This window comes from Larimichthys crocea, chromosome VI, assembly GCF_000972845.2.
Source record: "Larimichthys crocea isolate SSNF chromosome VI, L_crocea_2.0, whole genome shotgun sequence".
NCBI lineage: Eukaryota > Metazoa > Chordata > Actinopteri > Sciaenidae > Larimichthys > Larimichthys crocea.
In genome coordinates, this window is record NC_040016.1 from 19886934 (window position 1) to 20031112 (window position 144179).

At 42.3% G+C, this 144179-nt stretch overlaps 2 protein-coding genes and 1 long non-coding RNA gene across 13 annotated transcripts; all 3 read left to right on the top strand.

The window, feature by feature from the left end:
- Positions 1-41512: 41512 nt before the first annotated feature.
- On the top strand, positions 41513-120648 carry LOC104927822 (plasma membrane calcium-transporting ATPase 1). Of its 10 annotated transcripts, XM_027279389.1 has the most exons (24): positions 41523-41560; positions 43000-43074; positions 43957-44132; positions 46315-46376; positions 75829-76226; positions 86186-86383; positions 87263-87520; positions 87945-88070; positions 88975-89100; positions 92462-92497; positions 98401-98574; positions 99471-99685; positions 99823-100065; positions 101299-101540; positions 101655-101892; positions 103494-103673; positions 104332-104419; positions 104751-104857; positions 106154-106345; positions 107600-107813; positions 107945-108156; positions 108521-108628; positions 109370-109552; positions 115824-120648. In XM_027279389.1, exons 5-24 carry the CDS (start codon positions 76031-76033, stop codon positions 116067-116069), a joined length of 3582 nt encoding a protein of 1193 aa, XP_027135190.1. In that variant the 5' UTR covers positions 41523-41560; positions 43000-43074; positions 43957-44132; positions 46315-46376; positions 75829-76030; the 3' UTR covers positions 116070-120648. The 10 variants fall into 10 exon arrangements, with proteins under 10 accessions (XP_027135195.1, XP_027135191.1, XP_019122439.1 ...); XM_027279394.1 differs by lacking the exons at positions 43957-44132; positions 46315-46376 and adding an exon at positions 113091-113180 and having other exon boundaries at positions 41513-41560; XM_027279390.1 differs by lacking the exons at positions 43957-44132; positions 46315-46376 and adding an exon at positions 113091-113301 and having other exon boundaries at positions 41513-41560; positions 115824-115936.
- A 7033-nt stretch (positions 120649-127681) lies between these two features.
- Positions 127682-131904, top strand: LOC109140332 (uncharacterized). Its single transcript, XR_002042453.2, has 3 exons — positions 127682-127745; positions 129166-129254; positions 130084-131904. It is a non-coding gene; the product is annotated as an uncharacterized LOC109140332 (long non-coding RNA).
- Positions 131905-132983: 1079 nt separating this feature from the next.
- Positions 132984-141475, top strand: cept1b (choline/ethanolamine phosphotransferase 1b). Of its 2 annotated transcripts, none has more exons than XM_010741998.3 (10): positions 132984-133229; positions 134361-134658; positions 135307-135481; positions 136236-136383; positions 136479-136620; positions 137823-137907; positions 138176-138307; positions 138614-138772; positions 139061-139186; positions 139653-141475. In XM_010741998.3, the coding sequence occupies exons 2-10, from the start codon at positions 134453-134455 to the stop codon at positions 139773-139775; spliced, it is 1296 nt and encodes a 431-aa protein (XP_010740300.3). In that variant the 5' UTR covers positions 132984-133229; positions 134361-134452; the 3' UTR covers positions 139776-141475. The 2 variants fall into 2 exon arrangements, with proteins under 2 accessions (XP_010740300.3, XP_027135341.1); XM_027279540.1 differs by lacking the exon at positions 132984-133229 and adding an exon at positions 133495-133516.
- Positions 141476-144179: the final 2704 nt, after the last annotated feature.

Below are 144179 nucleotides of genomic sequence, written 5' to 3' on the forward strand. Positions count from 1 at the left end.
TTTAGTGATTCATCAGTGTTACTCTTGTTTTTCAGCATGTTGTTGCCTTGCAGTATCTTTCCTTTATACGTCGCTTTGTTCAGTCAGCGTTCTCCAGTGAATCCTCTGATCTGTTTACCTTACTCCACCTGCGACACCAGCCAGCCTTCAGCCACCATCACCTCCTTTTTGTCTTTATTCTCATGATAAACTCCTGAAAACTGTGTTGGCCTTTGGCCCAAACACAAAACCAAAATGTACCAAAAAACGATGTAACTAGCTGTTTGGAACGTTCCACAGGTAAACAGGTTAATTGGTGACGTGTGACAGTATCTTAACTGGGTTGAAAAGTTCAGTTGCCGAGCAAAAGCAACAGTTAAATAACATTTCTCAACACACAGTTGCTATAAATTTATGGAAACATTTATATTTATAGATTTTCACCATCTATAATCCAGAATATCATTAAAACTCTGCACGTAACAGGCTGAAAACAAACACTGATCCTCGGGCAGCACTGCATTAAAAACCAACATTCTGTAAAAGATATTTATATTTATTACTACACAAGCTTCAGAAAACCATGGTTGGTAAAGACAGTTCATCAGTGCATCTACAAATACAAGTTAAGACTCAACCATGCAAAGAGAAAGAGACTGATGAGTCCACATATCAAATTGTTTTTCTAATCGCGTCCTCAGGGCTAAATTGAAGCGTCCCAACATGAGGTTTTACTTCTGTACAGTTTTAAATGCAGGACTTATATGTAATGGAGTATTTTTACTCCACCGTCTACAAGTTGTATAAGATAACTTGACACACTTTGTAACATGACATGGATCACATCTGCACAGTGGATTTGTTGGTCAGCGTTGGCAACATTCTGGCAGTAATTGGGCAGTGGTGGCCTGAAGGTTAGAAGTTAAATCCCCCCCGGATATAACCTCTAAATCTGGGTTAGAGATTGCAAAGCAGTCCCCTCCTTCATTACCACCTCCGCCTACATCAACCCAGCTGTTCCAGCGATCAGCTGATCACACTGAATGTGTCATCGTGTGGCATTCCTGACAAAAACAATCTCAGCACATGGTCGATTTAGTTTAAGTGGTATCACATGAACTTCCTCAGCGTATTTTGAGGAATTCTCATCCTGGGCAACAACTGGGCAAACTCCATCTGCTGAGGAAGATCATGCGACATGATGAACTGGCTGCTGAATCGACCGCGTGAGGACAAACGCTGCACAGATGAACTTCCATCCATTCATTTTACATAAACGCTTCTCCTCATTGGGGTCAACGGGAGGCTGGAGCCAATCCCAGCTGACATGTGGCGAGAGGCGGGGTACGCCCTGGACAAGTTGCCAGTTCATTACATGGCTGACAAAGATACTCAAACACACACACACAGGAAGAGCCGCAAGAAACACAATAAGACGAGGATGCTCCCACTAAGCTCCTCCTCCCCCTCTTTTCCATCAGTTTGACCTCTTTTTCCATCTTTCATCTCCATCTCTTCGTCCTCCCTCTCTCCATGATGACCTGTTTCCCTCTCCCCTCCCCTCTCTCTCTGACCTGCTGACTGATATTGCAGCTCGGAGTGTTTTACTGCTCCATGGACAGACCATAAACTCTAGATTTACAGCCTCCTCCCTCCTCCTCCTCCCTCCTCCTCCTCCTCCACCCGTCTTGCTGTTTGTCTCTGTGTGAATGGGCGTCAGGAGCTGGCTGAATATTTATTAGAGTCTCTGCTCAGAGAAAAACAAAGCTTGATTGTGAACATGTTAGAGTGTTTGTGTCAGAATATCGGTTTGAATCTGTTTCTTTACACTGTTGGCTCGACAGAGCTGCTGTCAAACACATCCACCCTTTTATATAACCGCCTACACCGCTGGTGACAACACTGTACTCCGATAATTAGTTGATAATGTTCAAGTAAAATCAAATGATTGATTAGAGAGAGAGAGAACTCCTCCCGGCACGAATCCTGAAGCTTTTCTTTTAAAGGCGCACTCCCTGATTTGTCTCCCAGAACTCCCAAATCCATGAACCTCCACCCAGCTCTGTGCTGACGTCTTCAAACTACACTTTTAGAAACAAAGAAGCTGTCAGAGAGACACTCTGAGACGCAAACATCAGCTGATGGACACAACGGCCCTGAGTGTTTCCCTCCTGGGAGCCGTTTCCTCTCTCCACCATGAATCAATGTGGATTATAGGAGCTGAGCCCTGACACATGCAGCAGCATGCAGCACCGATCGCATGACCGTGTGCTCTAACAAGGCACCGTGTGTGTGTGTGTGTGTGTGTGTGTGTGTGTGTGTGTGTGTTTTGGGGAGGGTGACTGCAGCACTTTGCCGAAGCTAGATGCCGCAATGAACACATAAATAAGTACTGCACCATTCCCTTTGTAGCACACACACACACACACACACACACACACACACACACACACACATCGGGCAGGAATCCCCTCCTGTGCAACACGTCCACACTCTGTAGCTCAGTTCAGTGAAGCCATGAAAGGTTGTGGGCTTGTTTCAGTGCTACGCCGTGCTGTGTGAGCAGTAATGTAAAGGCTGAATGTTCCTCAGCAAGAAGTTTTCCATCTATGGCGTTAGATCAAGATAGTTTCCTGCTGTTACAATAACAAAATTAGAACACTAACACTCGGTAAGGGTGTAATTTCCACCGGGGGTGATGCCGACCTCACTGTTCACCTCATTTTTATTGTTACAGGTCGGTTTTCTTACTAAAGTCTCCCTGAACGTCGTCAGATTTTTGTCCTGTCGCCGTCATCCAGATGAGATGTCTGTATTTTTGTCAGTCTGCAGTTATTACTGTATGCTCAAAGGAATACGCTTATTGAGCAGGAGCGAGTGCTGTGGCAAATACTTTGCTGACTCTAAAGCTGAAAAGAGCACCTGCAGACACGACTCAGGGCTGAAAAAGGTAGCACTGATGTCATTATTCTGGGTAATATTAGTATTTATATTCCTTAAAAAGACATTTAAATTGAACATTAGTCAAAGAACATCTTCCATATTCAAACAGTGGTTAAACATGCGACAGGCTCAAAGCATCACTAAGCATAAATTGGTGTTTTTGTGATTTAGCGCCCCCAGTTTCAGCAGACACAGCAGCCAGCTAATATTACTATTACTATTTTTCTCTCCTTAGCTTCCTCCGTCATCCTCTTCGGCCTCTTTGCCTCTGTCATTATGTCCATAGAGGCTGCTGAACTCCTGTTCTGGCATGACACCAGCTCAGCTCCCTGTCAGCACACCTCAGGTCTGAAAACCTCCTCCTCTTCTTCCAGGTGGTTGAAAACTCCTGTGGTACAACCACTAACACTTCCCCCGGTGCTCTGACCTCACAGTCCAGCTAACAAACTCAGCTAACAGCAGCTACGGTTTACTTCACTGTCCATCAGGAAACTCTGTAAATCACAGAGAGTTAAGGCGGAGCAGCCGGAGGACGTCAGAGGGAAAACCAGAAAACATCTTCTCCATAAAATATGATCCAGTTTCACCAGAATCAGTGAAACACAAATTTACATTGTGCAACAACAGGCGTACAGACAGAGACAACAGTCACCTGATTACCTGAAGTCAGTGTAGCATCAACATGATTTAAATCTGTTACTTTATGGTAGAAAAGTCACACAGTGTTGTCTTAAATGTTTTTTAGAACAGCTCAGTGAATAAATGTGTCCAGTGAAGAATTACGACCAGGAAAGGACTGATCTGTTTCCCTGAGACACGCGATAAATTTCAGTTGTTGGTTGTTTACACCAAGTTGTGTTGAACGCCGCACACTGTTGGCTTACTGTAGCACTCCCTGCCCATGGACTTCAAATGGGGCAATGTGATGGTTCTGGTGGTTCTGTAGAGGGTAAGCGAAGTGAATAACGCTGCTTATCTCGTTATCATGGCACCTGTCAGTGGGTTGGGATATATTAGGCAGCAAGTGAACATTTTGTCCTCGAAGTTGATGTTAGAAGCAGGAGGAAAATGTGCAAGCGTCAGGATTTGAGTGACTTTAACTAGAGCCAAACTTTGACGGCGAGGCGACCCGGTCAGAGCATTTCCAGGACTGCAGCTCTAGGTGTGATGTGGTCTCTTTATTGGACCTTGTTCTTTTGAATTAGTTAAAAACAGAACATGGTAGCCTGAGAGACGTCTCAGCAGGGTGAGTTCACACACACACACTTCACTCCTCCCTTTTGTCCAGTCGTCTCTTCAGTTTGTGAGAACAATCGACTCAGCTTTCACTTTAGACAGACAAAAACAAATAAGGGAACGAAAACTGCTGATCAGGTCAGGTCTTTCCCAGGGTTTCCTGTTTGTGTGTGTGTGTGTTTATCTGTGTGTTCAGTAAGTGCATACATTTGCATGTTTACACACAACTGTGCAAAGGTCATGTGTGAGATCAGCTCTCTCTGTAATCCATCGCACCTGGAGTAGCAACAGGAGCTTAACCTGAAGGTCCCTGAGAAAACATGTTCAGGGAAAGAGGATGAAGCGGGTAAATGTTCTGCATCCCTCAGTGATAAGAAAAGTCCCACCTACGACACATGGAGGCAACAACAAAAGGAATGTGTTTGATTTCTTCATTAATATACTGAAGCAACACATTAGCACTGCTTATTTTTCCTCCCGCCTGATTTCAGGTGCAGGTATGCACATTATAATGGTGGAGGAGCCCAAACAAGATATATGTTAACTAGTGACCTTTAGAGATGTTGGCAGGTGTATGTTCAAACTATGAAGACAGCCCGGTCAGCTCAGCAGGGTGCACATGCAGTAGAAAACCTATTGCTGCAACACAACTTATACACAAGTATTTACAATAAAACAACTTTCTGTTCACTAACAAGGACCACGCCCGTACACATGTAGTTTAAACATGTTTATTACAAGTGACATTCGGGAAGCATGGGTGATATGCTGCAGGGAGGGTTTAGGGAAGGGGGGGGGTTAGAGGGGTTGAGGGATGGAGGGATGATGGGATGAGGGTCGGAGGATGAGGGATGAAGGGAGGGAGGGAGTAAGGGATGAGGGGAGGAACGGTGAGAGGGATGAGGCGGGAGCATCGGTAAAATGGTCCTGAGGTTGACGGGAGGGATCCTGGAAGGAACCTGGGGGGATGGAGACTCTGAGTGGGGGAACCATCTCTCTGCGACTCTACGGGTTAGAGTCCCTGGTTCCTGTGTGAGAATGGAGACGTGAAAAGGAAAGATAAAGCGAGAAATAGGGTTTGAGGGGGTGGGATGTGACAGCGGCATCAAAGAAGGAGTGGATGGAAAAGGAGTGCTTAAGTATGTGGAGAACAGAAATTGAATGAGTACGAGGCATGGCCCTTATTCCCGAACCCAGTTTATAAAAAAACTCCATTAAACTAATGGAAACACTTCTGGTATTTATTTTACCTTTTTAAACCACGTGCCACCTTTGGTCGACGTCTGCTAACAGCTAGTTAACATGATGCATATTCCAGTGAGAAGTGGCAGCCGGTAGCCGTGATAACGCACAACATGGGCCACACAAAGCAGCTCAGCGGGGAGCGAGAAACAAGCCGAGCGTCTCAAACTATCAACAGGCAGCACGGGCTAAAAACACCTCTCCTACAACACACTGATCGTGTTTTCATCAAAATGTTGCTTTCTCCTAAAAATACTTGATGCACGTGATGTGTTATGCTAGTGCAACAACTCATATTAGAGATGGCTGCAGAGTCTTTAAGAAATAATCATTTTTTATTATCATGAACACTCTGCACACTTGGCTGAATTTCTCTTTTGCACTGAAAAATGATTAAGTGTAACAACACGATGCATTTTCCATCCAAAGCAGCTGTCAGTCAATCTAGTTTGTTTTCCAGCGTGTGCGGCTCACTGATGACATTTCTCTAAAACCTGTCAATAAAAAGCTGTCACAAAAAAAAAGCAAAGAATAATTATTTATTAATAATAATCATTTCCCAAACTGAGTCCGAGGTGAAATCTTCAAAAACTTAACACAGTCCACTGAATAAACCCAACAGTTAAGGAGCTGAAATCAGGGGATTTTTTCGCATTTTTTCTTCATAGTTTTGGGATCTGTGTCTGTCTTCACCCCAATTTTATAGAGGAACTATTTCTTCAATAGAAAATAGTCACTATAAGACAGTTCTGGGTTTTTAATCAAGTGCCAAACTCTCTGGTTGTGAAGTGAAGCCAAAGCAGAAGTGCCAAAAAACTGCAGTTCCTCTAACGTCCACTTGAGGCTGGCTCCAGAAGTGAGTCGGTCTCCATAAGTCCCCATGTTCAAATGTCCAACTTCACAGCAGAGATAAACATGTTTACAGCCTGGTACAAAAAACAGTTTTGGTAGTGGTGGAACATACTTGATGTTGAATGATATTATGAAATATAATAATTGCTGTTGTGTGTTCCCAGCAGTGGGAAGACAACAGTCAACAGAGATGAGGACAGAACAGATACTGTTGGGTCACCAAGATAGATGGGTGTGGGTTGTACCTGCTGGGGTAAACCTCCACCTGTGATGTAGTTTATAAATATTAGGACCATGGCAATGAAACTTCAGATGTTTTGCTACCTCAAACTTTTATTTACGCTGAATCAAATCAAAGTCTTTATGACAACTGTACTGAGGGTGAATTTTTATAAAAATCACCTCTTCAAATGATATTAAGGCTTAAAGTTATGCAGAATTAAGAGCGTGGACGCTTTGACTGACAGGTAGATGCCGTTACAGACGGCTTGTTTGAGCAACCAGGTTTCATTCGAACCCACCTCAGCTCCACCCACACTCCACATCTTGGTGGATATTTAGATTAATGACTGGGAGATGGAGACAGGACTGCCGAGATGGCGGTAGCCAGAGCCACCACACTCCTTCAGAAAGCTGTAGGTGACGTCACGGATACTACGTCCATGTTTTATACAGTCTATGATTTTTATGCATCCATGCTTTAATTTAAAAATCTAAAACAGGGTGTTAAGTTGCTCTATAATAAATCAAATGATCACAAATTAACTGAAGTGACGGTGGCTGAAGCTCATTTTTACCCTGTGTGGTACTGCCTCCACAATTTACCAACAGCTTATATGTGCATCTGTGTGAGAGGACAACATTCTTGACACATCTAACTCGTGCGGGTGTTTCCGCCCATGTAGATGTGAATTTGTAATGAGGGTTAGGGAGAGAGGTTGATGGAGAGGGAGAGAGGGGAATGAAACCAGAGAGAAATGACATGAAAGGAGGGGGAGGGACAAATGAAATGTGTCCTGCCGCTGGAGGAGTTATGGCTGCCAGTCAGCATTTCATTGCAGGCTGCAGTGAGTGAGCACAGAGGGGGGAAACACAACACACACACACACTTCCAAGAAATTAATAGTAAAGGCTTCTCTCGTCGCTGAATTCCTCCCTCGGATGGTGTTTCAGCCTCCTCGGCTTTTACACGTCGAAATGTTTCTGCAGAATTATGCTATGTTTGTATCATTGCTCCCTTGCGGTTTCTGACAGCACCAATATCATCACGGCTACCGAAGCGTTACCAATTTAGCCGGTGACCTTGCATCTGTTCCATAATAGACCTCCCCTGGTGGTTGTAAAGGAGATCCTCATCTCATTCGTCTCCCTGTGGTCAAATTAGACGTGAAGATAATGACTTCTTCTTCTTCAGTCCTCAGATACGAAGCTTCTATGTTTCTTCCCTCGCTCATGTTAATTATCTGATTCTGCAGATTCAGGTGAATCGCATGTAAATGAAGACTGCAATTAGACCTGAAGGTGTTCTGGTTACATTTAAACGTGTAAATGAACATGGTTTGTGATGAGACTGCAGTGACTCTGGGCACGATGGTGACTGGGTGTTCTGTTGCCGCTTTTGGTGTTTACAGGATGGTCACTAGTGTGTTTTTGGTGGTTGCCATGATGTTACAAGGTTTGACTGATCAACTTAATTAAATTAACTTGTAGTGTGGTGATAGGAAGGCACCAGATTATGATAGAAGGTTGTTTAACTAGTTAATTCTGGAAAAAAATGTGCATGAAGATGTTAAGTTGGATGTTTAGTGGGCCCAAAGAACAGTGTATCGATCACAGAGGTGAATGTGCGGTGGCAGGTGGAGAAAAGGGAATCTATAGGTGGGTGCAAAAGAGAGTTGACCTCTGTGTTTGTGACCACAAACAGACTGGCAGCATCTGGGAGCTTGAACCGCTCTTAAATACTGCAGCGGTTGATTGGTTGATGAGGAACAGGTGGTAAGGTGACCTGGCATGTGAGAGGGAAAACAATTAGCAACACACAACAGACAAGATGGACAGAAACCAAGCGTCAAACTCTGTTTGTGTGAAACCTTTGTGGAAGTGTCACCACGGCCACTTGAGGCTGGCTGCAGAAATGAGTCAGTCTCCAAAAGTCGCCATGTTAAAATGTCCAACTTCAGCTCAATTGGTAGAACATCTTTCAACCATAAGGTCCAGAGTTCCAGTCCTGATCTGAACCGTGGTTGAACTCCAAACTTTCACAGGGGCACTAGGGCAGTAGCTCAGTCCATAGGGACTTGGCTTGGGAACCGGAGTCCACCTTACATATCAAAAATATGAAAGGTGGACTGGTAGCTGGAGAGGTGCCAGTTCACCTCCTCCTTGAGCAAGCCACCAGCCCCCCTCGCTGGGCGCTCCTCAGTGGGGCTGCCCATCACTCTACCATCTCTCTCCACATTTGCATGTCTGGGTTAAAATGCATGTCAAAAAATAAATCAATTTCCCCATCGAGGGATTAATAAAGTACATCTTTGTTTAGCTCAGTTGGTCGAGCACAGTCGCCCCATGTGTGAAGGCTCATGTCCAACCTCACAGCTGAAATAAACATGTTTACAGCCTGGTACAAAAAACAGTTTCGGTCCGGTAATCCATGTCCTTGTGGCGGAGGCTGGACTGCCAACATGGCTGCAACCAGAGCCACCACACTGTGAGCTTCATGGCGGCTCTTCAGAGACCGGTGGGTGACGTCACGGAGGCTAATTCCTGTCTTTGTACTGTCATTCACTGAAACACAAGTAAAGGGAGTGAGACAGCCTCGTCATAAAAGAAGAAAGTGACTTAAAGATGATGAAACTTCACATGTGGAGCGATGCAACGTTCTGTAAATCAACACCACCTGTTTTATTCATGGATCATTTAAGGTTCGACTGATACATCTATCATCTGGTTGCACCCTCTTCTTAACGATGATAATGTAATTACTTTAGATAAAATTTTAGCTACATCTGGATGGAAACCTTCTCATAGAGAAGGACGACATGACTGAGCCCCTCTTTGTATTTTCTGACGTCTGAGACATGTAGCTGTGATGTTTAAGGTTAGGGGGCAGCAAGGTGAGACTGTCAACGGGTTTTTCTAAATGAACACATTTATTACCTCCAGATGAAGAGACGAACCTGTGATCCCGAGGTTATAAGATGTAACAGCCGCTAACTCGACAAAAATGTTATTTTTCATGTGTGATTAGCTTGTGTATCCTGTCCCTTACAGCTCCTGAGCTCTGCTCCTTCCTCCTTTTCTTTTTTTGTTTTTTATCTCACAGGAAAACATTCATTGCTGGTCATGTATTATTGAACAGCCTCAGCATTTAATTATAAATGACTGCGTCCCCTTTGAGAGTGCTAATGAATCTCCCTCTCACGCAGCATATTCCCATCGGTTAACGTTGTTTCCCTGTCAGTCAAACTGCGCGCCCGCCCACCGCAGAGGGACAACGAGTTAAAAAAAGATTAATGAGAACTTAATCTCGGCCAATCACGGAGGGAGAAAACCACATAAGGGCGGGCAGAGCGCACCTGTCTCCCTCTTGCTTGGTTGTGGCATGTTCTGGCGTCTGTCATTTCCCCTTCCATGTGGTGGTAGGTAGGCTGTTGACAGCGGCTGTAGTTCCCTCACGTTGCCTGTCCAGTACAGATTGTTTCATTAGAGGTCCGCTTGGGTGCTGCATGCCGCTCACCATTCTGGTTGCTGCTCGTTGTCCATGCGTCCTCCGCTCCACGCTGTGTTGTCCGATATGTGGCGCAATGGTCTCAGCTTCCTCCTCCAGCCACTTGTAAGTTGCTTATCCTGTATTTTTATTGTAGGGCTAAAGACGGCTGTAGTGCAGCGCAGCGCTGCAATCTGGCGTTGTCGTCTGTTGCAGTGGCAATGGCCTCCTCACTCGGCCTGTTCTCTTTTTTTCTTCTTCTTTGTTGCTGTGTTGCCAGTCCTATCCTCCAGGCAAGCCTTCAGAGCCACCTTCATATTGGACTTCTCGTCTGGACTCCATGGTCCCTGACCTGCAGCGATGTTGTTGGAGCATTTCTGTAAGGCGTATCCCAGGGGGCATGATGAAGGTTGTCACGGCCACATGCTCGGAGCAGTACTCTGGCACTACTGTGCTCTGTAAGTCCTTAGACTCTGGCCTGCCTGCCGGACTGCTTGTTTCTACTGCCTTGGTGTCAGTGGTACGGGGCACAGCCTACATTCCCATCGTGAATGTGTTACTTGGGGCATGTCCTCTCTGACCAAGGTGTCTCCACCGACCCCAGCAAGGTTGAGGCGGTCTCAAGCTGGCCATCTCCTGCCACAGTCTCTGGTCGTTGTCGCCATAGCTTTGAGGCACTGAAAGTCCATCTCACCTCTGCACCTGTGCTGGCCTATGCTGACTTTAACCTTCCAATCATTCTGGAGGTGGACGCCAGCTATGGTGGTCTTGGAGCTGTGTTATCACAGGAACAGAATTAGGCCCACAGCCTCTCAAGCTACTCAAGTGGGCAATGACTGAGAAATTTAGGGAGTACCTGATGGGCCATAAATGTGTCGTTTACACCGACAACAACCCCTTAAGTCACCCGTCATCCGCCAAGCTGGGGGCCACCGAACAGCGTTGGGCAGCCCAGCTTGTGTCATTTGATTTTGAACTCAAGTGGCTTTCTGGACATGTAGACAGCGTCCCAATAAGGAGGAGCGGAAACACACCAAATGTGAAAGTGTGACAGCTGTCGACACGACCTGCACAGCAACAGATAGCAGACAGACACAGTTAGTGACGAACTGACGAACACGGTGAAGCATTTAGCAGCTAAAAAGAGACAGATAGTCCCTCAGGAGTTGGCAGAGAGCAATGTTAAAAGAGCATGAAACATTCATCAGGTGGGCAGAGACTACAAATAAATGACAATGGTACACACACATTCACCAAGTCAACTTAGTTGTTTTGTTTTAGGAACTGAAATGTTAAGGTTGACGAGATCTGGACACAAAAACGAGACTAAACTTTGAGATTTAGTCTATTCAATGTTTATTGAACTGAATGTGGGGATGGATGGAGAAGTAAAGTGTGTAGATCAAACTAGAAATACTGATTTGGTTGTAGCATTTGAACCATACAAGGGACAGAACAATCTGTTGAAGAGTGGAGTAACGAGCAGAGTCTTGGTTGGTGGATGAGATGCAGATGTGCAGGTTGGAGAATAAGGATAATTAGATGGTCACACCCAGACAGACAGATGTGGAGGGAAAGCGGCCTCATGACCAACTTCATGTTGGTTTGGTTTGCTGGGATCTGTGGAACGATTGCTGTTCCCTGGGTTGGCGTGACTGCTCACCATAGACAGTATAAAACATGGACGTAGTCTCTGAGATGTTTTTGGCTTGCTGCTCACCTAAATGTTTGAGTGCCTGAGCGGTCAGTCTTAGCTTAACTTCCTTAGATAAATATATTTTACGTTATAGGTCATGTGTGGTCGCCACATTTTCTCCTTCCTTTAAGCAGCCGGGTCGGGACATGACATCAGCATTAGTGTTAATAAGAGAAATTCATTTATCAGAGTGGTGCACACAATAAAAGAAGAGCTGATCAGATCTTATTATGATATGAACAGACATTGTTGGCGTCGCTTCAGACTTGGACGGAACTGAACACGGGTTACTTCTCTGCTGCTCGACAAGATATTTAATTTAAGTGGAAGGACTGTGCCCCTCCTTCCCACTCAAACTGGATTAGAGACATCATGTCCTGCATGAAACCAGAGAAAATTTGTTATTCTACCCCGAGAACAGAGTAAATTTCACAAAGTGTGATACAGCTTGACATTTTCTTTAGAAACACAGCACATAAATCTCTATCCAGCTTCCTCTTCTGTTCGTTTCCTGTCTTATATTGTTTCTTATCTGTGATTTTAAGTTATTTATTCCTAATTTATATCCTCAGTATGTTTGTTTTTGGTTTTTGGGTGGACGGTTGGGTCGTGTCATGGGGGAGTGTTGTTTTAAAAAAACCTACTTATTAGTCCAACAGCAGTCAGCCCAGCTCGACGTCTGTCTTTCAGCCTTTTATTTCACTGTAATAGTAAATTTAACGCCTTTGTTTCAATCACTGGAGACGCACAACCTCCCCTCTTCTTCACATAGGACACCAGCTCCTTTTGTTTTTGTAAATTGTGATGCCTAGACTCAACTTTGCACTTAAATACAAGATCTTGTAGGATACTTTAGGTGTAAAACATAGCAACGAGGGGCCGGTGCCAATACTTGCAACAGACAGAAGGGGCCTTCCTGAAGGGGCGTCTCTTTGAGCAGACAAAGGGATGTGAAAGGAGTCGCCCCTTGGGTATAAATATCCAGGTGTCCCCATATTCGAGGTCTTTTCTCCATCTTTCACCGCTTGCATGTTGAACTGACCTTTTCTTTGCAAAGAAAATAAAAACCTTGTCGGCCGGCAGAAGTCTCTATTTAATTCATGCATTCATTTTCATTCACCGAGCTCTCACCTACAAATAAAAGTCAATCCCAGATTTACTCTGATGGCTTCTTGCTCGTTCACTCTCTCCTTTTCTCTTCTGAGCTTCCTCCATCGACATCCTCTCTTGTCTCTTGATGTCTCAGATGTTTTGTTGACCCATTTATCCACTTGATTCTCCCAGGGCGGACCTTAACGCTCATGGACGTGGCATGAAAGCTGCTCAGTGAAAATGTGCAACTTTAAAGCAACATTGTGTAACTTTTCCATCACTGCCAACTTTATCACTGATTTTGGTTAAACTGGATCATATTTTACATCTGCCATTAACGTCCATAGAGGCTGCTGAGCCTGGTTACATTGCCCGCTTGCCCAGCTCCTGTTCTGGCATGACACCGGCTCTGCTCCCCATTGGCATTCGCCTGAAAAAAACCCTCTTCTTCTTCTTCTTCTTCTTTTTCCCGGTGGTCCAAAACTCCTGTGGTACAACCACTAACACTTCCCCCGGTGCTCTGAGCTCACAGTCCAGCTAACAAACTCAGCTAACAGCAGCTACGGTTTACTTCACTGTCCATCAGGAAACTCTGTAAATCACAGAGAGTTAAGGCGGAGCAGCCGGAGGACATCAGAGGGAAAACCAGAAAACATCTTCTCCATAAAATATGATCCAGTTTCACCAAAATCAGTTAGTCTATGGTAGAAAAGTCACACAGTGTTGTCTTAAATGTTTTTTTTAGAACAGCTCAGTGAATAAATGTGTCCCGAGAAGAATTACGACCAGGAAAGGACTGATCTGTTTCCTTGAGACACGCGATACATTTCAGTTGTTGGTTGTTTACACCAAGTTGTGTTGAACGCCGCGCACTGTTGCAACAAACTGATCTAACTTTAGCTAACAGCAGCTACAGTTTTCCCCACAGCAGCAGCAGAAATGTATTTTCTTCTGTTACGGTTTATAATAGATGTTTTCTCTGCATTGTTATTTAGGATTTTAAGTTATTCATCCATAATTTATATCGTCTATGTGTTTGTCTTTGTCTGGGCAGTTGGAGGAAGAGAACAAAAAATTCCCAGTACAATTACAGATTTATTCAGTATTGGCTATCAATAAAAAATCTAAATAAAAACTTTGAAAGAAATATCGATGTAGAAATGTGAAATAAAGGCTCGGTTCGTAAATAAATGAAGAATCTTCTGTATTTTTAAGGAACTTAAAGAGTTTAAGGGTTTGAAAATGTGATTTAGAGTTTAATTTCACCTCATATATTTATTCATAAACCACGATTTCATTAATGACCGCAAGATACTGCTCCCTGATGCACAGAATAAGTATGTCTTGAAGGGCACTTCTGTCTTTTCTTATGCTGTTTTACTGCTTTTTCTTTCTCTCCATCCTCCTCACCCCTCCTCACCCCCTCAGCTCCCTTGATCTCTCTTTAGTCTCTCTTTCCTTCATCCAGAGAGAATCATTAAAGCTCAGATATGATAGTTGGGATACATCAGAGGGAAACCGTACCCCTACGTTCTGCTGCTTCACCTCTTCTTTTCAACTCTTCCTCTGCCTTTTCTAATCTCATTAACATTTGACATTTACATTCCCTCTTCATCCTCCATCGCTGAGCAGCTCTCTTTCTCTCTCTGCACCATCCCATCTCAGTGTGTGTGCAGGGCGATGAATCAAACAAAAAAAAACTAGACAAGCTTTTCAATTCAGCATGAATAACTGCATAAATATTCACTCAGATTTGACATTGATGTTCTTTCCTTTTTACTGGTGATGTGATAAAAGTTATTGAGACCACAGTTTGGGTTCAAATGACGAGTCTACTTTGTTAGGAGTTCGGGGATCTTGGTCATCACGGTCAGAAAAATAACACATTGACAACATTGACTGTGAAACACTGTGTAACTGTTCTAACATAAAATAACAGATTATAAATCATTTCATCCATCGTGCATCACAAGTCAGTTTTGCACTTCACGGCACTAAGTCGCACTCCACCAACTATTTCACTGATTCTGGTGAAACTGGATCATATTTTATGGAGAAAATATTTTCTGGTTTTCCCTCTGATGTCCTCCGGCTCAACTCTCTGTGATTTACAGAGTTTATGATGGACAGTGAAGCAAACTGCTGACAGCTGTAGCTGCTGTTAGCTCATGTTAGCTCAGTTTGTTAGCCGGGCTGCCCGGACTGTGAGCTCAGAGCACCAGGTGTGTACCAGTGTAGGTACCACAGGCATTTTGGACCAGTGGGAAGAAGAGGAGGAGGTTTTTAAGCAGGGGATGCCGATGAGGAGCAGGGCCGATGTTGTGCCAGAACAGGAGCTGGGCTCAGCATCCTCTGCGGAAGAGAAGAGACTGACGAGAAAAGTAGCAAGTGACCAAACAAGAAGCCGTCAGACAAGAGCAAATCTCTTTGGTGAGAGCTTGGTGAAATAAAAAGCTGAAAGACAGACGCCGAGCTGCTGTTGGACTACTAAGTAATATTAGCTGGCTGCTATTTATGTGTTGTTGACCTGGCTTGATATTTAGGTATCATAAGTAATATAATCATAACAAATACACATGTACAGCTGTCTATATTTACCACAGTGGCATTAGACTCTGAAGCTGAGGGTGCTTAATCGCAAAAATACCAATTTCTACACAGTTGTAATGGCGTTCCTTCTGGACGTCAAAAAAGCCACTTCCCGAGCTGTAGGCACAGTAACTTCAGTCTGACGCGAATGACAGGAGATGTAATCCAGTTCAAACGTTTAATAAAAAAATAGAAAAACAAATTACAGTCCGTCACACGGTAGAAAAACTTTATGCTCCCGTGCCTGCCGCAGCTCTAAACATCAGTCACTGCGCACATGACTACCAAAATAAAGGTCCAACATTCAGTTTTATCAGGGAGGGAGCATGAACGATAATAACTAACATGAGTTTGCTTTTAAATGTTTTAACATTGTTTCCCTGGTATGCACATGAAATAACATGAAATTATGAATTATGCATCATATTTAAATTGACTTAAATTCACATCTTATGGCTCTTACAACAGTGTTGCTTTAATTTCCAACATGTCTGATGAATAAATGTGGAGAAGTCACAGGTTCCTCCTGCTGGGTTCACCCTCTCTTCACTTCCTCTTGCAATTCACATCGCCTCTCAATTTCACTCTACCAAACTCTTCTTCCTCATTCTCATTCTGCCTCGTCCTGTCAGCTTCCCCCACTCTCCCCCTTCTCTCTCCCTCTCTCTCTCTGCCGGTGTTTCCCTCTGTCTCTCACCCAGGCCTGCCCTCTCGCCCTCCTCTCCCTCTGACAGGTAATCAATGAGCAGGCAGCCGTGGGGGAAGAGGCTTCGGCTGCATGGATTTCCAATGGGACTGTCGACTCAGTAGGGGTGGGGGGAGAGTACCGCTGGAGCGTGCCGTGGAGTACAAAATGTACCACTCTGTGTGTGCACATACACACTCTTGGTGTGTTGTTTAATGCGCAATTACTATTAATGTATTACTGCAGATACTTGGAGTTCACCTCTGTTGTAATCTGATGTTTTAAAGGTCGTCTAAACTAGAAACCTCTTGTTGTTGTTCAGCGTAGGATTAGAGAAACGTTCTTAACTAAAAGTGGAGATTAAAGGCCATTTTCTGATGAGTGATTCTTACAGTATTTATTGTCCAGCAGCTGCTTCCTACTGCATGAAAAGCTTCTTCTTCCGTTCATCAAATCCCTGCAGCTGTCTGAAGGCAGAAGGACAGATGTTGAGAAATCTGCAGCCACTGATTTCTCAGAGCGCAGTGCCATTACGCACAACTGTACTGTGTGTTATAACCTGGATTAAATTACATGGAAATTACACCAGTCTGCTACAAGATAACCAAACACTGCTGCACACGTCAGATCGGTTGGTTACATCTCTACGTCTTTATGTAAGAGTCGACACATTAATCATTAATCCTGTGCGTCACGGCAAACTTTACTAATAATTAAAAAAAAAACTACCACCATTGAACTAATTAACTGTTTTAAAAACTGACACCATCTGCCTCTGGCTGCAGATTCATGGCGCTGTGTGTTCACAGCATGACACTCCACACTGCAACATCCAGACAACACCACGACTTCCTGAGTGGATCCTTCATTTGTTAAGCTGTCGTCGTCGTGCTTCGCCGCGATTGGCTCGGCTGTTTCTTTCAGAGCGATGACACCGGTGTTGTGACTGTCTGTAAGCAGATTTGTTATTTACCACACCCTCCGATCTATATTCACCTTCACAGAGAACTTTCCCACTTTGCATTGAACATACGTCAACCACAATATCAGATAAGAAGAGAGCCTCAAAGTCTAAAACCTACAAAACACAAAGCAGTAGGCCTTTTATAAATGTAACCAGTGCTGTGTCTTATATTCTATGTAGCACACTGTGTAAACTATGTACTTCTTGGTGTAGTGCACCAATTTCAGCAGGATAGCGTTGTCTCAATTCGAGTGCACCCCTTGTACACTTACTGGAAATGACGATCACAGCATTTTACCGCTTCTTCTTCGCCGAGTTGCAACCAAGCGGAGCATGAGCAACAATACTTGACCACCAAAATATAAATATAAAACAAATGTTTTAAACTTACATTTGTATTTTGTTGTATTCACTGCAACCACTTCAGCTCCAGCAGACATTTTCATAATGCCAGTGGTCCCTCAACTTCTGCTACGTAGCTAAAACGGTGATCATTGAGGGCGAGAAGTGTCCAACGTGTCATGAATACACCATCCGGGTGAACTTGCAAGTATAAGTTGATACACAGCATTAGTCTTTGTCTCAAATCCAAACTACTGTCTGATCTTAAACAGTTGACACACTATGAGAAAATAAAGGAAATAAATAGATTCAGATAAACGTCTGTCAGTCATTTTTAAAGTCTCTCAAGCTCGTCAATAAACACAGCAGCATCACATAAAGTGAAAATAGAATAAAACATTGTCCATGTTAAAGCACATCAACATGAGAGACAACTACTATGTGGACCACATGCAGAATTAAGGTTATTTATGGGACGTATGGGTTTCCCCATGTTGGTTCTCCTACCCATAATGCCACATGTGTGTGAGTATTGACTGTGAGACGGCGCAGGTTTCTAATCCTCTGCTCACATGTGAACGCGTGCACGACAAAGACCTCAAGTCATCACGGTTTCTATTTGTAGTCGGTCTTAGTCACCAAGAATGGAAAAGCCAGCAACATTTAACAGTGAGTAATACAGCGAGCAGATCATGCTCATAAGCTTCTTTTTCAGTGCATGTTTCTTTTATTGTTTAAAAAGGCCCCCAATGATTCACTTAGTTTGTTTCAGTTTCAACTGCTGGACTCAAGCTGCAGTCAATTTAGACTAATTAGCAATCAGAGTGAAGTGTGTGTATGTGTGTGTGTGTGTGTGTGTGTGTGTGTGTGTGCAGGTTCTGAAGGTTCAGTGTGTATTTGCCTGCAGCCAGCAGCGAAGAACTGATATTTAGTGACCGAGTTTTATTTGTTAGTTTAGTTTTTAATTAGCCCGTGTCACTGATTACATCGCACTTAAAGCGTGTGCTGTTTGCTTGTCGCGGATATTGATTGGCCAGCACATCCGAGAGAACGTGTGTGTCACACCTCCAGTACATTCAAAACGCTGCTGCTCACCTGCTCACCCACACCCACGCTCGTGACCACATCACCCCTGTCCTCCAGAACCTCCACTAGTCCCCACTACACTCTGTCCTGCAGCCTTCGTTCCTCCGATATGAACCTCCGGACTCCACCACCCAGGACTAAGCACCAAACCTGGGTTGGTAGAGCGTCTGTAGCTGCCCTCCTCCCTCTGAAAGTCTGTCCCAAAACACATCTGTGACTGTACTGACTTACCCATCTTCAAATCACTGACAAAATCACACCTTTGTGGAATTGCTTTTAATGTTTAGTCTAATTTAGTGTTCTGTTTGATGTTTCTTTATCTGCTTCGATATTTTATAGATATGTAACGTCTTTGAGTATCTAGAAAAGTGCTTGTAAATAAAATGTATTACTTTGAGTATCTAGAAAAGTGCTTGTAAATAAAATGTATTATTATTTTTATTAATGATTACACAGTCAGTCGGTCTTTGGATTACATCTTCTGTCAGAGTTTAGGCTAACATTCGCGGCTCTGTCCTGAGGGTCGTTTCATAAAACCAGGCTTACTTTGATGGATTCATGCTTCATAATGGAGCTGAAACAGGCGACGCCGAGCAGGAACACAGAGTACTGAGTTGAAGACAGTGATGGCGTGATTGTGATTTGTTGTGGCACTGAGATTTAACAGGCGTGCTACCAGGCAGATGTGGCAGGATGTGGATCAGCTGCCCCTGTGAGACCTGAGCTAGAGGAGGTGGACACGAGGTCATCCTTCACTGCCTGTAAGTTGTCTCCGTGACGTGTTGCTGTTTTAAGTTGCTGAGTGCAAGAAGATGCCGAGTCAGCTCCTGTTAGCGTTTCAGTGTGCCGCTCGGGCCTGCAGAGCATGATAGAGGTCGAAGGCTGTCTGATGCACAACATGTCAACACCTTCGTCATATTTCTGTAAGTGTGATGAAGCGGCTCACAGCTTTGTCACATAGCTGACGGTGTTCTTTCAAATATCCAGCAAAGAGGGAAAGTCAAAGACGAAGCAGCAGAAAGAGTCTTCTTGACTTCATTTCACAACCAGGGTTACAACTATACCAAATATTCAAAATGCATCCACCGCTCTATAAGTTAGGCTTGAATGCTTGGCTAACTTACAGTGCCTAAACTGCTGTGCATGTGAGATGGGGTCACTTTTTGTGAAATAATGCATGCATGTAGTTTGTTTTTCCCATGACCCCTGAACTGCACACAGACTTACTGATTGGCAGTTATCAAGGAAGGAGCGTCAGGTGTGCAAGGAGCACCAGGAGGATTTAAAACAGTGATCAAACAAAGAGCACAGAGGGAAACACAAAGCGCCAGAGGAACTGACACGGGAAAAAAAGAGAGCGCAGCAGCCGGTGTCTGTTGGCGTTTCACTGCAGCCTGGGGGGATAGAAGGACTCTGACCCCCAGGAAATAGTGAGTACCAGTCTGAGACTGGAGCAGGGGACACCGGGGGACAGCTGCGAGGCCAGGCGGGAATGAGGGAAAGGGCTATTGTGTGTTGGTGGAAGTCTGGTTGTTGCAGAGCTCTCTGGACATCTTGGTATAAGGCTCCTAGTCTGCAGGAAGAGGTGGCGAAGAGGGACAGCTGGACTACCAAGCAAGACTTTGGGCAAGGTTTTTGGTTTTAGATGATCATTTTGAGCGGCTGTGGTTCATAAGGTAGAGCAGGTAGGGTGGGTCGTCCACCAATCAGATGATCTGCGGATCAAATCCTGGCTCCACCAGCAAAGACTAGAAAGGTGTTAGTTAGTAAGTAGTACAGTACAACTACTAGTTCTTTGTTATTCTTTGTGCTAACTCATGCATGCTTTCAGAAAGTATTCGCCATGCAGCCATCTCAAATAATAATAATACAATAATAAGCACTTCCTGCTTCGTCTGGGGCGTCTTTTAGTTACAGTGCCATCCATGGCTTCAGTGTGAACGTCGTCTTTTCCACAAGGCTTCATGGGATTCCTCTTTTGTAAGACTTATGTCTGCTCAACTCATCGATTTATAGTGGTTTAAAAATGAACGAAACGTAGACTTTAGAGCTCACGGTAAACTCCGTAAACTTCCCACTTTTTGACCTAATTTCATAGTAAACTTTTTCAGTATTTGTCACTTTGATTCTTTAAGTCCTCTTCTTGATCTTTTGATCCACATTTCCTCCGAAGACATCTTAGTGAATCATCTTTCTTATCTTAGTTGTGCTCCTCTCGCTCAGACATCTCTCCTCCAGAAATATGATGTGTGTGTGTGGTTTGTTGAATGTCAAGTCATGACTGCTGGGAGTTGATGTTGTTTGCTTGGTCATGCTGGTGCTGGCAGACTCTGGTCTAGACCCCATTTTTAGAAATATGGAATAAAAGCTTCGTCCACAGTGTGTACTGCAGTGCTGGAGATCAACGTGTAGTCACAGAGACTAAAACTGGTTGTCAGTTGCATTGAAAGCTTAAAACAGTTTTGGTCTCTATAGCTAATTACCCCGTTCGTGACAACTGTAGGTATTTTGATAGAACTCACCTGCTCAAATTATATTAAGGCTTCAAGTTATGCAGAATTAAGAGCGTGCATGCTTTGATTGACAGGTGATGCCGTTACAGATGTCTTGTTTGAGCACCCAGGCGTCACCTCCACCGATGATCCACGTCTTTGCCTGTTTTTTTTAATTAGCCGGGCTCCGGAAAAGACAGGACTGCCAAGATGGCTTCAGAAACCTGTGGGCGACTTTACAAATACAACATCCATGTTTTGTACAATCTATGACATAGAGGCTTTCTTTGTCTTTGGCTTCTTTTGCAGCTATAGCTTGCTCATAGTTCAATAACACAGTCCACAAAACATTAATTCAGTCCTTGCATTGATTTCTAAATGAATGTCAGGTAATCTCTGTCAAACATTGAATTGTTGTTCAGCTCCTGTCCCCTCTGTATCTGTTCATTTCCAATATTCTGACTGTCATATTTGTCCACTCGCTTTCTTGTTGCAATTAGTTTTGCCTCCAAGTCCTCCAGAAAAAATGATGTGTGGGTTTTTTTTTTTTTTGACTGTCAAGTCGTGACTGCTGGGAGTTTGCTTGGTCATGCTGATGCTGGCAGACTCTGGACTAGATCCCATCGCTTGGAGATTCATTACACTGGGATGTGCAGCAAAAAGCGTGAGAGTATTCAAACAAATGAGAATAAAAGCTTCGTCCACACTGTGCACTGCAGTGCTGGAGGCACTATGAGACTGACGTGTAGCCACAAAGACTAAAACTGTGTCTTAAATTTGCTGCTGATTAAACATAACTTATTCCTTTTTGATTTTTCACCACAGTTTGTTTATTTTTTCCCCGAGCTGTGAGTAGCTCTGCCATTACCTTTGTGTGCATCAACAGCAAAATCGACAGTTTTTATTTTGCATGATAGTAGTTTGGATTTGCATACTTCCATACATACACTTAATATTTTGAGTCCATAAATGTGTTCACACTGTCAGTTATGGCAAAATGTAGTGTACTGTGAGTATCTGGATGGTGCTAATGCTCCGCCCGGTTGCAATTTGGTGGAGAAGAAGAAGCGGTGAATTCTCAAGATCGAGTCCAGTAAGTGCACAACTGCCGTACTTCAATTGAGACAACACTACCCTGTACTACACTGAAGAATACGAACTGAGACACAGTCCTGCTCTGTGATGCTGTACTCGGGCAGAGCTGTGCTTAACTGAGCTAATGAACAGCTCAAATATGAACCATGCTCACCATGGTTTTATTTCATCATTTTAGCACCATGATGTCTCCTCTGACCTGGTGCTTGTCTTTACAGGCATCTACTCCATCTGTGCTCTCTAATTAGACTGATGATGTCACTGGCAGTTTGTGTTCAACCAGCAGCCGGCTGTTGCAAAATCACCACAGAAATGTCTGAGCTTTGCGTTCACATCAAACTTTGCGGTTCTAATTAATTAAATGACAGTTTGCACAGTGCCGGTTAATAATCAATTAGAACATTTCTCTCCACGAATAACTCAAACAAAAAAAAAAGAATTAATGTTGCAGCACAGATAGATGTGGAGGTTTATCTGCATCTAAAGTCTGTGATTAAGAAGTGAAAACTGGAAAGCACCAAAAGTAGTGAAGTGAAGATGAGTAAGAGCTGATTACCCCACACTGTGGGACTGAAAACCTCCTCTTCTTCTTCCTGGTGGTCCAAAACGTCTCTGGTACAAACACTCTTGTCTGACGGCTTCTTGTTTGGTCACTTGCTACTTTTCTTGTCAGTCTCTTCTCCTCCACAGAGGATGCTGAGCCCAGCTCCTGTTCTGGCACAACATCGGCCCTGCTCCCCATCTGCATCCCCAGCTTAAAAACCTCCTCCTCTTCTTCCCACTGGTCCAAAATGCCTGTGGTACCTACACTGGTACACACCTGGTGCTCTGAGCTCACAGTACGTGCAGCCCGGCTAACAAACTGAGCTAACAGCAGCTACAGCTGTCAGCAGTTTACTTCACTGTCCATCAGGAAACTGTAAATCACAGAGAGTTGAGGCGGAGCAGCCGGAGGACATCAGAGGGAAAAGCAGAAAACATTTTCTCCATAAAATATGATCCAGTTTCACCAGAATCAGTAAAATAGTTGATGGTTTGTGACTCAGTGCCGTAAAGCGTTACGTACTTCCCGTGAGTGACAAAGTTTCGTAGTGTGAGAACAGACGTACATCATTCACCTGATTACAAGTCAATGTAACATCAACATGATTTGAAATCTGTTATTTTATAGTAGAAAGGTTGCACAATGTTACTTTAACGAGTCAGTCACAGCAGTCCGAATTCTCGTCAGATCATAAAAATGTTTATTCTGTTCAACATAATGTGGCTGTAATGAGCTCTGCCTCCTCTAGGGGACACTAGCAGGACTGATGGTGTTGTTGCTTCATCTGACTCACAGCCCGGAGGAGATGTTTGTGTGAATGAGACCATGTAACTGAATGATATTCACACACACACACACACACACACACACACACACACACACAGTCAGACTCTTGACAAAGTTCCTCGTTGCTGCTCAGTGCAGATACGACGTCTCTCAGCCTCACTCCGCTGTCAGCTCCTCGGGCTGTTGATGGGACTGGTGGGCGTTATTGATCGGAGGAGCATCATCACCCACACTCGGCAACATGTTCACCAAAGGTCAACAAAGGTCACAGAGTCAGCTGTGAACCCTGAATACTTCCTCTCTTTATCGACGTGCACTCTTTTCTCTCACTGTTTCCTCGGGTCACTTCATATTCAGATTATAAAATGTTCAGCAGTCACGTCACGGAGCAAATGCTTCTGGTAATCTTGGACGTGTTGAGTATTTTGACTTTTACCTCTTGTCTTTGTGCAATCACATTCTCTCATTCAAAGCTCATGACCATGGGTGAGGGTTGCAATCATCTGCAGTACTGCAGTTTGTTTTAAAGGTAAATGTTGGCTGTAGCATGTTTACACCGCACTTTCTCCAAAAAGTGACTCATCACGCATGTAAATATCCATGTAGCATGCAGCTTTTAACACACTGTATAGATGTGATAAATAAAAATAAGACATAGTCTGATGTCAGTCAGCTGGGTTTGGCTCCAGCAAGCTGATAAGGATAAACAGTTGTAGAAAATGGATCGATGAACTCACAGAGTTTATTCCAAATGCCAGATTTTGCTGTGTAATATCTCAAATATCAGTTTATGCCAACCTCCAATTGTAGGTGGTGTATTATCAACCAGCAGCAAATGTAAGAACGCTGAGCAGCCTTCTTTGATGAGACCTGTTAATATAAGGACCGAGAGGCAAGACCTGAGGTTCAGCATCAAGCGTTTACCCCAGTACTCATTGTCAAAATGGATACACGTCCAAATAGACTGCCTATAACCTCCACACAAACAATATTTTAACTCTTTCTTGTCTTGGTCTTGACTCTGACTTGTTCCAGTCTTGTGTGTCTTGGTCTCAGACGTGTTTTAACTCTGACACGTTTATATTTCATAAAGGTTTGATTGTACAATAATCAGCCCCAGCGTGAGATGGACCGGCAGGTTGATGTCTGCAGCGTCCGCAGTAGAGTGGACAGGAAAAATCAGAATAAATGGTAACATAATTTTGACACACATGGATTTATTAAATGATGTATGAAACAACTGTCCACTTGTGTGATTTCAGTGCTGTGTTATAAAAACATCCTGAACAACACACTGAAGACTGTCTGACACTTTCCTCCTCTCTCCTGTTACCATATCAACGTTAAAGAGGATTAAAAAAAACACAGAACATGTGTCAGGATTGGACGATTTATTCATATGTATATGCTATTATACAGCTGGAACTAAATCCCAGAGGCAAAACAATGAATATATTTTTTCAATTTATTTTCATTTTTTAAGCAGAGCTTTGATAAATCCTCCTTGGTCAACAGTGAACTCTGTTGGAGAACAGGAGATGTCTGTTTTAGCTCCGGGGGATGAAGAAGCAGCATCATCCGGACGGCTGTGGGACCCCCTGAGACGGTGAAAAGCGAGCGGCTGCAGAGACTGCTGGGCAAAATGCTGTTCGTAAACAAGCAAACAGCATAATCAGGCCAGCTCCCAGGGTCTGTACACAGCAAAAATGTTTGAGAGTTTGCAAAGTGTAAAATAATTATTTATAAGTTCTTCCCTGGAAGCAGGTGAGCGAGTTCGGATACATGCCCGGAAAAACAGGATTCACATACAAATGTTCCAGCTGAAGCACAGAAGTCGCATATTATTATAATTGTCTTTATTATTCTATATACAGAGAGGCAGATATAGTGGTACGAACAAAAGATGACCTTCATGTTTCTCAACAGAGCAACTTGTTAAAAAAAGTAAAGTAGTGTCCAGACAGCCACACAATGCGCTGAAAGTCACTGCAAAGCTCCATAAAGAGCTGCAGATTAATTTCTCTGTAGGTTTGTCACAAGCATACTCATTGTTTTCATATCATTTCATACATTGTTGTTATAAAAATATTTTAATTATAGCTGCTTTAAGACGATACTTGTCCTTGACTTCTTGTATTTAGTCAGACAACACTAATCTGATGTTGTTATTAACTCATCAGTCATACGACAGATATCTACAGTGAAAATCTCCGTCGTTTGGGGACTCATGTTGTTTTTGTTTGGGTCACAGCCCAGAAACTGTACAACACATTACTGGGTCAATTTTTTTGGGCTGTTTCCTAACATTTAATTAAATTTTCAGCAGTGATTTAGTCCCATCACTGTTTATGTCTACGGCTCATTACACTGAAAGGGGTACATTTAATTTGCGAATGAGAGGCTGACAAACAGCCCTGTTCTAAAGATAGACTGGAATTTGGGTGATTGAGTTGGATTGGGTGAACCCAAAACCAGTGGGTCGGAGCGGTCATCAGTCACCATGCTTCAAACAGAAACACACAGTTGTGATTTAATTTCCAATTTGTCGCAGGTGTTTTCCAGTTTTCATGAACCGTGTCTCTATAATTTCATCATCTCATTCTGGTCATTTAAAAAATGTGGCAGCATCCATCCATCTGGAGGACGGACGGCCTCACTGTCCCGCACCGTCTGTGACTCATATCCCATCTTGTTTTTCTTTTATATTAAGCACATATTATTCAATATATTCAAAGTGAAAACATCAGAGCTTGAAATTAAACTTCAAAGCTGAAGAACATTTAACCACAAATATGACTTTTGTAAAAAATGTTTCTCACTTGATTTATGACCTCAGTAAACAGTTTCCTCATGAGTTTATGGTTTCAATCTCTAGTTTCAGGTCTTCTTCCATAAAGCATGTTGTTCATTTAATCAATTATGGTCCCATTTAGAGTAAAATATAAGACAGGGTATTGTTTCAGGCTTTAAAACAGAGCAGTGCTCATCAAATATGAGTCATATCAGCTCCATGCTATGGTCTAAATATGGACACGTGTGTCTCCATAAAAGCAAGATGGCAACGCCCATAATGTCAAACTTGAGGTTTCAAAATGGTTGCACACAAACCATCACGGTGGAGTTACACCTAGTCCTGATAGAGTTTCAAGAGGGTATTCAAACAGGTGAAAATGAACACGTTACCGTTCGTCTGAGAAGCTTTGTGCTGCTTCACAACAGATCCACAAAGATCTGCAGATGAGGTGACGGTGACTCTTTCTGGGGGGTCTAAAAAATGGAGTTCAAGTTCAGATCAGAAGAGGCAGCTGCTGCTCAGGTGAGTCTACGTACATTTTTTTTTTTTTTAGCAGATTGTCTTTTCACTCTGAAACTCTGATCGTCTTTATGTAACCGCACAGCTTTGTGTTGTTGCCATGGCGTCGATATCTGACACTCTGCTACAGCGCCTACATGATTTAGGTGGCACAGTCACATCTGAATCAAACACACACACACACACACACACACACGCACACACACACACTGTATAACTGAAGTGTGTGTGTCACAGTGAGGGAGGAAAGACAGAAAACAGTATTTAGTATCAGCTGCCTTTGTGCGCTGGCTGCGTGTTAAATGGTTCCACTTACTGTTCGTATATAGAAAATAAACACGCAAAGATTTTATATTATTTGTCTTTGTTTCAGACACAAAGTAAATCATGGGTTTGACTTTTAAATAAATAATAATTAATGCAGACTAGGAACTGATGTTGCATTTGTTGTTGTTGTTGTTGTTGTTGTAGGTGGGTCAGATGTGCAGAAAACAGTTTAAAAAGACAATTATTGGTCCTGTAGTTTGTCTCATAAAATCAGACGCTCATCAGCTGGCTAACTATTTGCTGCTTTATTGGATTGGTGTTGCCATAGAAACAGCTTGGGTCCAAGTTCACTTGCTGCCAGCTGTTGACAACAAACACACAAACAATCCACGGCGATGGTCCCCCCCCCCAAAGGACCCCTCAGATGAGCTCATTGGCACCACCCGTCATCGTTGATGTGTAAGGAGTAGCAGGAGCTCAGCTGTTCATATGCACTTTTCTACTTTGAATAGAGATTTGAAGTGAGAGGAGTTATTTCACCCCTGGTTTGGGAAATAGGAGTCCCATAGACGATGTTAAGTGAGCTTGGATTGGTTTCAGATTCTCCTTAATTAAATCATCAGTTCATAAGAATAAATGTTGTGTTAGAAAATAGCTTTGAAATAAAAGTCAAAGGTACAAGACTGCGAAGACGAAAACTGAGACTACGACTCCCAAGATGCATTTTGATGAGAAACAAAAACAAGCTTAAACAAGCTGCCTCATGTATCGATATATAATGTTCAAACATTTACAGTACTGGTATGGAAAACCTTAAAAAACCTTGAATTCAATATCAGTTCTTGAATGCTTCTTTTTTAATACTAATCTTATAAAACATAAAAACATATAAAAAGTAAATTACATCACACATTAGAGTATAATTACTCAGGATCACTGCAAAAAATATCTTTCATTAAAACACTTAAATATTCTGCATGTTGTGAACTGGTCAATACATATTTATCTTCTTGTACTTGATTTTTTATCTTTCTTTACTTAATGTTTGTTCTGCATCGAACGTGCTCGCATGTCATGTGACTGTGTGGGCTCTCTCCAGCTTCCCCCCACAGTGTAAAGGCATTGCACCTAACAGGTTAATTGGTGACTCTAAATTCCTCCTAGGTGAGAGGCGAATGTGAATGGTGGTTTGTCTCTGTGTGCCCTGTGATGAACTGACAACTTGTCCAGGGTGTACCACGCCTCTCGCCCAAAGTCAGCTGGGATAGGCTCCAGCTCCACCATCACCCTGATGAGGATAAGTGGTTACAGATGATGGATGGATGGATGTTACTCATTAGTATCGAAGCAATTTGGTACCCAGCCCTTGGCACGTGCAACACTAACAGGCAGAAACAAGTGAGAAAACTCCTAAATGTGATCTGCATCTAAAATATAAAATTCACTTTTAATTTCTGGATGAGTTTTGGATAAATTCAACAAATTGACACTGTTATTGCAGCATTAAAATAATGAAAAGTGACCCCTCAGGGTCAGGGGTTAGCTCACCTGCTAGAAAATGGCCCAAGGACACTTCGACATGCAGACTGGAAGGGCCGATCATCTGATTAGTGGACGACCCGCTCTCTGCACCGCCTGTCAGAGCCAAACCAGTCAGACCACCTCATCATCGTCATCTAATTTCAGCTTCAGCAGGGAACACACAAATCTGCCCATGTTGTCTCCAGGAAACAGCAGTGAAGAACAGATTGTTGTTACTGTGTGACGTGAGAAGAAACAATTACGACAACGTGTCCGTTACACAATATATGAACATACACTCACTCACAAACACATGACTCAACTACAACAACGCTCTGATCTACAGCTCTGGATCTTCCTTCATTAAAAGAGCAGCTTCCATCGGAACGTGTCTGCTAATTAATGTACTCTGTGCTCTTTTTCCCACCAACCCCCCAAATGTTGAGAATGTGTAATTAGAAACTACCATCTGTGATGAAGCACAGATCAGTCCTGAGGTCAGTCATACATGAATCCAGACTACTTTGTGTTGTACTGGTTCCCATCCCATTAGTACCAGTCTTAAGCTTTGGAGATTTTTGATTGATTACTCCAGGAACTTAGCGACACGTAACTTTCTGTTACGTTTCTACAGTCTGTTTTAGAGACGAGCGTTCCTGGAACTAAATTCAGCGCTGTGCAGGAAGTGTTACTGAATCCAACTTCCAGGTACTCGGGATAACCATGGCAAACACAGGGTGCGTCTTGATAAGAAATGCAAGGAGAGTGTTTCAGTACTTTGATCCAGTGTGTGTTCTGCTACATTTCCTGGGTAGATCATGTAGTGAGCTATTTTTTTTCCATTGAGTATCGAGGCAGAGCAACAAAACACTAAGGTGAAGGTAAGAATGATTTACAACCTGTTTCTTCATCGTCACATCCACGTCTCCTGATTCGGGCTGTCATGAATGATGCAGCTGGTCAGCGGGGTGGGAGCTGACCTGGTACCGGTCTTGTGCCTCATTGTGTCGACCTCCTACTGTGAGAGGGTGAGGTACAAGTTCAGTATGTTTGTGAATGTTTATCACTTGGAAACAAACATTTTTGTTTATTGCATTTCCAAGTGATAAGGATGGGTTTCATTCCTTAACTTTGGTTTTGAACTACAGCTCAGTCTTAATGATGCATGAAGTATCTTCAAATTCAGCAGCCTAGCAAGGTAACATCTAAACATACAGAGGAAATAATCATCGGCCACTTCTCAGCTGCCATTACCAGACAGCATAGGACATTCAATAGGTCATCTACGAACCTTATTTTGTTTTAATTTGAACAATACATAGTGAACTACAGTAGATTTGACCTGTCACAGATACAAATAGAGATACAAGATAGATGGAGAGACAGAAGGACTAGCCAATGAAAGTCAGTCCCAGATTTACTCTTGTCTGGTGGCTTCTTGCTCTGTCACTCTCTCCTTTTCTCTTCTTACCTTCTTACTGTTTTACCAGCTCCAGTTCTGGCACAACACTGGCTTCTTTCCCCGTCAGCAATCACCCACTCCCTGGGCCTGAAAACCTCCTCCTCCTACCTGGTGGTCCAAAACTCCTGTGGTATAAACACTAACACTCCCCCGGTGCTCTGAGCTTTGATGCACATCATTGTGTACAGTCTTCTGGGTGTTTTTTTTTGCTACGATGCCAAAGGTATTAGTTGTCCAGATATGATGAGTGGATGGAACAAAGAATAAGGAATACTCAAAATGCAGAATTATGTCGTTGTTTCTACATAATCTGCACCTCTTCTGTGGCTCGTGATGATTTCATACTTATCCTTACTCCCTGAAGTCAAGCAGCAGAATTCATGGGACAATATCCAAATACTACTGACCCATTTTTGGTGAACTAAATATACAAAAGTAGTCCTTCATGTCACTGTTTATAACACATGGTGCTGTAAAAAAAAAATGGGGGTATAAATTAAGAGTACACTCACTTCCCCAGGCACCTCTACAACACTGAGTATAACATTCTGGTTTGTGAAACACACAGTGGAAATTAAAGGGAGAGCCGAGGACTGAAGCCTTGCGGGTTCCTAAAAAGTTCAGGTTACGGGAACCTCCGGGCTACGGGACGTTAAATTCATGTGGCGGAAAAGACTTTCTGTATAAACGACTACATGATGAATGAATAGAACCCATTGGAAACATCTGCAATGTGCACATATGACTGTGATTTTTCATATGATATGTATTGATTTCCCCCTGTTCACTGTGTAAAGTACGCTGGCACCCTGGGCTTCTTACCTGCACTGCCCGGCAGCAGCACTGTGCCCTGGTTTGATGACATGTCGGGTCAGGCCATACATGAATGGGTCCAGAATTGATTTAGAGATAATTGAAGGGTAACAGATTGTTTCGTGTTGGTCTGTGTGCTCTAAAAAACATCCTCAAACGTTTGTGTTTTCAGACTTACAAGGCTGAAGAAGAAGAAGCAGTATATCAATACAGACCCAGATTATACCAAAGACTTGTTCATTCATTTTTCACTCGTATCCCAGTGTGTGTAGTTTTATTTTTGAGGAGGTGCGGGTCAACTCTGGTGGAGGTTTGTGGCGTAGCTGCAGAGGCTCCTGGGCTCTGTTGCTATGCTGTAACCTCCTAATGCAGAAGTTTGAATCCAGCTTGACGCTCAGACTGAAGCTGCTTAAATTTGTTCTTTAGGAAAAGAGTGAAGAAACAACCTGAACAGCTGAAAGGTTTCTGCAGGTTAGCAGTGTGTGTGCTCAGGTGTATATGTGTGTGTGTGTGTGTGTGTACGTGCAATGCTTATACTGTGTGGGCTGTTAACTCAGTGTGTGTGTGTGTGTGTGTGTGTGTGTGTCACTTGCTGCGTGGGTTGAATGCCAAATGAATACATCTCATTGACATGTACAAAGTGCTTTTTCTTCTACTGTTGTGATATATGAACTGTACTACATGGTCATAGTGTGATGCTGTATTTGTGTGTGTGTGTGTGTGTGTGTGTGTGTGTGTGTGTGTGTGGGAGCTGAGGTTGTGCTGCTGTTTGAAGTGAGCAATGGGGTGCAGCGCTGCAGCTGCTGTTTGCATGCTAATGCTGCGGCAGAGAGCTGGAGGACGTGGGAGAGGAGGGGAAAAGGCCAGAGCCCGCCCACACACACACACACACACACACACACACACACACACACACAATCCCAACCTGCCATTTCACACTTCTCCTGGTGGAGAATCAGAGAACAGGCTGGATGTGTTGATGTGTTGATCTGCCTCACTGCAGAGCATCAGGAGGATCAAACCCACAAACACATGAACATTAAACCCAGACGAATTAAAACCTCCGTCAGCCATCACTGGACTAATGTTGAGTCTCTGCAGGCGGAATAAAAAATGCAGGAATGAGGGATTACTCCCCAAACAACTCAAGACTCTGTGTAGGTTTTATTGTGCGTCGGGATCATTTGCGCTTGATGGCCTCGATCAGCGAGAAGGGTTTAACTGTAGACCTTATTCCTGGAGACTTCAGCTCTGTGAGCTGATGGGTAGAGCGTATAAATAAGTCACAGTTATAAAGCTATTTACAAAAGACAAAAGGATTCACATGATGACCAAATTTAGATTTTTGCAATTTTGCTTAAGGGATCCAAAGAGTGAAACAGACAGTGAAACATCTGTAGTCGTGGTCAGTCTCAGTACGGCACAATGAGCTGGTCACATCAGCTCGAGGGTGAGTTTTAAAGTACAGAGTTGATGTAAAAAGATAAATTCATGCTGTAGGCTCATCTGATTTTAAAAAGATTTCATTGGTCCCAGGTTTGCTGACCTGTAAGTGGTGTGAATGCATCGCTGCAGGAAGGTGAGTTAAACCTCAAAGTCAACAAAAACTAGATTTTAAGTAGGTAGATTCAGGTTTATGAAGACATACTTTATGTGGTGCATAGACTGTATGAAATATGGACGTAGTGTCCATGATGTCACCCACAGGTTTCTAAAGAGCTCAGAGTGCGGTGGCTCTGGTTGTCCTGCCTCCACTGGCAAATCTAATCTAAAAGATGTGCAGCGTGGGTGGAGCTGAGGGCGGGCTGAATGAAGCCTGATTGCTCAAACCCACCTGTCAATCATCACGTTAAGCCTTAATATAATTTGAACAGGTGAGTTCTATAAATAAGGGCGCTGCGGTGCTGCAGTGGTTAGCACTGTCGTCTCACAGCAAGTACTCCGGCTTCCTCCCACAGTCCAAAGACATGCGGTTAACTGGTGACTCTACATTGCCACTTCTGGAGCCAGCCTCAAGTGGACGTTTGAGGAACTGCAGTTTTTGACACTTCCACACTGACTTCACTTCGCAGCCGCAGAGGTTGACACTTGATGTTGTGCTTGTGCGACAGAGCATATCCAGAAGTGAAGGTTCAAAGTTCTGTCAGTAACTTAATTTATCTATACAAAACTAAACTGACCGTCTCTTTTAGCAGCTGTTCATAAGTCTGGTGGTTTCTGGAATAAAAGCTTCCTTCTATTTCACTAAGATGAGCTGAGAAAGCATGGGATGCTGAGGCCGGATGAATGGACGTGCTGGAGGGGATGAACGTGGGGGAGGAAGTCGTCCAGGACAGATATATTGAAGGCCGAGGAGGAGACTCAGCGTGGGGGAGTTGAGTCATCCGAGCCAATTACAGGTTTCAGACAGTAACCTGGAAAAGGAGAGATGGGAGAGATATGCACAGGAGTGGATAAGAGGCAAAGAAACTCCTCCACTCCAACAAAACACAATGCATCGAGTCAGTGGGTTGCTAAACTAGGCGGTTTACAGCGTGAAAAGACTTGATGGTGTTCGTAAATTATGTTTCAAGATCTGGGTGGTAGAGAACACTGCACAGTAAATTTGATTTGTAAGCTGGGGCTGCTGATGAAAAGTTAATGGTATCAGCGAGCAGCCCCTCCCCCCCGGGCAGCAGTAATGACAGGATTGGACTCCATGTCAGGGACCACCAGCAGAGCTCCAGGCCAGGAGGGAGGTCTCATCCTGCTGCTGCCCAGGGTGGGGAGTCCTCTGCCTGGGTATCCATCAGCTGACAGCAGGCTGTAGGAGACACTGCACTGAGGATGATGGGAAAGTCCCTGAGCAGGTGACAGGGATTAATGTTCGATCTGGGACAACGTCACCTCGTATGGATTCTCTCCTGACCTTTAACCTCCGCTCCTGGAGGCTGTATTTCTTCTTCGTCAAGCGGGGAAACTGCTGACACCATGATTAAACTGAATATATTTGAATATATTTGTATGCTTACATTATAATAATTGAAAATGTCTGCCAGTACAGAGTGAGCCCGGCCAAACAGAGCTTTTTATTTCACTGATAATCAGAACAGGATCCCAGTTGGAACAATCTGGATCAATGCAAAATAAGTCTGGAGATTTGGGTCATAATTCCAGTTTATTATGTTGTCCAGTCAGCCAGGCAGGAATATGGTCTGAAAACTAAACTGATGGATAAACTATTAACTTGTTTGTATTACTGATAGAAATCAATTAGAATTTTCCTTTAATATATTTATCTTACAGCAAACAGCAGCTACTTTCTCATTTATAATTTATTTAAAAGGCAGTATTTCAGTAGGTCTGTTTGGCAGCAAAGTTGGTGTCTGTGGGACAGACCAGAATGGATGAAGTACTGCTGATATTGTTACATTTTCTTTCCAAGTCTCTGCTGGAGATGTGTAAAGGCTCAGTAAAAAACAGGTCTGGATCCAAAAACACGACTCTTGAGACCAAGCTGGTAAAATAAGACGTTTACTCAAGGTTGAAAACAGGCAGAAGTCAAAAACCAGACAGGCAGACAGGCAGGCAGGGGAGATGATGTAAATTTATCCAGTATGGGGATCAAAGCTAGAGAGTGGACGCCCAGAAAGGCAGGCAGGAGGGAAAACTTTGGCAGGCTTGGGCTGATACAGCAGGAGGATCATAGACCTTAGATCTGGAGGGGAAGGACTGGAGGTGACCCTGAATATATAAGTGTGCATGTGGGTGGAGGAGGTCAGGTGATAAGGAATGACAGGCACAAAGGGGTTACTACAAGGTAGAGGACACTGTTCTCCACACAACTTGAGTGTTTCAGAAGCGTTTTGACCATCAGACTTTAACTTGCTCAGTCATCTTTCCTTGGTTTATGTGCTTCTATCCTGAGTAATTATGCTATGTAGTTAAATTGTTTCCCATGCTTGTTGGGATCGAGGGGTAAATGTTAAGGAAAGGTGCCTCAGTGCTGCCTTTCTTATCTCCTTTAGCACAGGACACACTGGACCATCCTTTACGAAAGAAAAGGAGATAATGTACCCCACAACAACAACAAAATCCAATTTCCCATAACGCTACACGCTGGATCTAACACAAAGATCCTGTGCGTAGGATTGAGTAGCATACAACGGGGAGGTTGCAGATTGTAACCAACTGAATAAAGCTTGCTGTACAAAGAATGTGTTTCACGGATCTGTTCTGGGCTATCGTAGAAAAACACGGCGGTGCAACATGACAGAAAAAAATGCGATAAAGAATATGGACATATGTGTTGATGTGATATAAAACTGTCTTTGATCAAACCTGGTGTTACTCCACAGTTCTGTAGTTCATCAGTGCAGACTGGAGTCTGTTAACGGTGACAAACGGACAGATCAGTCAATAACATCCATCCTGGTGTGTGAGTAATATGAATCCATCCTTAACATTGTTCCTTGACCTCAAGGTCAAGGAAAAGTGTTTAGGAAGTTTTTTTTTTTTGTTTTTTTTTTGACTATTCGAGTTGGTAGAAGCTGGTTGTGGCCAACAACAGCATCCAGAACTCGAATCACTTTGCAGTTTTTCAGTTTGCTCTGCAGCAAACACTCCTCAGTGACAGTCCTGGACATAGAACAGAATAGAGACTATCTTTATTTTTATCTTTATTGTCCAAGGGGGTGGAAATGTGTCTTCAGCTCTCCACAACACAGGACACATCATTATAAAAATAGACAAGCAGTTAGTAAAAGCAATCCCAAGGACAAGGTCATGTTACACATTTAGAAACAGCTCATCTCAGTCACCTGGCATCAGTCATTTTGTAGAGTTAATAATATTAATGGCACTGGGGATGAAGGGCAAAGCTCAAAGAATCAAACTGGCTGAAGGCAGGATGGGAGCTGTCTCCTGGGATACTCTTCGCTTTTGTCCTCGTCCTGTCTGTAAAAAGTTCAGTCAAACGCTTTGGGGGTTTGCCGCTGACACTTGAAAGTTTCCTCTTCGATCGACAGTGACCAGGCAGAAAGGTGAAAAGCCAAAACATTCCAACAGCAAAACCATGAAATCTTGTACACTGGACCTTTAAATGATGACATGACAAGCCTCAGCTTTATTTTGTGCCAGTAAACTTGTACTGCTAAATAGACTGAAGGTCCTAAAAACGATGGTGACTGACTAAAAATCACAATGATTGGTCGACAGCACCGCAGCCAACCCCCAAAAGCACCTGGAACTTGCATTTAGCATCACCTCCTGAGCAGAGCCCGATATAAGTTCCAGGAGCTGGTCCCCAATGCAGGCAAAGAACAGCTTAAACAGAAGTTATGTGTCACTTGGAAAAACTGTATCTTTATCACTTGTGTTCAAATCTGCTGCTAAACAGAGAACAAATGGAAATCACTGACTTGTGCACCAGATGAACTTCACGTTGTTCATGATGTTGATTTAAAAATAAAAAATAAACTCTTTTATTAAGCCAGTTTAGTTTTGGTTCCTTCACATATAGAACTGAATCTGTGCATATCATGTTAGCAGGAGGCTGGGGAGAAAAAACAGAAAAGCCTTTGTGATAAAAATAATACAGATTACGTGAGAAGGTAGCCATGGATACAACATCCAGTCACCCTTGTCAGTGCATATATGGAGAGATTTATGTGTTTCCACCTCAAGTAGTTGTCTAAATGCTGTGTGTTGTCAGATAGCTACAGTGTAGGTGGATCCTGACCCCAGGAAGTCACAGCGTTACATAAGCCTGATGGATTTGAATCACAGCCTCCATTTCATAATTAACATTAATACTGAAAAGTTTCTCTGGAAAACTGCACCGCATCCAAGCGGGACTGCTGACCAGTGATTTCACGATTACTGATTTCGATTGGCTCCTGCTCAGAAAACTCCCACATATTGTAAGAGCCTCCAGTTTAAATGTGAACACATTACAACAAAACAATAAGAGACAAATCTGTTTTTTTTTTCAGAGTTTGGGGCATGATTATTATCCTGAATCCTGAAAGTATTTTACTCACAAAGGACATGTTTGAAATCACCCCCTTGTTTACTCATTCATTACCCCTACATGGTGAACACTCAGTAGAAATTTGGGACAATGAATCATCATCATAAGATTATCATGAGAGAGCGTTCATGCCAAGGGCACTACTTGTTTTGTTTCATTGAGGGAATTTTTGAAGGCACTATTCAGAGCATAAATGTCTCTTATTATTCAAATAAAATAAAAGGACCATATTTTAGTGTAGAGACAGATTTTGGACTTGCCTTATGTTAATTGTTGATGATGGGGTGATGTCACTACCAAAATATATTGTTATCATTCAAACAATAATTCCCCAAAATATTACGATCAAACACCTTCAATAAAGTGACAATAATAATAGTTCTACAGAGAAATACTGTTATTTTCCAGATTTCCAGATTTTTATTTATTCAGAAACAATCTACAGTTTTAAGCTCAGTTCAGTACTATTTCTGATTTTTATTTTTTTATTGTGTCTGTGGAAATCTTCCAGTTAACTTTCAACTAAGCAGTAGCAATGTTCTGTACAGTATATTGCCTGACAATGGCAGTTTCATAAATTCAGTTTGAAGATTTGGTGTTAAAGATTCATTCATACATCTTCTAAACCTCCAGACATCACTACAGCAGCGCATATTCACATCCCAGTTTTATCATCTAACTTCTTTTCTTAGAGGCGCAACTGAAAGCGAGCGCACCCAAAATGTTAAAATGCTTTCATCCCTCATTACACAAACATCACAAACCGTCTGAGAGATTAGTCGACTGAAACTCTCTCCCACACTCTGGACATATTCAATGAATGTGAACAAGGATACTTTTAAATGAAATGTTGTCTACAATCTCAAAAGTTGGCAACACTGCACATGGCACACCCTTTGTTTTTGCACCTTGACTTCTCTAACATTTGAATTTTCCAGTGGTCCACCCATTTGAATCTGCCTGTGCAGCATGTTAGATTAAAGGTAAACCAAGAAGCCAAGTCTGGAAAATCTAATGGACATAGAAGGATTCATTACAGACTCTTGGTGGTGCTACATGGAAAGCCAGATTAGATGTATCCTCTGAGGACCCCGAATGTCCTAATTTCATGACAATATTTCACTAGTGTTCAGAGCCAGACGGTTAAAAATAAAACAGAAAATAAAAAGTCGTCTTTCCGTGAAATTCAGCCACAGCTGCTCAGTGCTGCAGTAACTCTGGGCTGCAGGTGGAATCAGTCTTTTGTATCTGTGAAACTGCAGGGCAGAAGCACCAATAACACATCACACAGTGATGTATGATGCTATTACACTGCCGACAACAAGATCAGTCAGCAGCCTTTCTTCGGTCTGTACTGCACCAAGCCTTTCTTTTAAATAAATACAATGATTTCCACTATTAAAACTTCTCTAAAGAAATCATTCATACATGTTTAATTATATCCTGTTGATATTGTCGATGTTGAAGGATAATTCAAGTTTCGTTTCCACGGAAGGAAAAAACTGAGAGGAACTGATTTAAAGGCAGACAAACTTAAACGATAGATTTGATCGAGCAACCTGCGTCATACGGGACTTTTATGAGACTGTTGGGATCGGTCACATGTACGAGTTAAACTGGGAATCCGCTGAAGGACAAGTGGTCCAGGAAAACTGGTCTTCATTCCCTGCTGCTTTTTCACTGCAGTTGGTCGTAGTGCCTCCGTCTCATAAAATTAATATGAGACTCAGGCATGTTGTAGCTACTGTGGCTGTCAAAAGACATTTTGGGAAAATTTCAAATAACCAGTCTCCTTTGCTTCTTTGTGTGTGTGTGTGTGAGTGTGTGAGAGAGCTCCTGCTGCCTTTGAAGCCATGAACAGATGGAGAGGTGACTTTTCTGCCCTGAACTGAGTCTCTCAGGACACTCTTCATCCAGACTCTGGAACACCTCCAGCAGCTAAATAAATGCTTTAGATGGTTTAGGTTATGGATCAAGGGCCCCATTCACAAAACATCTTACCCTGACAGTGGCTCAGAACTGATCAAGCAGAAACCCCAACCTGGGTCCTCTTGTTATATCTGTGATTGTTCTGACTATTAGTTTCTTTTGAGAAAACAACATTTATGGGTGAGCTAACTTCCGGGGCAACTGACTAACCAAATAGCTACCTGTTTATGTGGCCTGAAATATAACCACACACAAACATGGGTTTGGTACCTTGCTTAAGCAAGTTACCAGTCCATGCTTGAGGTCTGTGGTCTGGTATGTGCTGGGCTTGGACGGGCCACCCTCAGGTGAGTCTGATGATGCTTCAGCTTTTTATTTTCTTGTCTGTTTACATAGATTAGCCAAAATGTCTTTCTCATCATTCTAGTCATTCAAGTTGCTGATCAAATAGCAGAGTAAGTCTTGGCACAGATATCTATTGAATACACTGGAAGCCATGAAACATTGACTCTTAGACCCAGAGGCTAAACTGTCATCAGACAACAGCCAATGGCTTTTAATGCAGTGCTTACATTGTTACACAGGTAAATAACAAACTGGTGCCAGATTATATCACCTGTTATTAATTTATGATAAAATAAAGCTCTCTGCACTCGCTCAAAGATTGTTTGTGGTGGAAAAGAAACATCACAACTGTACAACTGTGAGTGGACTGTGTATTTATGTAGTTCAAGGCTAACAGAGTAGCTACTCTTCTTTAAGTGCATCAGATAAATATTTAATCAACATTTCGTATTTGATGCTGTTTATATCCTGCTCAGATGACGATAACATAAACCTTTATTGATCCCCAGATCCATCATTGATTCCTTCTGAAGAACTTTCTGTGTACTATATATTTGTCTTAGTAGTAGTAACAATGAATCTGTTTTACAGAGTGACCTGATGAAGCTCAGGTGTATCTGGATCCATTAGAGGAGGACGTTATTGCTTGTCATGCCTCAATCGTGATGGATGTCCATTCATCCATTTTCCATAACCACTTATCCCGATCAGCGTCGCGGGTGGCTGGAGCCGACCCCAGCTGACATTGGGTGAGAGGCAGGGGAGAAGTCGCCAGTTTATCACAGGGCTGGCACATAGAGACAAACAACCATTAACATCACCAATTAACCTATTAACCTGCATGTCTTAGGGCTGTGGGAAGAATACATACGGAAAGAACCCATGCAGATAAAGAAAGAACATGCAAACTGCACACAGAAAGGCCCCAGTTGAACCAGGAACCTTCTTGCTGTGAGGCGGCAGTGCTAACCACTGCACCATCGTGTCGCCCAACAACCTGAACAGCATCAGGAAAGACAAATGTACAGGAAGACGTGTCAGTGTCCAGAAACTATTTACCTCGAGGGATGACATGATCTGGACAGGCTTTGTTATTATTTCCATTTCTTGGGATATAAATATATATTAAATGTAATAATAAATATATAATTTTCTTTCAGTTTTTATGAAAAACTTCTCCTCTCGCAGTAATCCTTAACCACAGCAAGTAAGTAATAACTGTAAGCAACACATTTCTGTTTCAAAGTCAAACTGTATTATGGAGTTAAGATCACAATATAAATGATATGATATTCAGTATATGTATGGTACAATAAGATGATAAGATAGAGTTTATTGATCCCACACCGGGGAAATTAATTCAGCAGCTCACAATATACAGACAATATCCAGTATTCAGAGTCGGGTTTACTGTATGCTACTGCCGCCTTCATATCCAGTCCCTGGATGTTGTGGATGTAGCTACCTCGAGTCACTTTAGAAGATCTTATAGTTATGTCGACATGGTACCGGCTTCATGGTAACTGGCCTGAAATGTTGCACAGAAGATAACAGATGGGCGACTACTAGTAATCTGATTACTTTTGTACATTAATTAGGTGTCTTCTTACTAGAAATGCTTGCTTGACTAACGTTTCACATCATCTGTTTCACATCGTACTTTCCACCCGCACATCCTGGTAATTACTGTAAGTGTTTACATTACATAACGGGCTGCACGTTACCTCTGTAGCTCCTCATAATAAATACTTTCTACTTCACTGGGCTCTGTAGGTCACTTCTTACACATGTGCCTGTAAAGACAAATGTAGAACAGAGTTGGTTTGAAGCAGTGTTTCTCAAACTTTTTACACTGAATACCACCTCAGAAAATAAATCCTCATACCACCTTATTTTTATTTATTTATTTTATTAGAAAATATTAAACTCTCCAAGTACCACCAGTATAACATAAGTTAAAATACAGACAGGTTTATTCCTAATTTATTGTTGACTGTATGTAGTGATTTAACATTGGAGTATTATTGAACCATTTACATCCACTTTTATCTCCCCGTCACATTTTATTGAACCATTTACATCCACTTTTATCTCCCCGTCACATTTTATGTCATAACTGGTCATGGTTTGTGTATGTTATGCTATGCGTTATGCTATGTGCTACATGCATGATACATGCAAGTGACTACGGAGCAGAATGATACTGAAGCGAAACACAAACATTATTTTAATAATAACAAAAGGCGAATTCAATTTGCATTCAAAATGTTGTATTATTTTGTTAAATGTTTCTAAATTAATTAATTAATATAAGATTAATAATAAGAAGTTAATAATAATAATAAATGAAGAAGCTCTATATATTATATATATATATATATATATATAATATATATATAATATTATATTAATATATATATATAGTATATAGCGCGTATGGCGATCCCGCTAATTCCTCGTCATTTGATTGGCTGGGAAGACCAGAGTTGGGTGACGTCACAGACACGACGTCTATATATTTTACGCTGCCCGCTGCCGGACCGTTGACTTTTAAACCAACCGCCGATGGAGGTGAGTAGACGAGTGTAAGCCTAACTGCTAACGCTTTAGCTACAACACACACACGTCATTTGGTTTAAATTGACATTAATGTGGCGTGATAACTGAGGTGGAGTTCACACATTACAGGAAACATGGGAAAATATAAACGTTAAAGCATTAATATATCTGTTTTATTCGCTAACGTTAAGTACAGTTAGCTACGTTAACTGACAGTTGCTGGAATTCCAGCCCTGCTACGTAATTATTTAATTTGAATGTTTGTCACATTTATCCATCAAACAAGAGCTACCAATGCTCAACTGGACATTAAGTTAACATTAAAAACAAAACAACAACATTCAAATCATTTAACTGTTACATTAATATGTCTGTGTTGTCTAATAATGCTAACTGAAAGTATAGTTGCTAACGGTAACATGACAGACAGTTACTCAGATTCCATCCTAGTTAAATGGATACATACTTTATTAAATAAATAAACAAACAGTAATGATAAATATTATCTGTCAGATTTGTTCATCAAACCAGAGCTACCATTGCTCAACGTGTTAATAAGTTTCTGTTAAATAATCATAAAAACATGGAAATCATTTACTTTTATTTCACCATATTAACCTATTTATATACTGGGTTATTAGCCCGTATGTGTTTAGGATTCATAAAAAAGTTCATGCATAATGATTATTGATTATAAATGCCAAGAGTTGTCCACTAATTCGTCCAATTGGAGTTTCTCAATTATCTGCACCCTCACGGTCACCATTATTTTGGGGGAAATTGTTATGACAAAAATTGGCGGACCCCCTGCAGTACCTTTTGCGGGCCCTCTAGGGGGTTGTGGACCCCTGTTTGAAGACCCCTGAGTTACAGCATTAATATTCCTGTATTGTTAGCAACAGTGTTAACTAAAGTATAGTTGCTAACGGTAACAGTGTTAACTGACAGACAGTGAAGTTCCAACCCTCGTTGCATATAATTTTCTCATCCTCATTGTTCACATGATAATTTTACGACGTCTCGTAGGAGACAGCGTGTCACGTGCCTCGAGGAAAATTTGTGTTTTGTGATATTGGGCTGAATATGCAGGTCTGGGATCAGGACGCTGCACTGAAGCTGTGGTCGGCGGTGACTGATGGCGACTTTGGAAAACAGAATCAGGATCAGTAGCTCTCCCTCATCTGCAGTCATTTTTTTTTTTTACTGAAAGCGAAGCAGTGTACTGTGCTGTTAAATGGCAGCTTTAACCACCTCTCTGCCTCTCTGTCATTAGCATAGCGTAGGAGGCAGAGCTGATTGAGTGGCCGGTTGGCAGTCAGGGAGAGAGATTTCTTTTCAGATTCTTTGTTCATGTTCTGCGTTTGGACCAGAAATATTTTCCATACATGAGCACGGTCTCATCAGTAAAACATCTCCATCACTTATTGATAATGTTGCGTTCTCTTTTGCAGCTACATATCAGACATATATCAGATGTGCACTGGGAGTCAGAGGCGAATGTGAGCAGTTTTTCACCAAAACAGCAGGTAAGAAACAGTGATGTTAAACTTAACCCCAATAATACCTGTGAAAACACAAGTATATGTTCCTCTGCAAAGGTTAAATACACATCAATGAAGCTGCTATTCAAGGCAGAATTATTGTTATTGAACTCAGCTGAGATTATGGTGGATATTTTTACAATGTTGGGTTGTAACTGGCAGTAACTAAATAAAGATTAATCAAGATAATAATAATAAAGTAGTAATAGTTCACAACCGTTATAGTTCCCAGAATCTGTCTTGAGTATCTCTGCAAGGTTCCCGTCACACCCGCATTTACGACAGTGAAATTATTGATATAAATAAGTTTATATGTAAATGCTTCACAATCCTCACTCTTAATATTGTACTGTAAAAAGAGAAGCTAGAGTATACTGTGTAATGATAAATAGGTTAGCGTCTCGTCATTTGATTTTCTGCCATGGGCAGAAATGAGCCTCCATACATGACTCCAGAGTATATCCAGATGTGGATCTCGCCTTCTTCTTCTCAAGTTTCCAGGGCTTCAGCCTGGATCTTCACCCCGGGGCTGATGTTCTCGATAGCAGGGCTCTGTTTCTGCCTGATTACCTAATTATTTCATAGATCCACCTTAAATACAGGGTAATCCCGGACTGGTCCCTCCCTCTCTCGCGGTCTCCAGTACCAGTTCACCTCCCTCGCTCAGTCCCCCAGCTAGCCAGGAAAGGACGTTGATCCGGACGTTGGGTCTTTTTCTCTGGTCCAGTTTGAATGTGTCGGACCTCACCGCCCCCCCCCCCCACAGTCCCACCCACCGCTCTCCAACACAAACACAAGACTAGTCCTCATTGAACCGGGTCTGGCTCTTTGTTATCAGAGCCTTTCCCTCTTCTGGTTTGATTTCAGCAGACAGAGAAAAGGGGACTTTATTCCTTCCTTTAAACGGATTGATCTCGATCAGAATAAGCTGGTTTAAACGCCCTGCTGGGAAATGGACAAACCCCTATAAAGTGAAGACGCTGCCCTGCTTCACCAACACAACCACAGGACGTGATTTGATCGAGGATCCCCCCCGAGTGAAGGTAAGGTCTATTCCTGTGTTTTTCAAACTTTATTCGCCACAAGTCCGGTTTCTTTTACTTCGCTTGTGGCTGAAAGACGAGAGACATGCCGTCGTTTGTCTGTCGGTGCCAGTTAAAGTGATTTTTAACGTGTTTTAAGGAGTCTGTCGTGTCCCCAGTTGTCCGCACTGTTTAGCATCCGGGTAACGTTCACAACTGCCGTCTCTTTACCTTGACACCCACTTATCAGCAACTACAGGCGAATTTGGGATTTTCCACAGGTGTGAACGTTCAACTGTCCTGTCCACGGACATTATAACCTCGTTTTTTGTGTGTGTGCGTGTGTTTTTTTTGCGACATTTGTCTCAACCGTGCCTCACAAACTCCCGTGGCTCGTTTCCCACCCGTTTGTTCTCGCCAAACGTCCCGACCGTTAGCTACGTTACAGCCCCGGCAGCCGCTGCCTCTCGCCTGCAGTCACCGCCGCCAAGTCTCCGTTCAGAATGCGGACGTTAAACGGCGCCAGTTCAAATAAAACACACACCGAGGCGCCGAGCGGCCGTTTGCCAATGAACACGCCTATAGTGTATCGAGTAACACTTTTATTTCAGTTGATGAGCTGAAAAAAAATCAACTTTTATACTCGGTACGCAGTGCTCGCTGGTCTCTGTCGCCCACCGCTGCAAATTTTCCACCCAGGAGACCGTGAGTGCGTATCAGTTGGAAAAGTTACCGTTTTTATCAAGTGAGACGTTTGTGTGTGTGTGTGTGTGTGTGTGTGTGTGTGTGTGTGTGTGTGTGTGCAGGAGACATGCCGACATGAAGAGTGGTTCGTCTTTAAAAAGGATGTTCGTAACCACTGAAAACCAAACCGTCATGTCAACCGTCAAACGGAGGAATGTGATTTAAACGGTCAGATTTTGAATGGCGCTGCTGTGACGGGTCTCCACGGGCGACACCGCGGCACGTACCGACTGTTGCGGTGGCTGCGAGGCAGGGATAGGACCGCCTGCCCTCGGATGTCTCCGAGTGTCTGGAAACAGTTTGTTCATAGTCTCTGCATGCAGTGTTTTTGTTTTCCGACTGATATTTCCCCCCGGTAACCGAAACAACCCTTTGTCATCAGGAAATTACACGATCTCTGGTAACTTCTCTTTTTTTCAGCGAACACTGGTTGCTGCGGCTGTCGCTCGTGTTTCGATATTAAACTGTGTGTGTGTTTGTGTTTGTGCATCACTGTGGTGTCCCCACACTGTTGTCATGAATGCGGCGCCTTCAGGAGCAGCTTGTTGAGCTTGTTGGAGTGGTTTGCCCACATTCAGCACTCACATTGTAAATAGTACTTCTCCCTTTCATGCCTGTCATAATGACGGACGGGCAGTGTACGAGGGTGGAGGAAAAAATCATTACCGAGCACCAGGAGCTCGTTTTATTTTAATTAACGGGTGTTGAGCTCGCGAAGAGCCTTCCTTACGTCATCTGCAAAGATGGGCGGATGAGCACCAGTAGCAGCTCTGCTCCTTTTTCCTCCTCTCCTCTCGTTTCATCCATCTCCTCCTCCTCCCTCCTCCTCCTCTCTATCTGGGTGTGTCCTGCCTTATTGCGTTAGGAAGGAGGGGGGATCCCGCATCTTGGCTCATGGTGACTCCTCCTCAGCTTGTGACCTCCAAACGAGGGCATTGCTCCTTATGTTTTCCTCTGCTGCTAAATTCACCAAAAAAGAGAAGCCGTTTGCAAAGAAAATCAGCAGCGAGGCAAACTTAACAGTCCGTGTAGAGAAACTGGTTGAATGTTAGGAGATTCTGATGGGCACAGTGACTGACGTTTACCAGATCCCAAAGAAAAAATGTCTAGTTTTGTTTTAACTAATGGATTTCACCAGCTGTGAGTCCACATCTGCCATTTGCAAACAAAACCTGTTTCTTTTCATTTGAATTTAAGGGAGAAATCAGATAATCAGTTATTCACTGATTTAATGTAGCAGATCAATATGAGTGCTGAGACCAGATGGATCCACATAACACGATTTCAGGAACCTTGCAGAGCGATATAATTACAACAAAATTGTAGTCTCATCAGCAGGTGCATTGGATCAGAAATTCTCACTCTGAGTCCTCAGATCCTCGTCAGGTAAAATTTAGAGATGTATTTTAAGGCAACATGAGTAACAACGATGTGCAGCATTCTGTGTGTTTCTTCACAGGAAGATATGTTTGTACAATCTGATAGCGACTGTTCAGGGTCTCCCTCCATGAAATGCTTCAGGTGAGATGGTCTGCCACTCAGATCCTGATTTCATCATGATATTACTAATTAACATACAACAACCCTAACATTAGCCTCACTACATGTAATGGCATTTGCTGTGAGAAATAGCACCTCTGCTCTTTTCCCTGAAGGTTAACAAAAATGTATTTTTTTCATTTTGTTAGCAGAGGTATTCTTCGCTTTAGGCAAGGTGGCCTACATGCACTATAACTACAGGATAATTAATTGATAAAATGATTGACAGAAAAATAATTGGCAACCGTTGTGACAACCAGTTGTTGAAGTCATTTTTCAAGCCGAAGTTCTCCAGTGTGAGGACCTGCTGCTTTTCTGTTTTCTAACACTGTTAATGTCTGAGTTTTTGGTCAGACAAATAACCTCGAGCTGTGGATAAACTGTGATGTGTTCTGACATCTTATAGACAAGCATTTAATTAATTGAAAAAACATTAACCAGATAATTGTTAATTAAAATAATCTAATCTAAAAGCTGGAATTATGCTTCTGCTAAAATGCATGTGACATCTTTACTAACCTGTGCTGCTGCAGAGCAGACAGGCACACCAATCGAATCAATGCACCGTACATATCTACATGTCAGGCATGCTGACTGATGGGATTCTGCCTGTTACATTTCAGCATACTGACAAGTGATCTTCTAGCAGAGCACAAGAAACTAAATCCCTCTTCAAGACACTTAACGTTGTTTCCCATTCTGTCGTTTACCTGCATCCTGGAGAAGATTTAACAGTGCAGCTGCTGACTGCAACCCCTCACCTTGTGTAACCCAATATAGATTCTGTGTTTAGTTTGTCTGTTCTGGGCTACTGTAGAAACATGGTGGTTCAATATGGTAGACTCTGTAAGAGGACCCGTGTTGTCTGTAGATATAAGACTCATTCAGGTGATGACTCAGACCAAATTCAGGCATTGTGATGAAGATGCAGGTCTTTCCACTTGTGTGAATGTGGTTAGTCTGTTTAGGCTGCAAGGTATGGTGAAAAAAGGTGGTGACCTGTGTCAAAGAAGCTGAACCAGAATCCGCTTTTGGAGAAACGCAACCCAATGGCAATCTAGCAATCAGACCGATCTAACTGCTCCCCAAAATGTCTGTGGGAAAACTCTGCTGTTGAGCATATAAACATCTCCAATTACACTTAATAAATGATAAGTGGGTGTGCTTCAAATCCAAATCCAAAACCAGACTGGCACAGTGCTGGTTTGTACTCTATGGGTGTGGTTTCCACTTCAGCTTTTCAGCTCTCTTTCTTAATTCGTTGGCTTTTAATGTGAAAAATGTGCAGGAAGCATTAAGTTTCATAGCCCAAATAATTGAGAGAAACAACAACAACATGAAAGAACTGGAAATTATTTGAGAATGAAAACAGTGTTAACGTGAAAAGGAAATGGAGAGCAGTCAGTATGTCGTGATGTAATAATGTTTTTTCATTAGGCCTTTATTTGTTTGTGCTGTTATTTGAGATACTGGCTTTTATATGAGAATGTATAGTTTGTCAGCCCTGTAATAGATTGGCGCCCTGTCTGCCTGTAGCCCATTGTATGCTGGGATTGGGTGCAGCCCTCAAACACCCTGCACAGGATAATGGATAAGTATAGATAATTGAGGGATGGATGGAGCCAACTGTGCTCCAAAGCAAACACAGAGTAGTTACCTTTCATGACTGCTGCTGAAATTATCCTTATGAATATAACGAAAATAATGTAGCTTTCATTTTGATGGTTATCCCTCCATTCTCAACATGGACCCTACTCTCTGCAGAGGGCATGCAGTCCAGATTACCTGCAGACAGCTCAGTGCTCTGTTTGTGTCCTGATGACCACAGAAAGTGACGAGTGCTGACTCTGTGTCTGTCCTCTTAACATCCCGCAGGTTCAGACTCCTTAAGAATTAATTAATGTATCACTTTGATTGATTTAGTCAGATTCTTTACTGAATGTGTCACCTCTGTTACCGGTGCTCCAGAGGGTTTTACTGAAGAGACTGTGAAGTGTTTTGATGTGATGTGTTAATGTAGTGAATTGTGGGTGACTGAGGTTGTTGTCTTTAAAGAGGAAATATATCAACCAGTTTTTTCAGTGATGGATTTCTCCCTGTGTGCCAAATTAGCTTCAAAATGGTGTCTATAAGTCTATTCTAACAGGAGTTTTGTTTTTGTCCCAGTTTAAATCCAGAGATTCTGTCCTTTTAAGAACAATATCTCTGAAGTGACTGTGTATTCAGGTTGTATTAATGAGCTGTTAGTTAGCTAGTTTGGACCAGTGTGTAGAATTTAGTGCTATCTAGCAGTGTAGTTGCGACCCCTTTTGTTTGGTCCTCTCCTTCTTAAAGTAACTCAAAAACTCTGGTGGCCACTCTTAGTTTGTCTATTCTGGGTTACTGTAGTAACTTGGTGGACTCTGTAATAGATGACCCTCAACACCTGCAGATCAGAGGCTTATTTAAATGCAACAAATACAAACAATTGTTATTTTCATATCTTCTGTTCCAATTCTGTCATATTAGAGTTCCCACACAGCAGACAGTGGACCTTTTTTTTAAAAAAAAAAAAAGAAGAAAAAACGAATATGATTTCTGGATGACCCTTACATGGTATATGCTTTAACACAGCTGCCTTTATACCTCAGACCAACCTGCAGCGAGTGTAAACCGTCTGTGACATGATTTATACATCACAGTGATCTGTATCTCATTCCTCTCTCACTACTGAACTGTTGGGAGTCCTCTGTTAGTTTATGTTTGTTGAATGATGATGTGATACTGTTCATATTTGTGAATCTCACAGTTGGACACACACGCAGCTGTCTGTAAAATCGAAAATATTTTTTGAGTACATATAGTAATTAGCGACTGTGTACAAAAAAGATTCTCTGAAGCACAGTAATTAGCGACTGTGTACAAAAAAGATTCTCTGAAGCACACTGAGCATATTTTAGTATATATCTTGTTCCATCTTTTTACTCTGCTGTATCCACGTGAACAAACTCAGATCTTTTTATTCCACTCAGGCTTAATGTTTTTGACTTCATGATTTTATTACAGATGTTAAGAGATTTAAGAAATGGATGTAATTCCATGCTTTGTAATTTATTAATCTAAATTAATTGCATATACCAATACTTGCAGTGAGAAGCCTAAGTATACCTCTTTTTTCTTTCAGCCAGTTGCTAAGATTAACTAGCTTGGCTATTTTCTGCCCTCTTCTTATGAACTGTGTTGCCTGAGACGAGTCTCCCATGAGGGCAGGGGTGACCGGATTCTTGTGAGCCAGGGCAGACCGTTGTAGACATGCCCTTGCATGAGTTGACCACCACTGCAGTGGGAGCTGTTCCATGTTGAAGCTGGGCTCTGCTTTACAGAGGTTCAGAGAACTCATAGACCCCATTTCATCATCTGAACCTGAGTCTGAAGCACACAGCAGGTGGCTCCTATTCTTCTCTGGCTCCTCTGAGGGTTCTGATATTTTAAGTCCTTGAAACGTGGGTCGAGTGCTGAAGTCTTCTTGTGCCATACATTATTGATGTTAGCTTGCCATTCAGATAGGTCTTTCTCAAAGGCAGTTTTGAACCTCTCCATTTAGGCTCCTCATCTGAGACCTCCATGGTGTGGTACAGGTACAGGCATAGATGTGAGACAAAAGTCTTAACCCTAAAGAGCTCAGTCACATAAAGTCACATATAGCCAATGATAAGAGTGATGCAAAAAGATTATATTAGAGTTGGATTTTGGATCCAGTTGTATTTGTCAGTGGTGTCAGAAGACGCAGAAGCCTTGTTAACCTCCTGTCGTCTACAACTGAAAGTGGCCTGCAGTTTATTGCAATCCACTCTGCAATGAGTTGGTTAATCTGTCACAGGTAGACTTCCGTGACTCTTTCGTCTGATCCGAATGGAGGTGATGTTGTAAATGATCACTGTGTCTCCAACATATCGTCCTACACATATGGAGGCTCCTATTGCAGCTGGAGAATGGTGTCCTCCACAGTTGAGGCCAAACAAACCTGCTGGCTGTTGTGCTGGTTTGGATGGTGGTTTTCAAAATTCAATGAAATGTGGAAACTCCTCTGCAAAAGGAATCCCTGCCTGTAAACTAGATCCAGCAGCACACACTTTGTATCTTAAGTAAGTCAACATCTATTATTAATGGTCCAGTCCTATATTTAAGCTATGAACACTCTCTGCTCAGCAGAGGTTCTGTGTTTATGGTTATAATAGAGCTGTTGGCCTTTTCCATTATTTTATAACCCTGCTGGTAGGACAGAGTTCAGCTGAAATATGACAGGGTGTAAGGTTTCATTTATCTATCTGTAAATTTAACCTTGTGGCAGGTGTCGCTTAAGTTCTGCATGCAGACAATATTCTGACCAGTGTTTTCAATGTGTTTTGTTGACAGGCTAACCTGAGCCTGAACTGTTTAGAGACAGACAACAGAGTCATACAGCTGCTTTAGACTCTTTCAGTATTCTGTTGGTGTGCTAACATTTGAGTGCACGTGTCGGCGTTATCCGGGTTTGACATGCACTCTAGGCTCTGACTTTTTATCCAGTTTTAAGTAAGTTTTCAGCCTTTGTTTTAATCCTGTAGTTTTGCCCTCTCTGTTTCTACTGACACTTCTTAATGGGCTAAAGAACAACCCTTACACCTTTGATGGACACTAGTTGGTGATCGATCAGTTCGATACCAACATGGACTCACACGCCACTACTCGGCCAAACAAAACCTGCTTTTAACGCTTTTACAGATCGCTGGATTATTTGAACTAAACTGTGTTTTTAAAGTTTTTTATTTTGAGTTTTACTTGGACAGTACTAGCTGTCATGGCTGTGTGCATGGACTGCACCATGTCTTACTCACAGTTGAAGAATGAGATCCATCGGAGTCTGAGCTTGAGGGCTTTGTCTCAGTTGCCACTGCCCAGTCAAAACATATCTCACATTTACAGTCCTCAACTTTCGCTGCTTCACAAGCACCATCACCTCCTTTACCTATGTCTCCGGTGGTCTCGGATTCCACAGCCACCCTCCCATGGCAGACAACAATGCACACTGGTACTTTACCTTTACCTGCCTGCCCGGAGGACCGTCCATGTGAAAAGAGTGGCCTCTCCTCGGACCGGGAGCTGGACGTGGAGACTGCGGCCACCACCAGGGCTACTGCATCAGGCCTGTATGCCTCAACACTGCTGATAGCCATCCAGACACCAACAGTCGATCCAGGGGTCTACAGCGGATACGGCCAAATGCTCCGGTTCACAGCTCCATGTCGAACCGAGCCCACACCTGGACCCAGCCTTCCTGGATGTGACTGACTCTCTACATCAGTTTGCTCTAGCAGTCCTAAACGCCCAACCACTAGATATATTCCAGTCAGAATCTCTACATCACGCCAAAAAATAGAGTGCCTGCCTAGACTGGCACTGAATCTCCGCTTGCTCAGTTGCTTCTCTAGCCAGACTGACCGATGCTCAGTTCACACGGCACTGATAAATACCAGATCTCTTACAAATCAGACATTTATTTTAAATGACTTTTTTACAACACATGATTTGGATTTCCTCCTTGAATCCAGGTAAGAACAGCACCTTTTCGGAGCTCCTCCCTCCCGGCTATTCCTTTTTCAGCACCCTGCAAGCTGCCGGTCGTGGGGGTGGTCTGGCTGCTATATTTAAGAAGAGCTTCAGATGCCGGACGATAACCGTTAATAATTACTCCAGCTTCGAACTGCAGCTGTTTGTGATCGACCTCACCTGCCCTGTGCTGTGTGCCACAGTTTATCGCCCACCCAGATTTAATAAGGACTTTCTTCAAGAGTTTTTGTCTGAGTTTATCCCAATGTTTGAGAAACTGTTTATGTGGAGACTATTCATGTTTGTTATGCAGCAAATCAACTGGCCAACGAATTTAAATTTAGATTCTTTTGATCTCACTCAATCTATTAATGCACCAACACATGAGAATGGGCACACTCTTGACCTTGTCATTTCTCATAGGCTTTCAGTTTCCCTCAGAGAAATAGTCGACACTGCTATCTCGGATCACCTTCCTGTTGTTTTCGACTTTGCTGCCCCCCACCTGCCAATAAGCCAGTTTCCCCAGCTCGCAGACGCCGAATATTTACTCCATCAACGGCTGGGGAGTTTGCTGCTGCCTTCAGGAACTCTCAGCTGCTTGATGACTGTTGGCTGGTTCCTCCTCTTTGTCCAGACAGCCTACTCTCCACTTTCCATTTAACATGTTCTGCAATTCTTGACTCTTTTGTCCCTTTTTGGCAAAAAACTACCAAAACCAAGTCAGATCCCTTGTTGAATGACTACACCCGTCTGCTCAGACAACAATGCAGACAGGCTGAACGACGGTGGAAAAAGGATAAACTGCATGTATCTCTGGGCTGGGTAAGGGACAGTTTGGCTGCCTACCAGAGAAGCTCTAAAGGAAGCCAAGTCCAAATATTTGTCTTCCATCATAGCTAACAGCTCTCATCATCCAAGACTGCGATTTAATACTATTGATTCTGTCGTTAATCCACGCCCCACTGTCCTGTCTGATGCCTCCACTGCAACCTGCGAAGAGTTTGTCTTTTTTCACTGATAAAGTGGCATCTGTCAGGCAGAATATCTGTAATATGAATACGCCCCTTGATGATGTCTGTGCTCCTCCGGCACAGACTGCTCATTTTGAGCAGTTTGAGACCATATATCTGTTGTCTTTTACTAAGGTGGTTAGTGGCATGAAACCCATGAACTGTCCCTTAGATACCATTCCAGCCAGGTTTTTGAAGGAGATTCTTAGTTCTGTTGGGTCAAGTCTCCTTATTTTTATAAACACTTGTCTTAGCTCAGGGTCTGTTCCAGCTTCCTTCAAACACGCTATGGTTAGGACCCTCCAAATAAATAAAAAAAAACGCATCTTGACCCCTCTGTGCTCTCCAATTTTCTCCCACTTGCCTTTTCTTCCTAAGATCTTAGAAAAAGTTTTTATCCAATTACAGACATTTTTGGAGATCAATTCTATTCTTGATAAATTTCAGTCTGGTTTTAGATCCCGACATAGACATAGCAATGATATTGCCTTGTCTGTGGATGCTGGGAATCCTGCTGTGCTGGTGCTGCTGGACCTCACAGCGGCCTTTGACACAGTCGAGCATGCAGTCCTTGTATCTCGCCTAGAGCAGCACGTTGGCATCCGTGGCACCACTCTCCAGTGGTTTAGGTCATACCTGGCAAACAGGAGTTTCTCTGTCGTGATTGGGGACCACTGCTCCTCAAGTGCATCCCTGACCTGTGGGGTGCCACAGGGATCTATTCCAGGCCCTATCCTCTTTTCGTTGTACATGCTACTACCTCTGGGATTAATTATAAAAAAACACAACCTGTCTTTTCACTTTTATGCCGACGATTTGCAGATATATTTGCCCATGAGACCAAAAGAAAGAGAGTTTAACTTTTCGTAATTGTGGCAGAGCCCTGCGCTCTTCAGGTCAGCTTCTGTTAGAGGTCGCTAGGTTGAGATTTAAACAGTGGGGCGATCGTTCTTTTGCCGTCGCTGCTCCCAGACTGTGGAACAAACTGCCCCCTGACATTTGCACCACTACTGATCCCACTACTGAGCCTTTTTAAATCGAAGCTTAAGACCCACTGTTTTAGATTGACGTTCAATTCTGACTAGGACAGTACTGTTTCTTAGGTGTACTCATTCTGTCTGCTCCTTTCTATGTATTTCTGGAAGGCTTTTAATACCCTGCAGCACTAGAGCACTTTTAATTGTATTTGTTTGTCATGTATCTGTTATGTATGTCCCTCACTGGACATGACTGTAGTACATGGAGACCCCTTTTGTAACCGGACCACCTGAGAGTGTCCTCCTGACACACACTTACATAACGCCTCTGTGTGTTTTTGAGTGTATGATGGTTGGCAGGTGTACAGTGGGTGGGTGTGTGGGAGTTTGTGTGTGTGCGTTTGTGACAGACATTAGGTTTTGAGCAGCAGGATGAACGTTCAACTGCAGCATTTTCCTAAACACTGTTTAAAAGGGACGAACTGAATCAAAGAGTGCTTCTCTACTTGGAGTATTTATTGGAGTTAATGAAGGTTTGAGTTCAATATCATTTGTTTAAATCTGCTTATCAAATTAGGTTCAGCTTTCATCATTTGCAAGTAACTAATGTCATAAATAACTAAAACGCAAAGATTCAATTTAGATCTGTAATTACCTTTGTTGGCTGAGAAGCCAGACACATTTATTTTTTATTGGTGGCCTAATTAACGTTGACAACCTGTACCTCCAACCCGAAAATGAAAAAGAAGACATGAAATGTTGATTAAATGTCTGTCAGATCCATACTGGAGGCCCTGATTCACAAATATTAAACTGAATAGAAATGAATACGTATTTAAAAATTTAACTGTGAGATGTAATGTAATAGTGTGTTCACCATTCAACAGCCTAAAGTTTAATAAGAATTATCTATTAGTTTGACCATTACGGCATTAAAGTTAATCATATAAAACAGTGAGTACAGTGTGGTAAAGGATCAATGAGAGATTAGCATTGTATCTTAGCTTAGTTAGCTTAACGAGTCCAGATATTTTGGGAACAGTGCATCGACCCGTTACTGTTTCATTTTATTTCAAAGTTTAAGGACCAGTGTGTATGGTTTAGTGGCATTTGGAGGTGTAGTTGCTTATTTCAACCACCTCGCATGATCATCTCTTTGTAGTGTGAAGGAAAAACAACCATGGCAGCAAAAGTTGGTTACAAAAACATAAAGTATGTATATTGTATTCCATTTCTGCCATCCTCTAAAGTCCACTAAATCTGACACACTGGACCTAAATAAGAAGTAAAACAAACCAATACATTCAGGGGCTGAAGGTCAGCTGGTTTTCCATCCACGGAAACAATGAGCACATCAGCAGACCTCATTAAATCATGGAACAAATATCTGAGATGTGGACAATGATTCAGAGGTTGCCGTTTACCATCCTTTAGGCGCACATATGTGTTTTTTTTTTTACATCAATGTAGGTCAACCACATTCAAATGTAGTCGAAACCACGCCCATCTAACACGTCAGTCTGAGGGATGAACATGCTCAAACAGAGAAGCTCTTAATTTAAAGAGCAAGTTACTATTGGTAAGAAGACTATTTAATCATGAGGTTATAAAGAAAATCTAATTATAATCCAATATATTATTATTATGATTCATCATGATATACCAATGATCTGAAACCTTTCTGGAAGTTGTGTCAGTTTATCTTATTTTTCTCCCTCTGTGCTCTAACTTTAACTCTTCTCACCCTCTAAAGGTGAAGGTGCTGCTGTGACATGTTCGTGTGTGTGTGTGTGTGTGTGTGTGTGTGTGTGTGTGTGTGTGTGTGTGTGTGTGTGTCTTACTCCTGATGAAGCTGTCGGTGCAGAGAGGTGTTGAAGCTTGTTGTGAATGTGATGAGCTGCAGTCAGCTGAGCTGTGTGTGTGTGGGAATGTTACATGCAAGTGTATTTGCTGCTCTGTGGGTTGATGTGCGTCAACAGTTGCTGTGTGGATCAATAATTATCAGTTTGCTGAGCTCTATCAGCTGATCTCCACAGATGGATCTTCTGATGAGCTGCAGTAATCCTTCAGGTTGGTTTTATGTGTGAGCTGTGTGGAAATTTTCCAAGGGAAATCAGCAGTGGGTTGCACCAATTCTCCAATCACAGAAGAAGAATGGCAGCTAGTTGCTGCTCGGTGACGTTTATTGATACACCAACTTTTCCACGTTGGGCAAGAGTAAAAAACATTTATCAAATTTTCTTGTGTTTTGACAGGTAAATTTAAAATGTGCAGATGTAAGTCTTTTGTTGTGGTTCAGTGAAAGTTCAGTCTACAGTTAAAAGAGTTCACTTATTTATTCAGATTCAGTATCGTGATGTTGACATTGAGATGCAGCAGTTGTACGAAGAGAGAGGACGTCTACCGCTTGCTGCCTGACAGTATGTTTGACTTCACCTATTATACAGTGTGTAAAACAGACTGCAGAAAACTGACTCAGGTCCAGGACTGAAATGATGTGTAATTCAGACCAGTGTTTGTAGAGATTCTCTACTCCACTGTGTGTGTGTGTGTGTGTGTGTGTGTGTGTGTGTGTGTGTGTGTGTGTGTGTGTGTGTGTGTGTAATTCTGCCAGCTTACTTGGCATCCCTCTGCAGCATGTTAACAACTGATAAAGATGAGAGAATAAAGACAGGGATGCTGCAGGGAAGAGTGTGTATCCGAGAGTGGAGAGGTTTTTACCAATCGGCTGCCAGAACAGAGATGCACAGCGCACAGCTGCAAGTGAACAGTTAGTGCTTCATTATTTCATCAATGTCGAGGCCTAAATTTGTATTTAATGTTTTACTTTAATGAATGTTTGTGTCATCACTCCAGAGCACGTCGTCCTCAGAGTCAGTGACGTCTGTCTGCGGTCAGCAAATGATAGAGGTGCCAGTCTCATGTTTATTGGGCGTGTTACAGGTGGATTAAGGCTTCTTTAGGACCAGGTTCAGCTCAAAGATTATAGCGCGAGTGCGTGTCTGTCTTTGTCAGTGAGTGTATCCTCTGAAAGATACAGCACAGGGAAAGGCGTAGGTCAGAGGAGGAAGTGAGCATATGGAGGGTGGAGGGAAAGCCAACAGGAAGTGAAGGCTTGATGGTTTCCTCATGTTGTGTTGGCAACAGTCAAGATTTCACTTCCCTACACACACAGCCAACAGGTGCTGTGTGTGTGTGTGTGTGTGTGTGTGTGTGTGTGTGTGAGAGAGAGAGAAAGGGAGACAGAGAGAGACGTTTTAGTCTAGCATATATGCTTTTTTTTAAGCTCTTCTGATTGTATAAACTGAATATCTCAGTTTTCCACAAACTTTATGAAAAACAATATTCAAACTTCAGGAACATGACTGACAGAGCTACATCACACAGCAACAGCCATGAATTTAATGAGCAATGTCTTCTGATAACTCCATTGATTGAACAAGATGTCTGACTCAATGTTTAATCATGTTGTACGTCCACTTCCTAGAAATTAATCAGAGCAGCATGTGGCAATATCAAGAGAAAAGATGTAAAGATGAACTGATTATTTGATATCAAACATCTGACCCACATCTGACTCAGAGGAATCAAAAAGAGGGATAGATACACTTCTGACACTGACCCATTTTAACACATTTTTGCAATAAAATGTATCATTACTCGCCTCGCAGCAAGACTGATTGAACCCAGTCAGTCCCCCAGTGTCTGCGTGGATACACTCCGGGTACACTGGCTTATCTGTCAGCCCTGTGATGAACTGGTGGCTTGTCTGGGTTGTACCCCGCCTGATCGGGTTAAGTGGTCATGGAAAATGGATGGATGTGTTACTCATCTATCTATTTATATGTATATTTATATTGTCACGAGACGAGGTGAGTCAGGATCTTGATGGCTGAGCAGTTTTGTGGGGAAACCCTGCTGACAGTCAATCTTGGTTCCTGTTCAGACTGCAGACGCTGCAGAGAGTCCCCGTTGTGGTTTGTTGTCTTTCCTCTTGTCAGTGTGATGCCAAGCTGACCAGGAGCTGTGCTGACAGGGAACTCTGTAACACACACACACACACACACACACACACACACACCATCAGTCATCTCAGTCCTAGTCGTAGTTTCTGGTTTGTATACACGGAGTGGGTTGCATGGAATGCAGTGTTTGTGTTGGAGTGCTGGGCGTGGTTCTGTTTGGCAATGGATACTGAACAAAATCGGTACGCAGCCATTCATCATGGCCTTTATACACACACACACACAGCTCTCAGATCTGAACACACACTCTGCTGTCACGGCCAAGACACTTTACCAGGACAAAGACTAGGACAAGATGAAATCTGTCAAAACATAAAAAACATCAAACAGGAACAGAGACCTGCTGGCTCCTCTGATGTTCGGAAGGCTGAATTTATTCTCAGCTGTTCCTCTTGAGTTTCTTGAACTCTGGATGTCATCATAACTCGCTGACATCTAAGTCTGAGGATCAGAATCCGATTCAAAGGTTTGTTCATCTGATCTGCAATCGTGTGTGTGTGTGTGTGTGTGTGTTTTTTTTTTTTTTTTTTTTTTTGCCTCTCAGTACACTTAGCGTGCCTTTGGCTTCAGCTCTGAGATCATGTGCTCCACGCAACTGAAGTGGCTTTTCATTTCAAAGTTCACCAGAAAAAAACGAGCAGGAGAGGGTGGAGGACAGGCCCACGAGACCTGAGTGTGTTTTTGTGGTCCACACGACACAGTTTCATGGTCTTCATGTGACTTTTAATGTGTCATACTGTTATGTTCTGCTTTCAGAAGCATGAGGCGAGCCTGATGCTACATGTCTAAACAGAAAATCTTTCCATGAAGTCGCTGGCAGCTTCTGATTGCTTCCTCATATTTATGTGTTTGCTGTAAAAACAGGCAGTTGGGGAGGGGCGTTACACAACGAGCAGCGCGCACCAAAGGTGGTCCCATTGACTCTGACTCTGCACGGCTAACTGAGCTAACGCCGTAGATACCAGATAAGCCATCAGTCCATCAGGAAACTTTGTGGATCATATTCCTTGTCTGTCTCAGTCCAGCCGTGGACTGCGAGGCTGCTGAGCGTGCCTCCATCGCCCACTAACGTCAGATACCACTTTAGTGATTAGCCACTTTAGCAAGTCATGCTAAAGAAAGCATCTCATTGGACACAAAATTAGTATATGTCCCTGAGTGTGAGATGAGTCATGACAAGTGGTACTGATCTCCTGTGATAATTGGTGATCAGTGCCAATGCTGTACTTACTGTCCACACAGAAAAGGCTCGTCTAAGCATAATTACATGTTTCTGCATCTCTTCAAACAACTTTGTCTGTGCAGAAATGTTTTTTCTCAGTACTATTTTTAACTCCAGTTTCTAAAAGTTGTTAATAAGATGTAAAGTCAGTCGTTATCTAATGAAATGTCCATGCTCCTGCTAAAAATCTGCTCTTACAGCTACCACTGCCGTACCCATGGCTGTATACTGAACACAGAGAGACAAACATGCATCACATTCCTCCACTGTAAATGAGCCTGTCACACTCAGCTGGTCTCTGATTGGACTGTGAGATAAACCCCTCCCACCCGTCGCCATGAATAGCAGTTTGTGTTTCAGACTCCATTCTCCATCAGCCAGGAGACCCAGGAATGTTTGGTGTCACATTGTCCGACTGGTTTTCAGTCCAACAAACAGAAGACTGTGAAGCTTTTTTTCCCCCCACTCTGCTCCCGGTCACAAGATGCTCCAACAGCAGTCATCTGAGGCTGAATTATGTGCTGTGTCACTGGTGAGGACTAGAAGAGGCTGATGGGTGTCTCACTGCACAATGGAAAAGAAAATGTCCAGACAAATTTTTCTTAGTCTTTGACAGAATATTCTTCCTTCTGTCTCTCTGCTATATTTTACAAACTGGGACATTTCAAATGTAGCCAGCTGTCAGTGTGACTGACGATACCAGTGGTTGCCAAACAACAGGGGCGGCACGGTGAAGGCTGATTAAAGGGTCTGGTCACAGTCCTGTTAAATGAACCACAACATCCCCGGTTTGACTTCAGCCTTGGATCAAAATAAAAGCATAAAATGTCTACTTTTCCAACATTATGACTGAGCTGATTAACATTGAACATACGATGTGATTAATCAATCAATAACCTCCTGGCCTGAATCAGACAGATGGTGATCGATCTCATCACGTGATTAATTTACTCATAGGACGACATTGTTTACTAGATGTGAATCCTCACTGACCCCAACCCACGATTTGAGCGCACGACGATTCTCGATGCATCTCAATGAAAAAAGCTGCCGTGTGCAGTAACATAGAAAAATTAAGCCGTAAAATCAACAATCAACGTAAGTCGTCTATAATCCTCACTGCTTTGACGCAGAATCTTCGAGGTCCATATCGTGACACATCTAAGCTTAGAAAAAATGTCCACAGCTGTTTTACTGAGACTTTGCCGTGTCACGCATCTCTTCAGTTCGTTAGCCGGCTGTCTGCAGATACCAGACTGAATCAGATGAATTTGTCTGCTCTACCTGTACTAAAATTGATTTCTAAACCTGCTGCTTTATTTAAATGAAGCATCTGATACTGACAGTCTAGAGCTGTATGTGATAACCTGTGTTGCATGACAATGACAACCTTTTGAGGTGGTGCACAGCCTCAACTCTTTTACACATAAAGTCTTATAAAATATAATTTCAGCATGTTTTAAGTCTTTCTGTAGCTTTTAGTAAAGAAATCATCAGAATGTGGACAAATGTCAGTGCAGGAAAACAGTGGTTTTACTTGAAGTTTCAGACAATATTGCAAATTCATTGTATGTAGGTCACAGCAAAGTGTGTGTGTGTGTGTGTGTGTGTGTGTGTGTGTTTTCTGAATGGGTCTTACAGAAAACGGTGGATGCTCTTGTTGCGTTCACTGTAGTCGTCTGTGTTCCCCTTGACTAATGATCATCAAGTAGGGCCGATGGAGACAAGGAGTCGATGAAGAGGTTATAGAGTGTTTGCTGTCTGAATCTAACAGTCTGCACTGTAAGGATATTAAACTAAAAGATGTTTCAGTCTGCCGCGTGGGGCTGTAGCAAAATCAATCAATGAGACCGGTGGGTTCTCCATCCTCCTCCAGGACTCTCCTGAGACGGAGCTGGTTGGACCAGTGTACCGATGAATAATGGTCATCATAATGACTCCATTACTCGGATACAGACCTGACCTCTTTTACTGGCCGGTGCATTTATTTCTGTGATTGACAGGAAAATGTTGCTTTGAATATTTTTCTTAGACTGTATATGTGTTTGTGTCATCTCCCAACTGTCGGTACATCGTTATTCAGTCAAGTCTGACAGAAAACAACCAGCTGATGCTTCACTGCTTGTTAACAACAAAACTGTCACCTAAATATCATTAAGAGACAATTGTTTAGGAGAAGTGCAGGGATGGTTTTCAAAAAATGGACTCAAATTCACAATCCACTGAAGTGTCAATCCATTCAGTCCTCATTGACTCCAACCTCCAAGTAACACCAGACAAAAATACTCCTACAGTAGGCTCCGTGAGGAGTTGTGGGAAGAGAACGAAATTGTTTTTATTGATTGATTCATTGATTTTATTTCCCTGTCCACTGTAGATCTATGTGCCCCCAGTGAAGCAGAAAGCTCACAGTGAAACTGGAGGCCTTGATCCATCATTGCAGCTAATAAGACAGCAGGAGATTTGTGAGATTTACACAGCTGCCTGTGGAGATTACACCGTGTCAGACATTACACCTAGATTTAACAGTCAGACTTCAGACCAAGTTTGTCAGTTGTACACAGCAGAACTTGTTTGAGATGACCACCTCTGTTTCTGAGCTGGAGTGTTGGTCATAAGTTAAAAATTCAACCTTGCTCTTCTATGAAGGGCGTGGTCCTATAAACATGAAGTTAATGCTGCCGTTTTTCAGCAATATATATATATATATATATATATATATATACACACACACACACACACACACACACTGGTCCCTCGTTTATCGCGGGGGATACGTTATAAAAATAACCCGCAATAAACGAAATCCGCAAAGTAAGTTTTACAATTATTATACATGTTTTAAGGCCGTAAGACCTTTTTACAGGCATTTTGTACAGTACTCCCTTAGTTAATCAGGACGCAGAACACATGTGCGGTTCTCCCTTAGCCAATTTAGGACGCAGAACACAATGCATGTTCATACTGTACAGTACGCTGTAAAAAAAAGCATGCAAAATTACACAAAAAAAATCCGCAAAACAGCGAGTCAGCGAAAAGTGAACCGCGTTATAGCAACGGACGACTGTATACACACACACACACACACACACACACACACACACACACACAGATCTGCATATAAAATAAAATGTGACTTTGTCTTGCCAACTGGGCAGGTTGTCGTGATATGGTGGTATCTTGTATCTAGTATCTTTTTTTACGGATGCTGCAAACTCTGATTGACTCGCTCATTAAATATGCAGCCTTTCTGGTGTGACGTATCGCCCCTGCTCATTTTCCCTGAAAGAAAGTGTAACTACTCCTTTTAATGTTCTTAAAGACGACAGGAGGGTGCAACAAAATTAGAATGACACTGCTCACACAGGAAACCACAAACAGCAGTCAGGACATGGTGTGGTCTGAAGCTGTGTAATAGCAGCAGTTTGTATTAATACATCTTAGTGAGACTTCATCCTGTCAGTTTTTTACTTTTCTGCAGTAACACGTCTAACCTGCAGACTGTTAGCTGAAACTGGTGGGCTTTGTGTCTGTGTGTACGAGCAGTATGCCGTGAAAGGGAGGGACTGAAAAAGAGTGGTGATGGCTGGTTGTGGAACATAAAACAAAGTGGAGAGGAAGGAAAGAATCTAATTGCCGACACAACAGCTCGACATTTCCTTCTTGATAGGCAGCAAAAAAGTGGCTTTAAATCTGAGCTGCTGTGGCGGCCGCCTGCTGATTTAGAGCAGGAAGCTGCTCCCAGTGATCCCACTACAGTGGGCCTGGGTGCCTCTGATGCTTAGAGGATGTGGTCAGGCTAATACAGAGTTAACAATTCGAACGACTGAGATAAGCTGCTTCCTACAGCTGTTAAAGAATCACTACAGTTTGACCTGGGCCTGCATGTTCACATGTAAAGCAGCTCAGTAAGTCAGACAGGAGGTAACTTACATATTCATTTATTTCTTCAGGTGCTCTGTGTCCTTGTTTAAGTTCAAGCTGCTTTTATGTCGTGCAGACGCACACTGCACACAGGGATGGGCGCTGTCAAACAGTATTTAGAGACCAATAAAACTATTACCGACAACCACTGACTCCCACGAGTTCAACAATGTTAACTCAAAGTCCACGTGCTAACTTTTTCCACACAGTAGTCGAGATATTGTTCAGAGGTTACATGCAGAAGTGAAGCTACTGTGTTGGAACTGAGTCTGAATCAGTTCCAAGATAAGCACACTGAGGCAAATGAAGCTTCTGGTGGCACCTGACGCCTGTAATGTCAACATTGTTACAGATCACCTGACATGATGACTCGTGGAAACACAGATATCTTGAGCCTTGAGGCCAGTGAAGGGTGAATGAACACATGCTGTATTTACACTTTGCCATGACGCGTCTGATATCTAACATGTTGAGTGTCACCAGGAAGGGGCGTGGCCTGATGTTAACTCTGTGTTATCTTGTCAGGATGCGTGATGGCCTGTACTGTCATTTTTAGCTTCGTCTTCTTCTTCATTTACCTGTGAGGGAAAACGCCGCCATGTCCCACTCTGTGTGCTCTGCTTATCAACGAGCTGCAGACAGTCGCTGTTATCTAATGTGTTAGAGACACTCTCCATGTCACACACACACACACACACACACACACAGCACTCTGTAAATCTACTTTGTAATGTCCTTAACGGAGACACTGTTTCAGCGATTGTGATGTAAAGTAATTTCAGGCACATTTTTCACACTGAGAGTAGAACGCTCCGAATGCTGCACCACTTTTATTTCCCGTTTATTTGATCCAGGTTGAACAATGTTGACCTTGTAGAACTCTCTACAGTACAGTTGGCTTAGTGGACCAATGAAAGCTCTACAGATGAAGAGAACACGGTGAAACTCTTTCTACTGACACAACAGCACGAGTTGTAAACGTAAATGGAGAGCTAGCATGTCTCGTCATTGCATTCACTGCAGCCGAGCTTCCCTCTGTATCTGCTGCTTCTATTATTTCACCACAGCTCGATAAGAAAGCATAAAAACAATCAATATTTCCTGAACGACAGGTTTGTCCTACAACCTGTCCTACAACCGTCTACGCCTCTCCATGTTCTCTGTGGGAATGAATCCACAGGATAGGTTGCGACTTTATTCTTGTGGCAGCCCGTGTACAGATGGATTTCAGACGAGATCACTCTTCGAGAGACGGTGAATTCCTGAAATCAGTTCAGTCAGCTTCAGTTGATGTGAATATTTAAAGTGTGATGGGACAGTACCTCTCTCCTTACTGATGGTGCTTGGCTAATGTGGTTAGCTGATTCAGCTAACAACAATCACAGCTCAGTTCTCATTTTTCCTCTTTGATCTCTTCGCCAGCAGTAAATGGAGAAAAAAAAAAAAGATGAGTCATCGGAAAATCAGACTCAGACCAGGATGTTCAGTAAGAATTGATTATTACTGTGTCTGTCAGAACAGCAGCTGTGTTTGATTGAAGCCTCAAGAGGGTTTCTGTCGGTTCAGGGCTCCACCTGTCAGCGTGAAAACCAGTAGCAGCTCAGCTAGCTCCAGCCCCAGCTGCAAGGTGCTTTCACCTGGACTGTGTGAAAGCCGGGACGTCCCGCCCTCACAGCCCTGCGGAGCTCGTTAGCCGTCTGAGCTAATTGGGAGGGGCTCCACTGCACAGATGTTGACGCACTTCAAAGGAGTTTCCCTTCAAAGAGCGCACAGGTCAGAGTGGGAATAGGAGGAGGAACATGAATATATGTATGAACTCATGTTAAATAGTTGGACTATTTCATTATAGAACAGATACACCTGTAGAGAAGCAGCATTTCTTCTGTTAAAATCAATCTACATGACCAAAACTATGTGGATGCATCACAGTCTGCGTCCCACAAACTATAGATTAACTTTAATACAGTGAAGTGGCGTCTTTATTTCTGCAGTGTGTGGGTGTGTTTAGTGACGAGATTGGAACATTCATAACTGACCATCACTTATCAAATACGTCAGGCCAAGAGTCAAGAGTTGTATCTATAGAGGACTGCTGGTCTCCGCCCACACCTCCACCCTGTTTCAAAAACAAAGTTTTTTGCCAACTGTGATCCAAAACATGGCGTCTTCCTCCAACTGTGAGATCACTCTGTCAGCTACTCCGACCCATGAGCGTCTGTGCTGCCCGTCTTCAGTGAGTCATTCCAGTGTGTGTACAGTGTATATACAGTGTGTTTACTGTTGAACGTGAACACACACACTCTCTCTTAGTTAACTTGCAGATTTATTACACGCCGTCTGTCATAGTACATGTGGAGGAATTCATCTCAAGTCCAGCAGACTCATCATTTTATCAGCTTACACAGAAAAATGTCCTCACATGTAGAAAAGGATTAGATGGGTTACAGTGTGTACAGGTGTTTTGGCCTAATGTTCCCAGGTCTTTTAAAAGTTGTGGTGTTGCAAACTTCAGCAGCATTTACAGTAAACAGGGTCCTCTTGTGGTGAGGCGAGACCGGCAAACACCTGAGACCTGCTGACTCTGCTGCTCGTCAATAAAACACTGAGCATGACACAGCATTTTAATAATTGTGACAATCAGTTGTTCATGTGAGCTGTTTTCTGGTTGGGAGGGGTTTATTTTGTCATTGATTATTTTGCCGAGACAAAATAATCAATGTTAAGTTCCAGCTTCATGTTAATAGCTTTCCACCTGCGAACATGTAGGGTGCTTTTATTCTGACAAAGTACAAAGGCACACAGGAAGCACAGTTCAGTGAGATTTCGGCACAGCGGGACAGGAAGTTAAGACGGCACATGCTAATGGGGTACAGCTGAAAGTTTTTGGGCGGATCTCTGCTCATCTGCGTGCACCAGACCGTGACCATGATGTGAAGATTCTACAGGAAATTCAGTGTGTTAAGTTAGCAGAGCTTCATTAGTGACGCTTTTCTTCAGTAATAACAGGTACAATCATCTTTGATTCAGTGCTTTAAGCTGCTCACAGCGTGGCTCAGAGGACTACCTGATGGACAATATTGTTTCATGAAAATCTCAAACATTAAAGGGACAGTGCTCTAAATTTTTCAGCCCTGCTGTGGGTTTTGATTTTTGCAGCATGTTTTTCTTTATCTGCTCCAACAATGGAGGCTTTTATCTAACTGCTCCTCATACACATTCACACCTGGGGACTGACCAGTGCCACCAGTGTCTGATGTGTCCCCACACAGGCACACACAAGCTGCTCCAAGTCTGTTTCAGTGTATTTGTTATGATCGGTTTGGATCAGGACTCTGTGGTGATGAATAGGCTGAGCTTCAGGCTGTAAACAGGATTATTGAATCTCTGGACGCCCTCCAGATGTTGCTGCTTTGTTTGGTTCAGATCTCTCCTCCCTGGTGCCTTCTTCTATGAAGGACACGTCCTCTGTGCCGCCGTCTCCTGTGTGCCTCTGAGTTTAGACTTCTGCCTCTGTGCCCTCACCCTGTCAGCTTGCTTCACGGCAGGGAATCATTGTCGACAGGCCCTCACATGCCGACACTATTCTACATCCATTGTCTGTGTAGGCTGATGCGCTCTCAAATTTGTTGGTGTGTTCAGTCTGTGTGGTCTTGAAGTTTGGGCTACATGTGGACGGTCCATGCAGACCTTCGCCGACATTGGCAGATGACTACATTCACTTCACACGAGCGTAGCTCGCTGTAGTTTGATGGAAAAACTGAAGAGAGAGGGCAGCTCAGCCTAATCTCAGAGCACACACACAGTAGTACAATAGACCGGGGGGCCTCAGGTTGTCTAAACTGTCCTCTTATCCAACTGGGCCGCCAGGAATCCCAGGAATGAGATTTCTACATGAAACCAAAGACTCTGTGTGTTTTCACACACAGTCCACTGGACAGATCTGTCTCTACACACCGTCTACACATCAATATGTGACCGCCGATCACATGGCTCTATACAGAGAATGATAATGTGTCCGTGTCAGTACAATCTTTATCTGTCCCTCCCAATATGATGTGTGTTGTTGTGAGATTAAACTGATCATTGTAGTTTATAATCCAGTTAAAGGCCCAAGATCAAACCTTGTGTTTGTACATGTAAATCTATGTGTACACATCTCGTGCTGGAGTGGAGGCACATGTACAAGTCTTTGTATGTGTTTGCAGATCTCAGGTGGAGAGTGATGTTATTTTCATACAGCTGCATGCGATCGACCTTCATCACAGTAACACAAAGCGTGAGAGTGTTTGAAACACTGATCGTTAAGACACCAGTTTAACCTTGAACAATGACAGCAGCTCGGCAGTTTTCAGTCAGCCTGGCTCTGGTACTGTTCAGGCTCTCAAACGGGCAGGAAGCAGATAGGAGCTGCTGTCATTGATGGATTTATCATCAAGACGAGCTGGAGCCTCCTCTGCGAGCGTGTGGGAGATTGATATTCAAGTAAAGCTAAAGAGCCTAAACATTGAAAATGCATTCAAACCCACCCGCACCCATTTTTCATTGTTAGGTAGCCAAGATCACTCCTACTGTATCCAGCACAGATGTGCATGCTATCATAACAGATATTGATTACTGCTGTAATGCACTGCTCTCTCTCTGACTGACCGTGACAGCAAGAGGTGATGAAAACCAGTTCATACTGGTATTTAATATAATCAACCATTTATCGATTCAGGTCCATATTTTCACAGCTTAGTGAAAAATGATTCAAATTCTATGTATTGTAGTATAACTATGCACAGCGACCTCCCTCTACTGGTTCAAACATGACTAATGCAATTGAATTCTGCTATTGGCCGTCCCCATGCTCTGCCGTAGGTGAGCTGCTACCTTAGCTAACGTTATAACACTTGTGCTGTGAGTGACTCTGTTACTTCTCGCGTCTGTTAGCTCTGCCGCTATGAGCCGCTAACCCTCAACTAATGTCCGCAAACTTTTTTTGAGCGACGCTTTGACAGACGCTGGTCAATCGACTTCCTGCAGTGACTGTCCTCATTCTTAAAACTTGCTGGCAGAGAGCGAGCAGGCAGAATGTGTGGGTTCACTCATACTTTAATAAATAATGTTTAAATTTTGTTCACAAAACTGCCACTGCAAATTTGGGAGGTCGATATTTTGCAATCCAAGATGAATCCTCTTTGCTGTGATCCCTCTTCGTGTCATAGCCTGTGTAAACATTAAACTGGTTTCTGCTTGTGCATGTTTGAAAACTTCTCCATCATTTTCAATAAAGTTCAGTTTGGTGTGAACATTAAATTACTACAGAGACAAACAGGAAACTGGCAGCAGATCTCCACCTGTACGATTTCCTGTGATGAGTCATGTACCCAGTTTGTGTGTGTGTTTGTGCAGAGGTTGTGTGCGTGTTTGTGCAGAGGTCATTTGTGTGTGCAGAGTGGTAAGATGATCTCCTGTAATGGTTAATACTGTGTCACCATCTGGGTACACCGTCACAAACTGAGCTGAAACAAACAGCAGTGTGTTCGTGTCAGGGTAAATATCCTGGAGATGATTCCTGGATTCGCTTGGATTTATGTTCCGTGTGTGTGTGTGTGTGTGTGTGTAACGCTCCACAGTGAGTCCAGACCTCTGCCTCGTCTCTCTGCAGTGTGGGGATTTCCTTTTCCCCCTCTGGTCACATGACTGCAGATATGGGTGTGGTCTCCTGCATTCTTGGCCTCTCTTTTCTCTCTCGCTCTCTTGTTACTCTGTCTGGCATGCTGCGACACTCTCTCTTACACACACACACACACACACACACACACACACACACGTCGTTGTCTAGACCAAACACACACCGGCTCAGCGTCGGCTGTTTGACGTGCTCAGCCTGTAGAAATGTCTCTGTAAAGCCGCTGTGACATGATACAGTGGGATTTTATATGTGCCTGTGATCTGTTGCTGGGTGCAAGAAGAAGAAAGAGAAAAAAAGTTCCTCTCTGTGTGGAAGGTGTGGCCAGCAGCGAGTTTGTGTGTGTGTGTGTGTGTGTGTGTGTGTGTGGAGGAGGGTGGTGCAGGCTGCTGGTTTAGTATGCAGAGCAGGTGTGTCTGCAGAGGCAGAGAGAAGGAAGAGGAAGGAGGATAAGAGCAGCTGAACAGAGGGATGGTCTGATTGAATGAAATGAACAGATAGAGGAACTGAAACTAATCCTTGTGTGTGTGTGTGTGTGTGTGTGTGTGTGTGTGTGTGTGTGTGTGTGTGTGTGTGTGACAGTTTGTCAGCTCAAATATGATATAATATAAACTGTGTTTAGAAAAGTGATAAAGTTGCTGCCTGACTGTTAACCGATCTGAGGCCGACACTTAAAACTGTGACGTTCTCCAGTGTCCGAAGAGAGAGGGTGGGACTGACCTCATTCAGGGAATGTTGTTGGTTCATACCTGCATGGAGCAGAGCAGGAGGGTCGTTGATTAGCTGCAGTGAGTGTGAAGACGGTGACAAAGATGAATGAGTGTGAAGGGTTTGATAAGAAGCTTTATGATTTACAATGCTGTTGTTATCACACGAGCCATGCTAGCTAATGCAGGATACGTTTCCTGTCTCGAGCTGCTAATGGCCACACCACAAGAGAAGATTCCCACGGACAAACTGAGATCCAACAGTTTGTTTAGTTTAACTATTGAAATATTAATAACAACTGATTGATACAGTTGCAAGAACCTCAGAGGATGCCAAAGCATGTAACAAAAACAAATAACACCAAATAATGAAGGTGGCCTCGCCCTGAGGCACCAAATAATGTAGTGTTAACACACAAGTAAAATGATGGCACTCAGATTTGGTCTGATCAGAAATGATCATCAAATTCACCTCAAGGAAAGAAGAAAAATTAATGAAATAAATGCAGCCATTAACAAATGCGGTGAATACCGTGATGACAATAAATGACTGAATGACTCCAGTGTGTAGCAGATAAAGCAGTGAGTAATGGTAAGATGTATTAAGAAACACAGGAGACCGCTAAGTGGAGGCATTAACCAGTGAAATCATCTTAATGCACAGTGCAGCAGCTGAGAGGTTGATGGGAAGCATGAGTGAAATACTTTAAGCAATTACATATTATTACAAGATTGATGGCAGATCCTACGTATGACCCAGCATTTCTTAATTCTGCTGAGCGTCCTAAAGCGTTAATATTATTATCACAGGAGAAGTGTCACCTGTTTTGAAGTCACCATATTTACTACACAAGGACAGAGCAAGTCATGAATGACATTTCATGTACATGTGTAGCATGTCAGCCTTCTGTTTTAATGTAAATCTGATCTCCTAAAGGTAATAACACGGTGGATGTGATGTCAGCATGAGTCATTCTGCTTCCTGGGTTTGTTTAGTTTTACCAATCTAATCCTAAAGTGCCACAACACAAACGTCCTCACCAAGATTGATTATCACATAAATTTGAGGTGTTCCTATCTACTGTGAATCAACAAAACAATAGAAACCAAATCTCTCGCTCTCTTCCTCGACGTTTCCACCAGCCTCTGCTCCATGGCGGGGTTTTGTGCTATAAATACATTCATATGAGAATATGGAAGGAAAATCCAATGACAATGAACATTTCTGACACGAGTCATAAACACGGAAATCTTTCCATCTCTGCGTGATAGGAACACAGCATGAGGCAGGATGCTTGTGGGGTTTGTTTTATAACAAACTGAAATGTTTAAATGGCACAAATAATATCAAAGAATTTCCGCATGAATTTGAAATCCTGCGTAAAAAGAAAAGCAATAAAATATGTCTGCAGAGCGTCCCCAGATCATCACCAGGTCCAGTTTTCCCCACACACACACACACACACACACACACACACACACGCACAGGCTTATTGTATCTCACATACACACACATATAAGCTGAGTGGCTGGCAACATGCTGGCTGCAGCTTAATTTCATCTGGAGTCAATAACAAACAGATAAGATGGACAAAGAACAGACACACTGGCTCTCTCACACACACAGAAACACACTCTGAAACTCTCTGTCTATAAATAGGGACAGCTGAAGTCCTGACATCACTTCCTGTCAAGCTTCTGTAACTCAATAGAGTCTGATCGAGGCGTTCTTTCTTTGGTCTTTGTTGAAAAATTTAACTTCACACTTCAGTTCATGGATTAAACAGAGCTACTACTAAATCAGCCTGCTAGACCTTAGTCAAGTGTAAATTGGTTGCTAGGAAACACCAATCAAAAGCAATCATGTAAACAGGAAGTCACCGCCTCATGAGCTGTAATTGTTGTAGGATACAACCAGACATTTTTAAGAGCAGGCATGAGCTTGTTTGTTAATGTGCAATCGTGCAAATAGAGTATTCAGAGTAATTCTGTCGATAGTGGTTTATAGTCAGAAGTTAGTGGGACATGTGTTTTGTACTTTAAGGTTTGTTGTGTTGTTTTTGTCAGTAGGGATAATAATCAATAATCTTTACTGAAAAGTGGTTTGCAACTTTTAGAGATGTGTGAATGTCCGCTTTGTAAACTCCGCGATGGTCCAGTCAGACCTGCAGTTTGACTAAAAATGAGTTTAGACAGTTTAAAATCTGATTCTTTCAAATTCTCTGACAATCAAACGATTTTGATTTCTTTTCTGTGTTAATAGAAACAGAAAATAGCACACACTGTCTTATTGTCAATGCTTCAGTCCTCAGATTCTTGTCAGATTCATGATTTAATGGGATATGGATGTGTACAGTGCATTATGGGAAGTCCTCTGGCAGTCCAAGCAGGAAGCATTGTCATAACACCACCATCAACTTCAGCTATGTGGTTTCTCCAGCAGACCTGTGAATCACTCGACTTGAGTTCAGGTGTTTGGACGCAGGTTGCCTCTGACAGGAACGGAGTTTAGTGATTGAAGTGGTTAGACACAAAGCAGTGGAAGTGTCTTCAGCATGAGATCACGTCTTTCTCCAACACTCGTCTCTCTGTGCGTATTGTCTCATGCCTTTACAAATCCTCTGAATAGATGTCTACTGCTAGGTGTCAGGCAAAGTGCGAAGTAACTGTGGCAGAGCTAGTGGGATGTGTGTGTGTGTTATCAGTGTGAGTGTGTGTAGATATTATTCTGCGTTAATCAAACACATGCTTGTTAAAGCATAACAGCTACACACTCAGTCACATGGCAGGCAGGAAAAGGTGAGTATAAGTTGTGTATTCTGTGTGTGTCAGCAGGTGTGTCATTAAGGTAAAGTTAGGAATGCTAACCTTTGGACTGCAGTGGGTGCGGTGGCGTTGTTCATAAGCAACAGAGGATCATGTTTGTGAAGCCCCACCCAAAATCCAGTTGATTTCCATCGTTCTTTCTTTCTTAATCTTCCCAAGTTTACTTCTATCTTACTCCAACCCTCAGCATTTTAAAATCTTTCTCTCAAATTTTATGAGATTCAGACTATTCTGATTTATTTTCTGTGTTAATGGAAACAGAAAATCCTGCACATGCTTTATGCTTCCACAGTCATAATTTATGATCCAGCCTACCAGTCTATAAGTCAGGCGTACCAGAGTGGGTTAAGGAGTTAAAAGGCACAACACTGGAGCTAATAGAAATGGACTGTGGTACAGTTATGTGGTGCTCTCACAAGCCACTAGCACCACTTGCTCAGCCGCACACCATCTCCACGTTACTACTGACAAATACCACAGCCAGAGTTAAAGCTGACCCGTGAGGAATGATGTCATGTTATGTCATGTCATGTCATGACAGTCATATAAAATGCACGCCCTCCCATTGTTGCAACCACAAACTAGCCATGCTTCAGTGGACAAGTCGAGAAGTTAGTATAACGAGCAATAGCTCATCAGTTCTGTTGGTGTGACTGACGCATTTCCTCTTTCCTTTTTATTCAGACCCCAGTGATTCAGTGTTTTCTTTAATCAAAGTACTTGAATGGACTCTTTGTTAATCAGTTATAGAGTGTGGAAAAAAGTGAAAAGCGAAACAATTTTAATAATAAAAAAAAATGAAGCGGAGCAGTATTTATTTTACCCGATGCGACTGATAAAATGACTGCTCTAGAAACTTCATATATGATTATTATTATTATTGACACCGAACTATTATTATTTCCATTAATGATAAGAACACACTAACCAATTCTGTTGCTTTAATATGCATCCTTCGTGTAGAATTACGTACCTATTTCTTCTAATGGACTACTTGTATGTTTCCTCTTCTTAATGCCTGTACAATTAAGTAATCTCGTCACCTATAATTAACACATTTCATCACAATGACATCGCCAACTATTTGTGTGATAATGTGTATTAACCATTGATGTGGCGAGGTCTGCGGTCAGTTTATTTCATTTTATTTATCCGTTTTCTTGTTATAATGATGACTGGATTTCTGGTCAATGAACAGACTGATAATTACTGAACACAGAGAGCGGGCATTTGTCCTGATTTATTCAAAGTAACACACACACACACACACACACACACACACACACACACACAAACATAGAGAGTTCTGCAACCTGATACAAGGAAAATAAATAAATGAGACAAATAATGGAGGTGAATATAGGTCAACAGACAGACTAAACAGAAACTAGGTTCCTTGTGGCATTTTTATTTATTTATTTTACATTTTCATATTTTCTGAATATTTCAACAGCACAACACTGATTTCATTCCTTAGATGCGGTGGGAACAAACAGACATGTGCTTAAGCAACGTTTAGTCCCTGAGTTTATATCTTGTCTATTGAGTTTGTTTAATTAAATTAATAGTTAATGAGTCCAGACTTGACTTTCTGATTTGGTTTTGGGGGTTTACAGAAAACCCTCTGACAGACACCAGCAGAGGCTCTCAGTGATGGTCTCGTATGTTTTAGTGCCCAAGGTTAAATCTCATTCAGTCTCTCTGATGAATAAATCGGGCTGTTTAGAAATGCAATTAATTTGCATTTACATGTCCAAAGACGGGGAAAAAAATGGTCTGAGGATGCAAAACAAACAATAAAATAATATTAATGGATTTTATTTTATTTGTGAATTTACACTCTCCATCATGCAAGCAGGAAGTGTAGAGTTCTATGTGGTAGGAGTAATTTGAGACATTACTGTCCCATTAATGTTTTCCAAAGACGATATTAGGTAACTCACAGTCTGAGCTCTTTGAGCCTGGGACAGATATGTGGACGTAAAAACTAAAGGAGAACAGTCAGCTTCGACTCCCAGGGTGCCTTTTGGCTGATGGGTATTGTAGTATTTAAGGGTCTGCTAAACTTATAAAAGAAATCACCAAAAACTCAGCTGCGTGAAGATAGTCAAGGCAGGGCTGCTGTATTGTGCCTCTCATACTAAAAATAAAATTAAAAAACACTTCCTTCTTCATATCATTAAAGTGACACCACTCACATTTGACACTTTCCGTAAAAACATACTGTCATGTCAGAACAAAGGAACATTTACAGGAGGTCACTTGTGTTTGAATGACAGTATCAGTACTGTGACTGCTTAAAGAGGGCGGCCATTTTAAAAAGGATCCACTGATGCCGGTGACTCCCTGCACTGCATTTCTGCACCTCTAACCACAAGCCTCCGTTCAGGACAACCCTGACTTCAGCATTAACAGCAGTGCTTCTCCTGTGTGTGCGTGTGTGTGTGTCCATGACAGAGCACTAAACAGGGAAACATGGAGGACACACTTTGATGTGCACTTACATAATCTGTGTTGATCGGCTGGAAAGCCACACTTTGGCCACACACACACACACACAGACACACACACACACACAGACTCACACGCTTACACACTGACCCAGTAGAGTTCTCCCTTTCAGTGGTGTATTGTCCTCTGCCTGGTGTTGATTGGCTCTCAGAGCTGCGGTGTATTCAGTCCTGAACTGTGGTTCTTCATCCGCAGCACAAAAGAATCCAGCTTCCTTGTTACTCATTTATTTTTACAGTACCTTTGTCTCGATGCGAGCAGATTATCTTTTTTCTGGTGTGTTAGTTCAGTGTTTGCCAGGACAGCTTTCGCAGTTTCACGGTTGTTTCTAGTAAAGCATTCAAAGGCCAACTCCTGTCTTCAACTGTGTCTAGCTCACTGCAAAGCTGCGAAAGAGGAAGAGTGAGGATTTATAGATCTAATCAGTTGTACAATATGCTGAACTGTCAGGCAGGTTTTTATTAATATCTACTGCTCCTTCTTATTTTACACCTTTTGATCTGAGTGTTAATGAGTGTTAAACGAAGGTTTATTTATTTTTCAAATTGAATTAAACAGTAAAAAAAGACAACAAAACAAAAAAAAAGACAAAAACAAAATTAAATTCTGGTCATGTGCCTTAGTTTGATGTTGAATGAAATCAAACTATAAATCAATATATAAAAAAAATATTCTGTTATTTCTAGACAGACAGTTCAGGGAGTGCAGATATTTACCAACCAATTACATGTCTCGTAGGAGCAGCATGAAGCAATAATCAGTTTACATCTTAACGACCTCCGTTATTCAGCAGACTCCTTTAATAATCTGAGATATGAAACTCTCCTCGAATTGGCGCAATTAGTTTCTGTGCTATTAATTAGTAAAAATAAAACAGTTCTGGACTGATCTGTCTGCTTATGATGTTTAAGGGCCGTGTGTCCGGGCAGTTTTGTGTCTAGATCTAGTTTGTAAATATCTGTTTTCCTGTTTCTGTTTCCTCTGCAGAAGCAAGAACATGTTTCCGTGAGGAGCATGCACATCCGGGTCTGGAATTAACTTCAAAACCTTCAAAATCTTCTATCTTGAGACCTACACACTACCTACAAACCCTCTGATCTCACTACGCAGTTCAACGTTTAGATCAGTTTGACAAAGACACTCGAGGAACAACAATAACAGTAACAACACTGCTGTGAAGAGGACCAACATGGCCAACAACACGGCAGACCACCCTCCGGGGAATTCGGTTGCAGAGGGCAACCATGACGGGGACTTTGGGGTGAGCGTGGAAGATCTAAGGGGCCTGATGGAGCTGCGGAGCGCCGAGGCTGTCGGCAAGATACAAGACACGTATGGAGATGTGCAGGGCCTCTGCCGCCGCCTGAAAACATCACCTATAGAAGGTAAGAACATGTCCAACACATGTCCAAAATGTGTCAAACTATCGCTTTGTCAAGCTCTCAATATTTTGTCCATGAAGTCTGAGATGACTGATGAAGGTTATTACCCAAAACATATTCCATAATAGCACAATAACTATTTTAGTAGTGGATTTATTATTCACAGTTGTTGTTAGTTTGGTAGCAACTGTTCAATGGCCAAGTACGGCACACCACGGGCTGCAAATCACTGCTTTAAATGGAACTCAATATCAAAATAGATGGTTTGAATCATCAGTCAGAGAGTCTGCAGTTTGAATCTCATTCAGTCAAATCATCGGCTAGGTTGATATACCGGGTCCTACAAACCAAGTCCAAGTTTCCTTGTCAGTTGGTTCATTAAATCTGTTTGATAATTTGGACTACTAATAAATTCCATTCAAACGGTTGAAGGTCTTTCCAGTTGTGTCCGGATGTTCCAAACTAATTTGAATTTGAGTCTGGCAGTGCCTCCTCAAGTTTGGCCCAACAGCAAGTTATTCACCATGCTTAATTGTACACAGTATCGTTTACAAAGCAAGACCATGGCTGCACTGCCAGGTGATGGAAAAGGAAAGCAAAGCAGATGATGATGATTGAACGAGTCATCTAACTATTAAAATTCAGATAAGATTCTGATTTGATTACAACACACAGAAATTCACACATATCAGGAGGCGTGTGAGCCATTAAACATTAATGATGATTCTCACAAACAAACAAACAAACAAACAAACAAACAATGTTTCTGGTAAAAGACTGACACGCTCTTTATACTGTGATGATAGATCATCAGTTTGGATTTCAGTCAGAGCTTCATGTGAGGCCAGAAAATGGCCGACATGCTGCTGTTTGTTTTTTCTCTCTCCCTCTCTCATCTTTTGATCCGTGTGTGTGTGTGTGTGTGTGTGTGTGTGTGTGTGTGTGACCATCGGTCCATTCCAGGATTGAAATTAGTTCCAGCCCGTTCCCCTAATGGCTCCATAGATCATTGCTCTGTTCCATTTAGTAATCAGAGGACAGCTGTAGTGGCGTCCTCAACGCAAGAAATTACTCACTTTAATGAAGAAATTGTAATTATATTTTCACTGCAGAGGAAGGGGGGGTGAGAGGGGAAAAAACGGGGGAAACCTAAATGTAAGATTGAGGGCAAACACACAATGATTCACTGTTACAGTTAACTAATGTGAGTGTGAGTCCTGCTTCAGTCCAGGTACTGTTCCACGTCCACGTCCCTCACCAACCACAATATCTGTGTTTACTATCATTTTATAGAAACTCCATTTTCTAACATACATTTTTAGGATGACCTCACTATAACGTCATTAACTGTTTTCACAAGCTGAAATACGACAGGCTGACTCTGACGTGCAAACTCAGTGTAGTATGTATGAGTCTGTGACGTGCTCTGTGGTCGTCCCAGTCTACAGATTTGTTGTTGTTGTTGGATTTCACCTGTTGATAGCATCACGTCTACACTGTTGGGATGTGTTAGGATAGATTATCACACTGTGTGTGTCTTTGATTGACTTTTTGACAGTGTGCTGAGCAGAAGGTTTGCAGTAAGAGACGAACGAATCGATAAAAATTCTCTATCATGGTATATTTAAGTTCATATTGGGACTTCATTGTATTACAGCCAGATTGATCCATCATATTATCAGGCACTTTGAATTTTTCACAGAGGCATCAGTGTGGTTGTACATGTTGGCTGATATTGTACCTCCCAAAATCCACTTACTATTTTTTATTTTTTATTATTTTTTTTAGATTTTTCAACCATGTTACAGAAGATTAGGTTTAGATCAGGATAGATGAAGACTGTGTGATACGGTTGAAAGCTCTGGAAGAAGCAAACACACGTTGAGCAGCTACTCCGCCTGAAATGCAACAGGAGAAGAAGAACTCTTGTTTACAGTGCAGCCAAACTACTCCTTGTTGTTTTTTCAGGAAGTCAGAAGGAAGTCAATAATTGGCCTTTAACTGGCCAGAGTTCTAGTCACCTTAATGATGATGTTGGAGGTGTGCTGGTGCTTAAAAGCAGTAGAAGAGCGCCCTGCTAGCCTCTTGGTTACATTGCATGGCCACATAGTTGCAGCCAATCCTGGTTTGATTCCAGCAGCCTCGTTCCCTGTCTGCCTCTTCTTCACCACTATCCAACTAAGGCAAAAAAATAAAGGACAGTAGAGCCTGTCAGCAGCAGCTCTTCATCAAACAGCTCACTTATCTATTGAAATGACTACAATCACCAAAAAAAGCAGAAGACTTGACAGTAACGTCAGTGTGACTCAGGTGGTAGAGTGGGTCATCTAATAACTGAAGGGTCGTCTGTGTGAGTCCCGCCTCACCTGGTCGAGTCCTTGGGGAAAGATACTGAACCCCAATTTGTTCGATGGCTGTGCCGCCTGTGTGAGGCTGTGTGTTGAGCTCAGTATCAACATGAACACCTTGTGTGGCAGTCACCAGTGCATGAATGTGTGTGTGTGTGAATGAGTGAATGTGACAAGTCCATTGAACGTTCCCATTCCATTTCGTTTGGCTGCCTCATCGTAAGGATTTTAGGACGAGCATCAGCATGAAGTGGCGTGTTTGAATTAGCAGAACCTTAACACAGCTCTGCTTTCTGTGAATCTCTCATGCATGTAAATTTAATTTAGGTATGATGTAAAAAATAGTTAGTACTGTGTCTCTGTGACACACACTTTGACGTTTACACAGCGACGATCTGTTTCTCACCTTCACAGGCTCGTTAACACTGATCTGAGCTGAAGCTGACGTGAGTCATGTTACTTACATCCTGAAACACGACAGAAAACTTGCTCTACTGTCTCATAGCGAGTTGTCATGTAGCTAAACTTATTAGCCCAGTAACAGAGGCATTATGTTAGCTGTTAGCGACCTCACACAGTTATATTTAACCTTGTTTCTGTATCAGCTAACTGCTCTGACTGTGATAATGAAATGTTTCTTCCTTGGCTGCTTTTACTCTTATTCTATCAAACCAGCTTCTGGTTGGACACCGAGCTGACTGTCAGCGTCACTGTCAGAGTTCAACCTGACCACACACACACACACACACACACACACACACACACACACACCACAAAACACACACACACCAGGCTCAGCTGCATCTGTGTATCCCGCTGGTTAATGTGTATTGATGAATCAGTCCGCTGCCTCTTTGGAGGTCATTGATCGTCCTTCCCATCATTTTATTTTACAAAATGTATCTCATGTTGCGAGGACACGCAGCCTCTGAGGCATTAGATACAGAGCCAGAGGTAAATTCTATTTAAAAAGGGCCTGAGCTGCAAAGAGACACATACAGAGCCAAAAATAACCATTTATTTTAGGAAAATGCTAATGAACAGCGTGTTCTGTCACTGCTCAGGTGAGAAGAAGACAGGATGATTTCTTTTTGTCTCAGGACTGTCAGTTTTAGTTCTCAGTCGTAGATTTTTGTCTGAACTCTTTTACATGAAGGGAAAATGGATTCAAACAGTCACTGACTGTGTCATCAGCTGACGATCAGAGGTTCAGCGTGATCTAAACCACAAACAGTGTGGATGTTTTCTGCTCCCTCCTATATTCGTCTCAGATCAGAGATGTAGAGAACTGATTGGACAAATACTAGACAGATGAAGTTTCTGTGTTGGATGACCTCTAAACCTGTAACAACCAGTAATTATTTCAGTTAGCTAGTAATTGTTTGGATTGATCAACAAATAGTTAATCCATTGATCCCCAGAAGAGTTCTACATTTATATTCACATAACCAATAAACTACCAGTTCCAACAGGCTGCACAGCATCTGTCAGTCTGTGTCATTTGTAACACCCGCACAGCACCTCTGATGTGTGAAAACGAGTTAGCAAGGCACCAAAGATAATGAAACAGATTAAAATGTCTCGAACAAATAACTGAAACTTTGGCTTGAAGATACTGTTGTTATTGTGCCGATATACTTTTTCATAAGAGAATAAATCTGTTTTTAAACATTACTGAAGAAAAGCCGACAGCTTTAGGCCTCTTGGCGTCAGTTCCCACGGCAGCTGCCAACTGCTCTGTCACTGCACTGTCATCTTCTATGGTGACTACACCTGTAAACTGGCTGGAGGACGTTCTCTCTTGTATGTTAGTTGACTTAATTTGTGAGCACAGTACCAACATTGATATTTGAAAGTTAAAAAACATACATGCAGAGCAGTAGTGTGTGACAGTTCAGAGGTCTCTCTCTCTCTCTCTCTCTCTGTCTCTCTCTCTTTGATCTTTTTAAGCACTGAGGTGTGAGAGGTCAGAGATTTAGCATGATCTGCGTGACCCGAGTCTCATTCAGTGCAACTAACACACACACACACACACAGACAGCCTCAGGTCATCCATGTCTTTGCCAGTTGAAGCAGAATGCTCCTTTAACCGATCAGCAAGAGGGAGAAAGATACCCAGACATGCAACGCTGCTCGTTTCTTTCCTTTCTTTGTATCAGTTAATCTCACATCTCTTATTGTCGACTGAAATTAACTGTTATCTGTAGTTTACCTCCCTCTCTGAAGTTCTCAATCAGTCCATCTATTTGTTTATAGTTGAGGGTCAGGGAGGGTCTGGATCCGTTTCCGGCTATCATTGTGTGAGAGGTGGGGTACAGCATGGACAGGCCGACAGTCACTGTTTTGTTAAAGCTGATGTTCTCTTATAGCCAAGAGGCTTCTGTCTGTTCAAAAATCCAATTTTACCAACATTTTCATAGGAAGTAATGCATTATATTTGGACTATCACAGGAGGGAGACAAAACTAGTGTGAAGAAGTGTCTTTATGTCTTATGTCTTTATGGTGCAGAGGACACATTTTTTTTTCAGGATTCTGTATGTTTATACATACATGTGCGTGACCTCTGTGCCACCGTTTAGCATTGCATGCACTTATCTTCATGCAGGGAAAGCTTTTTCACGGGAAGACCGAAGAAAATCAGAAAAATTAGGTGATGTAAAGTGAGCATAGAGTAGTAATTCTGTCTGGTTGGATGTTTGTTACAGAACAGATTATAGTCCGTTACAGTCGAGAAATATAATAATAAGCATGACACATGACTGTTAGTTTACAGTGTGTTTATAAAACGAGGGGTGGAGGGGCTGCATAAAGGACCAGTTTAAGATAAATAAGGATTTTTGAACTATGAATCACGGAAAGCTACTCTAGTGGAGTCCAAGTATAAAAATATGGACCTGGAAATGAACACAATGCCTTTATTTTGTATGCAAAGGCATTTCCTTTAAGATGTGCCTTGTGTTCTGTATGAACATGTTGATACTCGTTGAAACTGTCCTCTGCCTATGTACTGGACATCAAAAACTCTGAACAATGAGACTGGACATTAATACATGCTGGTGGAGTTTTATCTGTCAGAGGGAGGATGAATAAAAGTGTGTTTAAAGATGTAGCTGCGTGTTGGCTAGTAAAGCTGTGAATTGGAAGAGACCTCTTTTTGGACCAATAAAGTCTATTTCTGCTGGAAGCTGAGATCCATAAACATCTGTGACAGGCGAGCGTGCAGCCGACTGCTCTGCTGCTACTGGAACATCATCTCAGAGCTTTAATCTGCATTTCCACGGGGACGTCCACAAACACAAAAGGCTGATGCCAGGCACCAGATGAAACCCACCGTCGCAATCACAACACTAAACCAGAACAAAACAAAAGACTCGGATCGATCAAACAGCCTGTAAAGGTTCTCTGAGTTTCTGTTTTTCTTTATTTTAGTGTGACAGGAGCTTTCAGCATCAATCACTGGTTTAAAATGATGAAACCAAACTTTGGACTCAAACACATTGTGATGAAATGCTGCTGATGATACCTTTGACAAGTGGTGTATTTTTAAAACCCTACTCCTGTTCAGTCGGAGATGTTAGGAAGCTTTACAGTCAGTCGGATCACAGACGTATTGTGTGTGTGTGTGTGTGTGTGTGTGTGGTTCAGTACTGTGTTAATACTGTAGCTTTTAAGTTATTTTGAAAAGCTTTCATCCTCATCTCATCTTCTTCACCCCATCTTCATCACTACATCTCATTCTCATTTCATTTTACTCCACCTCATCTTGCCTCCTCCAGCCTCATTTTATTTGATCTCACTTCACGTCCCGTCATCTCATGTCCCTTAATCGCATCTTGTTTTACCTCATTTTACAGTATCTCACTTTGTTTTTTTTGGATCATCTGACATCGCTTCACCTCTTCTCACATAATCTCACCTGTGATCACTTCAATTTATTCTATTTTCCTAATCTCATCTCAAATCATTTATTTTTGCTTCATATGATGTCTTCTTACTTTACCTCACCTGGCCTCACCCACCTCACATCATCTCATCTGTTCTGACATCGTCTTCACCTCATGTCATTTTATCAAACCTATGGTCATCTAATGTAACATCTCATCTCGATTCACCCAGTCACTCGTACTGATTCACCCCTTCTCAGTTTTCTTAGTTTGGCTTGATCCATTTTACATCGTCTCATCTGTTCTACATTATCTTATGTCATTTAATTTCACATCACGTCTCCTTGTCCCCTCATCACCTCGTCTCATCACCTTGTCCCCCCGTCTCACTCTGTCATCTCCCCTCCCCTCTCCTCATTCCTTTCATCTCACGTCCCCTAAGATCACCTCAGCCTCTTTTAACTCCTCTCCTTTGCCCACATGTCCATTGATATCACATTAACTCTCATCTTTGCTCATCTCAGTCACCTCTAGCTTCACTGTTAAGTAAATAATATAAATATTCTTCCATTAACTATCCAATTAGAGTCATGCGACATGAGTGATGGGGAAACTAGTACCTCTGTGTGTCCTTGTGGTTGCATAATAACTCCAAAACAGCAGAATCTAGTGTTTAGTAGTTTTATCTGATTCCTGTGTCCAAAGAAAAGGAAGCCAGATAAAGAAGTCCTGAAGAAGAGGAGGACGCTTCATTCATTCTGTCTGCAGAGAATCATTAGTGGAGGAATAAGAGGCCATCATTAAAACATATGGAGGCAGAAACATGTCTGAGCTCAGGTTCATGCTGACTTACAGAATCCTTCATGAGAAATCCTGACAGTGCGGCCTGTTGACATTCAGATCACGTTCCACTGCACATCTCCCAGTTCCACCAAGAAATCCACAGCAGCCACGTTGCTGCCCATACAGCAGCTGTGCAGAGGAAGTCACAGATTTTCAGGTTTTAGGTTTTATTTATTAAAAAGGCGGCGATCAGTTAAATTAGGTTTTATTCAGAGTTGTGCCAGTGCACACAGAAGTGGCTGCAAATAAACACTGTTTACTAAAGTTAAAGTTAACGAGGCCCTGTGGTGACGAGCTCCGCTCAGAAAATCCTCTGATAATATAAAGTGAAGATAAACACGAGCGCAGATTACCCATCTTTAATTGATGGAGTATAATACATGTACTGAAAATCATTTCATACATGAAATTAAAATCTGATTTTCATCCAGATCTTTGAATAAAAAGAAGCGCCAGGATCTCTAGAGCACCCTCCTGCTCTGACCTCTTTCAAGCATCTGTGTGGACTGAGGAATCTCTTTGTTTTTATTGTCTTTATATGGAGAATGAATGAGCGGTTAGATGAGTCACTGCTGGAAAATGACAGTCAGAGCTCTGGAATAAATAACTCATAGATATTGTTTGGTCTTCAGTTAGCAGAGGATTGTAAGAGATCTTTGTGCCGAGGGACAAGAAGAGAAACATCAGACAGATTTTTTAATTAACTAATCAATTAGTGGAAGAAATTATGTTTGTAGGTGAGGATAGTGCTGCACTGCAGTACATGTTATATTTTATTCATTAACCGCTAATTATTTTCATTTTCTAATGAATCTTCCATTCTGTTTTATGTATATATTTATGTTTTTGATCACAAGTTCTTTTCGTGAGCCTTTTGTGTTTTTCCTTGAACCAGCTGATCCAGACCAGGTCGTCTGATCAGGTGGTATTGTGTTGACATGAAGCATTTTGGCTCTGGTGGAGCAGCAGATTGTTTGTACAGCAGGGAGGGTTCAGGTCAGTTCAGGCTGCCATAGATTCATCACTGCCACACACCAGTGGTTTCCAGCCTGAGGAACAACACAAGGGGCCACCGGATAAACCTGAAGGATCATCCGATGATTGACCGGAATATTAACTTAGGTTTTAAAATGATGCAGTAATTTACAAGATTATCAAATAAAACTACTCTTCGAGTGAACTTATCACAACCAGCAGACAAATGAAAGTGGTAAGGTCGTTTTAGGAGGTTACACGTAAAAAATGTGTGAAGAACTACTGTTGGTTGTAACAAACAGGAATCATTTTCTGTTTTCAGCTGTTTTTTAATCACGTCTAATCATGGGGATTATTTTTCCCACCTGTTGCACCTGAACACACCTTCTATCTGACCTTTTAGTCTGTTTTTTTTCTTTACTGGATCTCCTGAGTGGAACAAATCTGTGTTCGTGACTCGCCCAGATAAATACTGTATATGGAAATACTACAGTCTTTCATGGCAAGAAAAGTAGGTCAGGTTGAAAAAAAAACTGTTTGTGGAAATGCATAAAATCTTCACTTTCACATCTATAGTGCACCTTCTGACCTCACTTTATGTATCAAGCTAATCATACTTCTAATAAAGGTTTAAGACAGGCTTTGAGTTTTTACACTTGTTTCAGATAAAACAAAGTATCATCAGTGAAGAAAAACACTTACTTTATTAATCCCCCAAGGGGAAATTTATATTTTTTCGTTCATTTGTTATTATTATACATTAGACCTGAAATACACACATGGACATGCAGGGCTCATAGATAAGCAGTTATTAGGAGCATTGTCAGAGTAGAGTTAGGGGATTGGTGCTCAGGAGGTGAATGGGCACCTCTTCAATCCACACTCCATGATCCATGCTGGAATTATATTAGCCACTCTCTTGTTCCTAAGCCAAGTTTGCCATGTTTGACTTCACTACACTATTTCCCATAAGCCGTAAAGCCGTAGAAATTTATGGGCTAAACATCATGGCTCATCAGGAGAGGCGATTCCATGAGCTAGTCCAGGGGTCACTGTTCACTCAGTCGTGTTTGTAACACAGCAGGTCAGAGAGGACAGAACACTGTAGATGTTTTTAGACAGCAGAGATTACGACTCCAAAGTTGGAAAAAATACTTAAAAGGAGAGCATTTGTGAGTTTTATTGATGTGGATTCAAGTTGGGATGAGAAACTTGTTTTTAATGGGAGATCGTTTTTTCTCTTTTCTGAAGCAACTAGACTTCTCGTCCCAGCAAATCCCAGCAAAATAAATGAATGAGAGATTGTATTGAGTTAAAGAAGCTAGTGAAACCAAGGCTAGCTTCGACTTGACGTCATGACTTTGGCTCTCTACTGTGCATGAAATCCATTTAAATCGGTAATGCACGAGGGACAAAAGTACATCATGTTTCTGTGCAGCTGCTGTTGCTATGTGATGATGTTGTGATGTTATGATGTTATGATAGCTTCGGGCCCAAGATAAAATAATGTACTGCGTCTCTGGGGCAGAAGTAAATACTGAGTTTAGTACAAGAGAAGATTGACTATAAAAATGATTTAAAAGGGAAAACTTTTAGATTTCAACCCTGAAACACACAAAGTGCTGAAATGAAATTTATCCAATGATTGTATTTTTTATTTTCTTAAAGAGAAATAAAGGTGTTGTTTCATCATCAGGTTGTTTTTACTTGAATTTTAAATAAATTTAATTAATTTATGATTCATAATGATTATTATATATAACTGTGAATTTCTTTGAAAAAGACATTTTTTAACCTTTTTGTTTATAAACTAAAGACAGAAAAGCCTTTTTGAAAGCCTTTTTTTCTTCTTTTTCTTGAAACGTGTCCTGTAATGATGTGAATATTAATGTTTCATGTCCATGTCTGCAGGTCTGTCTGGTAACCCTGTTGATTTGGAGAAACGTCATGCATTGTACGGCCAGAACTTCATCCCCCCCAAGAAGGCCAAGACGTTCCTGCAGCTGGTATGGGAGGCTCTGCAGGACGTCACACTCATTATCCTGGAAATTGCTGCCATCATCTCACTGGGCCTGTCCTTTTACCACCCACCAGGGGGCGACAGCGAAGGTTCGTCCAATCAGAGTTTTTTACTGGCAGAATTCCTGCAAATTTAGGCCTATTAACAAAACCGATGACACTGAGCTCATGTCTTACTACTACTTTATTTTGTACCATGGTGTGTACATTTGGAAGTTTCTGTAGCCTGAGGAGAGTTTGCCTTCTATAATTAAAACACATGATGGGTATTTCTTTAAGGTCGACCTATTATAGTCATTTATTCTAGTACTTCACTAGAGTGAAAACTGTCCATCAAGAAAACCTGTAAATCACAGAATTAAGGCAGAGCACCCAGAAAAATGTAACTTTCCCTCACAGCTGAAAAAGCACTTTCTGTGTGACACACTGAACAACCTCAAAACCACCGTAGGTCATACACACAGGCCATTTTTAATATATTTATGTATTGTGTACATTTATTAAAAGTACAACACTCATCTGTGTCACGGTCATGCTATTAAATCAGCATCTTGATATGCCACACCTGTCAGGTGGATGGATTATTGTGGCAAAGGAGAAGTGCTCACTAACAGGTTTTAACAAATTTGAATAAATTTGGAAAGAATTAAACTGTTTTTGTGTTTAAAAGATGATTTTTCTTCAACTCATGAAAAATGGAAGGAATGGCAAATGTATTTTTGTTGAGTGTAAGTTGTTCTGTATTTATAGAGTTCTGGCTACAGAACTGTGCAAAGATTTTCAAAAACTAAAAGAAAAGTATTAAATATATATGTATTATTCTGTAAATGGTAATAATTCACTTCATGTTGAAGCATTTGTGTTAAAAACATTGCTAAAACTAGTTTTAAAATTAAAACCATCTGAAGGGCTTATTGGTTGACCTATTAATTTGATAAAAGTGATTAACGCATTCTTGTCTTCTCGCAGCATGCGGCCAGGTCGCAGGCGGTGTCGAGGATGAGGGCGAGGCCCAGGCTGGCTGGATCGAAGGTGCTGCCATTTTGTTTTCAGTCATTATTGTGGTCCTGGTGACAGCCTTCAATGATTGGTCCAAGGAGAAGCAGTTTCGTGGGCTGCAGAGTCGCATCGAGCAGGAACAAAAGTTCACTGTCATCCGTAAAGGCCAGGTGATCCAGATCCCTGTGGCTGAGATCGTGGTGGGAGACATCGCTCAGATCAAATATGGTACGAGACACCTGAGTGAAATATCAAACCTCTGATGTAAATTTAAGAAAGATGAAAGAAAACTTATACATAAGCTAAAAACTTACCTGTGTGGCCCCTTTCTTCTGTTTGTTAAACCTTTGTCTGAAGGTCTGAAGGCGTCACTGACTTTTTGTTAAACTCTATTTACTCTTTTAACAACAGCATAGTGTGCAGATTACATTTAAAATTCCAGTAGTTTTTTTTTCTATTTTTCAATAAAATACTTTTCCACCATTTATTGGAGAGCTGTGTATGTGCTCAGCAGTTTGGCTTAAGTTTTCTAAGGTAATGTTTTGGTGTCCAGCCTTTATCCGTATGAGAGTGTTGTGAGTCTGAGAAGACTGGCAAAGAGCTGAAGCTCTTTCAAGAAATAAATTAAATGCTCTGACATGTGTGCCTGCAGGAGACCTGCTGCCTGCCGATGGGATCCTGATCCAAGGCAATGACTTAAAGATTGATGAGAGTTCTCTGACCGGAGAGTCCGATCAGGTCCGCAAGTCTCTGGAGAAGGACCCCATGCTGCTGTCCGGTGAGTGCCTGCTCACAGTTTCGTGACATTGACCAATATTCATGATTTTCTTTGAAGTGATTCTGCTGATACCCTTAAACACATTCAGTCTTTTTGTTTGATTCTTCTCCTAAAGGAAAATCTCTGAAGCAGGATGTATAATAATCAGATGTTATAATTAATCAGTGTGCATTATATCCACATTAAACCAGCTGTTTAGGATAAATGATCAATCAGTTAATTAATTAATCAATCAATCAATCAGTAAAGTAGTGTTAACTATAAATATTTGATAGAGGGTAGCACAATTCATAGCGCTCTACAGTTAACTGACAAGCTGTTTTTTTAGGACTATGGAGAAGTCTTTGCAATTGTTTCTCTGTAAGATTTATGGACCAATTTAGGGCGGAAATTTGTGACATCACACTTTGAAGGTAACTTACATAAGCTTTACAGTTTTATTTTTATATCAAGGAGTGGCCCGTTATTTGGCATGCAATTTATTTATCTGGGCAGCGTGAGACAGAATCTGAAAACAGGTGACTCACCAAAGGCATGAAAGTTGGCAACCTATGAACCTATTTCTGGTTTATCCTTTTGAGCAGTAAAATATTTTGACATTCAAGCACTTAAATGTTAAATCTACATCTTAAAAACAGCAATATTTGATCCTGTGTCCAGAAGAACTGTGTGTCATTAGCTTACAAAGATATACCAAGCCTCCACTAAGAGGTTACAACATACTGTGAGATTAAAAAGTAGTGGCCCTAGGATTGATCTTTGGGGAACTCCATAAGTTGACCAACCTGTAACAATGAAGTACAACAAAAATAGGGGGTATAGGAATAGAGGTCATAAAGAAATGACAGTAACTATGATAGTTACTAAGTTCCCCTTGTGACTCATCTTTTGAATCTTTCCTCAGGGACCCACGTAATGGAGGGATCAGGCAGGATGATGGTGTCGGCTGTTGGACTGAACTCACAAACCGGCATCATCTTTACTCTGCTGGGTGCCAGCGAGAATGATGAAGAGAAGAAGGTCAAGAAAAGTAAGACACGAGACAAAGCCTGTCACATACGTCTAAAAAAAAAAAACAAAAAAAAAACACACCTCATGTTGAAGTGCTGAAGGTCATAAGAGGATGCTATGTGTGTGAAATGTTGGGAGAAAAGTCCGGCTAGAAAGACGAATATCACCTTGTCATCTTCTGAATATTTCTACTCTACTGTTTGAACAGTGCAGATTGGAAATATTTGCACGTTTTTATCAGCTGGTGTTGATTTGACGTTTCTCCTGTTGTATTAGCTGACTGTCAGCAGGTAGAGTTCATGCAGTCTGAGCCAATAACAGCAGAGCTGTTTGAAGGGTCTAACTCTGACATTTTAACATGAGTGAGCTTCAATCTGATCACAAAAGCATCAGTGAATAAATGAGACCACGGATGAGTTCACTGTAGCGATCATATCTGCTGAACAACAACTAAACACAACTGATGTGAGATCTAATTGTCTGACCAGAAGAGATGTGTACAACAGCAACAGCTTCACAAGTTTACCTCTGACACCGCTAAACTGTGATTCTTCAGTCATAGCTGAGCAAACAAAGAAAGGTAAGCTGGGCCTGTCAGTGTTTGGATATCTCCACATGTGGAAGCCGTGTACATGGGTTGTAGTAAGAGATTTACTCTACATCCGAAGAGTTGGATGGTGGCATCATTTCTATGCAACATAACTACTAGCTTATTACTAGAGATGTAATCAAGCCTATGCCTTAAAGAAATATATCTGATCATGTGTTTTTCTTTTTTCTTGTTAAACTATACTGTAACACTAGGGTCAAAGTCAGCTGGACTTGCTTTAAGTAAGACTTATTGGACCTATTGTTAGTTTAGGTAGGTAGCTGGAGATAATATCCTGCCAATGACTTTGATATTTTAGCAAAATTCTTGGTCACTAGATACAAATGCTAGATGCTATAATAAATGGTAAATGGACTGTACTTATATAGCGCCTTTCTAGTCTTCCAACCACTCAAAGCACTTTTACAGTACTTATCTCATTCACCCCTTCACACACATTCATACATTGATGGCATTAGCTGCCATGCTAAGGTGCATGCTGCTTATCAGCTTTAGGAGCTAACCATTCATACGCATTCACACACCGATGGCACAGCCTTCAGGAGCAATTTGGGGTTCAGTATCTTGCCCAAGGGCACTTCGACATGCAGACTGGAGGAGCCGGGGATCGAACCGCCGATCACCTCGCTCTACCTCTGAGCCACAGCCGCCCCAATGAAAAAATAAACTAAATACTTACTAGATGGGAAGCTTTACGGATACTAAAACAATAACAATAAACAATACTCAGTTTTCAGTTCCACACTTACAAATGAATGCATCATTCTAGGTATTTTAGTCAGTTGACACTTTAATTTGTTTCCACACAGACTTTAAAAAGGAGAAAATAAGATGCTAGAATATAAAAATATGTTTGGTTACCTGAATCGACGCTACATTTGTGGTCTCATTTATTCGTGGTCATTTATGGCCATTCTATTGAGGTTATTAATTTGACAGTGATTTAATGTTGGTTAAAAATGCCAAACGTACCTTCCTCTGTTTACATACAGTTGCTTTTTGAAGTGGAACCCTTCAAAAGCCAAAGTCCAGACGATCCTCGTACTATCACAGAGGAGTTTGATGTAAACCAACAGGCTTCTGCAGTCAGTCTCTATTGCTTTTGATTTGCTTGTGATCATGCTAACCCCCTTTTACTCATGTCTTTTTCTTTAGTTTGTTTTTGTCTGATCATTTGTTTTATTGGCTAAAGTTTGAGTTTGGCAGGCATTCATTGTGAACCGGCTGAATGTACCAGCTCAGCGGAGAGAGACGCTCAGGTTTATATTTCGGGCTCCAGCCACAGATTTTAAAAACAATACCAGTGATGAGTTCCCTAATTGGAAGAAACCAAAAGAACTTTCTCTGATTCAACTAAAATTAAAATGAAAATAAGCAGAAGAAGAGAGCATTTAGATCTCATACATGTGTCTGTGCCTCTGCACTTCTGAGGGCTCTCACTGACACAATAGATTTTCTGGGCCCAACTGTAAACTTAATCATTCTAAAACCAGACCTGAACCATCAAAAAGCCCCGTGAAGAAGTGAGGACAGGACAAAATGTCCTCACTATGAAAAGGGTCCACACCTACCAAGCGACTTTAATGAGACCTTGTGTGTTTTGGTATCAACACACACACAGACAGACCTTACTGTCACAAATGGCTGCGTCAACCTGCTGTACACACACAGACACACCCACACACACACACAGGCGCACGTTCATGTAAAGACACACCTATTGGTTATCTTACAAGCATAAGAGCCTCTAGTATGTGCAAACACACACACACACACACACAAACACACACACACACACACACACACACGCACACACGCACACTTGAAGCAGTTCAGTCTGTCATCAATCACAAACCACCAGCTGAATTACAAAGAGCTGTGTGTTTGTGTGAGTGTGTATGTGTGTGTGTGTGTGTCAGTGTCTGTCTCCATGTTGGCTTTGACCTTGCCACACCTCCTTTCACAATAAAAGCAGAGCGTGTTATATTATGACACCAGGATATTAATGACCCTGAGTAGGAAGGTGCACCTGATCTGCACATATCTGATCAACATGACAGTTGACAAGGATCGGTAACAGATGTTAAGATCTGTTAATATGTAAATGTACAAAGATCGCAGTGGAGGAAGTGATGCTGCGGTCCATCTAATATTTGTTTAAATATTTCAGTCTGAACCAAAGTGGTGGACCGACCAACAAACTTTTCCATCCCTATTGCTACAACTGTGGCAACTGTGCAGAAAACTGCAACAAATGTGATTGAAGTACTTTACATTGAAATCAATTGTTTGATCCGTTACATACAACCAGTACAATAAAAATAAACAGATCCCAAGATGAATGTATATACAGATAAAAACTGTATGTAGATCTATATATACAACATGCACAAAGCCAATATAACACAAACAATAGGCTAAACTGTCCATGTTCACATCATACTATATCAAACCAATAATGTATATTTGTTTAATACATTATTGTTTATGTTCAATTTAACTTCACATTTTTATCTATTTTATTTATGAGATATTAATTAATTGATGAAGTCTGTTGTCAGACATTGTGGCTGTCGGTTCTCTACAGCAGGAAGTCGTGCGTCTCTCTTCTCTGATTGGTCCATTCCTGTCCACAACACACACACACGACACACACACACCTGTGGGTTTCTATCAGTTTGAACTTTGTGTTCTCCCTCAGTTTGATTTGATCTTATTTTTCCTTTGAGCCATCTTATCAGCATTCCGCCCTCTCTCTCTGTCCGAACAGGTAAAAAACAAGGACCCCCTGAAAATCGCAACAAAGGTAACCCCTCCATTCATCCATCTGTCCCTCTCTGTCCCTCCATCCTCCCTGTAACTCACCCCCTCCTCACCCTCCATCCAGCGGCAGGAGGGGAGTGTCCAGTCCATCTCTCTCTCTCTCTGCTGTATAAAGGGGGACGTTCTCTCGCCTTGCTTTACCTGTAAAAGGGTGCAACTCTCAACCTTCAAGTCTTTGACAGCCAATCATAGCATCCACAGTTGTCGTGGTAAACGGCATAGGGTGACTGCGGGATTATATTTTTGTCTTAAATTCTGAGAACATGTTCAGAGTTTTTACAACAGCTAAAATTATGTTTTGCAGAGAATAATATATTATCACTCAAAGAAAAATTTAAATTGAGAGAACAAAATATATATTGTGCCGTATGAATTAATGTATTTGCTTAATTAAAAAAATTCTACAAACTAAATTGGTTCCAGCTGCTCACATGTAAATATTTGCTGGCTCTCTTGGTCTTCTTTGATCGTAACAGAGAACCTAAAATGAGTTAATATGTCTTGTCATGTATGAAGGAAATTGTAATTAGCATTTCCCTCATCATGTTTGATATTTTGTAGACTTGATTAATCAAGAAAATTATGACAGATTAATTGATAATAAATACTTGTTAGTTAACTAACTAGCTTAGCAAATTACCCACTAGATATCTGGCAAAGGTTAGCTAGCTCCCTTTGTTACAAACAGATAATACATACATAAACTTACACACAGAATTTATTCAGGCTAAAGGTTCATAATAGTAGTCTAATTAATGTGAACATGTCTCATCATGGTCTGAGAATTGGGACACAAATATAACTCCATCATTGAGGGTCACGCTCAACATATGAGTCTGACCTCTGAGGTGTCCTTCATGGGCGATGCTGCATCAAAATCAAGCGCTCCCTCAGTGCCTTTCAAATATTGAATATTTAATGGATGTGACGACTGTGTGTTTGCGTTGATGACGTCATCGCTCCAACCTACAAACTCAACCAGCCAACCGTCCTCTATGTCCCGTGTGATACAACACATGTCCAACTTCCTCCGCAAGCTGTCACACACATACACACACACACACACCGACACACCCACACACACACACACACACACACACACACAGAGCTCCCCTCCTCCTGACCTCCCATGGCTCGAGCATCTGCTGCAGACAGAATGCTTCTTGATGTACACAGAAACACACATACAGTGCGCGCACACACACACATACACACACACACATACACACACTCTTGTTCTTGGACGCTCATCACAGTTTTGCACACAGAAATAATTCAGCGAGCTGGAGTCATGGATGACCTCCACTAAAAACACGTAGAGATCAAAACCTACAGAAACATCTTCAGTCACATGAACTACTGTGTAGTTCTGAGCCCACAGATAATTCTCACCAACTCTGCAGCTCTTTAGAGCTTAGTGCTCTCTTTTAGCTCCTAGTTTTGTTCAGGAAGCTGTTTTCATGCAACTCCAACAGAATGGTGATGTTTCGTTGTGTTTGCTGGATGTAGACAGTTGTTTGCGTTTTATAATATGTCAGAATTGTATATCTGTCAGCTGTTCCTCTGCCCCCTAGTGGACAAAAAAATCAAGTCAACACGTTTAAATTAAACTCCCACAGTTGGTGTTGCAACTGGTATACACCGCAACGTATGAATACCTTTCTGATACCTACATACTTTGCTGTTTTTTCTATCACTGTAAGGCTGCCATCAGTGAACATGGCCACTTCACTCAGAAGTTTCACTAAAAGCATACCAAGAAAACAGGTTTAATCTTCCCATCACGCTTTAAAAATTACATTTTTTTGTGGGCAACAGCAGACCCAAATATGTTTATTATCACAAAATCAACAAATTGTCACAAATGAGAATCTGGAAGTATGCATTTTTCACTTTACCAGGTATGCTTTTAATCTCAAACTATTACTGTTTTTTAATTAACATTTCTGTATTGCATTAATAGAAAACGTAATTTAGTTTGCTTAGCGTTAAACTGAAAACACATTTACTGATGTTTGATTAGTTGATATAAAAATAAACGTCTAGGAGACGAGGCTGCCAGGTGTGTTCTGCAGAAACACGATTAAAAATGGAAGCAGTTGTTGATCCCTTAGGGAGTCAGCTCTCAAAAGCAGTCTAACACAGAGCAGCCAATACACAGTAGTTTTCCAAAAAACTGTGAATCATCACAACCAATGAGTGGCCGATGTGTCCAGCAGTATGTGTGATTAGCTGTGCACAGATGCGTACACAGAGGACTGTGTACTTCAAGAGAACAACAGCGATAGAAAAAAAGCAAAATTAAACTAACTGGATATAATTAGTGAAAGAAAACTTTATTAGCGAGAGCAACAGTGGTGCGATGACTGTTGTTGTGTTGATGGAATGAAAATGTACCTACCAAGTGAATGTTATACTGAATTTATCACTACAACAGGTGTAAACTGAGGTGCTGAGTTTGTATCAAGAACAAATTAAATTAGGATTAAAGATAAAAAAAGGGAATTCCATCAGCACAACAAGTCGTGTCATCATCACCACTCTGCTGCTCTTTTTAACAATACTGTTTTCATTCTCTCCCTTTGTTGGTTTTTCAGTTATTGTTAAATTAACATCAGTTACCTCAACACTTCACTTGCAGATGCTTAACATTAAACCAGGACAGGACAACATCTGTGCAGGAAGTGCTGAATTTTGTTGACGGCAATAATAAATAAAAAAAGTTCACTCCTTGTATTTTGACTTTGTGGAGGCTACGTGTTTAGTTTTACCATCACGCATTTCAACACATTTATTGTACTCTGATGAATGTGCCTTTCTTTTGATACTGTTGAGAAAAACAAACTGATCCAAACAGTGCCGTGATGTTTTTTTGGCTGAAGCAAGGCTGTCAATGTGTGTGGGAGTTGCACCCTTGCAGTATTAGTGGGCTGTGGGCTGTCGTCTGTTCTGTTTGTGTCAGTTTCTTTTCGTTTCGCCTTTGATTCTTCTCATTTCTCTCACTGTTGCCTCCTTGCAGGGTGTTGCTCAGGACTTCATGTTGTCTTGTAATCACTGTTTGACTTTCTCCCTCTTCTCTGTTATTTTTATGTCTTGCTGAAGTCTACTGCAGCCTCCACAGCTCTGCAGCCTCCTCTACCTCCTCCTGTCTCTCTCTGTCGTGGTTCTGCATCGCTGTCGTTTTTTTGTTTTCTGGGGTGATCCTTTGAGTTCGTCTTCTGTTTGTTGACTTGCTTTCTTTTTGACTGTCAGACACCCCCTCCCCTCTGCCCGCCGTGCGCTCGCCCATGGTTCAGTGCTGCGCCTGTTTACAGTTCTGTGGTTGGTCAGTGGGTCTCAGTCCTGTTCATGTGCAGCTGTGTCAGTTAGTTCTATGTTGTGGCTTGTCTTCGGAGTGGACCATGTGCATAAAGCTCCACAGCTTCCTGGTTTGACACAGACTCATCTCCACATTAAGAATGTATAAATGTCATGTTGAGGTCATGTCATGAAGTGACTTCCCTTTTAGCAAATTTCTGTGTAGGGAGCTCCTCATTATGATAGTGACAGTGATGACAGTGAAGGAGTTTTAGGACAAAGATGTCCAAAAAACACATGTTGAAGATCTTTATTCATGCTCTAACATCCCTAAACCTTTGAGGTTTTCTACAAAATATGAACAGTGAGCTGGGAAAAAAATGTTGCTCATCTCATCAGATTTTAATTTAAAGACTTTGATACTGAACCTCATGCAAGAACATTTTAGTATTACCATTCCAAATCTCTTACATGTATCAGGTTTGCTCATAAAACTAGTGTAGATGGTGTAAATCCATTGTTTTAGATTTTGAGATCTGGCCATGTGTGTCGCACCACACGTCTTAAATGCTAAGTCGGTATACAATGTATGACTACCTCTGTGACAGCTTTTCTTATGCCAGAGAGGTGTTAATTAAATGATAATTTTTAACACTGAGGCCATAGTTAATGATGGTGATGTACTGGACTGCATTATATTGATGCATGTCCGCCCCCCTCATGTGTGAAAATGGGAGTACAAAAAGGTTTAGTGCTCTGACCTCAGCGCTCAAACATCTAATTTAATTAACGTCTCTATGACAGTGTAGTAAGTAAACTTTATGGCTTAACATTTGTATTGGAATACATCTGATTGCACAGTTAAGGAAAGCCAATATTAAAGAAACACAATATTGATGATTTAAAGGGATTAAAAATAGAATTAATTATGTGACCAACGAGTTTCCAAGTCCAAGATACAGATCCAAGATGCCTTGCAGTGTTCCCATCTTCATATTATAATATGACATATGGACAATACAAGAATAACATCTTTCTAGATATCCATCGATGGCAGTTCTTGCATGAGGTTCAATTTCAATTTACTGCTGGACTGAAAAGTTTCACTCCCAAACAGATTCCAACCTGACTCAACAGACTTTGTTACTTATTACCCTGTTAAATAACCCACACATATTACGCCCAGCTAATAAAAACAGCAACAGGTTCTTCAACAGACATTTTGAATTTCATTCACAGTCTATTGTTAGATTTTTATAAAACCTGGGCAGAGGTATTTAGAGACTTCTTATTGATCATCCAGGAATCTAAACCTGCTTTATGTCCATGATCTGTTAGTATTGTTGGTTCCAGAAGTGATGTTGACATGATGTTACCAACAGTGACTCTCCAGTAGGGTTTAATATAGAAAAATCTGGTCAGCTGATGCACAACGTTTCAGTATTTGTGTATAATTTATTCAGAACATTTTCAGTGTTTAATGTTAATAACCAAACAAGGAATTGACGGGATTTCGAGATAAAATCATCCCAGTTTCAGTCAGTGTTGTCAGCTCTGTTGTTCATGAGGACAAAAAGCACAACACTGTGTCAGATTAGTGTAGATCTGTTCTGTCTCCATTCATCACCTGCTCCCATTTCTTTGGTTATGGAATTATGACAGACAGATCAAAAAGCTCCATGAACACTACTACAGGCCAAACAGGATCCCAGCTGATGAAGTGAAATGCAAATACACAGTTTGTTTATGCAAATGAGGAGCAGAACCACCGAGCAGGACGTGAAACCAGATGCCATGTCAGACTTGACCAACTCAAGTCTCGCTTCGTTCAGTCTCGTTCCAAACTTTGAGGTCGGATGTGAAACACACACTTTGTGTGTGTGTGTGTGTGTGTGTGCGAGTGCGTGTGTGTGTGCGTGTGTGATTGACAGCCTCCAGTTAAATCCTCTCTGTTGTTTCTGCTGTTCTCTGTTCTGTCTGCTGCTCTTCATATGAACTGCTGCTCCCGACTTGTCTGTGACACTCTCTGAAAGCTACCTGGACCTTTTCATGAATGTTCTGTGATCATAAATTGATGAAATGCTATTCTCTGCATTCAGCCAAAGGTCACCATGTTAATGAAAAAAGTCAGAGGTCTTTTCTGGTCTCTGAGAAAACTCGCCTGCTCGTTTTTTTCAGCTTTCCTTCTGACTGAATCTGTAACGTTTTCTCTGCCTCTCTACCCTTCACCCCCAAACCACTCCTGAACCCTGCTCCCTCCTTTTTGTTTTGTAATTTATTATTATTTATTGATTTAACTCATTTACCTTTTGTCAACCTGTCCTGCCTTCCCTCATCCTTCATTCTCAAACTTACACACTCTTTCCTCCATCCATCGCTCTGATCCATATCTCCCTCCTCATCCTCCTTCATCTCCACCTCTTTCTCATCACAATTCTTTTCCTGACCTCCTAAACCACCTCCTCATTTCTCATTACTGTCTATCCCGATTTCACCTTCCATCTCCTCACCCATTGGCTTCCTCCTCCTTTTACCCTCAACTACCATATTGCCCTCCCCACCCCTCTGCCCTTTCTTCCTGCCCACTAGCCAAAACCCAGGATGGCATCGCCCTCGAGATCCAGCCACTGAAGAGCGAGGAGGCCGCCGAGTCAGAGGAGAAGGAAGAGGCCAAGCCAGTGAAGAAGGTCAATGTAACCAAGAAGGAGAAGTCAGTGCTGCAGGGCAAACTGACCAGACTGGCTGTACAGATTGGGAAGGCTGGTGAGGACACACACACACACACACACACACACACACACTATCAGTTTCATCTCTGTGTCCAGTACAAAAATAGGTCCATTAGTCTAGTTTAGCACAAAGCCTGGAAGCACCTTCTAACAACTCCAAAGTCAAGTCAGGTCAATTAATGTTGAGAAAACACTGAATAATAAATACATCAGAAAAGAAGTATACTCTTTTAAGTACACTATAATTTTTTCAACCTTTTCAGCTTATTGGGTGGTGGCTATGTTTGGGCTCTGTCCTCACTCTACTGTCATCTAAACCCAATGGACTACAGAGTGAATCGTTAGCCAGCAAGCTACAACATGTAAATCAAACAGCTCTGAGTTGTTGTTTTGCTAGGCTAGCAGTTTCCCCCCAGTGTTTTTGCTAACACCTGGACTTATCTCTCTATTGGACATGATGATGAAACTGTTGCCAACACATCTTCTCACATGAGTTTTTTTTATCCAGAAATGTGTAACTGTTCCTTTAATAGCACACAAAGTGATCAGGCAGTGAGGGGACTGAGAGGCTGAGGGTCAGAATGCACTCAGTTTTATTGGATAGATGTTTTATTGGGGACATAATTCATCCCGGAATCGAAGGTATTTTGCGTGTCATTTCAATTGACCTTAATACACTGAGGGGCTTTCAGGACAGAACGGAGGGGGGGCATCACCCACAGACCAGCTTCAGTAATAAAATGCCCCTCATTATGGGACCGAAATAGAATTTGGGCCAAAACACTTTGACAGGTGAGATGAAGCAGAAAAACACAAGCAGTGTCTCTTTCTGTGTCACCTGTCCTCACCTGTTAATGATTTTACATTCAGTTTTAAGTTTTCTGACTTACAGACATGTGTTTGTGTTTTAACTCTGCTCCTTCTGACCAGGGCTGATCATGTCGGCTTTGACCGTCATCATCCTCATCCTCTACTTTGTGATCGATACCTTCGCGGTTCAGGGTCGTTCTTGGGTGAAGGAGTGCACCCCAATCTACATCCAGTACTTCGTCAAGTTCTTCATCATCGGCGTGACTGTGCTGGTGGTGGCCGTTCCTGAGGGGCTGCCACTCGCTGTCACCATCTCCCTGGCCTATTCTGTCAAGGTAAGCAGGATGGGAAGCAAAGGGGATTGTAGTAAATGTAAGATTAATGGATTTTCCTCTACACATCGGACATTTCAATAGCTTCATTAGTCAAGGTTTGACAAAAACATAACACAGTGTTATTCTCCACATTTTAGAAAATGATGAAGGACAACAACCTGGTGCGTCACCTGGACGCCTGTGAGACTATGGGCAACGCCACAGCCATCTGCTCCGACAAGACGGGCACGCTGACCATGAACCGTATGACGGTGGTGCAGGCGTACGTTGGCGACACGCACTACAAAACTGTCCCCGAACCGGAAGCCATCAAACCAGAGACTCTGGAAGTGATGGTCAACAGTATCTCCATCAACTCTGCTTACACCACCAAGATCCTGGTGAGATCATCACTCACAGCTACTTCTAAGCACACGTACTTGATCTTAACCTTAAAACCGTCCTCTGAAGGAGCGAGGACTGGACAAAATGTCCTCTTTTTGAGATATTAAGATACAACTGGAGGAGTAGGCACATATTCTTGTTTGTCACTTACATTGTACATTGTAATAATACCAAGACAGTTTAGTAACACTTAGAATTTGTTGCTAAATTCAACTCCAAAGCTGAAAAATGTAGCATAAAAATGTGCTTTTCATATTTAATGATGTAGGTTAAGCTACAATCAACAGAACTGTGATTTACTGCAGCACACAAAATGACTGTTTTCTACACAGAAATGTTGACCTGGAGCACAGCAAGTTTTCAGAGAGGTGGACTGCTGATTACTTTTTGTGGAGGTTAATGAGACTGTGTCCTTTGTGTCATTTGCAGAAGAACACTGTTGTTCTGCAGGAATAGAGTGGTCAGCTTTGGAGTACAATTAGTTGAAATGTATTGTTGACGCATCAAAAAAACTTTTTTTCTAAAACTTTTCTTAACGTAAAGCAACATTCTAACCTTGATGATCTGCAATTATTTATTAGATTTTAATGAAAGTTGAGCTGGGACATGAGAAGAAGTAAGACACAATAATAGTCCTGATAATATAGTGAAATTACAGAGTACACACACCAGCCAACGACACAAACCACACACAAAAGTTTCATTTCACATAAGACACTGACCAGTAGCAAAGCCCCGTCCCCTGAGTGACTGTAGTGGTGCCTGTCAATCCTTCCATTGTAGCACTGCAGTTGGTAGCAACAATGTTGGTAGCAACAGTGATAGCTGTGGTGTCATGACCAAAATTCTTAGAAGTTTGTAAAACAATGGGTCCTTTATTTCAGAGATTTTTCATTTTTAGTCAATGGCCGTTGGTTTTGTTGAAATGTCACTGGTGAATTTTCACAGTTGTAGCTAGCTAACTAATTATGGCTAACTCTGGACATGAGACAAATGTTTGAGTTTGTGTACAGCCTCAGACACACTGTGCATAGTTATAGTAGCTTAAATACAAATGGCCACTTGCTGTCTGGGGAGATGTTTAGGATAAGCAGTGATCTAAAAAAAAAAGTGAGGCCTGCTGCCCAGAGAAAAGATATCAGTTCACCACTTTCTCATTGTCTGCTATGGCACAAAACTGATTTTAAATTTTGACATGTTATCACGTCCAAACCTTTGTCCTTTCTCAGCCTCCAGAGAAAGAAGGCGGCCTGCCACGCCACGTGGGCAACAAGACCGAGTGTGCTCTGCTAGGCCTGGTGCTGGACCTCAAGAGGGACTACCAGCCAATCAGAGAAGAGGTCCCTGAAGAGAAACTGTACAAGGTTTACACCTTCAACTCCTCCCGCAAGTCCATGAGCACAGTGCTAAAGAACGCGGATGGAGGCTTCCGCATGTACAGCAAAGGAGCTTCTGAGATCGTCCTGAGAAAGTAAGAAAAGAGATCAGATATAAACTGGACTGACAAATGGACAGATGGGTAATGGGTGGTTTTCCTTACACTACCTAATGATCTCCTTCCTCTCTCTCTCTTCTCCTCACCCAGATGCTCTCGTATCTTGGACGCCCAGGGTCAGCCTCGTGTTTTCAAGCCAAAGGACCGTGACGAGATGGTGCGTAAAGTAATTGAGCCGATGGCGTGCGACGGGCTGAGGACCATCTGCGTGGCCTACAGGGACTTTCCGGCCTCAGCAGGAGAGCCAGACTGGGACAGCGAAAACGACATCCTGAACGAACTTACCTGCATTGTCGTGGTCGGCATCGAGGACCCCGTCAGACCTGAGGTACAGAGTGGATTTATCTCCACCCACACAGATTTACACCTGTTTTGTTACACAGAACCATCTGGGAAGTTGCCCTGTTTGGAAAAGGACAAGTTTCAAAAACTATTTAACGGAAGGTGGGGTTTGGTTTGGGAGGGCGGTAGATGATGGCAGTGACCAGAGGAGTGGGACCAGAGAGTTTGAAAGTGAGAGCGTTAGAAAGTGAAAGGAGCGAGCAGCAGGGATGGAGATGGTGGATGTTTTATATACCGTACATAAATGTGTATCCGGTCGGTGTGGTCTGGTTGAAAGAAAAGTAGTCCAGAGGTTTGTGCCAGGTTTCAGTGATACAGAGGAAATCCAGGTTATTGTCAGTGATGAATTCATTCAGAATGAGACTTTAATTGTTAAGTGAGCGGGTGTTGAGCAGAGCCAGTTTCAGGTGATGTTGCTTCATGATAGGTTGTGAGGACTGAGGAAGGGGGCGGAGATTTGATAGGTGCACATGTCGTTTGTTGTGATGACGTAAAGTTTTGTGTAATAACTGATGGACACAAAGTAGTCCTTGTCTCAGTGCTTGAAGGTAGGAATAAAAAACATGTTGTTCATACAGTCCCCCAGGCTGCATCCCAGTTCCTGTTTCTCCTCTGTCTCATGTGTGTCTCAGTGCCTGGACACCATGACTCTTACAAATGGAGATAATGGTGCACAGTGTTTTGGGTGATAAGTGACTTGTGTCTGTACTTTCAGTAGTTCATCTTAGTTTGAAATTTCCTGCATGCACTGTTAGTATGTTGCACTGAAGTTTAGCTTATTTATTTATACAGAAAGAACATGGAGCTGAAATTTTCCACATGAAGTGTGTAATTGAATTGATCTGACATGCTGCTCATAATTATCTGATTAGTATTTGTCTTATTACAAATGTCAGGACAAAAACATTCAGTATTCAAACAGTATTCACGGAGCATGAAGACTGAAGTGAGTCCTGGTCAGGTGTGCAGAGTCCGGATGCTCTGAAGTGTTAAATGAAGCCTGTAATGAAGCCCTGAAAGCATCAGTGCTGCCTGCTGCTTTAATGTCAGAGCACAAAGATCACAGACAGGATGGAAATAACTGAAGAACAGCAGGAGTCCGTCAGCAGCTGAGCGTTTATTGCCACACGACCTGCGATTTGATGGACACGAGATTCTTCAGAATGTTTTAGCTTTTAGGCGATAAATTATTCTAAAAGTTCATTTTTTAGAAACGTGGATGTAGACGTGACTTGACAGCATATCATCTGCACTGTAACAGTATATGCACTAATTACACCATCAGAGCAGAGCTGATTTCCAATTAATGGTAAGCTTGAATCAGCCAAAAACCTTGGCAACAACTTCTGCTTGTACCTAGTGCCTCCCAGGGGTGTCACATGACCTCAACTGAAGCTCCAAGGTCCATCTGTACTGAATCTCTTTTTATTCACTCTATGATCTGAGATGAATGAAGTCCCTTTTAGGATGTGATAAGCAACAACAGTACTTGTGTCTGGTGGTTTAGGAAGCCAGTACCTCTGACCGTCTGCGTGTTTGTTTTATGTTGTGGAAACTTTAACCTCTTTTTTTCTGACACTGTTCCAGGTACCTGAGGCTATAACTAAGTGCCAGCGTGCAGGCATCACTGTACGTATGGTTACGGGAGACAATATCAACACTGCACGCGCCATAGCAACCAAATGTGGCATCATTCAGCCTGGGGAGGACTTCCTGTGTATGGAGGGCAAGGAGTTCAACCAGCAGATCAGAAATGACAGAGGAGAGGTGAGACAACGGAGAAATGTTTAAAAGTAGTTTAAAATTCTACATAAAGCCGAGTGATATACTGACCACAGGATGATACATACACTTTAGGCTCATGAACATGTTAGCAAAAACAAAAACCACTTCCAAAAAAATGTGAAAGCATCAGATTAGACGGACAACTCTTAAGCTATATGAGCTGAGGTGGCTGCAGAGGACGTATTATTGACTTTACTGCAACATCATAATGTTTGTGGATATGTTTCCCCTTCATGTTGGCTAATCTCCTCTGTCTGTGCAGTGCGGGTAGGTAGACTAAGACACAGACACAGTACAATTAGCACTGTGGTCACCAGGTCCAGCCAAGTTCAATCTGGTTCAACCTGTGTTTGAGAGCGCAGTGCTGTCATTGTCATGTTGTGGGTGAAAGGGCCATAACCCAAACCACACCGGCATTTTCACTGCGCTGTTCATTTTTCTCTCCCTCTGTTTGTTTGTTTGTTTTGTTTTTTTGAGAATACTCATGTACCCAGTAATGTTTTAATGAAAGCAGCTAAATATTCTGAATATAGTCGTAGTGACTCTACATAAATAAATAATAAGTACATTTTAATATAATGTCTTTACTTGTGTGTGAAAAGAATTAGATTTAACTATTTTTCATGGTTTACATTTCTAGGTGGAACAAGAGCGTCTGGACAAAGTTTGGCCTAAACTACGCGTTCTGGCTCGTTCCTCACCAACAGACAAACATACACTGGTGAAAGGTGAGTTCATTCTAACAGGGATTCAGGGTTATACTTTATTCTATTACATTCCTATTATATTATATTAATTATATTTATATTATATTATGTATACTGTTTAGCATGTTTTACTGATGCTCATGTTTTTTTTTGTCCTTGTGTACAAGCTGAGGAAAGTGTTGTTATAAGCCACATCTTATATGTGTTGAACTCAAATTGAACTATAGTAAATGGCCGTGACATGTTTGTGTTTTTTAAAAGGATGACAGGAGAGGATTAATTTGTGTCTTTTCTGAAATGTTCGTACACTCTTTGAAATGCAGACTTGTTTTGTTGTCGCTCTGTTCGTCAGGCATCATTGACAGCACAGTCGGCGAAACCCGACAGGTGGTGGCAGTGACTGGCGATGGCACCAATGATGGCCCGGCCCTCAAAAAAGCGGATGTTGGCTTTGCCATGGTAACCACTTCATTTATTCACTATTGTTTTGTTTTTTTTCTTTCTCACAGCTCTTCACTCATCCACTGTTTCAGAACATCATTACCAAAAGAAAAAAAAACCCTTGACTTAATTACATTTCTAATACAGCCATGAAATAAGTATTTTCTCTAAATGTCATCTACAACACTGTCGACTTTAATGCCATGGGTTCATTTAGATAGCTGTGAAATGGAATAATAAATCAATAAACGCTGAGCTTGGATGGCTCGGCTCATCAGCACAGTGGGCCCCATTCTGCCGTCATGGCGGAACAACAGGGAGACTGATTCTGTCTTTATATTTTTGTCTTACGTCTGTCTTATATACACTGAATAAGATCTATATAAAGAAAAGTCTTTCATCCCAGTCACAGACAGTTGACCGTAAGTTAATAATATCCTGACACCTGATCTCAGTCCTTTAAAGGACCAAATCTGTGAGTGTTGTTTTTTAAAGCCCACCATTATCTAAAATAATCATGTATGGAGTGTGTGACTGAAGTCTGTAAGCAGCAGTTGGTTCACCTGAGCTGAAATAGAGACAGCTCTGCAGTGTCACTGTCAGTGTTTGTCATCAGTAAGTCAGATGTTAATGATGTCACAGAGCATCATTTCCACAGCTGACATCAGAGCCCAAAGAGTTATACTTAAGAAATGATTGGCTGACAGTTGATACCGATCAATTGAACGGCCTGTGGATGAGCTCAGTACCATCACCTCTGTGTGCTGTTGTGACCTTTTATTTATTAAGGGAAGTCATCTGAACGCTCCGTCTCCTACAGCTGCCAAACAGCACCCTGACAGTAGTTACTGTTTCTAAACATATCACAGATGCAGTCTGGGGATTTGAACCAGTGACCTTCCAGCCCGAATGTGTCCCACTTGGAATATTTTCAGTTTGCACCCAAGTGTTCCCATTCAATTATCACCTGTTAAACTGGAAAACAAAGAGTGATCCACCACCGTCTGTCTGGGAGAGTCTGTCTCTGCAGAGAGACGCAGCAAGTCACATCACAGCTTCTTTATGGTTACTGTTAACACAAGACTTCTATTTTTACCACAGCTGATTGGGTTAAAAATAATCCTGCTTAAAGCTTTACTCTTCAGCTGCGTTGTTCTTTAAAAAAAATAATAAAACTCAGATCACCAGATGTTTCCCTCTCAGACTGAAGAAATGTTGTAAACTTATTGACACTTTCCTACCCTAATTAGCTTCTCACACCAGAACCAAGTCATCAGTTTTAGCGTCTGACTGTCCTTTTCTGCTTCCTGACAGGGAATCGCTGGAACAGACGTGGCAAAGGAGGCCTCGGACATCATCCTGACCGATGATAATTTCACGAGCATTGTCAAGGCCGTTATGTGGGGAAGAAACGTTTATGACAGTATCTCTAAGTTCCTGCAGTTCCAGTTGACCGTAAACGTGGTGGCCGTGATCGTGGCGTTTACCGGCGCCTGCATCACACAGGTGGGCTGAAAGCTACACACTGACTCTCTTGTTAATATGGAATTACTGCACTTTGGATATATTCTGCACTGTACATTGTTCAAACTCGTGTTTTTACTCTGTTCTAACAATGAAATCTGGGAGATTGTTTTCAGACTTTAATATCATCAGGTTTAAATGTTTCATGTCGCTGCCATCAGTCAGCACGTTCAACCTGGTAACTTTATATTAACTAACTATTTCTACGTTCTGTGTCTCGATAGTTAATTACATTTTGAGGCTTCTTGTTTTGATAAAAATCTACAGAGAATAATTTTTTTATTATTGTTATTATTTTGATGTGACCATCTCAGAGCTTTGAGGAGGCGAGGCAGCCGTGTTTGTTTCGTAACATGTCTCTAATCAGGAAACTGAACTCCTGACACAATGAACAGTAACTTGCAGCTGTGTATTAATTGAAAGTCTCACAGCTGGCAGGACAGATAACTAACTCGTCTACAGAGTAGAGAGCACAAAGTAGGCTAAGATACAGCCTGAAACCATGGCAACACGTCACCATCATAACCCTGAAATATAACAGAGACTCAGCAGGTCTGTGGTCTGCACTGTTTATACTCACTGATCATCCCTCGCTCGGTTTCTGTCAGGCCACTGACATGTTGGCACTGATCATTAAAATATGGTAAACCGATTCATGCCTTTATTGTATAAACAGAGGAATGTCGTATCGGCGTGGGTTTGGTTTCAGAAGTGGAGGGGGTCCTATGAAGTGTGTGTGCTTAATGATGGTAGTACAACCAAAAAAATACAAATGCTACATGAATCTGTATATTGTCAAAGCACAGAGCCTACAGTACTTAGAGCAGCTCCACTGACTTTGTTTACAGGTCTTGTCCACAGCGTATGAGAAAAAGTTACCATTCGTGTCTCCAGAGGGAGCTGAGCTGTGCTACAGGAGCTGATGTCACTTGTGACATCACATGGATGTAGTCTCTGTGATGTCACGACAGGTTTCTGAAGCTCAGAATCTGTGGCTCTGGCCTCTGCCATGTTGGCAGTCCTGCCTCTGCTGCCGGTAAAGTGAATTTTAGAGGTGGTGCAATTACATATAAAGTCAGTACAAAGATGAAGATTATTACATTTTGCACTTAATGCCAATTCTGTAGCACTCAAAACATTTGGGGGCAGGAAAAGAAGAAAACTGTAGAAGAAGAACAAGATGTAAACGTGCTGATTCTGTTCCTGTACATTAAACTCTGAGCTCTCCTCCTGCAGGACTCCCCGCTGAAGGCCGTCCAGATGCTCTGGGTAAACCTCATCATGGACACTCTTGCATCTCTCGCTCTGGCCACCGAGCCGCCAACTGAGTCTCTGCTGCTGCGTAGACCGTACGGCCGTGACAAGCCACTGATATCCAGGACGATGATGAAAAACATTCTTGGCCACGCCGTGTACCAGCTTGTCATCATCTTTACCCTGCTGTTCGCTGGTGAGTTAAACAGCACTCAACAAAACTCAGACTGAGACCGAATCAGTTCCTCACTGGAAAAATCACCATTTTTTTAGAGATACTGACAGCGTGTTGCTGCTTTCTGGATCTTTTCTTCCTTTTTTTCTAAGGTGAGAAGATTTTTGACATTGACAGCGGCCGCAACGCTCCCCTGCACTCGCCACCATCAGAACATTACACCATCGTGTTCAACGTGTTCGTCATGATGCAGCTTTTCAATGAAATCAATGCTAGGAAAATCCACGGTGAGAGGAACGTGTTCGAGGGCATCTACAAGAACCCCATCTTCTGCAGCGTGGTACTGGGCACCTTCGTGTTGCAGGTAGCTATCATCGACGTCACCTTCACATACTGTACATCACCATCTAACGCCAGGATTCCCAAATACACATTTTGTGCAGCAGGACGGTGTTTGTGGGATCGAGTCAAATTTAAATTAGTGTGTTCACAGTAATGAAAGAACTTGTCACCTAATGCAACGGTGTGACTCACTGATGTGTTTTTAATGGAGCTCTGAGGCACAGAGAAATACGATGTATCAGACTGGGGATATACTAAGTTGTTAGAAGCATCACTTCATTGCTCATTTGTTGATATGAAGGAAAGTATAGAATATGACTGGACCCATCCAAAACCACCAGACTTCACTCAGCTGACGTGTCTCGTGTGTTTCTTTTCCTCCTCAGGTCATCATTGTTCAGTTTGGAGGGAAACCGTTCTCCTGCACGGCTCTGACTGTCGACCAGTGGCTGTGGTGCACGTTCATCGGTGTGGGCGAGCTGCTGTGGGGACAGGTGAGACCAGAACCAGAACCAGCAGCATTTTGTTTTGGGAAAAAAACGGCATCGATGCCAATCTGTTCTGAGAACAAACGTACTGAGAAGAAGATGAAGAGGTAGATACATTACATGAGGTTTGTGGTAGCAAACTGTTGCCTGTCACACTTGCTCTGATGCAAGGTTGCCATCACAACCATCGCCATGGTAATGAGCTCAGCACATGAAAGCAGCGCGACTCCTGTTTACGAGCACAGAGGGAAAACAAACTCAGCGTGTCAGTCCCTCTGTGGATACACACATGCACTCAAACACACCATTACATGCATGATCCTGTTAATATGTATGCACACACACACACACACAGGTCTAGAAAGCATACATTATACAGAAGAAGCTTGGTGGGTTCAGTTGGAGGGCAGAGACTGAGAACAGAGACGGAAAGATGCTGACAGAAGCAGATCTGAAGTCTGTGATTTATTTTAGAGAATGTTTCGAACAGAGAGTCGGTGACAGGATGTGCCTGTCTCCTGCTTTAACTGAATAATGAACAAAAATCAGTACAATTACACAAATAAACAATTAAATACTTTTACATGATTATTCATTAGTGAAGAACTGTAAAAAGTAACTTTGACAGATTGAGTCAATTTGTTCATATTTCACATTTGTTCACATTTGTGCTGAGATGACTATGATGTCATCGATGTCATGTTCGATCCTTTAACAACACAATCATTTATTCTCTGTCAAACTCAGCTGATCTCAGCCATCCCAACCCACCACCTGAAGTTCCTGAAGGAGGCCGGTCACGGCATCACAAAGGAGGAGATCCATGAGGAGGAGCTGACCGAGGGCGCAGATGAGATCGACCACGCTGAGATGGAGCTGAGGAGAGGCCAGATCCTCTGGTTCAGAGGCCTGAACCGCATCCAGACACAGGTACGACGCACCTCACTCACCACGACACGCATCACTGCCGAGTCTAGCTTCATCTCTGACTTTATTTTTTGTCTGATAGAAAGTTTCCAAAGTGTTGTTTATGAAGTAATAACTAACTCAAACATCTGTTGTGTCGTGAGAGCTGCAGAAAACATCAGTTACCATGGTGACGCAGGAGGCTCTGGAAGAGAAAAAAATCCTTTTGGTCTTATTCAGATTTTTTTTTTAAATTTAATTTAGCCTCCTCGCCATCCCAAAATCAAACAAGAGTCCACGGAAGAGCTGAAGTTCATCTCATTCAAATCAGATTCAAACAGTTAGTTTAGATAATTCATGTTTTGAACTAATTTGTTCCAGAAATTTCAAGAGTTGTAGAAACGAGTAAACACAAAGTTGTTACAGTTACACAGTGATGGAATGAATCTATCACAGCATCCTTTTGAATTTTACATCCGATAATTAAGGTCTAAGTAATGTGCTTTATGTGTCTCTTTTTTAAGGTAATAAAATATTTAAATATTATGAGATGAGTTCTTAAAAGGAGTTCAGGGCATTTCTTTGCCTTCATTTCACAGATCAGACCCATGGTCCTATAGGGAGGCAGGGACAGAGATAAGAGAGGACAGACAGGAAACCGCAAAGAACCACAGGCCGGAGACGTGCCCTGAGTTTTTAGAAGTTTTAAGAAGTTTGATGTAAATAGTGTGTACGTGATTTCTTGTTGTTAGTGAGGACCAGCTTCTTTCCCGTATAGCGCACAGCGACTTTGAGTTGTTTTAAGGTGGAAGGAGCCGCGTGAGAGTGAAGGATATCTCCACAGTCAAGCACAGACATGATGGTAGAATGTACTATAGTTTAAGTGTCCTCAAGGTAAAACATGCATAAGTCTTCATATATAATCCAAAATTAGCAGCTGATAAAATGTTCATTTTAATTTATTCATGTGTTCATTTTAAGTCTTGAATAAACTACGAAACTCTGCAAAATGTTCTTGTGCCAAGTGTAACATTTACACACACACACACACACACACACACACACTGCAATAGTTGTCCAGTTAATTTCACACTCTGCTGCAGAGCTTCAGCACAGACGTTATTAAAACACAGAAGTTAAAGACGGCATCCAGCGAGGGCCAAAAAGCTTGGAACAGATATTTTTGTTCTTCAGTTGAAGGTACAGTAAACAGCCGTACCTTCACACCGCTGTCTTCCCTCGTGAGTCATCTCACAGTCTGAGACTGTGTGTGAGTGTGTGTGTGTGTGTGTGTGTGTGTGTGTGTGTGTGAGTGTTATCCTCCTCCTACAGGATAGATTACCACTCACTGAGCAATCGCATGTCTACAGGCAGTCCCAATGTGTCCCTATGAGGTTCATTAGCCTCGATGCTAACACCCACCTACTGTAGCCACAGCCAACGCTCTGCTCCCACACACACGCACACACACACACACACACACACACACACACACACACACAGTCGGTCAGAGAGGTCAGGTATTTTCCTCTCCACAGTCGACTAACTGGTACTTATTGTTGCTGGAGGGTAAACACATCTGAATTAATAACTAATATCTTTTCTGCTTTGTCCTCTTGAGTTTTTCTGTTCTGCTTCTTCACAGAGACTCAAACTAATAAACAGAACATCAACCGCGCTTCTGCCACTATCAAACTTTATTCATTTAGAGCTGCCATAAACTATATTATTGTAATAACAGTGTAAAAACAATGTGAGGGTGTGAAATGAGGCGCTCGTAAAAATAAATCTGCAGCTCCCCTCAGCTTTACAGAGCTTTATAGTGAGTGTTTTGGTTCTTTCTCACAGTTCTCATAACGTCATTTTCTGCCACAGAAGGCAGCTGTGCACTACCTGCTCAGCACAAACCAGCACACAGACACAGTCAGAGACTGGCTGGTGAACGTGGTGGAGCGTTCAGCAGCTACGGAGCCAGATTTCCCTCAGGAGATGGTAGAGACAGAAAACTGAGTTAAAACAGACAACCAGAAACAATTAAATGATAATGTTGTTCCATAACTGAGTGTGTAGATAAGAAATTGTTCAACTTAATATGTTAATGTTGCATTTACAACTTCTGCGGCATCCAAACAGCCAAAGATGATTGCAGGTTTGAAAGCTGTACCTCGAAGTTTAGAGAGGAGAGTGCTCAGAAAGAAAACTATCTGCAGTTCCAAGATAACTTGGCAGCTCCATGTGCTGATAAAGGAGTGATATGATCAGAAGCTAAATGGACGGGCGTGGCCAGGCTTGATTTCACTTAAGGTGGAAACCTGACTCCGATGCGTAGAGTGTCAGAAAACAACCTTGACGTGGCCTTTGTGAAGCCGCAGAGCGCCGCGAAAGAAGGAAGTGATGCGAGCAGAAACAGGAATTAAAGCCCTCGCCCTCTTCTGTCTCTCCAACATTAGACACACTGGAAAGAAAAGAGGACGCTCTCTGTCTTTTCTCTTCATGTCTGTGTATCTGTAATATCAAGTCTGTCATCCTCTTGGGACGGGAGGATGGAGGGGGAGGCAACGAAAAAGGCTGCAAGCTAATTAGGTCCTTATCTCTCCACGCTCCTCTTCCTGTCCTCCTCCTCTCTAATCCTGGTGGGCAGCGTTGTGCTGCTCAACGCCTCGACAGTCAAACACAGTGGGGGAATAATTGGTACAAGCAGCACCTCGCTGCTGAAACTTTATCAGTCATTCAAAGTGACACAATTTCTCCTGTCTCCTTCTCTCAAAGCGCTTTCAGCCCGATTCAAAAGCTCTTTATTCATTGTTCCGTCTCTTCCTCCGTCCCTTCGTTCCATCACAGCCTCTTTTGGATTTTCACTAAGTGGCAGTTTTCACTCTCAAACTTTCTTCCTCTTCTTCTCCGCACTCTCCCAATCCTCCACTTTCTTCTCGTCTTTGTTCGGTCTCGTTCTATCAACTTGATGACAATGTCTCTCTGCTGCAGAACAGATCGCTCCGTTCTGTGTAGGCTTCTCTATGTGGAGATGGGTCGGGTGGAAAAACAGATTAATGCTCATTTTAAGGGGATCGAGAATTTATCTTAGTTCCAAAAACTTGATCGGGAACAACTTGTGGCTATGCAGTAGAGTACGTAACGATTAGATTTGACTGTCCCCTCTGTACCAAATCATACTGAGACTTGAAGGCAGGTTTGTGTTACCTGAAACAACAAACTGACTTTTTTAAGTTGCTAATTTGTATTTGTGAAGACATAATTAAATGCAGGCATGGCAGGGGACACTGAGTCATCAGGAAACACCCCTGTCCTGTTTGACACATCCAGAAAAGCAGACTTTGTCTCACATTAACATCCTGGTTAGTGTAGCTTCTTCTTGTCTGTCCTGTTTGTGCTGCACTTTTAACACTTCAAATATTATCACTGACTTTTAAATCCTGAATCAAACTTCTCTTTAATCTATACAACCTTCTCTAACCTCTCCGCAAGTCTTTTTTCCCTTTCTGTTTCCTCTGTCCTGTCTCCTCGCTCTTTCTGCTGTCTAACCGTGCTGTCCTTCCCTCAGATGGATGTGGTCTATACCTTCCAGACGGGCCAGGCACCGGTGCCCGGTGCCCTGCGTCGCCAGCCGTCCGTCGTCAGCCAGCACAATGACGCCACTGCCGCCAAAACTCTCTCTAGCCCCACCCACGTAGGGCTTAGCTCCTCCTCCTCTCTCACCAACTCGGCCGGGGCTCCGCCCCCAGCTGCTGCTGCTTCCTCCTCTACTGCAGGCAGTGAGTCGGTGACGAGAGGCCAGCTAACACCTCGCTTCACCCAGCTGGACTTTCTTTTCTCTGTTTGATCTGCATGAAACGCTGCATGACTCACCAACACTGTTTCTGTCAGGTGTCTGCAGATCCTGAACTAATCTGAGATATTTTTATACGACATAGCAGAAAATATCAGACTCTCCAAGTACCACCGTTAAGACAGACGTTAAAATGCAGCAGCGTAAGTCAGGCCTAATAAGGATAATTTAATATTGACTGTTATTAAATCGTGAATGAAACCAGAGCTAATTTGGTGGGTGCTCCTGATCTGCATTTCTTTTCCTGATACCACGATTGCAGAGTTAAACTCTCTCGAGTGAGATGAGAAGTCGGAAATCAAGTACAGAGGCAGGGTGTAGTTAGCATAGCTTAGCACAAAGACTGGAAACAGAGGGAAACAGCTAGCCTGACTCTGTTAAAAGTTCAGAAATACATCAATTAACACCTCAAAAGCTCTAAATCTAAAAGCTCTGCAGACAACCCGATCACCTGACCTGTTTCCATCTCAAACTGTTTCTACATGTTTCTTCCTCCACATTCCTCGGCTGTAGCTTTTTTTCCCCCCTTCCTTTTTAATCCCTATCTCCTCTTCTTTTTTTTTTAATACCTTTCATCACTTCCCTCTCCGCCTGCTGCTTCTCCTCCTGCATGTCGTGGAGATTTAAACATTCTTTAACATGCATCTATTAACCCTGATGCGACTTGCTGCCTGACGAATCTATGACAAATCACAACTGTCGGCACACGTGGCCGACGAGAAGAGAAAAGAAGCCGTGAACCGCTCTGGAAAAAAAAAATCCTCGTTCTATTTTTTCTTTGTTGTTTCTTTTTTTTTTCTCCGAGGCGACAGCCTGGGCACCAAGATAATTTTATGGGTTAATCCTGAGCAGGGTTAAATCTGTCAGGCTCAGCAAGTGTCTCATGGTTTAACAGCCAAGAGCTTTTTAACTTGTGAGCTGTGTGTGTGTGTGTGTGTGTGTGTGTGTGTGTGTGTGTGCGTGTGTGTGTTGCATGCATGCTCTAAGCTGCAGCGCTCAGCCTGCAGCTCTCCTGTGGTTCAGTAATAGAGAGCTTTGAACTGCAGGATTATTAATTATGATGAAGAGTGTCTGTTGGTGCGTATAAATCAGTGTGATCAACTGCAGCCTCTGTGGATTCACGACTTAAGAGGAGAGCAGCTAGAGGACAAAATGACTCTGACTCTGAATTTGATTAGAAAGACTTAACAGTGTGCATGTGTTTGTTGTTTTTCCCCCCCAAGTGTGTATGCATGTGTGAGTGTGTTCTTTACTGGGGTCGAGTATTGTCTGACTGACACCACAAAGGCTGAATTATCAAAGCGAAGTTGACCCTAAAGAAGCCACAGATGTCAGTTTTCCTGCATGTCAGTCAGTTATAAATATTTATGTACACATCGGAATTTAAAGTAAAATATAAACGTGCCCTACGGGTCACACAGACAAATTAGACCTCATTGTGGTCTTGACTGGTCTTGAAATAAAATCCTGAGTCCTCTCTGTCCAAGACCGAGCGGCCAGTTCTGAGACGACACCTTCAGAAAGTACTGCAACACTGCACATGACTCGTCAACCTAAATAAAGTTGTTTAATGAAATTAAAGCAGAGAAGATCTATGGGGATGCATCACCCTGTGATTCATCTCACAGAGGGCTCGACGTGTCGGAGCCTCGCAGTGTTTCACCGTGAGGCTCGATAACAATTAACGTAGCCATGAATACCTGAGTTCAAGAACTTTGTCTAAATTACAGCCTGAAAGCGGCTCATGATTAAAAATCTGAAGAACACACGACCTCCTGAAGAGTTATCACAGTTTTCTTGGAGGTTGGAACAGGTTCAGCTACGACAGATCTGAGTTCATACAAGTGTCAGGAGGAAACATGGAGGACGGCCACGTCCACATCCTGTCCAGTACTTCTGGTCTGGGTGTGTTTTTCCTTTTCCTCGTAGTTTCTTTAAGCATTCAGTATTTTAGACAATAGCGTGTTTCCTAGATCGTGTTAACAGTTTGGGGAATACCACTTCCTGTTTTAACGTGACGCCTGCACAGAGCCTTGAACGCACCTCGTCACCAGGTTAGACCTGACGTAAGAGTGGACGCTCTTACAGCCTTAAAATATCACGTTAAAGTAACATTCAGGTGGCATGCGTGTGTGTGTGTGTGTGTGTGTGTGCTGTAGCCGTTGTGATTGGACGCCTCTTCACGTTCAGCTTCCTGTTGGTGGATCTTTCGTTGCGGTTTGTGTTCGGCTGCCTCCACCATCATGTTTTCACCTTTTGTGTTGATGTTTTGTGGATTTTGTTTTGCGCTCGCACCCACCATGTTTATCATCCACCCAGATTCAGTCACATGACCACCGTGTGTCCCATCAGCCCCTGCTGCCTGTTTGACATCACACTCTTCATGAACATGTTAGCTGTCGTTCGATCTCCTCGCCTCCTGACGTCTCTTTTCTGTCTTTGTTTCAGATTAAGGTGGTGAACGCGTTCCGTAGCTCCCTGTACGCGGGGCTGGAGAGCCCAGAGTCCCGTAGCTCCATCCATAGCTTCATGGCCCATCCCGAGTTCGTCCCACTGTCCGAGGAGGAGGCTCGCATCCCCCCCATCGAGGAGACTGGAGACGAGATCGACCCCCTCCCTAGCCCCTCCTCTGGGGCGGGGGGAGGAGGAGAGCCGCCCAGCGCCTTCCCCCACAGCCACGAGTCATCCATCTGAGCTCCTCATCCCTCCTCCTCCTCCTCCTCCCTCCTTCCTCCCTCCTCCTTCATGTCATCTGAACTGTCGCACTGAGGAGGGAAGTCATCGCTCTGCTCATCTCCTCATCCTGCACGCTTCACATCGTCTTCATGCCGCCTCAGTCATTCCTGCCACGTTGTGTTTTTTTCATACTGACTGTGGCGTTGTTCTGCCTGTAAGTGTGTCCCTTCACCACCACCACCACCACCACCACCACCACTACACGTGGGTGTAGTCGAGCGTGGAGTCGAGCGTCTCCACAGTGGAAGGCCTGTTCTTGTTCATTCATGTTCATATTTTTTACTTTTGAAAAGCTTTTAACGTCGGGTTCGATCTTTTTGCGGGACTTGCAGCAGCATGTCGTGTTCTGTACTCGCTTCATTCCTGCGTAACACTCAAACAAAAACGGCACCGAACTTTTCAAAGAGTGCAGTGATTCTCATGTACATACGTTTTCGTTTCCTCCTCTACACAGCTAACAGCCGGGTTTGGTGTTTCCGAAGATTTTTAGTCAAATGCAAAAATGTAACCTTATTTTTGTTTTTGTTTTTAAAACCTCTTACGATTGTTAATTCAAACTCCTCAGAATGTCTTGTGAGTGTGACACTACAGTCTTCAAGCTTCAACTGTTAAAAGAAATGTTCTTCCCTTTATCGTGTCTGTATGTGTTTGGTTTTTCTTTAGCTGCTGTGTTGCATGTGGAAGGACAGAATGTTTACTACCCAAAAATATCTTAACGCGGCGGGCGTCCGAGGAGAGCGCTCGCTCTCAGCTCAGCTCAGCTCAGCACAGCACAGCGGGGGTCCGACCAAAACTCATCTGGTTCTCTCTGCCTCCCCCACTTCCTCCCCCTCAGTACGTCCACAGTGTCGATAGGAAACGGGAAGTTTCCCCTCCTCCAGTAGGGTGCATGTTCTGTTTCATTCGTGTTAAGTCGCATGATAACTTAGGAATGAATATTTGGGGTTCAGTTTAGACAACCACGTGTGTGTCGTCTGTCCGGAGCGCCGTTAGCTTCCTGTCTGCAGGGCTGAGCCTCATCAATACTCAAGTTAAAGCCCTGAAATACACTCATGAGTGTCACTTATGCTAAGAGCCTGGAGCCCATCGCATCCTATAGAGGGTGGAAAAGGTTGATACTCCTCAGTTCAGCCGGTGGTGCTGATTAAAATGAGGCTGCATGACTTAAATATCAACAGGACGCATCTTCCTGCTGCCGCTCCTCGTCTCGTTCTACTTGAAGGATGAGGGTAAACGTTTATCGTGGGCTGAAAGGTCAACTGACAGGCCTAAATAAGACCCGCCCTCTTGAAGTCTGACAACCAATAAAAATGACCTGTGACACAGTGAGGTGACAAACAGACAGTATGGATGAGTTCAGTCCATCAGACAGGAGTCTGGACCGTCTGTCTGCGTTCAACATGACTCTTAGTACCACTCCTTGTGTTTTCGTTCGCTCGCTTCTCCGACTTTAACGTACAGAAACTCGGATCAGCTGTCAGTGACAGTTCCTCTCCCCGTTCTGCTGCTTGATCAGACAGACGTCAGCGCGGCGATGATGTCAGCTTGTAGTGTTAAATCCACTGTGTGTCCGTGCCGCCGCTCAGTACTTCCTGCCTGCCGTTTGTCCGCAGATTACTGTCTTAAAAGAAGAAGGAGTCATCTTCCAATCAGAAGCAGCGATGCGTCTAATCCCCTCTTAGTCTGACTAGCAGCCATCAACCTATCTATGAACCAGAACACGTTATTGAAGTAATGTGCTACTACTGCCATATTTCCAACGTTTTGTCATGACTAGGTTCTTCCTCTCCCCTCTGATGAGCTTTTTCTATGTAACTCAGAGCCATATTTTATAGGTTGTCTGTATTGTTTTTTATCTCATTGTTATCAAGGTTTCCTTTGGACTTTCTCACCCGATCCTCGACCCTCCCTCCCCTCCCTCCCTCGGCCCTTTACTCCAAACATGACCAAAAAGCAAGGAGAAAATCTTCAGTCATCACTGCCGAACCAAGTTTAAAGGACCTCTACAATGTTTACATGAAAAGCAAGTGGGTGGCAGTTCGCCTGCGCTTCTCTCATCCGACCACTTCCCTTTCATTCCCTTGCTTTCCTGAATCTTAGAGTTACTATTTAACTAAATGGGGAATCTTTCTTGCATGGTTTTCATATAAAATTCAATGTTTTGCTCATTTTTTACAATTCTTCTGTATTTTTATATTAAGTACTTTTTAATATTTTGGAGATATATGAATATATATGTATAGGCTGAAGAGTTTGGTGACAGTACAGTACATGAATGAGATGAATCTAACGTGGACTAACGTCTTTTTACAGCTCTGAATATTTATGCCACGTGTGTCGTCTTGGTCACCTGATGTTAGGGCTCAGAAACCTGCAGTGACTTGTTTACTTCCTGTTGGCCGTTCAAATTGGGAATCTCAACAATCTTAAGTCTCATCAGCCCCCTTTTTACATGAGTATCTTCACTTAAATATGTTGTGATACACTACACGCTATGTGATTTTCGCAGTTATCCAACTCCATTAGAGTTCAGCAGATGCAACGTGAATACAGCTAACTGTATCAAACATTAAATGGGAGTGTATAATTATTTATCCAACCTCTGGGTTTCTTTGTTTCTGTACTTTGAAAGCTACTACGACTTGATTTCTTTGAACGAGTGGACTGATGCTGTTTTCCAGCTGACTGGTGTCGGAGCTGACGACCTTATAGAGGATCAAAGCTGTGTCCCGCTTCAGGCCCCGTCCCCTCCGATCCCACTCAGATGGACCAAAACCGAAAAAAGTAACTCGAGGACCAAAGTCGAGCCAGCAAAACCAAAACAAACCAATGAGTTACTTTGAGCCCGCCAGCCAGCGTAGAGGGCTTTGAACCCAATGTGCATAAAGTTCCTGATCCAGAAGGGACTCGATCCAAGATCTAGAGCAACACAGCAGACCCAGCTCGTTTCCTAGAAACCGATCGGACCCTTGAAGTCCCCCAAAACAAAACATGAAATCATTTAATGGGTCGTCCAATCAGGAGACATCTCTTTAATTTGGACATCTGAGGAGGCGGGGCCTGTGCCGGGACGCAGCTGTAGGTGTCCTCACCATTTTATACCAACAGAAACATTTTTGCAGGAAGAGAGCAGGACTGTTAAAGCACTTGTGACATCACTTCCTCCTCCTGCCGTTCAGAGACGCGTCTTCCAAACTCTGACGCGTTTTTCTTTAATTTTTTTGTTTTTCCTCTTTTGTTCTGTTGTACTGCTGAATCTGACAAACACCTCCAGCACAGAAACGCTCCTTACAGTCAGTGCAATGTAAATATTGTCATATTAAGTGAATGACGTGTACCTGCTGTCTGGAAATGGGAGAGAGGGCAATCAGCCAATCATCACCCAGCAAAGCTTTAAGAATGTTCTGCCAAAGTCGCTTCTCTCTTTCCTTTCTCTTCGTCTGCACACGTTGGTTTAGAAAGTTTGCCGTCTCTCCTCCCTCTCCACATCCCGCCTGGATACGATCGTCCCTCTGCTCTCGCCACCTCCTCGGCTTGCGGTGGTCGTCTGTTGGACTGGTTGGACTGGTTGCCCTCACGTCTCATGCCAGGTGCACAGTGGCAGCCCTGCCATCATCAGAGACACTCCACGCTTTTTATTTGTGCTTCTGGTTTCAGGCACGTCACAAATGTAAAAAAGAAAAACAGTCCAGATGAGACTCAGCAGCGGACTGAAAATCTTCACCTGGTTTCAGTTTTCTGAAGGTTCTTTGTTTCGTTTTGGGGTTTTGTTTTTTTTGGGAGTTTAAATGATCTCAGTTCGCCTCCTGTAGGACTTCTGTATGGAAAAATAACTCGCTTGTTATCCCGTCATTGTTGCATTTTGACTACGTTGCTTCCTCTTCAGAGCACTGCCTTTCTCAGAACAGCTTCCTGTCGTCGGATATTAAAGGAAACGTTTGGAGAACCTTCACATCCACTTCAGAAATCCACAAATATAAAAAAAAAAAGGTTCAAACGAACTGGAATCTCACAGTTGGAAAAGTCATAACCACTTACACGTATCTATATATTTATATATTATCATAGATATATTTGATTTCTCATTGCAAAAAAGACTGAAAAAGATTTGTTTTCTGTAATTACTATGATACACAGTAATAGGCGTTGGTGTTATTTTTGTATAAACATAATATCATCTATGTGGCATGCATGACATATATACAAAATTTGGTGGTTTAAAGCAATATGTCCGACCTGGTGCGATTGGTTCCGTCGTGTTCTGTGTAGCCTAAAAAAAACAAAAAAAAAAACACACAAAAAGAAAAAAAAAAACTGCATTTGGATAAAACTAACTGTTCAGTATATGTGTTCAATGTTCTGTGTTCTGCATGTTTTAGTATGGAATGAAACATCCTCCCCCCAAAAAATGTTGACTTGTTTTTCCGAACGAATCTCAAAAACACACGAGACATCACACACAGACACGCACACACATGTATTTGCACTGTGAGGTGAAACACACTGAGGAAATGAAACTGTGTGACTTCTGATGGATGGATTGATGAAAGATGAAATTTATTTTGTGTTCGTTTTTTCTATCGTTTGTTTCATCCTCTCATCCCGACCACACAAAAACACTCAGATTTGCAGATTGTCCTGAACTCATCACCCACTCATCTGTGCAGTGAGAGGAGGAGGAGGAGGAGGAGGAGAAAGGAGGAGGGAGACGATGGCAGTTTAAACATTTCGGCATGTGGTTCGAGGAAGGCTCATCATCATCATCATCATCACTGATCCTCACGATCCATCGTCGTCCTCCTCCTGCTTCTCTCTGGTGGAGAGAAAAACGAGGAGTTTGTTGCTCACCTGTAAAATGTCTGTTCACGTCAGAGCTCATCAAGTTTGTCCCACTGCAGCTGTTCAGTATTGATTAATCTACAGGTTTATACTTTATTGATCAATATATAACTATAAAATGTTGGTGATGATTTCACAGAGTGAGGCGACGTCCTCAAAGTAGAATCTTATCACATTTGAGAAGCTGAAAACAAAAATCATTAAAGTTAACCAATTAATTAAAATTAATCTGCAGCTGTTTTAACTCCAGTAAAACGTCACGTTCTTTATCAAACATGTTCGTTTGTGTGTTCATGTTACAAGCTAATCTTTTTGTTACATCAGCCTTTAATTCTAACGAGAGCAGTGCTGTGTTGTGATGTGAGTCCCACTGTTAAAACTCCAAAAGAAACTGCTGAAGACACATCAGCTCCTCTAAAGATCTCTATTTCTACAAAGACCGGCCTTGAAGTTGTTGGAAGGTGGATGTTTTCTGTTGACGATCAGGCTGTGGAAGTGAATGTTGGACTTTGTGGTCACGTTAAAGTGCACCGAGTGTGTCGTAAATCTGTCAGTGTAACCAGAAAATGTTTCCTGTATTTGTTTCTGGTTTATAAATGATGCACTGTAACTCGAAGACGAACGTGAACATCCTGATTAAAATGAGACGGTCAGCTGGTTGGATGCAGACATTGACGATCCCCAGAAGATGAACCTCTCGCTTTTCATGTCGATATTTGGAGTTTTGAGTCTCGCCATAAATTATCTATAAAAGTTCATTTTCTCAGCTGATTAATGATGATAAATAAAACACTGACTTTTCCTGCTGCGCCATCATCAGTTCAGATTTTTAATTTGTTCAGTACATTTCTAATTTAAGATCCTACAAAACTTTAAGTACATTCCCATCTGCCTCAGCTGATTACCAGATGTTAGTGTGGTAACTAAGCTATGGTGGTGAATACACCTGCGATCTCAGCATCGTCATCATCACCCTGCTGAACACAGAGGACATGACCTCGGTGTCGGGCAGATTCTGAGCCACGGCGGTGATTTGTTTGTGCGCCAAAATAAAACTTCCTGTGCTTCCCTGTATGCGTGTGCGCGTGTGAGTGTGTGTTTCCTCAGTGTGTGTGTCACCTTCTCCCTGGTTCACCCTCATCCTGTCCGTCTCCATCAGACGTCCTCCTCCTGTTTGCCTCAATCTATGCAACAGAATCCTCCAGTTCGACTCCAGTGGTTCATCTGGTTTCTCCCTCACGCTCTCACTCTGTCTGCTCGTCTCCGTCTTTATCTGCTTTTTATTTTTTAGTTCTTTCTACAAACAGAACCACCTGTACATTGATGTATGCATGTGTGTGTGTGTGTGTGTGTGTGTGTGTGTGTACGATGGGTGCACACACACATACATGCACACACACACACACACACACGCGTTGTTTTCTTTACTCTTTTGTAAGATATGATCGTGTGGAATGCCTTGGTCTTAGTGTCATGTCGTTTGAACTTAAGCTGAACAAAAGATGATAATCAAGCAACTGAGTAAAAGTTGTTACATAAGTATATATATATAATATATAAATATATATAAATATATACAAATCTATATACATAAAATAAAGCCATTGGAATTTGAAATAAATCTGCGTCCATTTGTGATTCTTTGATTTGATGGTTCAGAGGTTAAAACTCGACATTAGCTGGTATTTGTGTGATTGAGTCTGATCCCGCTGTGGTAAATATGGACAGCTGTACACGTGTATTTGTCCTGATTACATTACTTATGATCAAAAATTAGCAGGTCAACAACACAAGACATAGCAGCAAGCAGTGTTGTAGTCAGGACCGAGACCAGATGAACAGACAAACTCTTGGGGTGCCTCATTAAGCGTCGCCTTGAAGTATTCTCACCGCTGTGTTCTTTCACACTCTCCTAAAACTCTTTCTGGTTTAGGTAATTCCAGATTTAGCTGATGTCTCCTCCCAAACAATTAAAGAATAAATCAGACAATGCAGAAACGATTGGACTATAATCCAGAGTCCTCTTTGGCCTTTAAAAAGTGGTCCTAAGACAGATCTCGAGGACTACGACACTGGCAGCCAGCTAATATCACTGACTAGGTCAGTCCAGCTTGGCGTCTGTCGTTCAGTCTTTTATTTCACCGAGCTCTCACCAACACTTGTCAAGTGGCTTCTTACTCGCTCACTCTTTCCTTTTCTCTACTTAGCTTCCACCATCAACATTCCCCTCAGCCTCTTCTCCTCTGCCATAGAGGCTGCTGAGCCCAGTTACATTGCCTACTTGCTCAGCTCCTGTTCTGGCACGACACTGGGCATGTAAACCTCCTCTTCCCAATGGTCCAAAGCGCCTGTGGTACAAACACTGACACTCCCCTCGGTGAGCTTAACATGAGCTAACAGCAGCTACAGCTGTCAGCAGTTTACTTCACTGTCCATCATGAAACTCTGTAAATCACAGAGAGTTGAGGCGGAGCAGCCGGAGGACATCAGAGGGAAAACCAGAAAACATTTTCTCCATAAAATATGATCCAGCTTCACCAGAATCAGTGAAATAGTTGGTGCTGTGTGACTTAGTGCCGTAAAGCGTTACGTACTTCTCCCGACCCGGAGTGTTTTTTAAAAACTACAGTGTTTGAACAACTTATGGAGCAGTCTTCAAAATTCCAACAACATATCTGCGAGCTGTTTTTAAATGTCCATCTGAAAGAAGTAACCCCATCATGTTTGTGTGACAGTCTGATAATAGTTAGGTTGTTTTTATAGAGAGAGGAACGAAGCCAGCAGAGAGAGAAAATCACATTCATATGATGGACATCTTAGATCGCTCCGTTACCGTGGAAACGCAGCTGTGATCAACACCTGTTACTATGAGCAATAACAGAGAATATCTGCGAGTGCCAATAAATGTCATTTTGTTCCCATCGATCAGGCGGAGTAATAAACAAGACAGGAACACAAAATCCATCCACCAAAATTCTCCACTGATATGAAGTGAAGCCAAAAACTGCAGTTCCTCTAACGGCCACTTGAGGCTGGCTCCAGAAGTGAGACAGTCTCCATAAGTCTCCATGTTCACAGCAGAAATAAACATGTTTACAGCCTGGTACAAAAAACAGTTTTGGTCTCTGTAGCTAATTTCCCCGTTCATGACAACTGTACTGAGGGTGAATTTATATACAACTCACCTGTTCACATTATATTAAGGTTTAAAGTTATGCAGGATTAGAGTGTGGACGCTTTGACAGGTGGCTGCTGTTACAGATGGCTTGTTTGAGCAACCAGGCTTCATTCGACCCGCCTCAGGTCCACTGATGATCCATGTCTTTGCCAGGAGGTGTGAGAGATGCAAGATGGAGTCACAGAGCTTTAAAGCGGCTCTTTGGAAACCTGTGGGTGACGTCACGGATACGCAACAAAGAACTACAGGCTGGAGTCAAACCCGGGCGGCTGCTGCAAGAACTCAGCCTTTTGTACGTAGGGTGTCCCAGAATATCACCGTTTGATTGAAGTGCTGATTGCTCAAAGACGTATTCAACCTTGAGTATAACCTGGAAATAAATATAAATATATCTATAGGGTTTATAATAAAGAGGCTGTTTAGTTAATCAGGTTTGATGCCCTGTAATGGACTGTATATGACCTCATGACCCCACGTCTGGTAAAGCTCTACGAACGTGAGTGACTCTCAGGTTTGAGGCCATCTTTCACCAGGCTGGAGGTCAGGAGGAGGACAGAGAGAAGGTCAACATCTGTCCAGGGGTTGTTGATAGAGACAAACAGACACTGATGCTCACATTAAGAGCAGCATTGTGAGGGCAAAGAGAATCTGCCTGCACTCAGACTAGGCTGTGCACTTATGCAACAGCAGATGTTATTGATGTGGATCGGCTGCAAGGAATTATGGGACGACATCCTCCGGTGTGTCCTGCACTGAAGGAAGCATCGAAGCACCTTTCCTCTCTTATCATGGCTGCAGCTCAGATACTTCAAAATAAAAAATAAAGGCTGCAGCTGTGGCGTCTCTTCATAAAGCTGAAGCTCCAGATGTGGTGAACAGACACTTCCTCTTCCTCAGCAGCTGCTCAGTGCAACACTGCCACCATGTGGATACAGGCTGCTTTACACCTGAGAGACATAACACCAGCTTTGCAGATTACAGATGTGTATGGATGTAAATATTGATCTGATACACGCTCATTGATCAGCAGCAGGAGTAAACGGCTGAGTTTAGATGTGACACATGCATCGTGTGCTCTCTCTTAACCCTGACAGTCCAGTTCACCTCCTGATCCGGAGATATTTGAGCTCCCAGCAGACCTAATACTCCATCCACAATGGTGGAGGACGTATTCAGATCCTTTACTGAAGTAAGAGTATTGATACCGCACTGTAAAAACAACAAAACATACTTTAAGTATTAAGTATACGAGTATTTTATAGATATTATATTACTGGATTATAATTATAAAATTATTATAATGAATGTGTATTTATTTTTATTTATTTGTTGTTGTTTTTTAACAGTCACCTAAAAACAGAATATACGACTGAAATCATGAGCATGCAGAACAACATTAAAGAAAATATTAAGCAGGCTCATAATGCTAATGCACATATAAAACTATAAAATGAGAGATGTGTATATATGGACTACATAAGACAACATTGAAACATGCAAAGCTGAAGCACGGACGTAAAAAACACCAGACTACATTTATTGTTCCCGAGCTACATTAAATATGTTTTTAGAAACTAAAAGGCTAAACATGAAGTTTTAATGTAAAATATACTCCAACTCAATAACAGCACAATACACAGTCTTGATGTAATTTGTACATTTTTGGGGGTAAACAGACTGACAACGCAACATCTCACATTCACCATTTGTACACTGGATTGGTGGTCTGAGGTTGAAGGTGTCCTGTGTTGTACAAACTGTAGAAAGCAGTAAATCTGTTCAGAGATGTCTGGTTTGTAGTAACTTCATAAATCTCTGGACGGTAAACAGTGAGGCTGACGTCAGTGAGATGAAGTTACAGTAAATGAAACGCTGCATCGTTTTCCTGTGAGTCCCTCATGTTTGGGAGTTGGTGATCTGAATCCAGCGTGAGAATGGCGGACCCCACCAGTAACAATGAAAATGACTAAAACATGCTGATTAACTGTTGCTCAAAAAAAATGCAAACCAAAATGAGTAATCCCATTTAAGCTTTGATCAGGAATAACGAACCCTACATCTGATGTCGACAAATTAAAGATGAAATCACAAAGTCGGAGCCTTGCCAATAGTAGATGACGATCATTCACCTGCAGAGACGTGGGCAGTGCAGGATGAGCTGCACACGGGAACCAGTTCACTAGTTTGTCGTCTTCAGGGTCACCATCACGACGTTTTTTGCTGTTGGCTGCAACTTTCAATCAGAATCAGAAACATGTTTATTCACATACATCAAATTTATCTTTTTGTGTTTTGGTGCAAAACAAACATCTTAAATCTTAAAGCACTTAAAGCGAATGTTTTATTCACCCCTCTGATACAAATTCAACTTTAGTGAACTACGACCAGCAAAATAGCAAAGGAGCGTGTGTGTCTGTAGCCTAATATTGCTCATTGTCGTGCTCTTGTCATGGTTTTTAGTTTCTGGTTCAAAGTTTCCTGTTTTTATTTTGTAATTCTCTCTTCTCTTGTTGTTCCTACATGCGTAGCAGAAGTAACAGTTTCATAAATAATCTGTAAAACAAAACTTGAATATCGTGTTTGACTCGGATCCAAACCACAATCTGATCGGCCTGCTGTGAGAAATGTTTTCACCATCTGCTGATTAGCTTCTTTCCCTTTCTTTCTCTTTCAGCCTCACTTCCTCGCTTTCTTCTCTGTCCATCTCCATTTGTCTTTGAATGTCTTCACGTTGTCTTCATCTACTCTCTAATGGACTAAATCACTTCTCCTCACTCCGTCTTCTCTGCCCACGAGCCTCTGACGGCAGCCCACATTTCTCGCTGAGGGAAACTCGTCCTGGAAGTTGTTGTCAAGACGACTGCGTTTCTAACAGTGACTGTGGCGATACTGCGGCAACCAGTTTATTTGGGTTCATTAGTGTTGGGGGGATGGGGGTTGTAATGTCAAGGAAGTTGGAGGAGAGCTCCAGGCGACAAGCATCTTAACTACAGAGAGAGTGTTCAGAGAAGTTTAAACCTGAAGTGACAGACAGTTTGCTGACATTCAGTTTATCCACACTGACTCATTCCTGTGTGTCTGCACCTTCAACATCAATAAAACCATTCAGACACATTTTTATAAATTCCTCTTTGTCAGACGCCTGAATCTCCCCGAGAGGAACGGCGCAGATTAGACCAGAAAATAGAAAAACGATTATCCCTGAATTGAATTTCATCCTCCTTTTCAAAAACACCTGATTATGTAAAGAGTATCTGTGATTGTGTAAACCTTCTCCACTGTCACTCTGAGGTGCAGCAGCCTCTTTGGGATTGTATTGACACAAATAAGCTGCAGAAATGTTTCATATTTCTTCCTCTACACACACAGAATCACATGTCAGGGAGATGGAGGTGCTGACGTTGGTCTCATTAGCAAATCAAATGCCTCACTTTGAATTATTTGTGACTCTTAAGCCTGTGGGAGGTCTGAATCCTGTGTGTGTGTGTGTGTGTGTGTGTGTGTGTGTGTGTGTGTGTGTGTGTGTGTGTGTGTGCGTATAAAAGGTCTGGAGGTCGAACCTGAAGTCAGTTTAGTGTCCGATCATCAGAGGAACGGCTGTCACCAACAGCGACAATGTAAGTATCATCACTTTTCGAAGCTCAAAGTGTGATTTTGTAAAAAATGTCTGTAGATTTCACAGTGAAAAACCAACAAAGACGGTAAAGGATTGTAAAATATGCCATGAAGTATGACTGTGTTCCTGTTTACAGTTAAACAGCCTTCATCTATACGCTATTTTCAGGGAATTATACGGTAAAACACCATGTTTGTGATATTTAACAGTCTTTTACTGTCATGGTTTGGTTTTTCACTGTAAAACCTACAGACAGACAGAAAAGGTTATACTTTATTACAGCTGTATTCTGACAACCACAGCTTTCTTTTTCATATTTTATAGCAAAACCTTTTCCTATACAGCATTTTAAGGGAGTTATACAGAATAAAGTAGTATTTTTATTAGAGAATTGTTATATATTTTACAGTCTTTCACTGTAAACTCTACAGACACTTTAAAATATTGAAAGGTTATATACTGTATTTAATTTTATTTTTAACAGTGTGTAATCTGTGAAATGTTCACCTGTGCGAAACAAAGCAGCAGAAAAACTAATTTTCCTGTTGAATTTAGCTTTCTGCATTTTTTTTTGATCAATGTACAAATTAAGGAATTGAAGTTTACATTTTTTTTATTTGTGCATATTGCTCTATGCAAGTAGTACTTATTGCTGCACTAATATGTCCTTGTCGCTCTGTACCTTGATTGTTTCCCCTTTTTTGTAAGTCACCTTGAGCGTCAGCTTGATGACTAAATGTAAATTAAATGTGTGTCTGAGGCTCTGAGGTGTGTCTTTGGAAAACCACGAATCTGTTTAGAGAGAAGCGGAGCCTCCGATTGGCCGCTGTGGTCAGTTTAGCTCACTTGTAGTACATTGAGGTCATGTACAAGACAACTTCCAGAAGATAAAAATGTCTTTATGAACAGGTTTAAAACGGGTTTCGCTTCACAGGCTCGACATCAGGAAAATCACTGAGGACGAATCTGCAAATAGAAACAAATTTCATTAAACACACGCACAACACACGCGTGGTCTTTGGCTGATTACAGTGAATTTTATACAAAGGAAGCGATCCACTGTGGATTTGTTGCTCTTTTTAAGGTGCTAAACAGTCATAATGTGTGTTATTACTTACGGACAATAGTGAGGTTCAGGCAGGAAAAATCTTTTGATGGGCTTCCTGTCCTTTCTCCTTTCACATAAAGAGTGTTTCATACATGTATGACACAAACAATGATGACTAAACAGTGTGATCAACAAAACAGACCAACAGACTGAGAACCAGACTAACAAACAGACATGACAGGTGGACTGTTTGTCCACCGCTCTTCTCTTTCCCATTTCACATTCTGTTGTATTACTTTATCAAAGATTATATATTATATATAAACATTTTGACATTGCATTGTTTTCTGTGTTTCTTGCTGTTTTCTTGCAGACGATGCAGATGTCCCACAGGCCCGTGCAGTGGCTCGCTGTCATGCTTCTTGTCGTCTTTACAGTCGGCCGGTGTCAACAGAACGAGAGGTGAGGAACATGAAGCCAGCTGTGAATGATTCATAAATGTACTGGTACAAAAAAGTGCAGTAAATGTGTAGACAGATGTTTGGTGTGCTCAGCTGTAAGCTTGTTTAGTGCAATCTAAACGTTAATTTAGACATACAGTTTTTATATTAGAATATTTAACATTAAAGGTCCGGTATGAAAGATTTATGTGGCTCTTTTTTGTTGATGTTTTAGCGTATTTTGCAGCTGCAGGTGAAGCGGATGCAATCAGCAACTGTACTGCTAAATGCCACTAAATACTACACAGTCCTCCGGCTGCTCCGCCTCAACTCTCTGTGATTTACAGAGTTTCCTGATGGACAGTGAAGTAAACAGCTGCCAGCTGTAGCTGCTGTTAGCTCATGTTAGCTCAGTCTGTTACCGCACTGTGAGCTCAGAGCACCAGGGGAGTGTTAGTTTTTTGTACCACAGGCGTTTTTTTGGACCACCGAGAAGAAGAGGTTTTCAGACCCGGAGCACAGGTGAATGCTGATGGGGGTAGAGTCGGTGTCGTGCCAGAACAGGAGCTAGGCAACTGGGCAACGTAACTAGGCTCAGCAGCCTCGATAGATAGATAGAGTCAAAAAAAAAAAGACAGAGTTACCAAGTGAGAAGCTGCAGGACAAGAATAAATCGCAAAAATACGAACTACACGATGTCACGTTAAAGTTTAACTTATGATTATGTTTCATTATTAGTTATGCAGCTGCAGAAAATGTTTTGATATCTGTTGACTGTAACAGTGAGGACCTGTACTGAAGGTGGACCGGTCCTGACTAACAGACCCTTCCTGCTCTCTCCTCCCCTGCAGTCGCCGAGCCGTGACCGAACATCAGCTGATGCACGATCGCGGCCGAAACATTCAAAGTCTCAAGAGACTCATCTGGCTGTCCAGCGCCATCGAGGGTCTCCACACCGCCCAGACCAGGTCTGCTGCCTTCAACCTGGCTCTGAATCCTGAGCTGGTCTCCGGTGCTGGGAGCCCTCAGCCCACACGGGTGCAGAGCCTCCTGAGAAACTTCTTTAATCCTTACATGACTCAACTGCCAGACAGAGAGTCCTAACAACATGAAGCTGTACACTTACATAAAAAAATAACAAGTCATCTGCAGACGTGTACAGTTTTGTTTGTCTACAAGAGGTTTAAAGCTGGTTAAAGTTTTAAGTACTTAGTTTACTGCCTGATGGTAGTTATACTACTTTTTTGTCTTAATGTATCATAGAGGACTGGCCGATACAACCGAATCACACTGGTCAGTACCAGTTTGAGCACAAACAGGCCGCTCACCAATTCATTTGCTTTGTTTGTGTCCGTGTACATCAGCTTGATATCTACACGTGGATGTCTAGATATTGTTAGCTAGAGAGTCAGAGGTCAGTGTGTGAAGTCATTTTTCAGTCACAGTTTACAGAATCTTTAGTTTGACTGAAAGTCATCTGTTTATGCTGATAATTATTAAATGATTCATTTCCAGGATGTGAACTTAAAAATAAAACATGAATCGCTTGATTTAACTCCATGTCTCACTCTCTTCAGCTGAAGACAGAAACCACGTTTCCTGTTTCAGTGACAGCGATGTGTTTAGAAATGAAGAAGTCGTCATTTTGGCAGTTTCATTTACAGTTTATTCTCAGTCTGCGGCCTCTCTCTCTTCATATCCTTTTTCAGGGCTGAGTGCAGTTTTATTGGACAGAGGGCTCATGTGACGTTAACGTTAGTGACTTTATAGTGCATGTGTTTGTTTAAACTGTCTCCTAAAATGATTTTAATTTGCACAACTGAGAAACATACTGCCCCTGCATTTAGAGTTTTAACAGCATAATGAGGATCGAATCTGCAAGACAACACATTTAATTTGTTTTCTTAAAATCTAATCTTGGATTCACACTCACAGCACTTAGTTAAGGCTGAGGAAAAAGTCCACAGTGTCTTGAAGGACGATTTATCTTGTGATTTATGATTTCCCAAATTTATTTAACAACTATCATGGGTGACGTTGGTGCAGCGGTAACACTGTCACCACACGGCAAGAAGGTTTGAACCTCTGCTCATGTGTTTCCTCCAACAAAGACGTGCACGTAAGAGGTTAATTGGTGACTCTAAATTGTCTATAGGTGTGAATGTGAGTGTGAATGGTTGTTTGTGTCTATGTGCCCTGTGATGAGCACCCCGCCTCTACATCAGCTGGGGTAGACTCCAGTCGTGACCCTGATGAGGATAAGCGGTTACAGAAAATGGATGGATGGACAACTTTCATGCAAACATGCAGCCCAAAGTGATTAACAGAGCAAAAAGTGAAAAATAAACCGAGCTCTGACACCAACGAGTCTTAACATTTAGATCTTATTGTTTGTGTATTAAATTAACAATTTTACATCATCACTGTTGGATTTTATGCAACTTAAAATGTGTGAGATGATCACTGCTTAATGTGTGATAATGTAAAGTCTGCGTACATGTAACAGCTGTTGTTTCTTCAGTACTGTACTCAGTAGTGACTGTACAAACACACACAGTACATAGTGCCGTCTGAATTTACAGACTTGGTAACTCTTTGTGTATGGAACCACAATAATAAATACCATATGTTTGATTAATTATCTTTTTGCATGAATAAAGAGATATGTGGTTGAATAACAATGATTTGAATGCCTGTAATTTTATTTTGTGAATGTTTATATTAAATTGTGTTGATGCACGGTTGAGGACTGTGCTAGTTTGTTTACCATTTGCTAAATAATCAAATAACTTACAAGACAATAACACAAGATGCTTGTTGAGTTTTGTATATAGTACAGAGAGGCACACTAACATAAGATGCTAACAGGACGACGTAGGGCATCAACTAATCAGACTTGACTTGAGTTGGCATAGCCTGTGACTTGACTTGACTTGACATAGCCTGTGACTTGACTTGACATAGTCTGTGACTTGACATAGCCTGTGACTTGACTTGACTTTACATAGCCTGTGACTTGACTTGGACTTGACTTGACATAGCCTGTGACTTGACTTAACTTGACTTGACATAGCCTGTGACTTGACTTGACCTGACATAGCCTGTGACTTGACTTGATTTGACATAGCCTGTGACTTGACTTGACATAGCCTGTGACTCGACTTGACATAGCCTGTGACTTCACTTGACCTGACATAGCCTGTGACTTGACTTTACTTGACATAGCCTGTGACTTGACTTGACTTTACTTGACTTGACATAGCCTGTGACTTGACTTGACATAGCCTGTGACTTGACTTGACATAGCCTGTGACTTGACTTAACTTGACATAGCCTGTGACCCGACTTGACTTAACTTGACTTGACATAGCCTGTGACTTGACTTGACAAAGCATGTGACTCGACTTGACTTGACATAGCCTGTGACTTGTTTGACTTAACTTGACTTGACATAGCCTGTGACTTGACTTGCCATAGCCTGTGACTTGACTTAACTTGACTAGACATAGCCTGTGACTTGACTTGACTTAACTTGACATAGCCTGTGACTTGACATGCCGAAGAAAAAAATACTTGAGACTTGCAGGTTAAGACTTGAGACTTACTTGGGACTTGCACATGTGTGACCTGGTCTGACCTGGTCCATGTGTGGTAAACACAGTCTCCCAGCAGAGACAGGTTCATTCTGACTGTGTTCGTCACGTGCAGAGCAGAGACAGGTTCATTCACCTGTCTGTGCGCCTGGCAGACGTCACGCGGGGCAAACAGCTGCTCTGGAAGGCACGCGAGACTTCCGTGATGGCTAACGTGAACTAGCTTCGCTGTGACAGTGACACCGGTCGAGGTAAATTCACCTCCAGCTGCAAACGTCCCTCCGGTATCCTCACCCGGTACGAGAGAGAGGCTGTGACCCGAACCCCCCGCCCGCAGAGAGAGCTGCTGCCCGCCGGCCTGACGCGCCCTCACTGCCCGCCGCTGTCGTCCTTTAATCGGCCAGGTCAGTCTGCGCTACATCCGTCTGCGGGGTTAGCACCGAGCTAGCTGAGGCTAACGCAGTCATCACGGGAGGTGTCAGTAAAAGCAGCGAGCTGTGTTAGTGTCAGTGACGGCAGCACGGAGAGGAGACACCGAGCCCACACCGAGCGGGTCTCTGGGAATCCTGCAGCCGACACCGAGTCCTCCACGACCGGCCCAGATCATGCTAAGCTAGCCTGTGCTAGGCGGTGTTTAGCAAGACAGCAGAGGCTCGTGAGCTGCGGCTCCGGATCTTTCACCTGCGTGCAGGTGTGTGATGTTTGTGCAGGTCAGACACACAGGTGTCTGCAGGGTCAGCTGTCACACGTGACACGTGTGACAGCTGACCCTGCAGACACCTGTGACACCTGTGTGTCTGCACAAACATCTATAGCATCTGTAGCTCAACCTCTGAGTGTTGCCGGTTCAAGTCCACCTTGAGCAAGGCACCGAACCGAAGGGCACTGCATGTAAAACCAGAGTTAGTCTGCAGCCTCATAGAAGAACAGACACTTTATTGACACACACACATACACAAAGGACTTGACTTGACATAGCCTGTGACTTGACTTGACTTGACATAGCCTGTGATTTGACTTGACATAGCCTGTGACTTGACTTGACATAGCCTGAGACTTGACTTGGACTTGACTTAACTTGACACAGCCTGTGACTCGACTTGACTTGACTTGACATAGCCTGTGACTCAACTTGACTTGACTTGACATAGCCTGTGACTTGACTTGACTTAACTTGACATAGCCTGTGACTTGACTTGACGTAGCCTGTGACTTGACTTAACTTGACATAGCCTGTGACTTGACTTGACTTAACTTGACATAGCCTGTGACTTGACATAGCCTGTGACTTGACTTGACATAGCCTGTGACTTGACTTGACTTGACATAGCCTGGAACTTGACTTGGACTTGACATAGAGATGGTGGAGTGATGGTGCCAGCAGGTGAACTGTCCATCCCGAACCGATCACCGCATGGCAACATGATTAGATGATTAGAGCATCGCGTGACGTGACGATGCGGTTGTTAGTGGTTCTGCGTTGCGTCCTGTTGTCGTCTGAAGTCTAATAAGTTCATCTGTGTCTTGTCCTCCAGCCCCGCTGTGGATCTTTAGCCTCCTCCGGCAGGACAGTGGCAGAGCCAGAGCCAGAGCCATCGGGGACCAGACCAGCAGGCAGCAGGGCTCCATGAGCACGACGGGGCAGCAGCAGCAGCAGCAGCAGCAGGGGGGGGGCCTGCGTTCTCGCCGAGGTCTTGGCCGGGACAAAGACCCTGGGCAGGGCGTGGGCATGGAGGCGGCCTGCTGGCTGGCGCCCGGAGTGCTGCGCAGGCTGATCGAGCTGCCCTCACCCCCCCTGTCACGACACCAGCTCAAAAGACTGGAGGAGCACAGGTAACGCTCGACAGACTGAGACCGACTGACATAAACAGAGAGTCTGTGTAAACGAAATCTTTTCAATTTCAGGTCTGTGCATGTGACCTTTCACAGACTGAACTTGTATCAACTTGATTACAGTCAAGACTTTTATATTTACAGACGCTGCAGGTTCTCCTCCACATGCGAGGATGTTTATGAATCCTGGAGGTCTCGGTTCAGTTTAAAACGATGTCATGACGCAGTTCAGTTTGGGGAATGTTACATTTCTGTCTGTTGTTGTTTATTCTAACAGATTCTTCTCTGTGACCAGCTGTAAAGACGCCGACTTGTTCAGAGCGTATCCACAAGACGACAAGTCAAGATCTCAAGAAGTTTTTGTTCTGATTCACTTTGATTATCTGCAGCTGAAGTGACATTTTTCATCATGGCTGATGGAAACGATTACCGGCTTGAGCTGTCACTCGCTGCAGCTTGTTAAGAAGTTAATTATGTTAATTCGCAGCTCTTGTGGCTCTTGAAATCATAATCTTTTCAGCCCCCAATGAAAGTCTGCAACTTTCATATTTATTATCAGGATCCTTCTGTCGTTACCGTCACTGTTTCCGTGTGAATCACCTGTGTGAAGTCCTCGGGTCCTTACCTGGCTGTCGTCTGTCCCCGCAGGTATAGCAGTGCTGGACGCTCCCTGCTGGAGCCTCTGATGCAGCGTTACTGGGAATGGTTGGTGGGACGAGTCCCTGCCTGGATCGCCCCCAACCTCATCACCATCATCGGCCTGGCCACCAACGTCTTCACCACTCTCGTGCTCGTCTACTACTGCCCGACTGCCACCGAACAGGTTAGTCATTCACGTTCTACAGGACCGCCTGACTCCAGATGTTCGATGAAGAAACAGAGAGTGCGATCATCCATCGAGTTGTTGAGCAGGCAGAGATGAAGGTGAAGGTGTTTCTAAGTGTGTATCACGATGTTGTTGTTTGGCCATCCTGGACCTCGACCTGCTGCCTGTACTGCCCAGTAAGCGTATTTGATTACGAGGACAGTCACGGTGCAGTTTTGGGAAACTGACCTCCAGCACAACAATGATAAGGCAGCTGTGATTTAGTTTTAGGGTACACGTGGCAGAAAATGACTGAAATGTGTACGTACAAATGCTGAGTCATTGTTAAATCATCTGTTCGGTGACTCATCCGGGGCGTGGTGACTCTTTTTTGGTGTGAGAGAAGGTTCAGATGAAGACCTTCGGGGTGGTTCATGACGTGGATGTTTGGAGAAGACGCGCTCCTCTTCATGACCTTGTCCTCATGACAGCCTCGGGCGTGTGGAGTCTGTTTCCTGGTGGCAGCGCTGCGATAAATGAAGTTTAACAGACTGAACAGGGAATGTTTTCATCAGGATCACACACTGAACAGCAAAAGGCCTTTCTGGGTCACCTGACCTGACGAGGTCTTATCATCGATTCAGCTTTATGTTTGCAGCCTTCGAGGTGAATGAGCCCTTGTTCGGATGGTGTAAGGATCAGGCTCAGAAGGGGACTCCTTTGAGGACGTATGCTGTGGAGGAGGTCTAACTTCTTGTGTGTGTTGTTTCAGGCTCCTCTCTGGGCGTACCTGCTCTGTGCTGTGGGTCTCTTCATCTACCAGTCATTGGATGCCATCGACGGGAAGCAGGCCAGACGCACCAATAGCAGCTCTCCGCTCGGCGAGCTGTTCGACCACGGCTGTGACTCCCTCTCCACCGGTCAGACTTTCTTTCCCGTCTGACATCGTTTCCACTTGTGTGAACATGAAGCTTCCTGTCTAACACCCCCTGTGTTCATGCGTCTGTCCCTGCAGTGTTTGTGGTGTTGGGAACCAGTATAGCGGTGCAGATGGGTACCAACCCGGACTGGATGTTCTTCTGCTGCTTCGCTGGGATGTTCATGTTCTACTGTGCCCACTGGCAAACATACGTGTCAGGAACGCTGCGCTTCGGCATGTGAGTCCACAGAAGCTTTTTCTTTAAAGTTCTCATTGATACCTGAGGTCTCACATCTGTGTTTAATGTTACCCAAAGATAAAAACACTTTGAAGAGTCAGATTTAAAGCGGGAAATATATTTAAACAAGACAAAGATCTTTTATTTACCTCCAACTATCAGAACGCTCACAGCTTCCAGTCATGACTCACGTTGGATTGTTCTTCGTCAGCTTCGTGTCCTTCAGACGCTCACAGCGTTTAATCTGTGCCATGCTTTGAGTCTGTATTATTGAGATGAAGACTCTTTATTTACAGAGTGATTCTGTTTGTTAAACCAACTTTAATTAATTCACTCAGCATTCAGGAAGTCAAACTAAGTGTATTGTCAGATTCACAGACACTTGTAGGGTTGGTAACAAAGGACACTGACCTGAAACACACCAACAGGTTCATCTCTTAAATAATGAATCGGCTCGTCGTGCTTCAGTGTCAGTGATGACATGTGGATGTGTTCTGTGTGTAGATTTGACATAACAGAGGTGCAGATCTGTCTAGCAGGATTACAGACGCTCACAGCCGCTGTGGGTCCCTGTCTGTGGAACGTGATGGTAAACCTCCTCGCTGTCGCTGCATGAGCTCGCCGCTGTGTCCGTCCACAGTAACCGCCGACCTCCATCCACGGAGTCGCACTCTGTCCTGCTTAAAGGTGCAGTCAGGAAAATAGATCAGCTGGAGGAAAACTAACCGCATGATCAGCGCTTTACATGTTTTTGCAAACTCTAGTATTTTCTAGTATTTGAGATGTCTGTCACTGCTCAGTTAGAAATAATCAAGATATTAATTGATAAAGAAAATATTTGTTAGTTGCAGTCGTAGTGAACACACACATGCAGACAGGCCTGTTCAGAAAGCTGCAAGGAAACACACTTTGGAAAACACACGTCAGTCTCGTGTTCAGCACAGAGCTGGAGTCAGTATGTAAAAACGACAGCTATGTTTACGGGGAGCGACCGGTCTGTGAGATTTTACTGACTGCATCTTTCAATGCAGCGACCGTCCCACTGAATCTTTAACCTCCAAAATGAAACGTGAGGTAGCAGAAGAACGCGACGGCGTCCCATCAGCTCCGTGTTGAAGCAGTGTGTTGTGTAAGATGACTATGTTGCTGGTCGATGTCACTAATCCTTCACCGTGAACTCTCTGCTTTCTCCTCCTGCTCAGCATTGATGTGACTGAGGTGCAAATCTTCATAATAATCATGTATTTGCTGGCCGCCGTGGGAGGATCTGCTTTTTGGCAGTCACTGGTAATTGTGATTGGTTCTAATTCTTTGATATTAATGAGACATTAATGAATGCTGCTCTTGAAATGACTGTTTATTATAATTGTCATCAGAAATACAGAGAATGTTCCTCTGAACGCTTTCACTGTTCTCTAACGTTACTCATGATGCTTTCATTGTGGATGTGAAGGTGAATTTACTCACAAACTACAAACATAGCTGGAACAACAACCTTTGATTTAAACGTTCGTGTTTTTATCATCTCCTCTTGATTCTGGTGTTTCTTTTCTAGATTCCGATCCTAAACATCCAGATGAAAATGGTTCCCGCCATCTGCACTTTTTTAGGAGCCATCTTCTCCTGCACCAATTACTTCAGAGTTATCTTCACCGGAGGTGTGGGCAAAAACGGATCGACGATAGCAGTAAGTCTGGAAGCTGCTTCTAATATTTGGTGATTTAAAGAACAGATGGATGTCCTTTTATCCCACAGATGAAACAACAGCGTCAGAATGACGGAGGATTCATGGTGAGAGGAGGAGAGAAGTGTTTTTGTGCCGTAAACTGCACAAATCTCAAAAGTAACGGGTGGGAAATGTTTTATATTCCTCCCTGTCAGCTCCGAGTACATCAGAAAGTAGCATCACGTGAAAATGAGGCGGACTCTGTCTTACTGTGTCTGTTTCTCCTGACATTAACCATCTTCACTGTGTGTTTGTGTGTGTCCTCAGGGAACCAGCGTCCTCTCTCCTGTCTTGCATATTGGTTCAGTTATAATTTTGGCGATGATGATATACAAGAAGTCTGCTGTCCAGCTATTCGAGAAACATCCGTGTCTTTATATCCTGGCGTTTGGCTTCGTGTCGGCCAAAATCACCAATAAATTAGTCGTAAGTCAAAAATCTCTCTGTACTGTGAATCAGATATATTGTAGGTACAGCAAAAGAAACAAATCACCGTCCAACAAATCCAGACTTGTACTTGTAACAAACTTCACACCTGTGATTGAGCAACTTATACCAAAAAGTTGAGCAACTCTAACACGACATACTGATAAGACATAACACCGCAGTGCCAAAGGTTTAGCCTCAAGATATTAAATCTCACTGACTTTTTATAGCTTTCAGTGTAAAACATTAAAACAGTGTGTGTGTGTGTTTTGTTTTATTGTCCTTCAGGTAGCACATATGACAAAAAGTGAGATGCATCTCCACGATTTAGCCTTCCTGGGACCAGGACTACTGTTCCTGGATCAGTATTTCAATAGTTTTATTGACGAGTACCTGGTGCTGTGGATTGCGTTGGTAAGTACACACGATGCTAGCTTTGGATAAATGTACTCAGCAGTGTTTTATATGTATGTCAGTTACGGTTATGTTTGATCAGCGGTATGTACTCAGTCATGGTTACATTTTCACAGTTATGCCATGAACAGGAAATAATACTTGAAATGTTTGGAATGATAAACACGAAGATCTGTCAGAATTATGAGCCAGTGAGTTACAGTTATTAAACTACAAGATACTAAGTCAGACTTATTTAAGTTCAAGTTTTATTAGATATAAAGTTCATTTATTAGACTTAAGTCACAGTTGACACTGAGTGAAAATGTCTGAGTCACAAGAGGTCATTAAAAAAGTCACGTTGAAGTTATGAAACATTAAGTCGGATATGATTTGAGTTGAAACTGCGAGTTAATCTTTGAGACTCTTGAAAACGTTTCATCATTTTGTTGTTTCCTGTGTGACGCTGTTTCTCTCTCCCCTGCAGATCATTTCCTTTTTTGACTTGGTGCGTTACTGTGTCAGTGTTTGCAACCAGATTGCCTGCCATCTTCACATTTTCGTTTTCAAAATCAAGCCTTGTTCAGTGCTCAGTTCAGCTCCTCACTGAGGACACGCCGGCCATTACTGACTGACTCTGTCCCTTCCTGTCTAGTCGCACTCATCTTTTCTTCCCTCTGTTTTCCACGTAGAGATGCAGGGGATGACACGGTGTAGTATGTGCTTCTGCCAACTGAATGTGTGGACAAATAATATATATTAAGATACTGGAGTATTACTGTCATTGTTTTCTTTTTCACCAGTGCAGAATTGAATTTGTACCAGTTTCATCTTCTTCTGCCCCATTAATAATTCTCCTTGTGACAAACTCATTGTTACACAGAGCAAATATTTCAGGAGAGTACAGGTGCTACTCGACACGTTCAAGGAGAGAAACTTAAGTGTGTTTTAACTGTTCTCGTGCAAAGAAAATGTATAGGAAATGAATCAAACTCTTTGCTTTTCATGATTATAATTTTTGTAATATTTGCATAACCTTTTTGCTATTGTAAATACCAAACTGTTACGGTGTCTGTGCTTCTCTTTTAAGTTAAAATAATCCTGCATTTATAAACTCTTCATGTATATGATTTTAAGACAACTTTATCACCTGCATGACACAAAACTGTGCATCTGTTTCACGTCAGCAAAGTGTGTTTTTGGAGGAAACTTAAATGTCGACTTAGTTATATTTTCTTTCACATTGTTCTCGTGCAAAATGTTCCGTTTAAACCACTCGCTCAAAGCTGCACGTGGGTGTTTTTTTGGGGCGCTTCACGTCTGGGTTTGGATTTTCTATGTATTTATTGTCATGTTGCTAATATATTCATCATAAAGTTTATAGTTTGGTTAATGCTTCATGGATTTAGGCTTCCTCTACACTTTATTCTTTTTTTATATTGTAAATAGAGAAGGACGCGTCCTGCACGACATGAAAACCTGAACTCAAAGGTCAAAAAGGACAAAAATAAACTTTAGATTTTGCAGGTGATTTGAACAAACTCCAGATTCGTGTAGTGTTGTGGAGACATCTGTCCGTCTTTCCTCTGGCTGTTTTAAATCACTCCGCCCACCATCACTCAGCTTTCTATCACTTCCCGTCCCGCATCTCCACGTGGTATTTTTTTTTATTCTATATGTTTTTATTTTGATCTACAAATCCAAAGAAAGGACCAAAAACCAACAATGTGTTAGCTCGTCTCTCAGTATCTTACGTCTCCTCAAACTCATTGGTTTTTACAGTAGATGTAAATCTTTAAAAACAGCGAACAAAGACATTTCTACAAAAATATAAGTGCATTTTTTTTACAAACAAATGGACACTAGTGTTCAGGGAACGTCACTCCAATAGGAGGATATGAAGATGTTGTTAGGGACTGTCTTCAGTGGCAGATTAATCCACATTTTGTCCGTTATGTGGCTCATTTATGTGTTTTTAATTTAAGTTTTTTGACACAGAGGAATCAGGGTTTGGAGTTGTTAGATCAGTTTATTGTTGTTTTTGGTCCTTTATTTGGATTTATTGGACTACCTGCCGCCTTTATGTTTTTTTTTTTTTACATGAACGTCACACTCCTTCCTGTGTTCAGCTACTTTTTTAAATAACAGAACCCGGTTGACATTGTGTTTTCCCCCAAAAACACACCTGCTGAAGCCGAGCAGGTGTACCTGGACTGAATGTGTAGGAGGAAATGTGTCACAGTTTTTAAGATGGCAACTTAAGAGAAACAGATCAAACTTCTTTTTTTTTTTTTTGTTTTGTTCCTGTCAGTTAATAAAAAACTTGTTTATTTGAAGTGGCTGCTGCTGCTCACTCCACCTCCACCTCCACCAACATCATCGAATACTGTTAGAGCACCTTGCACCGAGGGGGAGTTTAATGTTGCTGCTGTAGTGACGGCCTGCATTCATGTGGAGAACACGTTTGTGCTTAACACAGATTAGTTTCTTGCTTTTGCACATTGTGCCTGTTTCTATTTAGATTCGGTCAGAACAGATGTCGTTGCTAAGACGCTGCAGTTTATTTAAAATGTTTAAGATCATCTACGATGCAAAGCGTTTGACTGCAGTGAGAGCTTCACCATGGCGTCGTCTACAAACCTGAGACAGAAACAAAATGTTAGAAAGGGTCACTTCACACAAATCAACGTTTTTCCTTGAATGCCTTCTGGTGTCTTAAGATTGTTAAAGACTTTCTGAGATTTTACAAAATAAACGTGTGTATCTTAAAATAAAAGTCTAGTTTTAAGTAAATGTGGAAGCTGGAATTTTGAGAATAAAGTAAAGAGAATAAAGTTTTCCAAGAAGATTTTATTTTATTATGAGAATGTAATACATTAAAGTAGTACCAATATTTTAAGAATGAAGTTGTAATACTTTGAGAAGGGTCATGAAACCAGAGTTGTAATTCTATAAAAACAGTCAAAATATAATGAAAGTAAAACTACTTTTAAATTTTGAAAATTAAACTATTATAAAAAGGGTAATTTAACGAGAGAGTGCAGTGTTTTGAGAATAATTTGATCCTATTGGAGACGAGGTCATTGTTTCTGAATGGATGCAAAGTTTTGACTTTTGGAGAGAAGAAAAACTGAGAAATAAATTAGAATTTTACAAAAAAAAATTTGAAATATTTGGAGAATAAAGTCAAGATTATAAAAATATTCCTAATGTAAAAGAAAAAAATCTAAATATGTAAAATGTAGTTGCACTTTGAGAACAAAGTTGTGATTTTACGAGAGATCGCCTCTGAAAAGAAATGGCCGTTGAGTTTTTCAGATGTAATTTTCAAATATTTTGATAAACAGCTAAAATAACTTTTAATCTTATTGGAGATCTTTAAAAAATAAAAACCATCTTCATGGTACCTGGTTGACTTGGATACTAACTTCGAGTTTAGTTTGCGGTTTGTGTGAACCGACCCTTCAATGATCACAGTTTGTGTGTTTTAATTTGTAAATGATAAGGTGCATTATTAAATAACGGTGTTACTGACTGCAAACGTTTGTTCCTGTACTGTCACATTTGGAGTTTTTATTCTTCATTTCCTTCGGTAGAAGTCTCTGGATGGTCGTGTCGGTGTTTCAGGAGAAAATCTGCATGTGCTGTAGTTACAGAACTTTTCATGATAACTCCACAGCTCATGTGCATAGTTAACTGATGTCAGGCCATTGTTACTAGTAGAGGTTTGCCTTAAACACGTTTGATTTCTATCGTTTTGTACAGCTGATGAGCATGTTGTCACTGTGTGTAAAAGACTGCCGAGCTCAGGTACATCACCGGTGTGCAGGACAGTAAACAAGATCACCTGACAGTCTCTCCTTCACCCACCAATGCAAATAAATGTCACACTCCCACCTGGAAGCAGCTTTTCTTCTTCTATGTTTGGAAAATGATGGATTCACGTCCTCGTCTGTGGAGAAACAGCCATCAGTATGGAGCACGTGAGAATGGTACGTTCATTATGAGGAGTATTGTGCTCATTCGCTTTGTGGAGGAGAGTTAAACAATAAAACAGGTCTTATGTTTGTCAGATAAATAACCTTGCTCTGTCAAATAATTAACATGTTATATCTTTGTTTGTTTTGTTCTAAATAAAAACTAAACGTGTTACATTCAAATTTGTCATACAGTATAATAATGTAACTTCCTGGAGTCTCTGCTGGTTGCAATAAATACATAATACGTCACATTGTCATTTTTACCAAGCAGTTACCTCTGTGGCTGTGAAGTGGAGCCACTTGAGTCAGTCTCCATAAGTCCCCATGTTCAAATGTCACAACTTCACAGCAGAAATAAACATGTTTACAGCCTGGTACAAAAAACAGTTTTGCAAAACATTGATTACAAATAGAGGAAGACCAAGGAGGTTTATGAAAGAGGACATGAAGGTAGCTGGTGTGAGAGAAGAGGATGCAGAAGACAGGGTTAGATGGAGGCAGCTGATTCGCTGTGGTGAAAGGAGAAGAAGAAGATTTATTGATGCATAACAAACATTAGATGAAAAATAAAGTATTGATAAACAATATAAATGTGTGTGCAGTATGTTTTAAAATGAAAAGCAGTTTATGCAGAAATGTTCCAGGTAATGTGCAAAGGTTCACAGAGTGTGCATAATATTTGAAATGTATTTTAAATGATGTTAAATCCAGGCTGACACAGAGTCTCACCTGCAGGTTCAGCTGAGGACACACACCTGACGTGACGTGACGTGACGCCTGCGCGGCAGCGCTCAGGGCGAAAACAACCCACGCAGCGTTAAGACGGGTGTTTACAGGCGCATGCGCACTTCAAACGTTGACGGGAACTGACAGGACGCGTTTTAAACTTTCTGATCAAACATGAAATAAACAAACTGTTCGCTGAGCTGCGAGCCGAGAGTCAGACGGATCTCCGCACGGCACAGACTCTGTGTCTGTAAGTCTGAGATTTAAAGAGTTTCTGTTTCTGTTCGGAGCACGACGAAGAATAACGT

Bases quoted from the DNA above. Each gene is read 5' to 3' on its own strand.
- LOC104927822 (XM_027279394.1), top strand. From the start codon at position 76,031: ATGGCCAACAACACGGCAGACCACCCTCCGGGGAATTCGGTTGCAGAG. The intron at 76,227-86,185 runs GTAAGAACATGT...CCATGTCTGCAG, and splicing joins GAAAACATCACCTATAGAAG to GTCTGTCTGGTAACCCTGTT. The intron at 108,157-108,520 runs GTAGCTATCATC...TTTCCTCCTCAG, and splicing joins TGGGCACCTTCGTGTTGCAG to GTCATCATTGTTCAGTTTGG.
- cept1b (XM_010741998.3), top strand. From the start codon at position 134,453: ATGAGCACGACGGGGCAGCAGCAGCAGCAGCAGCAGCAGGGGGGGGGC. The intron at 136,621-137,822 runs GTGAGTCCACAG...CCTCCTGCTCAG, and splicing joins GGAACGCTGCGCTTCGGCAT to CATTGATGTGACTGAGGTGC. The intron at 137,908-138,175 runs GTAATTGTGATT...TTTCTTTTCTAG, and splicing joins CTGCTTTTTGGCAGTCACTG to ATTCCGATCCTAAACATCCA.